Genomic DNA, 123,045 nt, shown 5'->3' with positions numbered 1-123,045 from the left:
ACAAATTTTCTAAGCTGAGGCATATCCACCTGTTCCGCCATCGGGGGAGGGGGATCAGTGGAAATACTGCCTTTGCTGTGTAACCACGGCAACTCCTCCCTCAAAATGAAACATCACCAACGCCCCCACTGCGTGATCAGCGGAGGGACGGATGCGCTGTCTGCCGCTTACCTGGCTTTAATAATAAACCGCCAGGTTCACGTGGTCAGCCCTGCCCAGCACAATATTCTGCCACTTTAGAGAGGTCGTTTCGACTGGGAGATTTTTTTCTCTCTTTGTCATCCCAGACGGCAGAGATGCTGCTGCTGCTCTGAGGGAGAGAGGTGAGCGCATTCTTCACCTCCCCAACACTCACCCCACCCCTCAATCTAAAGCTCCTCCTCTGTCGCTGGAGAGCTCAGACCGGTCACACTTTGCTCAATGAGAGCAAGAGGGCAACGGAGACGATTTCCTAATTTCAACCTGCTGCAACTGCTGCTGTGCCGTGCGGCTGTTTTCTCGCCTCTTTCAAAGGTAAGGACGCGGTCTGCAGCCTGTCCACGCGTCATGCTCCGCGGCAGGGAACTTAACGTTCGTGAGGGTGATGCTTAGAGCTGTTTCTGATGTGGTGATACCCCTGAAAGGGCGAATGCATTAATGAAGGGCAGACGGGGGGAAAGAGCTGTCAGTGGGGCTGGTATGTCAGACCATCCGTGCAGCATCAGTGAAAAGTCAAATAGGACACGGCGTGCGTGTTTTGATGTGCTTCCACTTGCGCAGCGTCGTCGGAGGCTACATGTTTACAATCTTGGACTGCAGCCCTGTGGTGTCCGTAAACCGTCGGCCTTTTGCGTTGATATTGTCCCAGGGAATAGATAAATACATTTAAAAACTCATTATGATTTTTGTTGAACAGCTGGATAAAATCAGAATTGAAAGGGTTCGATCAGGATCAGCTGCAATCAATCTGTCAGTGAGATAAGTTTTCTCTCTGCTCGCATATCTTGTGGTTTGAATTGGTTTACTTGGAAACGTGGAGTGCTGTTGATTCAGAAATACACTCGGTAGTAGGGGGGCTTATGGTGTTCCGCTGTGAGGCCAAAAATGACAAAGTCATGGTGGATTTGCGTGCAAATGTTCAGACTTCAGATCATGTGAATTCTGCATGTATTTTTCCTTAATATGCGTCTTTGTTTAACTGCTTGCCTCCATCCTCTCAGATGGAAACAGTTCAAAACAGTGTCCGTGTCATATGTATTAAAAATGCTTTAAGCAGAGTAAGCCGCACGTGCATGGCTCTAATTCTTGGATCTTGTTTGCTACATGTCTCCTTCTAGCCTGATGTTTTTTGGGGAGTGGGTTTATAGTGGAGTCTTCCACAGTGACACTGATTTACTGGTTGTTTAATGTTAGTGTGTTTAGTTTGACTATGATAGAATGATTACAAATTAATAATTTGTAATCATTCTATCTTAGATTTTTAGGACCACTAATAACCAACCAAATAAACCTTGTGTAAAATATCAAAATCACCTCTTCAATTTCCCTCACTCGGTATTCATTTGTTTTTCTTCCTTGTTCTGTCCATCAGAGGCGAATATGACGACATCATTTGGCAAACCAGACCCTGGGAAACACCTACTGTCAATTCAGTTAGTTTGAAACCAAACACGACATGATGCGTTGTCTCCGGTGAAACTTGCTCCGCCACTCTCCCCTCTTCTGCGCACCTATTGAGAGAGAGGACACCAAAAGCTGCATAGACATGGGGTCAGATCAACCCTGCATGGATTCTCCAGAGCCAAGACCCATATTGGGTCCTGCCTGTAAGCAGCTGGGCCGTCGGTGTCTGAGGAAAAAGTTCAGGCCCACACGAATCTTGGGGTTGGCCTTCAGTCTGGTGGCCTTAAGTGCTGTCTCCTACAGTGCCTTTGCCTGGAACTCAGGAGGTGTCAGCGAGCCAGTGCTCCCCCAGGAGAGTCTCCATCAGTCGGCCCCACACAGGACCCTACTTTTTACCCAACACCAGAGAGACCCCAACGTGTCAGCTGACATGCCAATAGCCATGAAATCTACAGCAGATAGCAACGACAGCCAGGGGGAGTACCCACCAGACATTTTTACCCTCTCCCAGAGGCGCCAAGGAGCAGTGGTCCTCCACATGTTTGGCATGATCTACATGTTCATCGCGTTAGCCATCGTGTGCGACGAGTTCTTTGTCCCGGCGCTGACAGTCATCACAGAAAAGCTGACCATTTCCGATGACGTTGCGGGCGCCACCTTCATGGCTGCGGGAGGATCAGCTCCAGAACTCTTCACCTCCGTCATTGGCGTTTTCATCTCGCACAGCAATGTGGGCATCGGGACCATCGTGGGCTCGGCCGTCTTCAACATCCTCTTTGTCATTGGGATGTGCGCAATCTTCTCCAAGGAGATCCTCAACTTGACTTGGTGGCCGCTCTTCCGTGACGTATCCTTCTATATCCTGGATCTGATCTTGCTCATCATCTTCTTCCTGGATAACGTCATCTCCATGTGGGAAAGTATCACGCTGCTCACGGGCTACGCCGCCTATGTGATCTTCATGAAGTTCAACAGCAATGTCGAAGGATTTGTCAAAGATTGCATGAACAAGAACCAAGTGGTAGAAGTAGAGGTACAACCCAAGGTGAGTTGAAATGATAGTTTCAAACAATAAAGAAGTTAAAGTAGGTGTGCAGACGTTAGTTTTAGTATTTTTGGCTGCTAGAAATGACCTCGGATGTCTCCTCTGGTATGGGCACATTCATCCCTTTCAGTCATTCCACGCAGCTTTAGATGCTACTCTAATAAAGTCAGACTTGCTCTGATAACCCAAACCTAAATTGTCTGTGGAGACATGCTTTAAAATGATATGTATCTAACGCCTTTCTCTCAAATAGAACCATTGTCTCCTCACTTATCTCTTAGATCTTCCAGCATGTGACTGGTGATGCCAAACATATGCTTTACTGTCTTCCATCGCACACGCTCATTATTTCAAAAATAATCAAAACTCTGTGGGCGTTGAGGATGGAGCACTTTCAACTGCTAAACTGATTGTACATCAGTATGATTCACTCGTCGCTGCTGTGCAGGGCTGGCATACTGTATTCCACTGTGGGATTAATAAAACAGAATCAAATGTGTAATTCTGGGTTAAGCTCTACAAATTGTTTCCCAGTCTGACAACCAAATGCTTTGGAAAATCTCAGGAGCGATTTTCTTTCTTTCTTTCTTTCTTTCTTTCTTTCTTTCTTTCTTTTTTTTCTCCTGCAGTTAAAGATTTCTCACATAAAAAACCAAACTGTCACGTGAAGCGCACAAACGCACGCAGCTTGATGAGGTAAACCACGCCAAGTAAATGGCTTCAGAATTGGCACGGCAACCCTGTGCGAGTGTCTTCACATTTACTCTTAAGTGGAATTCTTTTTTTTTCTTTTCCTTCCTCGCTTGAAGGCTTAAACATCAAATACTTCCCGGATAAAAACAGTCAAAATCGCTGTGTTGCTTCATTTCACTTTCACCCCCCCCACCAATGACACTTGAGGGCAAAAGACACCGCACTGCAATTTGATACTTGTGTAGAGATTATCCGGATGAATTTAGATTTCTTTGTGACATGAGATGGAAATGAAATTTGGAGAAGGATGCATTGTAAAGCTTTCACTAAATCGGGATTTATTCTAAGTACATAAGTGATATTTAAACAGCAGGTTACACAATGCTGAGGGAAAAACTCTCGAAGTCGGTAGCACCTGTCTGCTGTTCAAAAACTTAAACACTTAAACTGATCTGTTCTTTTCTTTTTTTGTTTAAATTCACCCACTTCATGTAAGCAGTTACCTTTTGCACCTGTGTGCTGTTTAAGCTGTATTGTTTTCATATAATGCACAAGAAAAAAAACTGCGCTTGCCAAGTGCCAGAAAAAGAGTCAGTTGACCTTGAATTGCAATGGATTCTGGGAACTTTGGCTCAGAGAAGCTTGCGCGTGTGTTGTGTCTGTCGTTAAAGCAACTTCTAACAGAGGGGAGAAAAAAATGGGAGCAAGACAGATGATTCGATTAAAACCCTTCATCATCTCAGCATTCCTTACAACAAACTGAGCTTTTTCCTCTCTCTTATATTGAGGACAGCGATACGACGCTGCAAGTCTCAGCATCCGCCCTTATGAAGGAAGCAAAATGTGTGAAAAATGCCAATATTATTATTATTAAATAATTACTTATATAGGCTGTCTGTTGACCTCTTTTTGTTTTGCAGTCTGGGTCGACAGGGTTAATAGAACTGCAAAGGCACAAATATTATTAGAACATAATCATCTAAACACCCTTGTTTAATCAAGCTTTGACACTTTCGGGACGTGTGTATTTCAAGGCACGAGTGTTATTTTGAGAATTAATTGATACGAGCAGGCGCGCGTGTGTATGTGTGTATGCTCAAGTTCATACGTGAGCGATGGATGGTACGATGAGTCATAAAAATGTTAGGCAAGATAAAACTGAGTCTTATTTTTGCTTTTTTTGTGATGAACTGAGTAGCCCTTAAATCTGTTCATTGTTGTGGATGTGTTCAAAGGTGTTCCTAATCCTCCATACAGCGGTGCGGTGCAGTCTTGCAATGGAAGGGACGCTGGGCTGTATAGTTATGTCCCATGTCCTTGAGTAAAACACATGGTTTAACAAAGGGGGGGCTTCCCTGAGATTATTTGGTTCTTTAAGAGATTGGGGTGTCACTTTTGTGTTACTGTTAAACAGGAGAGAAATGTTGTGCTGTGATATGTGAGGGTTGCTTGGTAAGATAATTGGCAGCTAGCCGTTTAATCCTGCATGTATGCCGTAAGTGCTATGAAATATTAGATCCTGAGTTTGACGTGAACCCCCAGCTTGGTGTTCTGCATTTAGAAGTCATCCGTGAGTTTTGTACCATCTGTGACTGCTACCTTTCATCACATTACATAACTGCTTGTACCACGTTCTTGCTCTTTTTTTTTTTTTTCTTTTTTTTTTGTTTCTGTCACAAAGGGTTTCTTTTGTGTGTCTTGTTTATTCTGCTCCCAGTAACATAAAAATAGATGACTTTGTTTCTCGTATTTTCACAGAAAGTAATGCTTTAGCTTCCAGGCAGAAAGTTAACCGGTGAGAGCTTTGTTGGCTTTTCGATCACTGGACAAATCAGAGGTGTCAAACTTTTTTTCTCCTTTCTTCTTTTTTATTTAATCCCGTGGGCCTAGATTTAACATTTTTAGTATGACAATAAGAGAACTGCCACAGCCACGCACAGGCTACTGAAAGTTATATGCGTACAGTTGTTTTATCATCAGTTTGTGCAATTTTCTATAATCTCTTAATCCAATTTGCACAACTATGAATGGTCAGCACTTACCCCGACCTGGACATGCAGTAAAATAGGAGAGCAGCACCTTTGAATTTTAACAAGTTCAAGGCTTCACGTTGTTTGGGGAGTGAAAACATATGAAGGGTTTCACACTCCTTCCAGCAGGCTAATCTTGGCTGCACTTGAAGTTTAGTTCAATCTTATTTACCAGGCAATGAATGAATTACTTGGAGGTGGAAAATAAACTCTGCTAGCACAAGTGAATGGATGCATTCACTCCCAAAATATGAATCTTAAAGAATGTTTTCAAGTTTATGTGACTACTAGCAGAACATTAGCATTTAGCATTAACGTTCTTTGGGTAACATCAGACTAGTTAGGTGCAACTGATATGATAAGTTATGGCAGTTTGACATAGCATGCTCATCCTTTAAGTTTATATTGCTAACATAGCTGTAATTTTAGCTCCTGCTTTCTCTCCATCATTGCACAAGAGACAGCACCAGCTAAATTTACAGCTAAGCTTACAGTACTGCATGTCGCTAACTTTGCTAAGTTTTCAAAGTAGCCTGGAAAGCTAATGGGTGCTAAGGAAGCTCAGTTTATTTTAGTGATCCCTTTCAAATATATCTGGTGTTATAAAAGGCAATGCTTAAACAATTTATTGGAATAAGTGATGTAAAAGCTTAGTAACACACATTGTAAGACCACATGGCCACAACTTTGAAACAAGCAGATATTGGAAGGAAGCATTTACCTTTTCATTTCCTGATGGTAGCTAGTACTTCTGTTTACCTAGTGAGTAATTAGCTGTTGCTTAATCTCACAATAAGTACACTTGCCCACAGAGTTGGGTTGCTACCTTAAGGCCATATTAACTTCTGTGGTATAATCCTTACCTGCTGTTAATGAGTTTTATTCTTCTTATTTCTGTTTAATATTACAGTGTGTCTTTGGGGTTTAGATGGTAGAGATGACACTAAAGTTGAACGTTATTTACTGCTATTATTGTTGTTATTGTTGAAATTTTGCAGTAAGGATTTCAAAATAGATAATAAGAAATATTTAATTTCTTCATATGGGATGAATCTTAACCAGTATCTCTCCAGGCTTTCTGAAGTGTCTTTCAAAGTCTTTATTCAGATTTTAGCTCATTTTCAGTCCAGTCCTTCTACCTGGCAGTTTTCAGAAGAATGTTTTTTAAGACAACATTAATACTTACACTGACCTATGAATCATGGCAGCATACGTGGCAGGACTAAAAAGATATGTACAGCAGATTAACAATAGCGGAAATTCATGTGCTTAGGAAAAATATCCGGCAAGGACCTGACAAATTTGTTGGGGCTGTTATCCCAGTTGAAAAGTAGCATCAGATTTTGACCCATTAGGCAATATCACCTGGAAAGCATTTGATTAGAAATATCGTAATTTTTCAGCATAGCATCGATCCTAAACACACTGCCACTGCAGTAGAAGCATACCTCAATTGGAAAAACACAAAGTGGAAAGTGTAAGTCATGGATTGGCCTCCCCATAGCCTGGACCTCAGCCTTATTGAAGCAGTGTTGGATCATCTTGACAGAGAAAAGATTAAAAGGCAGCCAACACCCAAAAAATTGCTTTAAAATGTCCTTTAAGAAAGAGAACTATTCCTTATTCCTTATTCTTAAAGAAATAATGTGTAAGCTTTCCTTAGAGTTCAGGTTGTGTTGGAAAAATAAAGGTTGTCTCTAGAGATAATGCTCATGAGAGTTGTATAAATTTTGTTTTTGCCTTACGGAAAAATGTGTATTCTCTAACCAGTTCCAAATGGAGTTTGACTCGTGGTATCCTTTAAATTTATAGAAATGATTATTTTGAAATACTGATTTCATAGTGTCAGTTCTCTGTCTCTAAAAGTATTGCAGAATATGTGTTTGCTTTCAGTATATGTTGTGTGCCACTGTTGTTTTGACATGTGCTGTATGCCTTAAGCTAAACTTCTCAGGATGGTGATGAAAGGTGACTTCAGCGTTGTGCATATCTGCGCCCTTAGCTATGATGGTTTGTGGGTCAAAGATGGGCCACTTTACTGTAACACTGCTGTTAACTTTCATCTGTTTTCTTATAGTGAATCTACTTAATGTGGTCCTGAATTAAGTGACTTTATGTGACAGAGTCAACTCAAGCCTGTGTACAGTTTGATTGCAAAATGCTGGGTCACTTAGTATGTGCACTGGGGCCAAAGGAGGCCACCCAGTGCTTGATTAATTTTCCACCCCATCTAAATGCTTGTCACCCACACATCCAGTAAATCCTTAATGGGCAGACTGTACAGACACAGTTCGAGGTCGCAGTAGAAATAGTAGGTCTGTCTTTAGCCTCACAAGCTTGGATCGTCATGCCACTGCAAGATAGATAAGTGCTGCTCTTAACTTTGGCTATTTTTTTACTGCAAAAACAGCAGATACGTGTGTAGTAGAGTTGGATTGGCATGCTGATGGTGTCCCACCACAGCAATCATTTGTCCAACAGCCCAGTAAGCCAAGCCAATCAATGCTGGCATCCTAACCACACTATAAAAAAGTAACTATTTAAAGAACCTAATCTGGCTGAACACGGACCAAAAAGGGTCTTTTGTCATCTGGAGGCCATCATCCTGACTGCCTCCTCTGGATCACCTTGCCTGGCTAACCCAGGCCTATTGCTATCACATTATCCTGTGACCTCTCACATTGTTTCAGCTGATGAACTGAAAGGCTGCTTTTGAAAATATTGGCTCAGGCAGATCCGATTACCCGACACTTTGCGCATGATGGTTTTATGAAAGACACGGCATTTCTGGATGAATGTGGTGAAGTCACGTTAAAGAAATTAAATGGTTAATGTCCTTGTACAGTGTACTGCATCATGCTATTCCACTAAACACAACAGCAGAGATCGTGAAATGAGAGATAAGTAACAGAAGGCTGTCAACAATCAAGCACAATAAAAAGTGTCACAGCAGAATTGAGATACTCGACCAGACCCTGCAGACTGGAGTCAAAGTCAGAATCTGCATTCGACCGTACTATTAGATTCCTGCTATCATCAGTGTCAGATGAGCCGGTGTGTATCGATGCAGTTGTTGCTACTGCTGAGATGGAAGGTGCGACCTCTGATGCATTACCAAGCTATAAATAGCGTCACGGAGGCAAGATCTTCCATCAGGACGTGCTTCAAAAGATCGGTTACAAAGCATGTTCTGTGCAGAGAGCAGACTGCTTTCCTCCCCGTGGATTTGGACATTCGGGCACCAGTGCTGCACATGCCGATGACGCTCTGCGCCTTCAGTATATTCACACATGAAAACCAGTTGTTGCATGGCTGCTTGCTGTGCTGCTTTTCTTCCCACACCGCACTGCGAGAACTCTTTGCCTCGTATTACGCATCCGTGGGATTATCTACCGTCATGACGGGCTGCACATTCCTTTTTAGCAAAGTCCAGATGGACACTGCTGAGCATAAATTATAAACTACATCTGTTTCATATTGCTATTTTAGGCTCGAAAGGATAATAAAAGTGAGTTGCCAGGCTAATTTCTGGGAAATCCTCTTGAAATGCGCATTTTAATTAGAGCGTGTTTTGTGCAAAAACGCAGGAAACATTAACCCCACTTTCCAGTGTACAGCGAGATTCTAGAGGATTGGGCGTCTCATCTCTGTCCTTCGGCTGCACGGTGGTGTACTTCTTTGAAAGTAGTGAGATTTATGGTTTTATCCTTTAAAAGCAAAGTTGTAGAAAGGACCTTGCTTTTGAGCAAAATGAAAAAGAGGTGCCGACGGAGTCAATAATCTTTCTGTGTGTTCATTTCAGGCCCAAGGTTAGAGATGCTCACATAATGGTTAGTAGAAAAACCCTACAACTAATACCTGAGCATTGTTTAGCATGATGACTCATCAATCTTTTCATATCCTTTTATTTATTTTTTTTAAAGAAAGGTTAGTTTTCTGTGTTTTTTCCATCCGTTCGTGCCATTTTACAGTAATATGGACACATCTTTGTGAGCACATACAGTATAGAAATAGATGCAGAGAGAGAGAGAGACAAGTGCGCAGCAAGCAACAACGGAGCCAGAGTCCAATAATTTAAAAATAGAAAGCCTGCAACTTTGATCTCACCATGACGATGAGGAGTCCAAGTTTTATCATCCGTTCCAGCTGTGGCTCATTGTCTGAGGAGGGAGGAAGGGCTGAGCGCTACTGTCGAGCCAGTAATTAGTTTTCCTGTTTTGGAGGTTTTACCTTGTTGTTGGCCTGTTAGACAAGTCAATAGAGGTGGGAAGAAAACAAAGGTTCAAAAGAGAGTAATGGAGTGATCAAAACATACAGTGTCAACTTTTACAGGCTTGAGTGGAGGGCTGTTTAGTTTCTTCAAGCTGTCTTGGCTGTGTCGTACTTCCCTGCTAGAGCTCTGCTTTTGTTCACATTCAATTCATTTGCATTCAGTGATTATAATTGTACTAGCTGAAGTTTTTATTAACACCACAGGTTTCTATGACTCCTTTTTTATGTCGCTCTGAATAATCAATTGTGGGTTCCCCCTTCTTTCTTATCAGAGTGGACAGTGGCTCTTTGCTGCCTCCCCAGTGCCGGTAATGATTTGAAGGTGACCTCGTCTCGCAGTATTTTGTCTGTGCAGTATTCAAATGCATAAACTGGTGTGCTTAGAGCAATTTAAAAAACCCCCAAAACAAAACATTGAAGCTTATCATTTTTACCATCCGTGGAGCTGTTACGATTTGGGCCGTTTCCAGGATCTTCACAAAGCAAAAAGAAATGCGCACATGGCCCTTGATACCAAACACTTCCAAGTTAATTTATGCACATAAATCTCCTTTAGGACTACCTTATCTCACCCTGTGATGCGTACATCAATTCAGCTTTAACCTAAAGAGACCACTTATGTAATTAAACTGCAATTTTCTCCCTACACTCCGACGCAGCCAGTTACATGAGACTCCGTTTGTTCCCATATAGCGCATAAAATTAGTTGATTAATCCATTAGCTGACTCACAGAAAACTAATCTGGCCATTTTGATAATGAGGAGCAGGTGGAGAGTTTGTCTGGGGCACTGAAAAGTCACATTTATTAGAACGTTGGTGAGTATGCGAGAAATCTGTAAACAATGCAGTGCTTGCTGCGGCCAGTTGCCACTGCACCTGTCACTTTCATTTGTCTCGTTCATCACTCTGACTTCACTCATGCGGTAAAGCCCGAGATCTCAGGTTTTGAATCTCCGCAAGTCAATTTAAAGACTCGTTATGTGTTATGTCTCTGTGCTTTGTGCAGCACCATGGACAGCACCGTCTCTTCTGCATACTTGAATATTAGTGACTGGAGTGATGGACTTTGTCTTTTATTATTTTAGACTCCAAAATCCCTTTAGCTTGGCGTTCTTGTTAAAGTCCACTGGTGTTAGCTTTACCATCAAGAGCAACCCAAGTGCGATCTGCTTAAAGGGTGAGGTTACCAGACTCACATGCTTTAAGGGTTTAAGTGAGTAAAAACATCTCCTTTTATTCATTTTTGAAAGAAATGCCATAACATTACAGTGGTTTCCCTCACTGATGGCTTTTTGAATAGGTTCCTTTAAAATTTCAATATTTTACCCCTTTTGAACAAGTTTATATGAAGCTCACATGGCCCCAAAAGGTGTCTTTCAAATTTCAAAGTGCCACCACAGACTTTTTATTCCACCAAGCTTTTATGCTCCTGGGGTTTTTTCTATTAGCTTTGATCCAGACTGGCTTTTTCAGTGTCTGTAGAGTTAAATCCTGCTGAGCAGATGAACCAGTATAGCTGCTGTTTGGATGTGAAAAAGTGCTTGAGCGAAGATAAATTGTTGCTTTTAGCCAACTCTCTGAGTAAATGTACATGAAATGACAGCACAGCTGTTGGCTTTAGCTCAGATTTATCGTGATTTTGTCAGGTGGCATTGCATTTAAAAACAAACCATAATTTTTAGAAGAGCATTGGCTATGGAAATTGCCTACAACTGCGATTTAAGTTTCATGAGGTGTTTTCACTATTTAATCCTTGGTTTGTTGTCGGATTGCAGTGGCATACAGGGGAGGAGGCTTTCCTTTAGTTGTTGGGATGTTGCCATCAAAAAAATGGGTTAAAAGGGACAACTGAATAGTGTTGTGTCTGCTCTTGCAGCTGACAACAGGACGTGTTGCATGCTTTGGTTGTAGCTGAGACCCTTTACAGATGGACTTTAAACGAGAAGCAGCTCTGGCAAACGCTTTTTGACGTAGCGGGCGGTGAGAGGTGGAAAATAATGTAAAGTTTCCCCTTTCGATGTGTAATTGGTGGGGCACTAGAGCAATAGAGGTTTTAGACAACCTTATATTTTCTCTTCCTTTTAAATCTCCAAGCTTAAAATAAAAATGCTAAAATGAATTTTCAGAACATGGGACCTTTGATTCAGCGGTGGAGAATTGGCAGAGACACAAAGTGTCTGATTGTTGAATGCTGCTTTATTTAATGGCCAACACAGAGGAGTGTAACATGAGGCTGTTTGTCTTTAAAGCTTAATGAGTTTGTATTCTGATGTGACCTAGACAGTCTGAACAGCTCTGGCTCCAGCCTTAAAGCTGTCTTTATTGGAGGCCACTTCTTTGCGCATTTGTTTGTAGACCTTGGGGTAATTTTAGCTCTGTGGGCTAGCAGGTATCGGATCATCACATATGATATGAACTGTTCTGAGTTCATACTGTAGGGTTTGTGCTCTAAAACTCACTATCACACAATGATGGGGTTCTTTCTGAATCTTGCTGTGGTGACTCAAGGTCATAAAAGTCGAGGGATTTCCACATTTAGTACTGCAGGATTCTGATAGAGGTAAAACAGTTCTTGAAAATGTCATACGAGAGCGTGCGTGTGTGTGCGTGTGTGTGTGCGTGTGTGTGTGTGTGTGTGTGTGTGTGTGTGTGTGTGTGTGTTTATTTTTTTTTTGTTTTTTTTTTCCCCAAGGGAGAACCTGAAGGTGAACCGTTGAAGCTTGCAAGAAATTCAAAGCCTTTATTGATCAAGGGCTATTTTTAAAGTGGGGTCGATTAAATAATGTAACTGCACTGTAAAAGCATCATGTGAAGGGCATCCAGATGCCTGCCTCAGGGGTGTATGAAATGACTGACACACACGCCCCCAGCGAGAAGGAAATGGCACATATGGTGGGAGGTGGCCGAAGACTGGCGAGACTTACGCACTCGGCTCCTTCCTTATGGAGATTTTTGACCCTCAGCATCAGGACCGCTAAGCTGCAGCAGCTGAACATTACATCAGCTCTGAGTTGTGGTTCATGTAATACCCGTAATTTGTGAAATCCAGACTGATGATGTCTGCGCCACACACAGCGCTCCCGTATAGATCTCACAGCTGCGCACAGACCTGACATCGCACGGATAACCGCAGAGACAGTTTAAAACTAAATCTAAGAGAGTAAACTCTTAAAATTGAAGTGATTGCAATCAGACAGTCTCTAATGAGCTAATTAGAAAATGCTCTGGGGCTCCGTGAATCCGCTGAAAGGTTCTCCTCCGCTGTTCTTATTTAAGAGGTTTGACACTTGGTATGTCCATCACTCACAGACAGATGGTGCATGTGGCTGCCCTTCAACCCAAGTCCATTTTAACTCAAGCCTTACCAAGGTGACCTGAAAGGGGCTCTTATCAGCATATTACCCTGTCTGCACTAAATGTCAGCTGGCCAAATGGACTGACCTGGAGGAAGCTTCCTCCGCATACTTCTGCCTCCACCTCCTCTACAAAGCCCCGCTGTGTGTGTTTGTGTGTGTGTGCATGCACTTTGCGTCAGATGGGAGGTAACTGTCTGCTGACAATTCAACAAAACAGATCAATAGTCAAGATTGTTTGGATGAGGTGCGATCAAATAAAAGTTGGAGCCTTAATGGAAAAAGATGATGTGAAATCCTGACAACGGTGACTGCAATGCGAATGCAAAATTAAGCACACCTCAGCTAATGAAGAAATCTGTTATTAATTTCCAAGTGTCCCATAAGACTAAAACTAACTAACGAAATTCCATGGATAGGGTACACCAGTCTTTTGCAGGGCTAACACAGAGAGATACAGAGAACCGCTCACACCTACAGCCCGTTTAGAATTTCCACTTAACCTCTGGACTGTGGGAGGAAGCCGGAGTACTCGGAGAGAGCCCACACAGGGAGAACATGCAAATTCTACACAGAAAGACTCCCTCCGGCCGGGCTTCTAACCCGGGACCTTCTTGCTGTGAGGTGCCTGCACCACATATTTGTACTGCTAAAAAGAAATGTGTGTCTTCCTCTGTGGGTTAAAGCAACCATTAAAAAGCATCAGTAATTCCCAGCAATGCATTACTTGGCATGCTCGGCATAAACAGCGTCGCTGTAGTTTATTTTAAGTCAACCCACAAACTCTGTCAGTTTAAGTCAGAGTGCCAAATGTGCAGTAATCCACTGCTTAAAATAGTCTGCAACAAATCCATCTTTATGTCTGTTCGAATAATATTTGCTAAAAAAAAAGACACTGCCCAACTGTTTGAGGAAATGAGACATTAAAAAAAAAGACTTTTTTTTTTTTTTTTTTGAAGAGTAGGAAGAGATGGACTTGGCATGAAGTGCCACAGATGGGCTGAGGAAATTGGAAAGAGCTCAGTTATGGACTCTTTGTTGGTTTTTGACCTTCTAAAGAGGAATTTAAAAAGGAATAATACAGATTCATCAGAAAACACAGATGATTATGTGCTGGATTAAATTAAAAACATGTAAGCTTCGAGGTGTCATTCACATCAGCACAGAAACCTGCTGTTCACACAGCCTGTCCCACTCATTGCCTCATTGCTTGAGCATTGATGCAACCTCTGGTCACAAGAAAAGACAATGTGAATTCCCTGACTGGTTGGGCGGTGGTTCCTTTAGGTTGTTTGTTGTTGAGTAAAACTACTCCACAAATAACCTCCTTATGATTATTTAGGTCACTAGCAGTCTCCAGTTTGCATGGAGGATGCCAACTTGTCTGCAAACACTTGCTAACTGCTAGTTAAGTAGTAGTGAAACTTGAAAAGGCAGTCAAAATATGCATGCAAACGACAAGCATCTGAGGTCTCTTCTCTTTTTAAAAAATGTTTCCCTTAAGAGCAATGGTTGCCAGATGGTTGTAGGCTAGACTCAAGGCCCGTGAGACTGTGGGGCTGTCACCATGATTATTACACATCCAAGATGGCAGACAAGTTGATGTCCGGTGGTTAGCGATCATCTTTCTGCAAAGCTAGCTACCATGCAGGTTAGATTTGTTAACTGTCAAAACTATCCCACAATACAGAGCAAGCATGTTTATTTACTCATTCAACTAAAATCTTTGTAATGTTTAAGGTTTTTTTTCTACTGCTACTTGATCCTTCCCAAAGTTGGAAGCTTGTTTTTTGTGTATGACAACAGCAGAGCAAGGCATGTTATCTGTATAGCTTAGGTTGCCTGCCCTGACTAGCATTGCAGGTTGCGCTCGATGTGTTTTCAGTGATGTGTCAACAAAATTTGGACAAGTATCCAAGTTTTTTCCTGGTTGTCCCTGTTGTGAACCACAGCTCCCTGTAAAATAAAGTCATTCGACACCACAGACTGACTGAAAAAGGATTCAACTTTATTCAATTGTGGCTGCGAGTCATCCAGGAAGTGCAACTTAAAATTTTTTTTTATAAAATTAAAAAAAGAAAATCTGGAGCAGAGTGCATCAGTCTTAAAAACAAAGAACCTGCATCAGTTTTCTTCTCCATCTGCAGATCAAAACCTGCTCTGATCTGATGGGAACGACAAACCGCAGACTTGATCAGTCTTGCAGGAGGTCCACCTCTCGCATTTATTCAGTTAAAACATTACATCGGACTCTCACAGTCAGTGTTTAATCTCGTGAATAAGTCATGTTTTGGATCATTATTATTCCAATATTGTTACACAAAAAAGTGGCTTTAGAACAAGCATATATAATATCAGGAGAATGACAAAAAGTACTTGTGTCTGATCAAACCTAGCTTTGGGTGATTACATTCGCTTGCTGTAATGACACAGCGTTTTTGTTTCTTTTGTTTTTTTTGTTACTCTGTTTGTCTCCCAAAAGTCTCAGTCTGATTGGTTCATGAGAAGGGGGGAGGGGGGATAAGAGGAGGCAATTTTGGCTTAGTCCTGGTGAGCATTGCCTTGTGGGAAATCAGTGTCGTGGCAGCTCCTGTAATTAGTTCTGCTTGTTAGAAAAATGAAGGGGTTACTAATTAGCAAGTGGATGGCTTCTTGACTTGTTGTGCATCTTTTCTCTCCATTCCTTGAAGATCATCATTATCGTCTCCCAGCAAAATGGGGGAGAGAGAGAGAAAAGGAGGGAGGGAGGGAGATGCTGCTCAGTCGTGCTGCTCAACAGTTTAGCTCTAACACGATGAGTCTAGATGGACAAATCTCAAAGGGTGTTCTGTCATGCTCTGACAGACAGGCTGCCTTCTAAGTACTTGCAGGCAATCGCCGGGAGCTGTGCAAGATTTCACTTTTTAAGTTCACTCAGCAAGCTGGGCGGTCTAGACAGACTTGCATATGCTTTATTTTTAGCATGTCCATCTCTGCTTTGACTGCTAAACTAAGATTTACTTTAGTATCACTTTTAGCTCGTGACAGCAATCAAAATGTAAAAGGCCTGTTTGGGCCGAGTCCTTAAACCGCACCATGTTTGTGGTGTTAATGCCTTTTGGAAGATTTTTATGTCAGTTATCGATCATACAACAAGACTTATTCAGTCAAGTGTGCTAACAGAGCATTTAAGTCTATTCTCAGGTCATGAGTAAAATTCTAGTATTGTTCCAATTTATTTAATACAATTTTATTTATATAGCTCCAAAAAACAACAAATGTCGCTTCAACACGCTTCCTAGTGTAGACCCTACAATAATATAGAGGAAACCCCAACAATCACATGACCTGCCATGAGCAAGCACTTGGCAATAGTAGAAAGGATAAACTCCTTTTTAACAGGAAGAAACCTCTAGTAGACCTATCAGGGTGGGGCAGCCAACTGCTACGACTGATTGGAGGTGAGGGGAGGGAGACGGGACAAAAGACAGGGAGCCGGGGATTAATAATAACCAACGATTCCATGCAGAGCAGTAAACACATAGTGAGTGAAAAAAGGTAGAGAAGAAACACTGCAGGCCTATTGGAGCGCAACTAAGGGAGGATTCGGGGTGACCTGATCCAGTCCTGACTACATGCTTTGTTAAAAAGGAAGGAAAGAATAAGAGGCCTGAGAGCTGAAAGCTCTGCCCTCCTATTCTACTTTTAAATATCCAAGAAACCACAAGTAAATGAGCAGTCTGAGAGTGAAGTGCTCTAGAGTGATATGGTTCTAGGAGGACTTTAAGATAAGATGGGGCCTGATTATTCAAGACTGTATGTGTGAGGAGAAGGATTTTAAATTCAGTTCTGGATTTAACAGGATTTATACATCACACTATTTAGCAGGTATCAGTGTATGTGTGATGCTCCCATACAGTCTATAGATAATCGAGCCATCTGTTTTCTTCAGTTTTTCCAGTTCAGGGTCACGGTGGGGGTGGAGCCTATCCCAGCTGCCATAGGGTGAGAGGCGGGAACACCTGTCACTAGGCTAACACAGACAGACAGACAGACGGCCATTCACACTCACATTCACACCTACAACCAATTTAGAATCAGCAGTTTACCTAACATGCATGCGTTTGGAGGGTGGATAATCTTCAGTACCAATTGTAATACTTTGGGTTTTTATGGCAGATTACCTCCTAAACCATTCAATAAAAATATTTAAGGAAACGTTAGACAGAGTCAGAGATTTTCCAATTTCTAACCGAACTATTTATAGATATGAGAGCTATTATTTTCCATAGATCTTGACTTTAACATTTGTATCTTAAACCATGGCTAAAGGAAGAAGTTTTTAAAACTCTCTCAGTTTCTCATGTGAAATTTTGCTAAGACTATAACTGTATTTTAGCCACTGGAATACAATAATATCTGAGGAAATTAAGTGGAGATGATACGGACAGTGGCTCTTAAGAATTGAAAAATTTTATGTCTCTACTGTTATCGCACTTTGTAATATATGTAGAGTGTAATAATGAGGATAGAGATATAAAGAATCATCTGCAGCTGTGATGGATTTAATCAAACTCGATCGCTGGAAAACTCGATACTGTATAAAAAGCTATTATTATTCTCCTGTGTAATTTGGCTTGGGTGTCAAAGCATAAAGGAAATGCAAATTAAATTCCTCCAGAAATAGACCACTTTTGTGCTCTCTGATTGCATATGAGAAAACCTATAATCCACCACTAATATTGGAAATTCAGGAGTTCCAGCTCTGCCTGCAACATCTGCTCAGGTTCCTCTGAAAGTCCGTTCTTCATGGTTAAAAGTGGAGGTATTTTTTGCAGGATGTCACACCCTTCATCGATAATTCTGCACAAAGCAGTGTTACATGCATACGGCGGCGGAGGGACATTTATCTCCCTTTGCTGATCCGCTTCCAAGAATGATCCTGATGTGACATTACGTAAGAGCTGGAAAGCAGAGCCGGGGGTATTAGGGAACACAAAAACTCCAGAGAACATACTAATCTCCCTATGTGATTATTAGTCATAATATTTAACGCTGGCTTAATGAGCGACCCATGGCATAATCTCTATCTGGCACCTTCACCTGCTCTCTCCTAACCCTCCTAACTTGAATTTGAGGGAGTTAAATAGAATAATTATGCTAGACGGTGCAGTGAATTACCCTGAAGATGGGGCGGAGGGAGTTACAGTCGAATAGCTTTGTGGAAAATCTCAGGATTAGTTCAACTTCTGCTTAATTTTTGGGGCGAAATGTTTAATTTCAGCTCTCTCGTTTCTGCAATTGTTCAGTTGCCGCACAGCAGCAAAACTAATATATGGTAAATTATGAGCTGTTAAACAGAAACAGCGGGATACAGTGGGACGTGGTGGGTAATGACGTTCACAGGGACTGCAGTGGGGATTTTTCTTATAAATAGAGCACGCTAACAAGTCCAGCATTTTTTTTTTGTTTTTTTTTTTTAATGTTCAGTTTAATTAGTTTAAAAGTTTCTGTATTATTATCAAAATGAAAGTGACTCAATTTATTGCTCTTTTTTCATAAAAACAAGAAATCTGTTAACATCCCACCCCTGCTTCGTGTACAGTTAGCAGATTTTTAAAAAAAAAAGTTTAATTGAATGCAGCGTCATTTAGAAAATTAATCAGCGTGTTGACAAGTTTGCAGGCCCTGTCTCGAAATTTGTGCGTTTACCCCGCTTTTTAAAAAAAAAAAAAAAAACTCACAAGATCAAACTGAACTGGCGTCTGATTTTCATTGTACATCTTGCACCTTATCAATGCACACCAGTGCCGCCTCTTTCTACACACTGCTGTTTGAAACCGTGTAGGCAGCGAAACAAAGCCTCGGTGTTCTAAGATCTGAACATGTTCTCTTGCAGTTAGAAACAGAGGCCTTAAGCGACTGTTATATCGCACACATTTTTGGAGATGAAGTGAGCACAGTTCTGTCAGGCAGTTGGTGAAAGGCTTTTGTTTCAAAAATAAACTGTGTTACAGTACTCTGCTGTACATGCCAAAAAGGCCTGCTGAGAACGATGGCAGGAAAATCGAGCGATTGTTAAAAAGGCTCGAGTCTCTTTGGCACGAAAGTTTTTCACATTAAAACTGGCAGAACACACTTATTTGATTACTTGGTGAGAGTTAGATGAGCTGATCAGTGCGACTCTCTTAAGAGTCTCAGAAGTTATAAATACGAAGCTTCGGCTGGAGGCTCGTTAGCCCAACTTCTCACATTAAAGCAGCTGCCACAGAGATTGTATAAAGAAAGATGCCACATGTTAATAAGATGCTAGTGAGCCCTTTTAAATTACAGGACAGCTTGCTATTTCTGTCTAATCCTCAGTAAAGGGCTCAAACAACTTTAAAGATAGCTTGCATAACAACTGGAAAACTTTGAAACTGGTACATTATTTGGAAACCATTATCAGCTCTGATTTCCAGTCTACAGGCAATAGATAATCACTTAACTTGATCCTTACCTTTACCTATACAAGTAAACCCATGTCTCAACATTTTAATAGTTTTTTATGGCTATAGTCTAAGTATGTGCATGCAATATATGTCTTCGTTTTAATTTTGATGTCTTATTTCTGAACAATCATGGCGACGAAATAACTGAGGCAAAGTTATTCGTTTTTTTTCTTTTGCCGTGAGTGAGTGAGTGAGTGAGTGTGTGTGTGTCTAGGTCCGTCAAACCGTATATAAGAGGTCTGTCTGCACCAAAAATACCTCTCGTCTGGACCACAGAATGTATATAAAAGATGGGCATAGCTTCTGGGTAAGAAGCCAATGCAGAAATGCCATAAATTGACATTTTTTCTAATGTTTGAGTACGAAAGAGGTCTGGTTGTGTATCTATACGTTCCTCATTTCATTTGACTGTGGCGACAGTAAAAACGGTCCTGGTGAGTTTACAGCCTAGATTGTTAAATTTGTAGTATCGTAAAAAAAAAAAAAAAAAAAAATTAGTCATAAAGGAGGGTGATGCATGTGTTCCACAAATCGCTAACCTACGAGTTGGCTCTTTGGTCAGATCTGCTCCTTGTTTGACAAAACGCAACGACCCGTACAGCAAAAACAGTCAGCCTGTGGCTTCACAACAGGCCTGCGGATGACATCATGGTTGCTATGTCCATTTTTTATCTACTTAAGTGCTGATTGGGCAGCACTGTGTACTCCACCACCTCCATCTTTGTTGTCGTTTTATTTTACATTTATTTGTTTAAGAAATTGCTTTTAAAGTTCAATACATGCGAGTAACCGCATTTAATAATCTCAGTATTAAACAACCATTTTGCCATAGCAAGCCACCTTAACTCTTCGCCTATACTTTCACATAGCAACAAGAAGCACCTTAAATTTTGATGCGAGTTGACAGCCTTGACTTAAATGACTCAAATCGAAATGACATATTTGAGTGTATTTCAAGGAAATTTAAGTCGACACGTTCTAATCCTGCTCAGCTTGTGACTGACACAGTAGGCAGGCACAGCAGTGGGGAGGAATCTGTCCCTCAAGTCTTGTCCACTTGCATCACAGTCAGTCGTCACCGTCACTGTTACTGTGCCGTAATGTCTTTCTCTACTGTCTCGTCGTCTTGTCTCTGTGGTTGTGTGAGGCTTGCTTCACATCTGTGTCTTGTTTTCTCTTCCTCTTCCCCCCCTTTTATACTTCCTCTTCTCTTTGTGTTGGATGAGAAGGCAAGTCCTGGGGCGCCAGAGGATGACGGCAAGTTGTCGGTAGGTCCTGTCTGATTGACACTCCCCCGTCTTCTTCTGTGTTTGTCCCTGTTTCTGTGTAGATGTATTAGAGCAACTTCTGTTTCTCCCGCCATACTGTGAAGAAGACATGTACACTGTTATCTCTAACCCTCAGCCTCCCTCTGTGCCGAGAGTAGCTCCGTCTGTTTCCCAAAGCACTTCCTTTGCAACAGTTGCATTTGTGTGCAGCATGTAAAAGGCAATCGAGGAGGAAGCCTGGATTCTGAAAAAACACTTTTAATGCTTACGCAGTTCCAGCAGGTACAAGAGCTTCCATCCCGAATGCAGAGCAAGCAGATAAAACAGCAGACGGACATTCTCTGGTGTCGTACCGAGAATCTACAACTTTCTAACCCTCACACGAGTCGTGCCGTTCCGCTTGTCTCCCTTGCCTCCCGCTCACACCCATGGGAGGCTGTGAATTAGCACCTGACACCTCCTTTGCCTACGCATCACCTCTGATGAGCCAAAGGTGGACACATTCGCAGCAAGCAGCTGTCACCTGCAACGGTGCCTAATTTCCCACAATTCTCAAGTTCCACCTCGGCTGCTGGAGCGACCTTGGCGAGGGTTGTTTTTTTTTGGGGGTTTTTTCTTCCGCAAAAGGAACTAAAAAAATGCCACACTAAGTGTAAATGCCTGTGACAAGCCCACGAAGCTTATATTTTTAAGAAGCTGTAGCACTTTATGATTTTTTTTTAAACTCAGTTGCAGGTTCTGCTTAGGGTTTTTTTTTTTTTATGTAAAATAGGATTAGGGAATCATATTCCAACTGGAAGCTTAATTGAAGGTGGTAGCACATCATATGCTCATGGACAAACATTGCAGTGACACGAATCCTTCTTTCTGTAATTAAAATGCTGTGGATTTCACAACAGTTAAAGCACCAAGTCCCTAGAATGATCTTCCCTCTAATGTAAAAATGAAAAAGCCTACAAAACAGCGTGGTTTTCCCACATTTAGCTCAATACTCTTGGATTAGAAATGGCTTTAGAGGAGTGCTCGCATTAAGGACATTTACTGGATACTGAAAGATTCCCATCCCCAGCAGTAGCAGAATATTTGACTGACGCTTGTCTCCCCTCACAGGCGCGGCCTCGCCTTCAAAGGGGAGGTAGTTCTGCCTCGCTGCACAACAGCTTGATGCGGAACAGCATTTTCCAGCTGATGATCCACACGTTGGACCCTTTAAGTGAAGGTAAACTGCACACAAAAAGAAGTTTTTAACACAAAAGACATACAGCACAGATATTCTTTTTTTAACTGTCCAACATTGTGTATTTCCAGATTGACCGAGCCTGGATCTTGTCTTCATTCTTGTCTTTAACTCTTAGAATTGTATTTTGAGATGTGTCAGAAGTGGATTAACTAAAAACATGTAATTCCTTCCACAGGAAGAGTGCTGTTGAGCTCACATTTTCTTAACCAATGAATAACATAAGTGTTATGATGAAAATGTTGGCTTTTATCTATTCACAAGCTCCCCGCGTACTTCTTTAAACACAGAAGCTCCACTGTTAACATTGAAAAGTACTTGTACAGTGTTGTTTGTATATTTAAAAAACAAACAAAAAAAAAACGGTCCATGTAAGACAAAGTGCACTTGGGGCTGAGGTGAAACACCGTTCTCCTTTAATCCAAGTCCATTAGCTTAGCTAAGAAAAACGTTTAAAAAAGGCGTCAGCGTCAGTGCTCGGCACAGGGGATGAATATGTTAATATGCCGGGTGAGGCGCGGTGTCATTCTCAACCCATCCTGAACGTGATGAAGGGAAAATGTTTATGAAAAGCAAACAGGGAGCAGGGGTTTGAGGAGGGTGACGAATCCTAATCCTTAAAAATGAATATTAATGTTAAATGCTGAATCCATCTTACTAGCCGATGTCATTTTTCCTCATCTTTTTCTTCCACCTTTTTGGTTTTCATGAAAGTTTACATTCAGTTTGGTTTGTTTGGCTGAAAAAAAGCATCACTGTCAATACACAGTAAAATATCTCATAGGTCCTACAGCAATGTGTGTTAGCACAAAAACAGAATAAATATTTTCCTTCTGGATTGATAGGACTGCATTAGCAATTGGCTGCTCTGTAGTCCAGAGGAATTTCAGCTTTCTCTGAAATGACTTTACTTTGCTTGAAAGCCAAGCTTGGAATGAGTCAGCTCAGGAAAGATTAATAAGCCTTAAAGTGCCCATTAACATGCATCAAATTGCTGTCGTACACTGAACCCAAGGCGTCCTGTCTCTGAGTGTATTCATCATCCCATCGTAGTGATTAATGGTAAATCACAGCCTGAGGGCAAGTCTGTAAGACCACTGTTGTGTATGCATGCATGTATATATGTACATGTTACACATAATCCACCCAGTTGGGTCCTCTTAGTGTCTTTTTCAAGGCATCTAATAGTAGTATTTACTAAGTTAAGCTAAGTTATGCGTGCAAGATATGAACTGAATTCTTTGTTTTCTCTTTGTTTTAACTGATTTATTTATTTGTGTCCAAAATAAGTTCCCATTTGCCAAAAAAAAAAGTTTTTAAAATGGTCAAACCTACTTTAGTATGAAAGCAGCCGAGATGGCAGGACATACCAAATTTGATTGATGAGGTCTTCTGGCAAATTAACGGCTGGAAATTAATTCTCTGAAACAACAGCTACAGTGTGACATGACACAATCAATGAATTCATTATTGTCAAGAACAAAAGCAACACGTTGGGCTTCCGATGATTTGCATGTATTATTTTGAAATTTCCATGTAGCACATCGGAAAGTTTTCCTCGTACTCCAATGGACATGTACCCGTGATAAGTACAGACTTAAGTACATCTGAAAAAGCACTTATCAGAGGCCTCATTTCCTTGGAACGCTTAACAACTTCATTGGCTGCAGGACTGCGAAGGCCCAATCAAGACAGACCCTATTGGGAGATGAGCAAATATGTTCTATAAACATTTACTGGCATCATTAATGCAAAGGAGCGTTTACTGGGTGAGCTTACGGCATAGAGAAGACGAACAGGTGCATCCATTTTAGTTGGAGGCTTGTGCTGTGTGTCCTTGTGTGCTCTTAGGCATTAAGTGTAGCTCAGCAGGGACGTGGGGAGCTGGCAGGGCTCCTTCCATACATTTTTCATTCGCATTTCTCAAAATAAGTTGTTCAGGCTTCAGTGCTGAAAGGTTCTTGTGCCAGTACTGAGAGCTGGTTAGCTTTTGGTTATTAGAGTTTTAGTGATTTAGAGTTTGTTAGATGTGTGTGTCCGTGTGTGTGTGTGGTCCTTGTATTGCAAACATTGTGGGGACTGAAGTGTTTTTACACATTATGGGGACAAAAAGCAAATAACAGCAACGATATGATATAAATCATATTTTCAAGGGAAGACAAGTTTAATTTGAGGATATTAGGTTAGAGCTTTCTTTCTTCTGCTCTGTTTTGTCTGTAGTGACCACAAAAAGTAGTTTGAATATAATCTATCTGTGTTGTTTCTTCAGCGTATGCCTTCATTGCAAAGTGCATTTTATATCTAAACATGTAAAACCTAAGATTTTAAATCTATGTGTGGCAATGTATATGTTTCTGTCATATCATGGGGATATGATTATTTACTTTGTTGCCCAGAGTTAGATGAGAATAACTGCACTCATATTTATTTGTTATTAACAGGACATAGCTACACATAGGATAACAGTAACAGTGTTTTTTTTTTAGCTATGCTACATGAGCTACATGCTACATGAGCTACATGCTACATGAGCTACATGCTACATGAGCTAAGCTAGCATCTCCTTCCTTCTGTCCCTTTTAATGCTAGTAGTACCTACTTTCTCATCTAACTCTCTGCAAAGACGTCCAAAACAAGTTTTGAGTTAATTTAATGCCATGAATGAAGAGCTAATGACATTTAATTTAACACAACCCTTTCTCATCTTGGAAATACCTATCAATGATTAAATGTTCGCTATTGGACTAAATATCACCTGGATTTATCTTGTCTCTGTTTCTGTCTTCTTATTTCTCTTTCGTTTACTGTCCCTTCAGAATTTGCTGACTCTGGTGAGTTACTCCTCTAATTTCTGTATCTCCCCCTGCTCCAAAACAATATGTTTGTTCTCATTCCAACAGCCTGGAGGCAACTCTTGTGCCCAGTGTGTCCCTTATGTATACATTTCCTAAGCGCCGATGTGCTGTATGTCAATTCTGTACCGTACCATCCCTGCAGACTCTCTTCTTCAGATATCTCATTCTCTCCTGTGGGTGCTTTTTCCCTGGAAACCCTCTGTTACCATTTCTACATTGTTTTCCCCATCGTCCCTAATCCTCTCTCTCCTCTTATGAACTCCTTTGTGATTTTTAGCTTTATAAGTGCTGTTTTTTGTGAGACACGTTGAGGCCCAAAATAAGTGCTTTGGGTGTTCCTGTCAACATTGTATGTCACTCTAGGTCTGTGAGGCTAAGCAGATATTTAAGCAGACAGAATTTGCTGTGGGAAAGAGACAGAGTAAATGTGTCAGCCTTTTGCTTAGGTCATGAAACGGCCTATCTGGAAGACGGCGAAATGCTGTCAGTTGATTTCTCAGCCCTTTTTATATCCCCGTGGTCAGAATTCTGGTTAAGCTATATGGAGCAATTAACCAGTGGACTGAAAGTGTTTCTTTGTGCAGCATTTTACAATAAGCTGTGGACAAAAAACTATCAGCATTTAAATTTAGCTTAAAAAAACAGCAGCTTTCTTGATGTTGTTGAGGTGAATCTCCTACAGTTTAATAATAGACCTTAGAACGTGCATGTTTTTCATTGCAGGGAACATTGTATTAGTCTGGTACACTTAGTTCTGGGCACAAGGACCAGCATCTTTTTTTTTTTTTTTCCCATCAGTGTGGAGCTACAAACAATATCACTTAGGAGTGGCATCAAATATTGAACTACTCAGAGAGAATGGGTGGGAGAAGGGAAGAGTGGCTCTAACTCTACTGTCTGAACCCTCAGCAGACTGCTGAAACAAGTTTCCCAAAACAGTACTCAGAATTCAGGCTGCGTGCTTCAGTAAAATGTATCACTCTCAGATCTGAACTGTGGTACTGAGTCTGTGCTTTTCCATAGCTGCAGTTGACCTCAGTAATCTTGTTAGGCTTTTTTCCTGAGGTAGACGGGAAGTTTTGCATAGGCTGAGCAAATAACAGACAAACTCACTAAATTTGGGTCAACTAAAAAAACAATCATTTCAGCACACAGCCTGTTTTTTCAGTAACCTAGCGAGACCAAAGGGGTTGTTTTCTTTAAAGTTTTAGACGTTGGTATAGAAGAAAATTACCAAAGGGCAACAATTTAGGTCCACGTGTGTGTTTGTACCGAATTACAGAAAACACCCCTTAAATTACACGAGGGTCTGAATTTTCAGTGCAGTTATTATTAAAACAGCCATTTAGCATGAGGGTTAATCCATTCTTCCAGCAAGCATTTCCAGTTTTCCCCACATAGCTGCCTTGCCTGCCAGCAGTACTGTCTGTGCCGTGACCCAGACCATCGATTACATGGTTCAATAATGCACTCACTGTCACTGACCTACCACCCCTTGGGCAACGGAAATATATTTTCCACGTATGCAGATATAGTCTATTGACATTTTGGGTTAGATCTTTTTTTGTATCAACTTAACAATGTTCATAAAACATAAAAGAAAGCTGAAATATAAGATGACATGTTAACATATTTACTGTAGAATATAATCAGAAGAGATATTGTTTCATATCCTGCAGGAATGTGAACTCATTTTACATTGTGGGCCACATGCAGCCCACTTAGACCTTACGCCGGCTAGACGAGTGAAACCTCCTTTCTGTCAGTGTAAAGAAGTTTAACTACACATTGAATCCCTGAGATAGCGTCATGTAAAAAACAGAAGTGCAATTTCAACAGCACATCTCACTTTTTCGACATAATAGAGAAATGCTGCTGGAGTAAATGGATGAAATAAATTTATAAAATTACAGAAAATAATTCTCTTAGCTAAGTTTTTGTTAATTTTTCTTTCTTTTTTTTTTACTGTGGACCCACTGTAAAAATAATATATTTCTATAGTTATAGTGAAAAAAGTTTCCTGTCATTTGAATTTTTAGCTATTAATCAGGTACTTTGGTATTGTATGAAAAGCTTTGGGAGGAAAATCTGCGCTCTTCTTCATATTTTCCAGTAGGCCAGTTTGGAGTCTTTGGCGGGCCGATTATGGCCGCCAAGCCTTATGTTTGACACCCCTGATAGATAGTTTGACTTGATTTCTTGCTGTTGCCGTAGGAGCCATAGACATAAAGTTAATGTAATTTAGTTTAGCATAAAAACTGTAACCAAGTAGTTACCGGCCTCTGTTCAAACGTAATCAAATACTACGCATATGTCACACCCCCTCCCATGCCCTCTGATCCACCCCGCACTGGGTGGGTGAAAGAATCAATGCTAAAAGCCTTTTTGCTTTTGCACAGGCTGTGAATTTCCCTGACACTCCAACCCCCAGCAGACGGAGCGGACTTGCACGCACACTCTCACGCATGGCTCACCAGAGGTTTAGAGGTCACACCACAAGGACAAGAGGTCCCTTGGTAAAAAACAACAACAACAACAAGCCTCGCTCTCTCTATGGAGTTACAGCGGGTGGACCGTGCAGGCAGTGATTGTGTCTGGGGATAATTGCCCTCAGGGCAGCTTTGTAGAGACTGGACGTAGAGTGGTAGTGTACTTCAAACCAAAAATAATATAACGATATGGGATTGAGACGCTTGTCAAGTAGCACCGCATATGAGCAAGGCATTTTGCAATGAAATGTGATTTCATCTCATTAGATTGTGTTTTCATGGCTGCCAAGTCTCACATTTGGCATGAGATTTTCACCATAATCCTCTCACACACTAGCAGAGTGGTCGCCCACTGTCGGATATTAGTGTGAACGATGTAGGCATGTGGGTGGGAACATATAAAGTGCTTATTGTACTGATGCCTACTACATGGCATACTTGCAAAGTTAGGGTTAACCAAAAGGTTTATATTAACTTATTTGGGAACTAGCCTCTGTTAACAGGCAGACCTGGTCAAAAATATCAACTTAGTACCGTCAGCTGAATCAGATAAAGAGGTCAGATAAAGGTCAGACAAAAACACAGCAGCACAATAAGTGAGGCATAAAAGGACAAAGTGATTTAAAACGTTTAAATTATTTGTAAATGACATGTGGTTTAATGGTAGTGTTTCAAAGGAAGTTTTTCGTCTTGTTCCAAGCCCATTGTTTGCACTGTATAAAAAATAGTGTTTGAAACAGCTTCTTGGTTCTTCGTCAACGAGATTAGCCACCGTGATGATTCAGTCTAACGGCTGTTTGAAACAGGAGAGTGGATTTTACATCAGCAAACAGAAAGATTTCCAAGAATAGCTTTAATGAAAAGGTACATGTTATTCTACTTTGTTGCCAGTGAGGTCCTTCCAATGATGACGTTTGGTTAAACTTGCTGTAGTTAGTAGAACATGCCATGTTCTCTTTAGTTGAAAATAGTTGCTCACGCTCTTTTCGAGGTAGTTTTTTGTGATGGTTCAGGATTCAAGCTGTTTCATGTGCTCCCAGTCTTTATGTAATCCCAGACTGGCTCCATGATGTGAACATCAGACCTTGTGGTGGCCATGTGCTGCAGGGCTCTTTATTTTTGTTGGTGCTGAGAATAGTTTTTTGCAACTGTATGTTTGGGGGTGATATCAGTATAGTATGTAGAATGAATTTGGAACCAGACCAATTTGTTTTGCATGGTGGATAAAAATGTAAAGATCTAGAATATTTCCTCTTATGAGCAATCAAAAGCAAATACTGTGAATGGCTTTATTTAACATTTTACCACCTGACATACAGGTTAAAACACCAGTTGAAATACATGGGTAGAGGAAACGAGGAAGGGGAATTTAAAAGTCTGGTTGTGAGATTTCGTGAAGATGTAAAAGTATATAGGAAGATCGGTGCATTGCTAAAAATAAGTAGAAGCACAGCAGCAGTAATCAAGGGATATAGAGGGAGCCTTAGTACCACTAATCAGAGTCTCAATGGCTTTCTTTCTAAAAAAAACTTGAACAGTCTAGCTCTGAAGATCAAGGCAATTGCTTCATATTTGTCAAAGGAATTCTGAGTTTGCTGGAAATCAGAGTTTCTGTCAAAGCTTACACGATCAGAAGGCAACTGCTGATTAACAATACTTACTTTTTGGCAGAAAACTATGAGATCGAACTTTGATAAATATCCTTAAAAGAAGAAGCCTGTTGAATATCGGGAAGACATGCTCCAGTAAGATGAAAGCAAGATAAATGAGTTCAGCTTAGATGGATTTCGGCACGCTTGGGGGGCTAGGACCACTAACGGTGAATGCGTGCTCCCAGTAGTGAAGCATGGAGGTGAGCCTGTGATGATACTTGGCTGTATGAGTGCAAAAGGTGATAAGGAATGACATTTATCAATGCCACCATGAATGTCTGTGGATATGCCAGATTACCTCATAGGATGACTCTCATATTCTTGAAGCCAGGCAGAAGAGGAAAGCATGCCTGGCTTCATTATCAAAAGTTTCTAAAGAAGAACGGAGACTAAGGACAAGTTGGTCTTGCTTGGTGTTAATTGGTTGGTGTTGCTTTTTCTGAATTTGCATGTGGCGCAGAAAGACAAACCCCCATGCAGAGAGAGCTTCTGGAAAATAGTGGCTCATGAATTAAAAAGATATGAATCTTAAAGTCAGTCGGGATAAGCTTCAGTGGCCCCGTGTCCCTGAATTGGACAAGCAGTTAAGAAAGTGGCTAAATGGATGGATGGATTCCATAAATCTCAGTAATGTGTGCTGACTTCTGGACCTGTATTGTTAATTCTGGTCAGAAGGGAATATAACTACTGTCTGGAGTTAAGTTAGTTTATCTAGTTAATGTAACATAAACTTACTATTCTATTTAAAGCGAATCATCGCTTTTTTTGGCCATTTATTGTTGAAACAGCGTGGGAGGCAGAAGTCTGCGGTCCGGTGTCCTCTGCTCAGCTGCTTCACGTTCAGCTGTTGCTGCAGGTTTGAATTCCCAGCTAATTCATCATGCCGATGTGCTGACTGTCTATTTACTGTAGCATGGAAGAACTGCAGCAGTAAGGGAATCAAATTAATTGTTCGGGTTTCATTGTGGGAATAAAATGCCGAATCATCAAGCCCCTGAATAAGCTTGTGCGCAGAGGAGAGGAGGACTCATCATTTTGTTGCATGTTGACCCAGTATATTCTCTTCCGACTGTCCTCTTCTGTTTGTTTTCAATATATCTTTTTATGAACCTCTGATCATTTTTTTTAATGGTGGTATACTGATTGCCCCTTCCCCCTCCCTTTACCGTTGGCAGGCTCTTTATCAGACTGAGTTGCTGAAAGACTCTTGATGTTTTGTATTTGCAGTTGAGTCCTTGCTTTGTCTTTGCACTTATGCAGTGATGACTTGGGGAGATTTTGTCTCTCTGTATGTGACTTCTTGTGCTTCTTGTGTGACTCTGTACAGAATGTGATGTGAGTAGAACCAGCAGATCTGTCTTGTTCTGTCATGTTCACTCTTTTCCTTTTCTCTGTGTGTTTGTTGCCTTACCCTTGTCTTTTGCTGTGATGTTGTAGAGCTTGGGACTTATGGGAAACTAAAATATTATCACTCAATGACTGAGGAAGGTAAGCCTGAAAGTTTTCATTACTTGATTCTTTGAGACAGCTTCTATCATCCCTCTTGTTTTTATACTCCCCCATCTTCATCACGAAGCAACACATCCAGCCCCATTATTATTTATTTATTTTTTTGCCTGTGATACACAGTTTGCATAATTTTGCTTTAAGTTGATAATCTCGCTGAGATTTCACTGGCATAAGTGCAAATCATAGTAGCCATGCCATTTTTTTTTTTTTTTTTATTGTACTTTTTGTTCCCATTTTTGGTTTTTGGCACATTTTTATATTTTTTTCCCCTACGAATATGTACATACATATTGTGTGTTACTGTGTGTAGTGTTATTATGACATTTTATTTATTAGGTATTTTCTGAAAATTTCTAAATTTGCTTCTTTTGTTTGACGTTGTGTAAATTAAGACATGCATAATGCAGGCTGGTTTAACTACAAACGCACACTTACACGGCCAATATTGCATTCAGAAAACACACAAGGTCTTTTTAATGTTTTCTCGTCTTTGCTTGTTTTTCCCTGTTACCCATCTGCGTCTCTGAGCAATACAGCACATCATCCATTCCCCAGCACTTACTTCGAGGTTACACTTGCACCAGAAGCAACGTTTCTGAATTTGGCAAACTGGAGTGACTAATCCACCCAGTGGTTGTGTAACAGGCAGAAATGACAACGTTTTTTAACCCACACTTCACAAACTGGTCTTTTTGTTGTTAAATATTTTTTAAGTTAAAGAATTTAACTAAACATTAACTGTGTTTTTTTTTTTTTAATTTTTTTTTAAAATTCCTTTAAGATGGCAATACATACATTTCCCATACATAGCAATCACATATTTATAATTTGGGTGGAGTGTTATTTTTGATATTTGTGCTTTTATGCTAAAACAAAATGACAGAAAAACACATTTTTAAAATTTGCGTTAAAAAAAATCAAAAAATGTAACCATATTAAGTAAAAGCTCTGTTTCCAAATAACAATAAATAAGGTGGAAATGGCAAAAAAAATTGTTATAAACTGCATTTGGTAGCTTTACTTTTAAAAGCAATTTATTAGTTTTGAATATCACTGTCATTAAAGGGTAATGTGTTGCGTTACAATGTTAGCTGCTGAGAAAATTCATGTTTTATTTTATCTTACCAGATTTAACTTTATAGTAATCTCTAGTAAGCTGGTTATGTTGTCCAGTTTAACCTCTGAGTATACTAACTTTACCTCATGGTGAGTTCATGGTGACAACAAGCTTGTTAATTTTCCTCATCACAGCTAACTAAAATCTTTCCGCTTCAGAGCTGTAGCACTTGCATATTCCTCCTCCTCAACATCGCCTCGCCACCTTTGTAACTAGTTGAGCTTAGACCTCAATCACTCAGGCCTAGAGACCTTTCAACAACCTTGTGGCATCCACTAGTTGCAAGGGGAAATTATGTATTTCCTGTGAAATTGATTCACAAAACCACATTGGAGCAGGTCTAGAGATCTTAATTGAAACTCTGTAAACCACCAGTCACTAGAAAAAAGTGTGTATTCCACAACCAGCGGGTGTGAAACTGATTGCAAAGAGATTTGCTATGCTACACCAAAAACGTCTTTGTGATTGCTTTGGTTGCTAGTAGGTTTCCAGGGTGAGAAGAAGTTTCCATGGAAGACGCCAAACTGCCTGCAGATACTTGCAAACTACTTGCTAAGCTGTAGTGAAACTGAAAAATGTGATGCAAAGTCGCCTTTTGAAATTGTTTGTGGTTGACGTTTTAAGGCAAAGCTTTTACTTTGAAGGTGAATGTTTTTCATTTTCGGTTTATTTTCAGCTTTGAGAGTAAATGTCAAGTTTTTGCAGACAAGTCGACGTCTTCCACACAAACTGTGAGCGACTGCGCCAGTCTGATTCTGACCAAGCCAATCATGAGAAGGTTTTTTTGTTTTCAGCTCCCTGTTTTTGAGTGGCGACAGCCACCAACCTCCAACAACCGCTTTCCTGCAACTTGGGGAATACACATTTTCTGAAGTGACCAGAGGTTGCCGTGGGGTCACTGACTGGTCTCTACGCCTGTGTGACTGAGGCCTGGAGGTGCTTTTTCAATATCTAAAAATTATAACCATGACACTAATTAAAACACATCTTCCCACAAGATAAATCCTGCCACCTTTGCCATATCACTAACTGAGCTTAACATGCACACTTACACAGCCTGAGGATTGAAAGCCTTCTACTAGTACATGCAACATACTTCAAGGAGTGGAAAGGCAAAAGAAATGGTGTGATGTCATCAGACAACAAAAGACACAACGGTATATGGTAACTGATTGCTCATTCGAATAATTAACCAATTATCTGATCCACTTAATTGCTTTAATTTGCACATTCGTTAAAACAAACAAACAATTAAATAAATAAAGAATCAGAACACCTAAACAAGTTTCTTTATACTTTGTTACAATACCAGTGATAACTGAGAGAAATAAATAGCTAGATTCCTGCTAAAGCTAACTTGCTGAGGTGATCTCAGATTCTGTGGATTATGTATCTAAAATGATAAACTTCCTTCTTCTTGCAGCTTCTGTAGTAACGGCTCTTTGCTTTCACAGGTCTTTATCAAAGTATGTTCAAAGTTAGATCTGAAACATGACGCCAGTGTTTTGTTTTTTTAGCATTTCTTTTGCATACCTACAGCAGAAAGCACAACCCTGTCAGTTTTATGCCCAAGTAACAAGATGATGATCTCAGACTCCCCCATCCATAAATAAACACCCACTTATCCATGAATAAACGCGCACAAACACACACTCGCTAAGACAACTAACTGACAATGACCGCCTAAGGTGAGTGTCGTCAAGACAGAGGAATGTGTGATTCTGTCTTGTGAAAGTCGGGAGTGTATGTGTGTGTATTTGTGCGCATGTGTGTGGAGGAAGGGCAGGGAGGGGCTGAGCGTTGCCAAACAACAAAAAGACAAAGTGAGAGAAAGATGGTGTTTGCCAAAGACGAATGATTGAGAAAATCCGAGGTGATAGAGAAATGTAGAGTGAGACAGAGGAGGCACGAAGGCGGCCGACGGTGACTTAGGGTGGTTAATGATTTTGCCAGAAGGTCACAGACAGCGTTCACATGGCTGGGCGGAGTATTCGTATTGACGCATCACTGTGTCAAGCACTGACGAATCAGCCATGCATTTGTAAAATGAAACAAAAAAAATCTTTTGCATTGATTGCAGCCGGGTGATTTGGATGAGGCAGGAGAAAAGGGAAGGATTGACACGCACAGTTAAATTAAGCACGGATGCACGACAGCACAACGATTAATGATGCGCACAGAAAGTACGTGCTGCATAGGATAAAGTCTCTTATATTACAGGCTGGTGTAAAAAAAAAAAAAAATAAAATAAATAAATACTGAGAGCAACCACTACTGCTGAACTCTGACCTGGAAGCTGCACAACTTGGTGCTGGAATCGTATTTCTCCTTGTTTCTAGGCTATATTTGTGGTCTTTTGGGGGGATTTCAGGCTGTAGGGATTTTATCAAAACTCTATTGCTCCTCAGTTATTGCTAGTGATTAAAATTGCCTTGGATGAGCCATTATTTACAATATCAAGAATGCACACAAATTATATGAGCCACAAGGTCAAGGCTTCAATCCAGTCCACTGCATCACACCATTACAAAATGGTTTCACAGAATCAATTAATGTTATCTACAAACTAATACGTACCAGCAGTTTTAGAAACATCTGTTCAAATTCTCTACATTTATAGTTATGATAATTTTTTTGTCTTGGAGTAAGAGATTAGCTGTGATAATGATCAAATTAGTTGCTTCCTGGATTAAAAATTTGAACACAGCCTCTTGAATCTTTAAATTTGTGATTTGTGACATGCCGTCCCGAACTTTTGTTTGCTTTTAAGTTCCCTGCTAGCCTCTGGCATCTCTTGTGACTTTTTGATCTGAAATGAGAACCGAACAAGACCAGGACTTAATCTGAGCTCCAGAAGGCAGATCTTTTCACAAGAGATTCTCTCTGCTTCGCCTCCGCCAAGGACCAGGACATTGCAGGATCATCAGTATATGATATGCTATGTCATATTGACTATGTGTTCTTGCAACTGCAGTTTTGTGTAAAGCCGCCACCCTGTTTGTTCTGTGCTTTTGAAACGCGACCCATCTGGGGTCGAAGGTGACAACGAAGGAGCGCTGACTGGGACGAGGCCGAAAGGCTTTGTGGATGGTACGGTACGCGGCGCTTTGGTCCGAATTTGACCAGTGTTGTGTTTTCTCTTTTCGTTTCCTCTTTGCAGGTAAATTTCGAGAGAAGGCGTCTATTCTGCACAAGATTGCTAAAAAGAAATGCCAAGTGGAGGATAGTGAAAAGGCCAATGGAGTAGCGAGTCGTTCAGGTAAATAAAACTTTAATATCCTTTAGATCTTATTGCAGTAGTATGAAATCATAGGAAATACCTTTGTTTATTTTCTGGCTCAAAATTGTCCGTACAATAAAAAAATGTCAGTCTTTATGTCGGTCTGATATTTCCCAAAGTGTCTCTTTTCTTTGGAAGACCTTTCCTTTCCAAGGAAGACCTTGGAAGACCATTTCCAAAGGATCCCATGAATCAGGATCTTAACTCAAGCGATGAACTAGTATTGTGTCTACACATAAGACAAAGAAACAATTTTACATCTTTAGATACTTTGTTACTAACAACCTGTCACAAAAACACATGATTTATTCCCTTTTTCTCTAACAGAATCTACTAAAATGCCAAAGATAACAGTGTTACAGCAATAAAATTGTATTTTTGCACCATCAAGGTGAATTGCAAAGAGCTGTTAGCTTAAACTTGATATATCTGAACATGGTGGAAAGCGTGTCCTTTAAAAGAATTTGAGGAACCTGGGCAGATGGAGGACAAACGAAGTGAAAGGCCTACAAATACCATCAGCCGCAGATCAACAGTATTTGAAAGTTATGTCTTAAAGAAATGGGAAAAATCAGTTGACCTGTCTACTGTTCACTGAAGCCTTATCAGAAATGGCGTAAGTGGAAGGGTGGCTGTCAAAAAGCCATACTTAAGGAAGGGAAATGATGAGAAAAGGCTGAGATAAGCAAAACTACTCAAGAACTGGACTCAACATCTGTGGCAACTGGTCAGGATTTCAAGAGAAAGCTACGACAGGGAGTGTAACGGCTGTCTGTAAAACACGGTGGAGGCTCTGTCATGGTTTGGAGTTCCATTTCAGTCAGTGGTGTTGGGGATCTTGTCAAAATTTATAGAATTTTGAACAAAAAAGAATATTAATCCACCATGAAATTCCATGTGGAACAATTATTCAGAATGACTTTGATCCCAAACATGCTGTCAGTGCAGTAAAGGCATGCCTTGATGGAAAAACATAGCGATGAATAGGTCTGCACTGTCCACTGATCGCTGATCAGCTTTGGCCTCTCGCGACCTTCAAGGAGAAGCGGGTATCGCTAGAATAACCGAGCTCATGTGCGTTAGTTATTAGATTCCCTACTGAAACGATCATCTGTTGTTAAACAAACACGACATGATCAAGAGCAGCCAAATTGATTGCAAGCGTTGTCTTCAAGCAGTATTTAATCAATCACAGTCACTGCCAAAAGTAATTTGTGTTTTTCACTTCAAAGAGCGCTGGACCAAAGAACAAACAGGAGGCCAGAGGAAACACTTTCATGGCCACAATGGAGGCAAAGCAGGAGAATCAAAGCGAGACATAGCTGATGATCAACAAGGCAAAATTATGCTAACCGCACCACATTAACATATTACCCTCTTGATCAAAGTGCTCGACTGGTGGTCACCACAGCTAACTTCACTTTTTAGGTTGTTGCAAAAGAATATTTACTGTGACTCAGTCCAGGTATCACATTTTTAGTTGTAATATTGTCACATCTGAGCGAGCAAGGTAGGGAGGGAGGTCATGTGGTGGACCAAAGTGGTATCGAGGCACATTATCTGTCTGAGAATCTGCTAATTGTATCACAGCCATACTTGGATTAAAGCAATTTCCACAGCAATTATAGTTTAATCATCTGATTACATGGCTTTCGGCTCTTTGTATTTTAATAAGGGTAAGTTAAGTAAGTCGGGCCTCAATTGAAATGGATTTAAAGCAGCCACTAGCATTTGATAAGGTGAGATAGTGTTAGCCTCAGACATGCACATGTATGTTCACACACATGGGGGTGCCTTGATGTACTTTTTGCCATTATTTCTGTTGTTACAACATTTTTTTTTAATAAATATATGACATTTAGGTCTAACTTTCCAGCAGTTCCATAAATGTGTTTTTCTTCTGACTACAAAACAGAAATCTGAAAGAAGCAAATAAGGGTTGAAACAGATGTTGGTACTGAAATGCTAAGTCGGTTACTTGATTGAAATAAAGGTTAGTTATTTGGCAAAAAGACGACCTGGAATAAAAAGGTGTTATTAAAAGTTCAACAACTTTTTGGGCATAAAAAGCAGAAACGACTGCTGCCCCCTTCATGGACAGCTTCTTGTGCAGCTCTGCACTAGTACATGGAAACTTCCCTGGAGGATGCATTCACACCACTTGCACATGAGCATTTGCAACTTCACTGCTTGCATGAAGAGCAAATATCAACTGTAGTGTTACAGCGTTCTAAATTTCAATATGAGAAACTGTGGCTATGAAGACAGAGTCTGTAGCTAAGACTGAGAGACCCGATAACTCTTCCATTGAAAATGTTGCAATGTTCATGTCAAGTGGTGGCAGATCAGGTCATGAAGTTCAGGTGATACAGAAGCATACGTGCATGTTGGGAATGGTGCTTCTAGAGAGCAATCTAAACAGAGCAGGAACATTAGGTGTGTCTTTGAGGGAGTTTCAGTCAAATCTGGAAAAACAGGTTTTTGTTATTTTTACAGGTGCAGTCGTAGAACATTTTGATCACACCTCATAATTTACTTAACTAAACAACAGTTTTCTGTTTAATCAGGCCTTCTGCTGACATTTTCTGTTGTTCTTTATGCGTTTCATTTATTTTTGTTCTATTTTAACAGGGTTCTCTATGATATTATAAATGTGTTGTAGTTGTTTTACAGCACTTTGTGACTTTTATGTCTAAGAAAAAGGGCTATATAAACAACTTTACTTACTTTATTTACCACAATGTGAGGATTCCCTAATAATTAAAAAAGGAGCTGAATCATTTTACCTGGATAGAATTGCTATGCAGAAATGATTTGTCCACTTTTCTTCAGACCATAAAAACGAACACTTTGTCTTTCAGAGTTGTCAAAAACAAATTCATTATTATTATTATATTAATTCATTATTTTTCCTGCAGATAAGAACCTTCCTAACAGCTCCAGTGTGGAAGTGGAGGTGACCCCACCTATGAATGGAACAGCAGGGCAAGAGGGGGAGACGGTAAGAAATGAAAGGGCACTCACAAATCGCAGTATGTGGAAAATCTATTTATACCAGTTCGTCGCCTGTCCACCTAACTGGGTGAGAAGGCAACGAAACTGTGAGACAAACATCAAAGTAAGAGAGGCATTTATGAATATTTTATGCCTCTCATCTGTGTCTGTGTTCCACCTTGAGTGTGATTGATGCAAAGGTTGCACCATGCAACTATGGCACAGGTCACTACTGCTGATAATTTCCCAGCATGCACTCGGGCGAGTTCCTCCATCTTCAGCCAGACCTGCCAAAGACCCGCCTCCTCCCTCTGAGTTCTGTAATCACACTCCTCACTCACCTGCTGCTCCCCGCCACTGGATGCTCGAAACAAACACACTCGCACACGTACGTCAACACAAACACACACTCGGTCTTTGACGTGTGGCCAGGCTCAGCGAGTCTCATAACGGCACCTGAACCAGAATCGCTGGCATTAACGACGACGGCGGGATGCAGCAACCCGCCAAGCCAGCAGACGGCAACCGGGCAGCCAATCAAAATATGTACACTGAGAGGAGAACAGACAGAGGAGGCGAGGGTGTCGGTCATCCTGCTGGATTTTCAACTTTTAAATTGCTATCAACAAGAGTAATCCCAAAAGCCTGCTAATGTTCCAACTAATGTTCAGCCAGTTTCAGCTGGGTGAACAATAGTGGAAAAAAGGAAAAGGAAAACATAACAGGAACTGTGTGCTAATATATTTAACTCTAAGCTTGATGGAAATCACACAGCTTGTAAGTCTCTTTGGGCAGACGACTTACTACAAGGAGACATTCAACTGATGTTGCTTGTGGTCTTTAATTACTGTAATGTTTCCTCCAACTGGAGGACATGCATTAGCCAAAGTGCTTTGGTTGTAATAATCAGTGGTTTGGCTAATCATTCTTCATAAATATATATGCAATTGGGGGGGGGAAAAAGGGGAAAAAATGGGAACGATTTTGTTGATATTCTCACAAACGTCACATGAACAAATTAGCTCCAGTTATCCTTTATTATCCTTTACAATTAATGCATGATATGGAGAGAGTTTTTATTCTGTTAACAATTATGCAGGCTCAGACTGCTTTCTTTCAGAAGCATTTTTTCTTGCCTCAAGCTTCCAGTCCTTTATCCAGTTTATCTCATATCATAGAGATTTGTAAAAGTCTTTCATATTGAAGAAAATTGCATGTATAAGCATGACGAAATTACAGTTTTACTAACATCGTGCTGTGTGTAAAATTTAAAGACAAGGTAGATAAATATGAAACAAAAAACACTGGCACGTGAAAAGTTTAAAATCTAAGAAGTAACATGTTTTTTTTTTTTTTTCCTTTTTAAATTCTGGACTTACATTATTAAAAATACAACAGAAGTGTTGGTGCATCAGCGGTAGTTTTGTATTTGAGAGAGTGTATAGTTTAATTTAGGTTATTTAGTTATTTAGTATGAAATGTACATAAAGTTCATTATATAAATATATGTATATATCTGATATATTGTATAAAGTGTAATATGTGAAGCAGCTTTGCATACAGTGGTGTCCACAATACTATGAAGTCCTACTTGATTAAAAGCACAAATAATACTGTACAAAGCTAATACTGGAAAATGTAAATAAAACATAACGTAATAATTTACCAATCTCAGAGATCAACATTTTATTCACAATAGGACATATAAAACATATCAAATGTTTAACACATTTTACAGTTTAATGAAAAATATTATCTCATTTTGAATTTGATGGAGCAAAAAACTGGAAAAGTGAGCATTACCACAGCGGAAGAAACATTTTTAAATTTATTAGTTTAAATACTAATACTAAATTAAAACAAAACTAATACATGAAACTATTTAGTTTAAATGGCAACGGCTCGGTAGCACGATTGGGTATAAAAAGAGCATCTTACAGAGCATCTCATGGGTTTGGATCCTCAGGAAACACTTCATTAAAAACAGGCATGATTCTGTTATAGAAATCAGTGCATGGTCTCAAGATCCTGACATTTTCCTCTCCTAAACACAGACATCATAACATCATAACCTGATATGATGCTAAAAAAATGATATTCTTGTGATTAATGTTTGGCAGGAAGCAGAACAGCAGGTAGATGGAGTTTAAAAACACCTTTTTTTCAGGTGATGATTCACAAACTTTGAAAGACCTGGATGCTTATTGGCATTCTTGATTCCTACATGCTGTTATTTTTAGATCCTGCACAGTGCACCTGCCTGTGTCAGCCAGGAAGTAGCTGGAAACAGCTCACACCTTCATATTGCCGCCAGAGGCCCCATCACGTTAATTGTTCAGTTCCTCCTGGATGTCTTGGCAACCAAGACTGGGGAATAAGGAGATAGTTAAGGTCAAATTAAAATTTGCAGCAGAGTTTTGCACGACTTACTGTCTAAACCCTTGAGAAGCAAGCCAAGAAAAGTAGTCATGTGCTGTAATTTTTCTCTGAGCAGCAGATTTTTCATTTTAAAATCTGCATCTGGTTCTAATTTTGATGGTGACATTAAAGCTATGTCTCACTCAATTGTCTATCTGCAACAACATGTTCTAGATTTTTCTGCTTTCAGTAGCATACATTTTGAATATTTATAAAGCTCCTGTAATCAATTATTTAAATAACATTCGGGAAAACTAAAGAAAATCATAACCACGGGATCTCATGACTCATCCTACGTCTTCTATCACAACTAAAGCGATGTGAAAAAAAAAAACAGTGTTCAGGAGTTCCTGGGTGGAAGTACCATTCAGTTTGAAGATTTGCTTGCTTTTTCTTTTCCTAAATAGGATGAGAATTTTATATCCAGATGGAGCCTGTGTGTGTGCGTGTGGGGGACAAAAAAAATATTCATGCCATTGCAGCTGTTAGGGCATCTATGAAGATGAATGTTTCATGTGAAGAATGAGACACTGCTGTCAGACAGGCAAATAGTGAATGGAAATGTGTGAAGTTTCAAATCACAGTGTGTGTTTGAGGCTTTCTTTGTGAATTACACATAGCATCTTAGTTTTAAACAGATGGCTGCATTTTGTCAATTCCTGGATACTCAAAGTTGAATCAAGAAAATAATGCAACACTCACAATGGAACACTCTGAACCCAAAAACCTAAACCAAAACAACAAATTTAGACGTTTCACCTCAGATCAGCTGATTTCAACATCGACCCACACCCACGGCGAAGCTGATATCCACGTAAACACCCCAATAACCTATATGGCGTGCAGTTTAGGCTGCTTTAGCCTGCCTGCAGTTGCAGTTGCAAGCTGCTTTGCAACCCGTCTTCACCCCAGCTACTCTTTTTTTAATACTGTGTGTGATTTGACGGATGTCGTATCTGTTGGCAACAATCCCTGCTCTGGCTTTCTGTGCATGCACATAAAAAGCCTAGAGAGGTGTGATCCCAGAATTCACTGCTGATGAAAATAACAATAATCTGTCGACTCTGTGGCTGAGATATTATTTTACTTGAAGACCAAATTCCTCTGTGTTTTTTTCCATTATTGTACTTGCATTATTTATTAACTGGAGATGCCCATGGAGGCGAACCTGTCAGATCAGCAGTGTTTTCCTTCTTCTGGTTAAACTAATGCAAACGCACCATTTGCATTTCCAGCCTTGCTGCAGCTGTTCTGCACTTTTTTTGACCATTTCAACTATTGTAGCTTTGTTGCCTCACACCGGGTACCAGAGCAAATGCTTCCCTCCAGGAAGAAAGGAAAAAAAAAAAGCAAATGTCACGCCTCCCCTCGCAGCTCTGTGGTGTCTGATAAAAGTCAGTGCCTTTAAGCACAGAGTTGGCAGTGTTACCAACTGAGCCACCACAGGGCAGGAAAGGCCCCCAAGGGGCTGGCATTTAGGAACCAAGTTAGACCTGGGAGCACCAGCTCAATGGGGTACTTTAGCATAGAAAGCAACTAAAGCAAATCATAAATAGTCAAATGCTGGATTCATGGTGAGCAGTGTCATCCAGAAACAGTAGTCTGCATGCAGTCAACATGCCCATGAAAGAGCTGCAGAGCAAAACCGTGTGGAGTGGACTGTCAATATTGTGATTGAACATAAGAAGAAGCTTTTGCTGCGTTTTTGGATTCTGCAGTGAGCCAAAATAACAATCTTTGCATCTTTTAAAAGCAGTGGATTTGGTCCAGAATTGATCTTTGCAAAGCTTCGGGTGTTTTTGTTTTGCTTTTTAGAGCTTTTAAAAGACAACAATGCAGCCATCTGGATATGGAGAGGAGGAGAAATCAGAATGCTGAACATAAGTGATGCAAGCCCTTTTGTTTGGCAGCTCTGATTACCAAGGTTACCAGGCAATACTCAACAGCAGTCGCTGTCACAGCAGGATAAGCGCCATATGATTCATGATTCGTGCAGCAACCATCTTTAAAGATTTCTGCTTCACTGTGGCCTTGTTTAGCTGATCTGATTAAATTTGTTAAGGCCTGAAATGATTTCCTTGAGAAAATTACTACCCAGCGTATCACATCTGTTATCAGCATCTGTTTTACTTTGTTTTTCTGCCCAGTGTATCTTCTGCACCCCTTCACTTCATGTTTTTATACCTATTTATTCTCAAAAGGGCAGGGGATGAATTTTAGATCACTCACATGTTCTAGTCTGGCCTGCGTGCATGGACTTGTTCTCTGCAAGTCCCCTTGGCTCCTTATCATCTTCTATAATTAGTTGCTAAGGGACCTTGGGATCTTTCTGAATAGAAAAAGCTTAGTTGTTGTACTATTTAACTATTACCTGGATGTTTAAGTGACAGCCTGTAAGAAGGTAGATAAAATGATGATTTAGTCATCTTTCCTGGAATCTGATTTCATGCGAATCGCAGGGTGCCGTCAACTTTTGTCTCACTTGGCATTCCAGCAGCACGTCCAGTCACACCCTAAGGATCTGCTGATGCAGCCAACATCACCAGTCAGCAGTGATGAGCCCCCGATGACTGCTGACACTCAGCCCTTCAGGTTCAGTGGAGTCTCAGAAATCACAGCCACCTCTCTCTTAAAGTAGACCTGTTATGTGTTTGTTTTTTTTAAATTTATGTCATACTCTTGCAATGGCCAAAGTTTCAAATAATGAGGCCAAGTGCCCACTCTTCAGACTGTTTTCTACTTTATATTTTGAATCAAATCTCTGAGTGTTGCTCTGTATCAAACGAAGCCGGTTTATGAGGGGCAGCCAATCAGAAGAAAAAGAAAGTGGGCTTTCCGGGAGATCACACTGCTCGTTTCAGACAGAGGATGATCCGATGTGGTTGCAACATGGTCCAGTATAAGACATATTATTTTCAGCTACGAGTCATGCAAAACTACCCTGGTAAATTCCCAAAATGAAAAGAGAGACATGGAAATGAGCAGAATGGCTCCCCTTTAAAGTCATGGTAGCACACATCCAGTTCCTGCGATTAATCTCTGCTGACTTCTGAATTCCTTCATAACAGCGGTGTTGTCAAACTGATCCCTGCCTCTGTGGGTAGTGAGTATATGAAGCTAAAAGGGACACTTCCAATGTTTTTATTTTTCAGTTATTCCCTCTTGTTCACCTGATATTGTTTTCAAAATGATACATTTTGACCAGTATCTCCTTCCCTTTTTTCTGCTCTCAGGCTGAGGATGAAGAAGAAGAGGACCAGCCTCTGAGCCTGTCCTGGCCTGAATCTTGCCGCAAGCGCTTCACCTACCTCCTGATCATGCCTATTGTCCTTCCCCTGTGGCTAACGCTGCCTGACGTCAGGAAAACGGTATGCGACTAAATTCTCCTGAACAAGAATGCCGTGTGCGTGTGTCTGTGTGTACGTGTGCTGCTCAATCCTTCTTTTTTTATTTTCCAGTCATCAAAGAAGTTCTTCCCCATTACATTCCTGGGTGCCATCTGCTGGATTGCAGGATTCTCCTACCTAATGGTGTGGTGGGCCCATCAGGTACACAAGACTCTGTAAAAAGAACTGATGTTATGTGATCATAACAGCAGCCCAAAAGCCTAATGATATAAGAATAATCCTTACAAAATATATTTTCCTTCATTTCTCGTTCTTGACATTTATAATAACCCTCCATTCCCATCCACTCACGCATAATTACAGCTGTCTTGTTTAAAACAAAGATTGTCAGAGATACTTTTATCACCTCCTTCAGCTTCTAAGCACAAGGAAATTAAAAATAGCCAGAACAAAGATTAGTTTTTATTTACCCTAAAGCTTAGCTTTCTTTTTTTTTTTTTTCTTTTTTGCAGGTTGGAGAGACCATTGGGATTACAGAGGAGATTATGGGACTGACTATATTAGCAGCTGGAACCTCTATCCCTGACCTCATCACCAGTGTTATTGTGGCACGCAAGGGGCTGGGTGATATGGCTGTATCCAGCTCTGTAGGCTCCAACATCTTTGACATTACTGTTGGGTATGTTATCCAAGCATGATCTGGGTAGGGATCCGTATGTGATGTTTAGGAGAAGCACAGAGAAAGCAGTACTTTTTGCTCTGACGATGACTCCTCTCAAAGCCTTGAATTACTGTAGCATCATAAGTAAACTATTACTGGCTCTATGGGCCGGAGTAAGATGGCTTTCAGGCTGTAATGACATTTTTGCAGCGCAATTTTGATTTCCAAAGTCTTTACACAAGATTAGGTTCGGTTTCGTGGCTAAACCTGTATCATTTCTTCTAATAGCAACAAGATAGTAAAGCAAATGTACCGCGTTAGATGTGGCAACCACGTGCATATTTGTTAAGCAGCTTTGACGGAAAAAAGACTAAATTATAAACAGGCATATATCATTTAAAGGGTCAGTTTATCCAGGACATAGACGCGTATCTTCATGCTGTTATCGGCTCTCAGCAGCTCACGTGGTCAGCCTGTAACATATCGTGTGCTTGTGTACTTGCAGACTGCCGCTCCCCTGGCTCCTCTGGTCCCTATTCAAAGGCTTGAGACCGGTGCAAGTCAGCTCCAACGGCCTCTTCTGTGCAATCGTGCTCCTCTTCCTCATGCTCCTCTTCGTCATCATCTCCATCGCCGCCTGCAAGTGGCGCATGAGCAAGCTGCTCGGCTTCATCATGTTCATGTTGTACTTCGTCTTCCTGGTGGTCAGTGTCATGCTAGAGAACAAGGTCATTAGCTGCCCGGTGACTATTTAAGGACCTTTCAGGGACCTACATCCCCTCCGTCACCCTCACCACCATAACCATCCTATTTGTCTGCTGTCCGTCTCACCCGACCCTTTGCGATCCTTTACACCGAGAACAAAAGACAAATAAGAAGAACTGTACAAGAGATGAATGAAAACTGTGGGATCTCCCTTTATTTTCAGTGAGCAGGTGGTGGTGGGGAGCGCTTAAACCATTAAGGGACAAGACTACGGCTTGGCTGGTTTAACATAGGCTTAACAAGAGTGGATTTTAAATATGTTGTTATTTTCACTGGCAGGTGAGTAGGGTAGAGGGTTTGGGTGGGTGGGTGGGTTATGGGTTTATGCCAAATATAGAAGTATTATGCATGCCATTAGTTTAACTAGACGAGAAATGAAGGTAGGTTGAGAAGAATGACCTCCTGTGAAGTTCGGGGGGAGAAACAAACAAACGTGAGATGCACTGTTTAAAACTCTTAACAACAAATACGGCTGAGCTCAAATTTGTGATCACATTTGAAAGCACATACTGGTTGAACTGACTGAGACGTCGTGAGTGAATCGTGATGTGGACGAACTAATGAATGAGAGAAACGGCGCAGCGTGCGGATGAATGTGTTCTTCGAAACATGTTGTTTAATGGTCGATGGGGACGACTCTCTTTTGAGCTTCGCGCCTGAGCAGCAAGGAGCGCGGCGAAGGACAGATGAACTTCTATTTTCTTATTTCTTTCTTGCAAACTTGTCTGTGCTCAGAGTTGAAGCTTCTCCTCGCCCCCTGTCAGGGTGTCATTTTTCACCACTGAATGAGTCCTTTTTTCTTTTAAATTATTATTTTTTAATTCATTAGTAGCATTAGATAAACTGTAGCATGACAATCTGCTCCTTTTTTTCTTCACCCATTGAGCAAACATTAGGATTGTAAAGAGATTTCCATTTCACGTGCACCGATGGACAAAGGCAAGAACAAACAAAAGAAAAGCCTAAATGAAAGTTAGCTACATATGCTAGCCTTCAATATCTTGTACTGGTTAAGGGGGCAAAAACAAAAGCATGAATACTTAGGCTCATTAAAGATCCATAAACAAAGTCAATGTCAAGATAATACATTTGAAAATAACTTTACTGTGTTAAAGCGTCATGATTGATTTAGATTAGTCAGTGTGTAGTGCTTTGTTCACAGTAGAACTGGGCTCAAATCACCGGCTAGTTAAGCTCCTGGGGTAGAAGTTTCAAGGAGTCAACTGCATGTAGGGAAAAAAAGGAAACAAAAAAAAAAAGCCACCTGGAGGTGAATTATACCAATCAACATTTAAGAAGTTGTATACCGAAATGTATACTTTCCAGACATGCTTCATAACTTCTTAATGCAAACGAGTGCTCAGTCTCTATGTAGAAAATGTCAACATTGTACGGTCGACGATATCTATCAAACTTGTGCAATTTCTTTTCTAATCAAAGGTGCTTTTGTGTGCATGTGTGCAATCTGCATTTAAAGTCACGACACGATGACGATTCATAGAGGTCATACTACCCGTGTTTTGCAACTAACTGCAAAAAAATATATATATAAATATATACCCCGATCTGTGTTTTATACTGGGAAAATAAATCATAATCACGAACTCTCTTTAAGCATAGAATGTGGAAATCATCGACTCAACAGCAATATAGTGTGTGTCGTGTTGAAAGACACCCCTCCATCATGCGTCAGTGCCCTGCCCTCCCTCGCTGTCCTGTCCAGACATAAAAAACATACAAAAAAAAGAAAGAAAAAGCCCCACTTCATAAAGTGGGCGACCATTTCTCCTAAAACGAACCCCTTCCTGTTAGAGCTGGCCAGGAACACCTGCTTTACCTCAACACAGCCTCTGTACAGCAGCTTAGTAGGAGTTAACTGTAAAATAGTAGTAAATAGATTCTCTGAATGTGTGCGGGGAAATGCATGCGAGGCGTTCGGGCTGGTTACCCACTGACTGTACAGCGGAGCTTAGAATAGACGTTCACTTTTATGCACCCATTCAGAGACAAACACTAGGAACTCATTGGTTTTACTTTGTAAATAACAAACGTGTTTGATTTTTTTAATAGGTATTTATTTCTTTGCAATAGTGGATGGAAAAAGCTGGCGGCCCTTTATTATCATAATATTACAGAAACAACATAAGAATTCATTTTAAGGCTAAACATCAGATTAAAAATGTGTCTCTTCAGTTCAGAAAACGAGGGCTTTAAATACCACATTGCCTCCTCTGATTAAACAAATGTAGACGTGAGCGATGTTGCCATTTAAAGTTACAGATGCACAGGGCAAACAAAACTCTAGTGCCTGTCCAGACCGTGCTCACGATAAACCGCTGTGCTTGGCGCGTTCTCACATGTTATATTTCTTTGAGCATTTCTAGCAGCCGCATTCAAACAGTCGGTTTATGGCCTCTGCGATGACTCATGTACTTTCTGAAATTATCCTGCGCACACTCACCATTAAAACCCATTCCTCAGAGCTCCCACGCACTCGGGTTAATGTGATCACACCTCAAGTTTCTTCAACCACCTTTTCTTTAAAAGAATAGTTTGACATTGTGGGAGATTTAGCTTCTTGCGGAGAGTTAGATGAGAAGACGGCCGGAGCAGGTAAAAAAAATTTAAAAATCCAACACTTTGCTAATAAGTGTGATTGCTGAAAGATTTATCTATAGGCCTCACCCATTTGTGTTATTGAAATGTGACTCTATTCTACAAATTCCACTGCGTATTCGAGTGTTTGGACAACCTTGGATAGAGATATCATGTCATCATATCATTTTTTTCTGCTAATTAGGTATCAAAGGTTTGTGGGTGTGAGCAAGTTATCTCAAACTGCTACAACTTTTTGTCTAGCTTGACCTAATTCAGCTCAGGCTGAATAAGAAAAACAGAAGGCAAGACAAGAAAATTACTTCATCCTAATTACTTTTATTGCTTAAGAATAGAAACAGAGTTTAGACTTCTTAAAAAGGTCAAACTAGCCTGAACCATTAAATAAATTCCAGAAAATTCTGTCTTTTTGAAGCTGGAGTGCTTATTGAACCTTCTGAAAATGAAGAAAAATAATAAATTAAAATATCAGTTTGCATATATGAGTTTTAATTTGCATGTTTGTTTTGCTACATCTGGCATAGTTGTGCAATTTGTAAGTTTTTCAGAGGAATAAAATTCACACTGATGATGTAGAGGTCTCAAAAACTCATAAAAGCTCACGTATAAATATGATACACCTGGCATCACAGGGCTAGTTTATAAGCAATCAGCTTCTGCGTTTCAAGAGCTGCAGCAGCTTTCAGCGAATCACGCTGCAGGTTCTCCAAGTGTTTCGTAACATGTTTTCTCATCTGTTTAATCTCAACAAAAATATGTAAAAAAAAGCCTAAAATTAAGGAAACTTAGTTACATGTGGCTGTTTCTTCTTGTCTAACTATAAGCAACAAAGCAAACAAGCAAATTTCCTAAAATGTCTCAACTACCCTCAACGTGTTTACAGGTAATCTGAGTTTGGTTGGTCGTGTGGTACATGTGCATACTCTGGTCATTTCATTTGTTCCATTCCTCCAAAGCCCCTCCCATCAAGTCAGCAAATTTCCAAATTTTATGTCTTTTCCTTTTTTGACTGAGAGCATGAATGGGGAGAAGAACAAGAAAAAATAAACCAAAAAAGAAAGAAGAAAAAAAACATAGAAGCGACTTAGCACATGAGCTTGGAAGTGATTGTGGTTTACCAGGGTAAGCGACCATGAAAGTTGACCACTAATGAACATTCTTGCACTGTAAATGTTTTATTTTCTTGGTGTTAATGTAAGATTTATTTAAGGTGTACATATATACAGATACAAATTAACCATATAAACTATATGTGTAAAAGAAATATGTCTCTTTATGTAAAAACACAAAGTATATAATAAAAACGAATAAAGATGCTTCAAATATGCAATAGTGTGTTTGATGTCTTTTGTTGTTGTTGTAAAAATAATACTCTATTTCTCGCCATTACATCAACTTATCTGATGAAGTAAACTATATGGAGTCATGGCAACTTTAAGTTCCACATTAGAGAATTAAAGTCATGTAATGTTTCAAACTCTGGACTTCTACGGTGCTAATTTTAAAATTGTGAAACTCTTTCTTGATAACCAGTTCTGCTGCCTCTGGAAAAGCAGTCCTGGCATGCAGGGCTGCTTATGCAAATGCTCCGCTTTGCATAAAAAGTGGTAAGTCGAGATGCATGCCACTACAAAAAAGACTTTCTTGGCAGTGATGCCAGACTGTCTCTATCCATATTTTAAAGACGTAATAGGACTGCTATTAAGCACTAAGACAATGACACTGTAATGTAAGTACATTGGCATGCAGTCTGAGCTGATTAAAGATGATTAAAGTTTCTAAATTTTTCCATTGCTACCCATGCCTGGTAATTTGTGGAGTTACAATGTTGTGTTGATTAAAGCACCATATACTTAAATAGCAAAGATAGTGGCAGACCCAAGATGTCGGATGATAAATGATAAATGGACAGGGCCTTATATAGCGCTTTTTTTTTTTTATTCTACTCAAGCACTCAAAGCACTTTATACAACGTGCCTCGCTGACTCATTGACACACATTCAGAAAAGTACTTTTTTCTGGGCTTTTCTGCTTTTCTATCTGACAATCATACACACTGACACTCCAGTGAACGCTTTAGAGAGCGTCTCGGGGTTTAATATCTTCCCCAAAGATACTTTGGCAGGTGGAGCGGGTAACCTCAGGGACATTTAAATAAAAGAGGTTCTCTCTTATCTGAAACACTGATTCTGCTTTTACGGATTTGAGAGTGTGATAAAGAGGTGTAGCCTACTTTTCAAGCATTTTTAAGCAGAAATGTAGTGTTCGGTACATTCGCGTACCAGCATAAAAAAGTGTCATTAAGTCACGTATAACTGTGCGTCAGAGTGCACTCCAGGTCTTTAACAAAGTGTTCTGATCCCAGAGACAGACAAGGTGGGGAAAAAACTCAACCAGGAGTCCTCTTTGGGAGTTTTGTGATTTCATCTCCTGATTTCACTTTTATCTATCTCTATTTACAACTGTGCATGTAGAAAAATCATAATGCTACCCTGTGGCTAGGTTGCCAAGCTCCCTGAACAACAGGGATGTGTCTATTTATTATTTTTTTAAATGGTGCACTTCAGCAGAGATGTGCAAAATCAAGATTTGCATTTGATCATGAAAAAATATTGGCATTTTTAAACGTTTTACCTGTGTAAAAGTCATAACCCTACTTTATTAATAGCATTGTGCTCAGCTACACTTACAATTCACATATATATGTATATATATAAAATGTTAGTGTAGCTGGAGATTATTTTAATTAGGTACATGCTGATGGTTAGCGTTATCTGAAATAATACAACAAAATATATTGTCAATAAACTAACACATAACTAACTTTGACCTCAGTAAAGACAATGAGTGCATGATGCTATCCGTGCTCTCATGCAGTGGTGCTAACAGCAGTCTACTCTGGGGGCCGCCCCACCCCACAACCCTTTCTTTGGACACAACCCTGCAGAAGGAGTATGCTACAAACTGGGAGTGACATCCTCTCACTTTTGCTACAAAGACTGAGTCACATCACCTACGTCAAAGTGCACCCGTCTTTAATGCCCTGGGAGTGGCAATGGCCTGTCTATGCAGTTTTCTGTACTGCCTTAATGCTTTTTGATGTTCTACTGAACACTTTCTCTAGCTGGTAAAAGGATACACCCCACTGTCTGTCATCCTCCAGATTTATTTGATTTCTCCATTGCATGCTGCAACTTCCACTTCCTCGGGAGGAGCTGAGTAATTAGTTTTAATTTGGAATTAATAGCTAGGTTTCATTTGACGTAGACGTGACGTCGACGTAAAGCGCGAAATTTGACTGGCGGTCGGAAGTGAAAAAGATAAGCGCAAAATCACAGACAGACAGTACGCAAAATGCTTATGTCCTGTTGTGTTTACGGATGCTCCAGTAGGTCGACCAGAGAAACTGATAAACGGTATGTTAGGGTACCAAAAATAGCCCAACGAAGAGGAGAAAAATGGAAAATTCTAACCGAAAAACGTAGGAAAAAATGGATTTTAAATTTACGTTTACAGTCGGGAGGAGCAGAGTCTGCCAATGCCCGTGTCTGCAGCGACCACTTCGTCAGAGGTAATGTTATGTTTGCAAACGAACTTATTAGCATTAGGTTGTCGTTAAATTCTCGTTTACTTAGTGCTTTTAAGTTAGTAGTCTAATATTGACTTGATTGGGACTATAGGCTGCCCAAGTGCTTTGGATGACGAAGAGTCGGAGGACTGGGCTCCGACGGTCAATCTCGGCTACGAACGAAAACCCAGATCGGAATCAGTTCTCAAACGAGAGAAAAGAATGAAGCTTAAGGCAGAACAGCATCGATGTGCAGAGGCGATTTTGGATATGCAACAGACGGCTGAGAGCCCGGATTTGAGCCTAGTGACAGTGGAGAACCCCGAACTGCAGCTTCCAGCTGAGAATCCACAACCAGAAGACTTCAGTGTGAATGAGACATTCACTTATCCAGGTAAGATATTGTGCTGAGATGTAAAACAAACAAGAATCATGTCAAAGAGAAAAAGATGCCATTATCTGTAATGATTATGGTCCAAGTTACATATTACATGTTTGTGATTTTTTAATCACAGAGTAAATCCATACCATTTTATTCAGAAGAAAAGAAAAAGTGGCACTTATTACCGTCAGGCACACACCACAGGTTTTTGTACACTGCTATGGTTCTTATATTGCCAGATTCCAGACAGTCTCCTTTCACAGATAAGTAAAGATATCCGTAATGTAAGGTTTCTGTGGTGAGAAACATATAAATATATTTTTTGTTTAGACGCAACATGTTTTTTTGTTGATTAAAAAAAATAATTACATTAAATTAACATAGTGAATTAAACACATTACACCAGATTCTAATAGCCCACTAAAAAACTCCTACAGTGAAAATGAGTAAAAATTGAGGTTGCCTCTATTATGCTGATTATGCTCCCCCACTGTTATATTGCAGGCTGTGCGGATGCTGGATGCCAGACAGAGCTGACGATGGATGACATCGAGAAGATGGAGGATGTTTTGAGACAGAACACAGCAGAGCTGGTTGATCTTCGGAGCAAGGCTCTGGACACACAGTTCAGCCAGGAGGCTTTTGAAAAAAATGAAGACAAGACAAAGTTCTACACTTCTTAGTTTTAATTCAGATTTTTGAACTGTGCGAGCCCTATATCACCTCGGGACCTATGTCTTTGTTGTCCAAATTTGAACAATTCATACTAGTTTTGCTGAGGCTGAGACTAAATCTGCCCCTGAAAGATTTAGCTTTCAGGTTCAATATTTCTCTGTCCACTGCTTCTAGAGTTTGGCATAAAGTAATTGACATACTTCATAAAAGGTTAGAGTTCCTAATTGAGTGGCCAGAGCGACATGTTCTTCAAGCTACGATGCCACTGAGTTTCAGACAGGCATTTGGATGTAAAGTGGCTGTGATTGTTGATTGCTTTGAAGTCTTTATTGAGAGACCATCTAATCTTCTTGCACAAGCTCAAACTTGGTCCAACTACAAGCACCATCACACTGTAAAATTTTTGATTGGTGTTGCCCCCCAAGGCTACGTCACTTACATATCTTCTGCCTGGGGAGGGAGAGTTAGCGATAAGCAGATCACAATAGAGAGTGGCCTCCTAAAGAACTTGTTACCTGGAGATATTGTCCTTGCAGATCGTGGGTTCAATATTGGCGATAATGTGGGGTTTTACTGTGCTTCACTACAGACACCGGCATTCACTAAAGGGAGAAAACAGCTGTCAGCCTATGAAGTGGCAGAGACAAGGAAAATAGCCAATTTGCGTATCCATGTTGAGCGAGTCATAGGTTTAGTCAGGAGGAAATATCAAATTCTGCAGAGCAGGGCTATGCCAATAGAGAACATGTCCACAAAGCCAGGTGAGACACATGCATTGATCGACAAGATTGGGGTAATTTGTTGTGCCTTATCAAATCTCTCCGAGTCTGTTGTCCCACTGGAGTAAGGGGGGTGGGTGGTAATCAATCAGTTAAAAAAAATTAAATGTCTTGTCACTGTCACGGCTCACAGAAGGGGGTGGAGAGGAAGAGTAGTGTCCAGTATCTGCTGCTTGGCTCTGGTGATAAGTAGAACAGGGTAGAGTAATAGTAGTACCTAAGTCCTGACTCCTGATTAGTCTGTAAATGTTTTCAAATGAAATATTTTTCTCCAATTGTCATATTGTGCTGGCAGTTTGTACAGTATTATACTGTGAGATGGATTGCAATCTATTTTGTTTATTTGTTTAAAAGTCTAATCTTGTAAATAAACCACCAATGTATTATTATGCTGCCTCAATAGCATTTAATCATTGTGTAGTGTTACACAACACTTAAATGACACAATTAAATGTACAATAAAATTAAATGACAATTTGTGCTCTAATGCTACGTCAGAGCAAATACAATAGCCAGAACTCATAATGACTACCATCAGGTCATAACAATATTCAAAATGTCATTATGTTGTCGTCCTTTTATCACATTACACATGTATGTTTGTAACTTGCTGTCCCAGTATTTCTGGGAGTATACTGTTTCTAAAAAAACACTCAACTTTAGGAATCGCATCATCCCAAAACTCAAGGTCAGGCAAAATCCTTTCAACAAATATGTCATTGCGGTTCCACACAACAAAGTCACAGTACTCTGCATTTGCAATGTGAAGCTGTGCCTGAATTTGGTAATAGTAGTCATGAGTTGGGTCCAGTGTGACATTATCCCCGTCACTGATGAGGCAGAAGCCCTTCTCCCCAGCACGCATGCGCAGGTTGACCGCATCTTTCTGAGAGTGTGGGCACTAAAATCACAGTGATGAGAACAACAATCAAGATTTATCTGATGAAACAGTGAAGAAGCAAAGATGATGGGTGTGGTCTGTGTTATCATAATCTCTCATTGCCCAAAACAAATGTCTATTTGACACAGACAATAAAGCCTCATCTTATCTTAATTGAACAATAGATTAGAAATTAGAAAAGGTATTTCCTGCATTTTTACTCAGTTCACTGATTCTTATGGAAAGATGTCACACCTATGGCCTTGACTACAACAGAGTCAATACCTTAATCTCGCAGATGCCAGTTCCATGACAGTCACAAGTGACTATCCCATCAGGGGAGGACCCCATGTATGGCCACTTGGGGTTCAGCCAGAGACCGCTGTCCATACATGAGAAGCCTGCATGCTCCTGGCTCATAAGCTTCTCATATGCTCCTCTGGCTTGTGCTTCATGTTTGCATCCATAACTATAAACAGTACACATGCCAAACATGAAAAGGAAATTATTACTTAGTATTGGATGTGTAAAACAGTAAAGTGATGTATTATACAATATGCCATTACCCTAAACTATACTTAGTTCTTACCCTGTATAACCCTAGCCGTATAAGCCTATAACTAACCTCCATCTTCATAACACTTTTTTTAGTTACAGTTATGGACAGTTTCATACCCCAAATCTTAACTCTGCCTTACCCTACATCAAACCCTAAATACCTTGTAGCAGCTGTGGTGAACCTATATGCCTCTGGATAGCATATGGCCTTGATCAAGCTCTTTGATGGTTGCTGGGGGTTGGTCTTAAGAACTTGTTTCAGCTTAGAGGCAGTTACGCGTCCAGCTCTTTGCCTAAACCAAATACTGCTTGCACTCTGACTTCGAGTCGCCCTCTCTACAGCCTGGACTTGGGACAGGGTGAGCTCTTCAAGCTGGAAGTCCAGGCATAGCTCTTCAAGGTCTTTGGGGGGGAGCTGCAGTGTCTCTGGTGTTCTGTACTCAGGCACAGTTTTAGGAAGCATGCTAGACTGGGGGACAAATTCTTTGTGGTAAGGTTCCCTAGACATCAGTGCTGCACTCCTTGGACAGTTTTTGCTTAAACTCTCAAAAAACCTACAGTATGTCTCTGAATCTCTCTGCACTCTTGGGCATGGAAGTGATTTCCCAACCTTTTGTGTACTTGTGCAGCCATCAATGGAACACTCAAGCTTTCGTTTTTTTGACTTTGCTGAAGAGAAGTCAATCAGAGTTACTGGGCAAGCAGGAATCTGGAAAAATTAAGCCAAAGAAGATCATTAAAATTTAAAAAGCTCTTTTCCAAAACGCTATATATTCGTTTCCAAAAATATTCGAAATTGAACAGTGATGGCAGTGGAGTGAGTATGTGTGTTTTAGGCTGGGTATAGTGGTTGGTTGGCAGTGAAGTGTGTGTGTGTATGTTGGGTGGGGATGGAGGTGCCATGTGCTGGGTATAAAAGGAGTGGAAAGTAAGCAGTTCCATGTTGATGAAAATGTGGTGTGAGGAGTTGTGAGTATTGAGGAATGCATGAGAAATGTGAATATATAAAGTGCTGCAGTCAGGTGTGTGTGTGCGCAGAAAACAAGTGCTAGGGTGTTGAGGCATGCATGAGAAGGGTGTGATATACAGTATACGGTTCTGCAGTCATGGTTATGTTAGTCATGAAAAAGGAAATGGCTTTTAAATGCTGTTATAGCGTTTTGGAATAGAACTCTTCATTTATTAAAGTACTGCCTTTTGTCTGACCCCTCACCTGCAACCTGCCCGGCTTGATTAGATCTACCAGGAGCTTGAAGCCCCCGCCGGTATAGCCTACAGGGTCATTGAGGCACTCAAGCTTCCCCACCACGACAAGGTAGCAGTATAGGGGAAGATATTTTATCCTACTGTCACATGAAGTCCCAATATAACATTCTTTATCCTACATTTTGCTTTTTGGCTTACCTTTTTAACATGAGATGGCATCAGCCACTTGCACTGCTCTGATGTGCATGTCGCTCTCATTTTCACCCCAGCTTCAACTGCAAAAAGAACAGCTCCAACGTGCGAGCATGATTCTGATAGTCTGGAAATAGAGCACATAATCTTTTTAACATGAAATGCAATATTTACAGTACATTTTGATGATGCATAGCTTACTAATACTAATGTGCAATGGCACTTTATTTGAAGTAACATGTTTATTCATTAACTCTTTCTCAACAGCCTATAGAGAAATCATTATCTAGGTGATGACATGACTGAATAGTTCTACCCTCTATCTGAAAAATGCATCTGAGTGTCATGAGGGATCTAAGGCAATCACACAAATTCTTAGCTGATGAATTCTTAGCTAAAAGAAAACACTCTCTCCCCACTACTACTGAAGTACACCTGCAAAATGCTAGCAGTGCCCTATGCGTATATGTGTGTGTGTGTGTGTGTGTGTGTGTTCTCATTGCAATAACATCCTACTTAATTAGGCTACTAACCCTGCCATACAATTGCAATGAGCTGCAATCACTTCTCCATCCTCCTTTGCAATTACCCAAGTCTTCAGAGGTGTCTCGTTAGACCGCTGAGAATGGTTTACCTTGAAACAAACAACTGTCACTCTAACGAAGTCCTAAGGATGTGGCATGTTTGTTGACGTTAAAGCCGCTACCGCTAACTGTTAGCGTGTTTAAGATAAAGCAATATAAGAACAAACACTCACCCTTGCAAACACCAAACTGTATCCATCACGGAGACGTTTTGTTCCAAGGTTGTGGACCCACCCGCTGACAAAAAAATTGTACGCCTCCAGACTCTTGAAAGCTTTCATTTGCTGCCTAGTGTAGTAAGAAGTCTGGAGGACCAAGTAGTTGGTGATATCCACAGCCTCGATAGTAGGCAAATCCTTTACTTCTGTGGTGTATTCGGACATTTTCAAAGAATACGGATCACGTCCGATATATTTTTTAACTATCTGTTTATATCTCTCCCGAGAAACGGGGTCTAAAGTTGCACAATAGCTGCTCTCCTGACTCTCCACAGTGTCCTCCATGTTTACTTCCGCCCTCCACTCAAAAATCGCGCTGCCTCCGCACGTCATCAGAACCACGTGACCGCAACCCAACTATTTGGCTCTGTATGAATACAATAGACTCTATACTGCTATTATGCTTAGATAAGCTGCCCCCCTTTCATCCTCAATGAAACGTTTTATATTGTTGTTTGAGATCATCAATGATGATAGAAGTTTTTATTAGTGGCCTTAAGCATAGTCTAATATAAGTAAGGGCACTGATTCTCTTTGCTTCACATTGTGCCTTCTGTGTTTGTCTGGGTAAACTGTGGATACAGGGCGCCCTCTTCTGTTCAAACACTGACACGTCACTGTGACTAAGAGCGAAAGTTACGCAATCATCACTTCGACGTGTTCCACCCACTTAAAATTGTCCTCCAGCTATTAAGATTTCTACCGAATTGCAAAGTGCTTGGCTTTCTATAGAAACCTGCCTCACAGTTTTCCACGAACTTCTATATTTACTTGGTGTGATTTTCCCCAGTTCATTATAACTGGAGAGAGATACAATAAAACTCAAACCTTTTTTACCCCCCATTCTCTCTGGTGGATTAAACGAGTGTTGTTGTTATTACAATCCGTCTTGTAGGAAACATAAAGAATTTCTCTGGTAAAACGGACACAAACGCCCCCTGCACGAAATCTACAAATTTCCCCTTTTAAACATACGCTCAAGTAGTTATTGTGAAAAAAATATGTTACTCCTAACATCCATCCATTTATGAACGTGAACATGAAGGCTGGTCTATGTAACTGATTACTTCTGCTACTGAAAAAGAAAAGAAATAAATAAGTTTATTCATAAAGAAATCGACTTTAATGTCAATGTTTCATTGTTATTTTTAAGGGCAGTTTGGTCCTGAATTACAGTGTGAACCCAAATTGAAAAGGAAGCACAAACCCTGCATAGCCTGGAGACTCACCTGGTTGCATGTTGTAAGGCATAAAATCTAGTTCAAGGCACACACACTGGCGAGACATTGGTTGTGGGGGGGTGAGGGGAGAAGGGTAAGAATGTGGGTGAGATGACAGATAGTAAGAGATTTGGATTACTGAACTTGATAGGACATGCATTGGATTCTATAAGGTGAAGCCAAACTTTGATGGGGGCAAGGCACGATGAACTGGCTATTGTCTGATGTGCTTCCAGGGAGGCAAAGAATTTCCCGGGTGTTTCCTGCTAAATCCACTGGGATAGTCAAACACAGCCCGATTCTCGATAACTTTTCCTGCACTTGCACATCAAAGAGTTTTCATCAGAAATCAATTAGATGTGCAGATAAAAGGTCGCTGCTAGTCTACAACACCAAAAACAACCACAGTCTGTGTGAACTTTTTAAACCTACACCTAACAACATCTCTTATCTTTCCTCAGAAGCATGTTTCACTCCCCCAAGTGTTCCCAGTTTTTTCATGTTTATCACTTTGAGTGGTGTCACCAGCACGTTTCACTGGAAACCGTGAGTAAGGCCGAATCATCGCTGAAGTAATTTACTCAGAAAATTTGGGATTTTTGAACATGTTAAAAAATGAACCTCCTGGTATTCCCCTGGATAAGAGTCGTTTGACTTTTTGTAGTGCTAGCTCTCTTTATCTCCTGTCATGACCATGTTAGTAGTGCTAAGTTTCAAAGCTCTCCAGGTATTCTCCTCTACTTTTTCTGGACATACCCAAAACTCTAGCTTGAAATACACGATGTCACGGTAAGGCTGATGGAATTCATTTTTAAGTGTTGCTTATTCAGGGGTGGCTGTTTGATACGTGTGTTGAGTGAACAGTGCATGCTGTTCATGGAAACACTGAGTGGGAAAGCAGATCATCTGGTAGTCGTCACAGTTAAGGCAGCAGAGTTGTGAAACACTAAATTAACGCTGAAGTGGTTTACTACATGGTCAAATATCAAGTTTGACAGATCTAACAAAAACTAAGCACTGAGATTTAATGCCTTGTTGAGTGTATTTTATATGAAATTTCTAAGGAATTTGAAGAGGGTAGGGAAACCAAGTAAGCGCAAAAACTATATTAAAAAAGGGAGCCAAAGTTTCTTAACTTAAGAGTAAAATTTAAGCACCCAAACCTGTCTTTTGGCAGGCATTAATAATTCAGTTCACAGCTTACTGTAAACTGAGATAAGATTTACTAAATGTCAAAAATGCTTTTTTTTTTGTGACGCTGTAATCTCAATTTCACTACCATAAATCACCTTCACTTCAAATGTCATCACTTTCTTAAAAATCACCTGCGGCTTAACCCTCACGTCATCCTTTAAGAGAAAAACCCCACAGGTTTTTGTCACTGGAGCCATGATAAATTATAGAGGAACACATCCTTCACCTAAGCTAGAGGGATATTTAGTTCATGTTGTCCATAAATCACAACGGAGTACTGTGAGCCTCATATGTCACAAGCTGTAAAGATCTCCTACAGTCTCTTTTACACTTGCATTTTTGCTTTTTTTTTAACAAAAAAGATCCACTTTTGTAAATTAAAATTTTTTCTCTTAATTCTTCATGGGAATTAATGATTATTTTTTCAGTTGGACTTACTGTAAATAACCAGTTAGTTGTATTTACTTAGTACAACCGTGTCTGGATTACTGTTTTATATGTTATGAAGTTAATACAGCACGTAAGGCAAACATTAGCAGCACCCCAAACACTTTAATGTGAAACCATTGGTAACAATAAAGTCATAATACCATTAATATAACACAAAGCTCTGCTCCCTCTCTCTTTATATACGGATATGTATAATATGAAAATAGACAAAACAATATAAAAACCAGTGCAGAAGAATCAAATCTAGTTTCCTCTTAAAAGTGTTAGTCAGTGACAGTGTTGTAGTCAGTGGGGAGTTCCCATCTTACCCTTCACATTTTTGTGAAGCTAATGTAGCTAATTTGTCAGCTTTTAATGAACTCCTCGTGGAGTACAGAGGGTGGCTGGTTCAGCAAGACAACTTTTTATCGATCAGACTTTTGCCCAGTGACTTCATCTGCTCACTGCTACAGGGCGTGCTTACGATTGACTCAGCAAAATACACCTAAGCCAAATCCTCTACACTCATTTGATCCTGTTACAAGTGTGGCAGCAGACTCTTGTCTGAGGCAGACAGAGTGAGAGCATAATTTTACAAATATGTCACACTCATGCGTGTCACCACTTAAAGATGCCCCAATTAGCTGTTTTTGGGAACTTGTGTGGGGAGTCGAGATCACCAATTTCAAAAGGGGGTCTCGGTGGACCTGAGATCATATGATGACTCACAGCAGGGCCTCTGTTGATCTGATTTGTAACTGCTGCACATGTGGCCGTGTGATTCAGCATGAGCCCGGTTTGAAAGAGGGTTTTGGTTAGCTGCACAGAGAAAATGATGTATAATAATAACCATGCAAGCTGACATGCACTGATATGTCAGCATGAGATTTCAAGCTGACTCAGAAAGAGCGGAAAAACAGCAAATATAGACAAAACACAGCAGCTGGTTTAAACTAAACTGATTTTAAGGGTTACAACTTCAACATGTTGCGGCTATAGGAGCAGGAAAAAAAATGTCATGTGACAAAATCTAATGAGCTTGGAAAGAAAAGCGTCTGGACTTCTTTAGGTTTCCTTGGAGATGTTTTTTTTTTAAGTCTGGCTTAAAATTTGGGACTCCACCAATTGTTCTTAGAACTGAAGAAGCTTCTCGGATGAGGTGAAACATCTTCAAGGAAACGTAAAGAAATCCAGATGCTTCTCTTTCCAAGCTCCTTAGACTATGATGACCTGGATGACTGAGAACCTTCACAGACATGTGACAAAATCATTTTGTTGTCCTTGAGGAACTTTATGTTTCAGAAATGAGCAGAATAGTCATTACAGTAATTCTTTTTATATTGACAGGAGCTGGAGCATAATTATGAAAGTTTAACAAACGGTGGGAAATAAAACCCTCTTACTACAAATTTACTTATAGCTGCTAATGGCTGGTTTGCATGCTACTATCAGAATACTTTTTAGTATATGTCATTAGTGTGTAACTGTTGCAGCACATCACATATTTGATGCATTTCATGCAACCGACCAGTTACATGAAGCGTCTAGAAAGAAAAAAAAGTGATAGCAGTTATTAATTTTAAAATCAAAAACCTATAATTAAAAAAATAAGTAAATTCTTCTTGGGACAGATTGTTTTTAAAGCATTAGTAATTTAGTAATTTCATCATATCATTCTGAACAGTGCTTGTTATATTCCATACTTCATATTGTTTCCTTTTGTTGACGTCCACTCAGCAAAACCATGCAAACTAGTTTATAAGCTCTCTGTAAATGAGGCTGTTGCTTGTCCTTGTCCCCGCAGCAATCAACAGTTAGAATATCCATAGAGGCAAATTCTTCCATTCACTAAAAGTTCCTACGTACTGATTCATGTATAACCACAATCAAGCACACCTTACATTTTCCCTGGGAAAAAATGTGAAGCACTATTCCTCACAACTGTGTGTTTACACCTCGTTTCGCAGGTGTTATAACAGTGACTTGTATCTTGATCCTCACACCGGTGATTTCCATTTGATTCCCATGTTTTCTCTTCAGATTCAGATGTGATTCTGTGTTTTTATGACAGGAATGAGCCCCTTTGTGTTGCTGTTATTTTGAACTTGATTAGAGCTTCTCTCCTGGAGTATTCCTGACAAGTTTCAGATGTATACCTAGTATATTGGATGTGTGGTGACATGCTTTCTGTGCTGTTTAATGTTCACTTGCGATATTACAAGTATCTGTTGTGTCACTCCTGTAGTTCTTGCTCTCTCAGAATGAATTTACTGCTTCAGTGTGATTTAAACACTGGAAAATATGCAACCTTCCCCTTAACAGACCTACCTTTTAAAATAAATTTACATTCCCTGCAGCACACATTTGTACTGATAAGTATTGTTTACAGTGTGGTTGCCATGGTAAACAACTGCTTACTGTACGAAATGGAAACACTGAGCCTGACAGATCGTTTTTGTCTTTTTATCCTTTGAAGTATTTGTTCTCTGGGAGTTGACAGGTGTGTCCAGAGTTGACACCTACCTTGGGAAGTGAATCATCAGCCCCGACCAAACTGAAATGAACTGAAAGATTGTCGTTTTTCTTTTAAAAAGACAGAATCTTGACCTTCTCACTAGCTTAGGCTTGATCACGGGTCAGCTAAATATGTTGTTTTAACTTCATTTAAAAAAATGAAGCTAAATGCTGGGAGGATGGTCTATTTAGCACCTGTGAGGGGCAGCGGCAAAATAGGTTTAGAGTAAATACAGCAAAGGAATTTAAAAACTCTGTGCTGTTAAATTATTACATACTGACTGTAAATAACACTTTAATGTTTTTTGTGCTGCCCTAAAAAATCTAAATGGAAAATGTATTTTATTTTGTTGTATATATACATACTTGGGTCAGCTGACATCAGTGGTTGAGGTACTATATACATAAAGCATAAACGCTCCAACTGGCTTTTAGTAGTGATTAGGTTTAATAAAAGGTTCCAAGATGTTCTTTTTAATGAATTGTATGAATGTAGTGAAGTAGTATCAACTTTAAATAGAAATACTCACAAACCATAGAACCCTCCACTTTTACGCTTGTGTGGAGGAACACAAATGTCCCTTTTTTTGCTAGTTGGTGGTGACTGTTCCCACATCATGATTCACTCATTTACAACGGCTGTAAATGAGTGACTATCTAAAAGAAAGAAGGTTTTTTTTAAAAACGTTATATAAATAAAGCAGTGTGGAAGTTATAAGTCTATCCGCTGAGCAACATCTAAATGAAACAGATGATGATGAATGGTCAGAAAGTGCGCTTTCATACACTGACAGCGTTTCCTGTCGTGGATGGCGACCACTTTCTGGTCTAGACGATGTTTGAATCATTCTGTGTGATTCATTAACAAACCGTGTCCTGTAGACATCAGCAAAATTTCCTGCTAAAGTGGGACTGTTTAAATTGCATGCCCTTACAGCAACATCCAGAAGTCGAGTAAGGTTTGCAGGCTTTTCTTTGTCATTTTTTTTTGTTCTGTTTTTTTTTAAACATAACATTATTTTACTGTGGAAGTACTTGGGGATTTTTGGGAGATTCTTCAGACCGGACAGGTTTGGACGGATTTCTCCTCGGAAGATTGTCCTGCTTAATCATTGGACCAATCGGATTCCTTGCCAGAGTTCTTTGGGGCAAAGAACACACCTCCTGCAACAGTCAGCCGCCGACAGTGCTGCTACAAAAGTGGGTGGCGGAAGGCAAACCTGTCTTTTCAACCCTGAGCCTACTTTTACTTTGACTCGCGGATGTCCGACACTGGCGGTGGATCTTGGACGACGGACACCGGAGAGAGAGAGAGCTCTACTAGTTGCAGTTTCCCACAGAGCAACAGGTAGATGTGATGATACACCTACAGGGCAGTGCCATGTGCAGGGAAGAGGAATGAAGGCCCAGTTAAGTTGTCTCATACACTACAGGAGACTCTTTCTTCTCGACTTTTCTGTTTCCTTTTTCAAGGACCACGAAAATCCTATTTTGGAAATGCCAAACTGGGTGTTTTTGGAGTTCATTTGAGATGGAGTAATCCTACCTCTTAGATCGGCGTGGCACTTGCGCTCGTTGTTTTCAGACATCCACCTTTTTAATTTTTATTTTATTTCCTCCCAATCTTTAAAACATCTCCAGTAACATTTTTCATCTTCCACGCGGGAGTGGGGAACAGCATGGTGCGGACCTTGAAGCGCGGACCGTGCGGAACGTGTTACTAGACCACGGGTTCAGGAAGGAAGGCAAGATGTTGGCATAGCTGTTGAGTTGAAAACCCTGCTATGCCGACAAATTGCCATCTTTCTCTCCCCTATGCTGCCAAACAAACAGTGAATTTGTTGTTGTTGTTGTTGTTGTTTTTAGATTTATTTATTTATTTATTTAGCTATACCTGCGCTCAAAACCCTCCAGGAATATATATGCATATTTTTTAAATGTCGCTTTCATTTTTGTTTTGAACATGTGCGAACTCTTTCTATGCTGATATAATGTGATGTATGCTGTCAAATGTGGGCTAACTGTGTATAATCTACCTGTTACTGGGGCAACCTACAGGTTCACACAGCACAGGCACTGATTATGTATACATCATTTACAGTAAGCAGACAAAACAAAATGCATGGTTTACTCTCTCTCTCTCTCTCTCTCTCTCACCCTGTGTGTGTGTGTGTGTGTGTGTGTGTGTCATAAAATTCATTACATATAATTTCACAAAAGTGTTTTTTCTTTCTGATGATTGCAAAGAAACTTTTTGGTGCAACGTTCTAATTTTTTGTCAGTGTAACATTAATCTCTTTATGACACATTCTGTTAAATATTGTTACAATTTTTTTAAAAGTTTTTACTCATATCCTTCCATCATCCTTTTTTCTCTCTCATGACCCAACTGCTTTTGTCATAATAGCGCATTTTATTCCCCCTCTGATGATTCAATAATCATCGATTATTAAATTAAAGCTTTACCTCATCCTTACAGGCAAAAATGTAACAAAGCAAGCAAAACAAGCAGCTATGTTATTTGAGTGTTTCCGTTCTATGCTTAACCTACTTCTAGCTGACAGCTGTTTTTCCTTGTTATTTTGGTAGATGAAAAGCATGGTGTATTTGCAAGGTAAGATAGCCTGTTAGATATTTAAGTGCTCAGGATTAGAGAAATAATGAAAATGTGTTGCATCTTAACTGACTTCAACCGTGAAGCGATTATCGTGGTAAGAAGAATTCGCAACATTCATATCACAACACTGAGAGAAAAAATCTGGGAAAAAAGGAGTTAGCTACTATGATATATGACAAATTCACCTGTAACTTTGCTTATTCAAAGTTTTCTTTTGGCAAATGAATCAAACTCAAAATAAAAGTGCATGGACAAGACGACAGAGTCTGTAAGCACCTGTATAATAGTATATAAGAAGAATGATTAGACAATAATATGTGATATTATCATAAGTCCATTACTGACCTGATTTTTTGATCTTGATATTTAATTTTTAAATATTCATTATTGTGTCAGCAAAACTTTAGTGAGTTGGTAAACCTATTTTAATCACATGTTATACTGAGTGTGTCAACATTAAATAGAAATAGATGTTCTTTCTTAACAGTTAAGTTACTGCCTCTCAGATCATGTTTGCTTTCCTGCACTGAAAAAAGACTTCACATTCTGGAAGTGGCGGTGAATTTGCTTTGATGTTACTTATAATAGCACAGTAAGAAACATAAGGAAGTATGAGTGTATACATCATAGATTTTAACTTCAGTGCTCCCTACAGCTTTGTTTGGATTGAAACCTACACAAGTGTGATGTGTGTGTGTGTGATGTGTGTGTGTGTTTTAGTGTGTGCATAAAAAGGTAACGCTCCATATTGTTACCTTTTCTTTACAATATCTGCTTATTTGATTTTTAATGAAATTTTTACAGATGACAATTTTACCTTTATTTGTTTGTTTTCTTGGAGGCATACTTTTTTCATTAGTATATTGGCCTATATTTCCACTACAGGACATCTTTGCTCCTGCCACACTTTGAAAGTGCCTCATTATTGGTCCTGATCTTATAATTATTTGTGGCAGCTTATTTTGATGCAACGCTGTCACAGTTTACTCATTCAGCTAATATTAGAAATAATTCTAATATCTTGACATTGTTTGAGAGCTGAAATTAAAGGACCGGCATATGATATTATTTCAAAATGCATCAGTAGTGTGAAGGAATGCAAAGGTTAAATGTAACATAACACAAGTCCTAACAGCAATCAGACTGTCAGACAGTAAAAGTTCCCACTGCCCTTTATGTGCATAAAAAATACATAAGAAATATATGTGATAGAGTGTATTTTAATGAATATGTATACAGTAACATTTGCATGTAGAACAAATTTATTGTATTTTGTTGACATTCTACATTTTTAGCAGTCAGGCTTTTTAAAAAAAATTTTTTATTGTTTATTTTTCTGATATGTCTGTTATTCTGTGTCTGTTGTTATATGTCTGTTTAAAAACCACAGTTATATTTTAAAGAATGACGGTGTGTAACTGTGACTTTATTTAAGCTACTGGTTTCTGCTAAAAGTTTACTTTGACCAAAATCTTAACTTTCAAATAAAGTTAAGTGTTTTTATTTATTTACTGTAGCAATAGATAATAATAAAAAAAAAAAAAAATTAATTATATATATATATATATATATATATATATATATATATATATATATCTCAAAAACAGCATTTGCCATAAAAGTTAAAGCTGACCGGCTTGCACATTCTATTTCTGCAGGCGGCCACCGACCGGCTTCTCTTCTCTCTTCACGCTGGAGCATGACTTTGCACGGCGTTAATGGCTAAATTTCATATTCACAAGTCCAAATATTTAGGAAGACATCCCTCTTTCTATGTATTCTCCTTTGAACTTGTACAGTATCTTAACTCTATTAAGAACTCCACTAACCCAAAAGCTATAAAAACTATTGGTGTTTGTGAAAAAATCAAGATCTTTCAATCACTTTATTCTTTGGCTTGATTAGTTACTTTCCCCCTAGCATGTTTCTATTGTTGTTTTTGAATGCTGTTCTTGTATTTGTTTATCTATGCATACAATTCTTCTGTAAGTACATCACCATTATTGTAATACTGCTTAATTCCATTTTGTATTGTACTGATGTTTAAATAAAGATTTTGAAAAAAAAGAAAAAAAAAGAAAAAAAGACTTTGCACGGCGTTGACCACGTGAGCAACGCTTGGTGGTCACGTGAAGGCGTCCTGCAGTCTGTCTGTGTGCTACTTTCTCATTCAGATGTGTGCGTACACGTGAAGACATTTTTTGGAAAACCGCGAGGTAAGAGCACGCACCGTGAGTTACCAGAGCGGCTCTGACGAAGATGCGCGGTGTTTTATTTTCCGGCCCGGAACACATTAGCTTAGCCTAGCTTAGCTTGGCGGAGCTAGCCTGTACTCTGTTCCTAAGCAAACTCTGGATTGAAACCAGACTTCTAGCACTGAGTAAGTTAGCACAGGGACAGTTTTAGGCTCAAACGTTTAGGTAGGGCTCAGCTTCTAATGGGGAAAACATTCATTTAGTGTTACATATTGCAATTTTTACATGAATCAAATAAGAATAGTTAATGCATATATGATATATATAGTTAATACAGCGCTGTAACTATCACGAGTCGTATACCACGAGATATTTTATAAAGAAAATAAATAATGACATAAACTGCAATCGTCAATTCGTTAGAAGGATGACGATTGCAGGTGATTTAAACAGGTCATTTCACTTGCACCTGCTTTAGGGTGGGTCCGTAAACCTGAGGGAAAGGCTCAGTCATGGTGACCAGAGTTTTCCTGAGTAAGGCGGAAACCGATTTGCTGCAAAGGACATGTGACGATAAACATGCACAACATTGTTTCAGCCTCTTAACAGAAAGACTGCCACTCCATGTACCTGTACAAGAAGCAATCTGATAATAAAGTTGCTTTTACATACAGGTTTTTGAATACAAAGCCTCATTTTGTTGTAACGACTCAACAGAGGGCATTAGGCACTCCATTTCAAGTGTGCTACTGAAAAGCACACTTTTTTTTTGGCTTATTTCTTTTTGGAAATACAGTTAAGGTTTCCATTTAATTTTACTACCTGTAAATAAGGTAAATGAACATAGTATTTGTGACATAAGTTACTGAAAGGTTAGGAAGAATCCACATTTAGCACACTGCTTAGTTATGTGAAACATTAATCAGTGAATGCAGGCAAAACAGAAGGTACCTTGGCTTGATAACAGCGTGGTAGACTTTGGTCACTCATCCGCTCTTATTGGTTTCTCTTCACTGACATCATCCTGCTTTTGCCCTCACTCCCTGTCTCTATTTTCCTCTTAGTCTTTGTGTTGTCATTAAAAAGTACATGTAACACTGAAACAGTATTTAAAACCCAGTGAAAGGCATAAACTGATCCATATTAATTATCCATCTATGTCAATTGCAATGTTCAGATTCAGTATTGCACTGATACTGATATATGAGGTAAAGCAGCGGCCCCCAACCTTTCTTGTGCCACGAACCGGTTTAATGTCAGACAGTATTTTCACGGACCTTTTTTAATGTGTCACAGATAAATACAACAAAATAAAATGATACGACCAAGACAGCAACTGTGGTATTTTGTAAATATAATAATAAACGCAAATTCACTGTGTAATTGTGTAACTTTATTAGCAGCATCCTCCTGAAATGCACCAACAACATTGAGAGTAACATCCCCCTCTCTGCCCCTTAATGCTCTCTGGTCACTGTGGTAATGCGTAAATATTTATTTCAAAATAAGACACACAATTACAACACGGGAAAAGACCCAGAAAACGATAAAGTTCACACCCGAGCCTCAACTCTCACGGCCCGGTAACACACGACTCCGGTCCGTGGCCCGGGGGTTTGGGGACCGCTGAGGTAAAGCCGTCTTTACTTTCTCTCATTAGAATCCAGTTATATGTTAGTTTGTTTTAATCATTTATTTTAGAAAACACATTTGTCAATTCATGAAAAAATTACATTTATAATAAACTGTAGTTTCTTTAAATTAGTTCTTTAAATAAACAAGCTTAGCTCCACCAGAATAGAAAACTTTGACAAAGTGAAAAAAACTGGCTCATCATCTCTATTCTGTTTTAAATCCGTGCCGGCTTGTGTCATGAAATTACTTCTTCATCTCCTTTCTGTCACGAATTTCATCATAATATTGGGAATGCTGGACTTTTAAACCTGTTCTCCTTCTAATCTGATGTCTCTGATAGACGTTTTTCGGAATATAACCTTAGAAAAAGATGTCTAATAATATTAAAATATGTTATTAATACGGTTATTTTTAGGGGCGCTAAGATAAAATTTAGGGATGCGTTGGTAAAAAGGTCTGGTGTAACTTTGGCATTTTTAACAAACCTGTCCCTTTATAAAACATTGAATGAGCAGTTCGTCATGAGCTTCGTGCGATAATAATTAGTAAACTTACCTAATGATCGCGAAAGTTAAGAGTTACAGTAAAAACACATCCTTGGTGCCAGTGTGAAGGAACGGAAACTGAGGAGTGCTTTGCTCCTACAACAGGAAGAAGCCACATTACCGCAGTTTGGCCTTTATGAACATAAACAGACGATTTTGTCAAAGCTTGAAGCAAAAGTGAAAGATTTCAAACCTTTTCACTTTTCATAAATGTTATTATTTATCCGGAGATGGACCCCAGAAAAGGAGGATGCTCTGAGAGACTGCTATGACACCACAGACTGGGATGTGCTCCTGAGCCCACATGGTGAGGACATAGAGGGGGCGACACACTGTCTTACAGACTACCTCAACTTTTGTGTGGACACAGTCGCCCCTGCTAAGACGGTACGGTGTTATCCTAATAACAAACCGTGGGTAACACAGGAAGTCAAAGCTGTCCTCAACATGAAGAAGAAGGCTTTCAGGAGCAAAGTGAAGGAGGAGATGAAAGCAGCACAGCGGGAGGTGAAACGCTGCCTGAGGGAAGCAAAGGACACCTACAGGAGGAAGGTGGAGCAGAAGTTGGAGAGGAACAATATGAGGGAGGTCTGGAATGGTGTGAAAACCATCACAGGCCACAACACCAAGAAAAGCACAGTGGGGGGGACTGTGGAGAAGGCAAACGAACTCAACAACTTCTTCAACAGGTTTGACCAGCCCACAACCCCCCCACCCTCACCCTCACCTTCACTACAGAGTCCTCTCCCCACTCTCCTGCCTCCCTCGCTTCCCCCCCTTCCTGACACCATGACACCCCCCTCCTCCAATCCCTCTCTCAGCAGCAAGACATCTCCCCCCCTCCCCTCCTCCCAAACACCTCCCAGTGTCACAGTGGATCAGGTCAGGAGGCAACTGAGGAAGCTTCGCCCCAGAAAGGCAGCAGGCCCAGACAAGGTGTGTCCTAGGATGCTAAAGGCGTGTGCTGCTGAACTTGGGGAGCCGCTACAACGAGTCTTCAACCTCAGTCTGCGACTGGGGAGAGTGCCCGCCCTATGGAAGACATCCTGCATCGTCCTGGTCCCCAAAAAGAACCGGCCCAATGAGCTGAATGACTTCCGACCGGTGGCACTGACGTCACATCTTATGAAGACTCTAGAGCAGCTCTTCCTCAACCTCCTCCGACCACAGGTACAACATGCCCAGGACCCACTACAGTTTGCATACAAGGCGGGTGTCGGAGTGGAGGATGCCATCCTGTACCTCCTACACAGAGCCCACTCACACCTGGATGGGGGAAAAGGCACGGTCAGGATCCTGTTTCTTGACTTTTCCAGTGCCTTTAATACCATCCGGCCCTGTATGCTTCAGGAAAAACTGAACAGGATGGAGGTGGACCCCTGCCTGGTGGCTTGGATCTCCGACTACCTCACCGACAGACCACAGTACGTCAGGCTGAAGGACATCACGTCTGACACAGTGGTCAGCAGCACAGGAGCACCACAGGGAACTGTGCTGTCCCCTCTTCTCTTCACCCTGTACACCTCTGACTTCTGCTACAACTCTGAATTATGCCATATTCAGAAGTTTGCAGATGACACGGCCATCATGGGGTGTATCTGGGATGATCGGGAAGAGGAGTACAGAAGTCTGGTGAGGAACTTTGTCGCATGGAGTCACACAAACCACCTGCAACTCAACACCTCAAAGACTAAGGAACTGGTTGTGGACTTCGGGAGGTCCAGAGAAGGTCCACTGCCGGTTCAGATAGAGGGGGAGGAGGTGGAGGTGGTCAACAAGTACAAGTACCTCGGGCTGTGGGTGGACAATAAACTGGACTGGTCATGCAACACAGAGCACCTGTATAAAAAAGCCCAAAGCCGACTGTACTTCCTCAGGAGGCTGAGGTCTTTTAACATCTGCAGGAAGCTCCTGAGGATGTTTTACCAGTCGGTGGTTGCTGGAGTACTTTTCTATGCTGTGGTGTGCTGGGGGAGCAGCACAGCAAAGAGGGACTCATCCAGGCTGGAGAAACTGATCAGGAAGGCTGGCTCTGTGGTCGGCATGAAGCTGGACACTCTGGTGACAGTGGCAGAGAAAAGGACATTAAAGAAACTGCTGGACATTATGAACAATGCTGGGCATCCTCTGCACACGGCCATTAACAACCAGAAGAGTCTGTTCAGTGACAGGTTGCTTCTCCCAAAGACAAGAACTTTGTCCCACACGCCATCAGACTGTTTAACTCCTCTCTGGAGGGGAGAGGGAGGGGAAACAGGAGGACAAAGGAGGACAAAGGAGGGGGGAACAACTAAGCTGTAGTGCCTCTTCACCTCACTGTACAATACCTTGTGCAATACTTTTGTAAATAGTCAACAGTGCAATAGACTCAATACTTGAAATGTGCAATTCACTTGTATTTTTATTTTTTATTCCTATTTATTCTATTTATCCCCTTTGTATATTTTATTTATATTTGTCTCTGTATTTATATGTGTGTGTGTGTGTGTGTGTGTGTGTGTGTGTGTGTGTGTGTGTGTGTGTGTGTGTGTGTGTATATATATATATATATATATATATATATATATAACAATTCTGTAACTGTAACTTCGGTCGTTGCTGTGCTTTTTTTGGAAGTCGAATTTCCCAGAGGAACCCACCCGAGGGATTAATAAAGTTCTATCTTATCTTATCTTATCTTATTTTCCCCTATTGGTTAATTTTGTGAAATAAGCATTTGTAGAACGGTTTGGACACCCACTGCACTGACTTACCACAAAGTTGTGTGTTTAACACAGATGAACAGCGACAACTTTAACCTGAGCGAGAAGATTGTGTCACCTTCCTACATCCGTCAGGGATCGCAGGCTCGCCGTGGCCATGAGCAACTCATCAGACAGTTACTGGAACAAGTACGCTCAAAGCTTTATTTTGTTTCCTCATACCACTGCAGTGAAGACACTTCCTCTTTCATGTTGTGTGTGTTGCAGGGAAAGTGTCCCGAGGAGGGATGGAGCGAGAGCACTGTTGAGCTCTTCCTCAGCGAGCTAGCTGTGATGGACAGCAACAACTTCTTGGGTAACTGTGGAGTAGGAGAGAGAGAAGGCCGGGTGGTATCCAGCCTTGTGGCAAGACGACATTACAGGTTCAAGTTTGCCCGCCAGGCCTTATGCGTTATTAGCGATTCACTTTTAAACCCCGAGTGATGGATTGTGAGGCAGATAAAAAGCAAGCGGATCTTTTGTTGTTGTTGTTTTGTCTCTACGACAAATATTTCGTAGTGCAGGATTGTGCTTAAAGCGATTCTGATTTAGAATAGTTGGAAGAAAAACTTAGTGAATACTCTGCGCCCATCTCTGTCACACTTGGAGACACACTTTTTTATGTTGGCTACATACATCACCACAGTGGATTTTAAATAAGACAATCAAGATGTGATTGAAGTTAAAACTTTCATTTTTAATTTAAAAAAAGTATTTTAAATACTTTGCTTTAACTGTTTAGGAAATAGTTGGATTAAAATCTTTTGCCGTCAGTGACTGGATGAAGTGTAAAAGCCATGGACATGGTCTTCTGTTCTCAGTCAGGCCTTTACCTCAGCCACCTTCAGTTTGTGCTTAAGTAACTGAAAAGCTGCTCTGTTGGGCTACGATCAGATGACCACCTTGGCGATTTAGGAATATCCAGTTTCTTTGCCATGAGAAACTCTTGGTTGCTCTTGCAGTGTGCATTGATTCAACATCTATTTGCAATGTTACGTACTCGATTCCTTTGGCAGCTATGCAGTACAGTACTGCTACTCTGCCGTACATGCTGGTTTCATCTGTCCCAGGATTTTCTCCATGTCCGTGCAGGCTCTGTTAGATGCTTTCTTGTAAAGTCTGTTCTTCCCGTTCTTGAGTGTAACCAGCAGCACATCACTGTAAACCCTCCATATTTCTGTTCATAAATGCATCTCTTGATTTTGGACTTTGTCAACGATATGCCTACCTCCTTGAGTGTTTTTCATTTGACTTGAAGTTGTGAAGTTTTTTTCTTAGCTATGAAAAGAATTTGAAATATTTCCTAATTAAAGTCTGTGCTCTTTAAGGCCTTTTGGTGTTGCTGGGGTGATCAGTGCATGGCTTCTTTCTAAGAGTGTGACAGATTGTTGAATGACAGCTAAAAATAAAGAAAAAGATTTTCCACATCTTTGACATTAAGAGTTCCAGTGAACAGATACCACATTTTTTGTTAAACCCCTTGAATTAAAGTTAAACGTCTAAAGTTAACTGACACTCTGATTGTCACTGTGGTGGTATATAGAGGCAAAACTACAAAATCTGTGTCATCATCCACATGATTATGGGTCTGACCGTCAGCCATAAATTGGTTTGAGGTCAGGATGCTGACTCGGCCGTTCCAAAACCATGATTTTCTTTGTTTCAGCCTCTGTGTGTTTTGTTTAATTGTTTTATTGCGTGCACCAAGCTTTTCTTGTTCTAAAGTTATCTTTTAAAATTTATTTTATGAGGCTTACACGTTGCTCTGCAGTTTTGTTGTGATTCTTTGTCACCTCCAAACTTGGTGTGATCCTAGGGAGAATTGGGGGAGCTGTGCTATACACACTTCAGACCTCATTTCCTTAACAGGGACACTTGATTGATTCCAGGTTGCTTTTGGGGAACGGCTAACTGAAATTTACTGTGTTTGATAAAGACATGAAAACTTTTTGTGTGTTATTAGTTTAAAAAGACTTATGTTTGCTTTTTGAACACATTTCATGAATAATAAGTGCAAAACCTTTTGTAATTCTAATAGATTTTGTTGCAGTTTGTCTGTAACGAGGTAAAAGCACCTATACTGATATACAGATAAGGTCAAGAAGGAAAAAAATAAATTTCTTGCTCTGTTTACCTGGGCTTTCAAAATACTTAATAAAACAAGGATGTTTCATAGGGGAGCTAATAATTCTGTCCTCACCTGTATCTGTGGGTTTTTTTTTTAAATTGGCCTTGCACGCAGATTTATTACACTGGGCTGTGAAATGTCAGCTTTGTGCTCATCACGGAGTTTAGGAGGTCGTTTAACTGCTCGTGTTGTGACATCCAGCTGTTTTGTCTAGGCTGATCCACGGCATCGGCCGGTCAGGTGACATCGCTGCTATTCAGCCTAAAGCTGCAGGATCCAGTCTGCTTAACAAACTGACCAACTCAGTTGTCCTGGATGTTTTAAAGCTTGCAGGTGTGTAGCTCTTATCAGTTACACTAGTATTTGTGATAAGCTAGATGTTAAATTTTGCCTTTTCCTCCCAAATGTCCACTTGGTAAAGTGTATGGAAGTCTTTATGTAGAATTAACGAAAGGTTTCGAAGTCTTATTTTCAGTTGTCTGCTGCTTGTGCGTTACAGGCGTCCGGAGTGTGGCCAGCTGCTTCGTGGTACCCATGGCTACAGGGATGAGTTTGACTCTCTGCTTTCTGACCCTTCGTCACAGGAGACCCAAAGCTCGCTACATCATTTGGCCTCGCATCGACCAGAAGTCCTGTTTCAAGTCTATGATCACAGCAGGTGACCATATGACTCGTATCCAGTGTCCTGTCAACCTTACATCCTGATCAGCGAGCACGTCTGTGTTTGAAATGTCATGGATCTTGAAGGGTTCAGATTAATTGTGAAAGTGTTTCACTTTATTGCCATCTTTAAATCGTTTGCTTACATTAAGACTTACTGTTTTCTCAGGCTTTGAACCTGTGGTCGTGGAGAATGTGCTCGAGGGTGATGAGCTGCGGACAGATTTGGAAGCAGTTGAACGCAAGATTGAAGAGCTCGGAGCTGAAAATATCCTGTGTGTTCATTCAACGACTTCTTGCTTCGCCCCACGGGTCCCTGACAGGTCTTGTAAGCTTTCATTCATGCCCTCAGGTTTTATTATGTCATGTTATGTATGTGTTGATGTAGGCTGCCTGCAGGATTTCTTACTTTCAAAGGAAACATAATGTATGTTGCTTGTTTTGGCTCATGGTGTGGGAATAAGGTATGCACCATTTCTAATACTGTTTGTTTTGGGGTCTTGCAGGCTTGAGGAGCTGTCATCTCTCTGCAGCAAGCATGACATCCCCCACATAGTTAACAATGCATATGGCGTACAGTCGTCCAAATGCATGCACCTCATTCAACAGGTATCAACACTCTTCACTGCACAGTGCATGTAGCAAGTTGATCTGGAGCTCACCTTTGAATGCTACGATGTGATTTTCTCGGATTGTCTGTCATCAGGGCGCTCGTGTGGGAAGAATCGATGCCTTTGTACAGAGCCTGGACAAGAACTTTATGGTTCCAGTAGGTGGTGCTATAATTGCAGGCTTTGATGAGTCGTTCATACAGGAGATAAGCAAGATGTACCCAGGTGAGTGTTAACGCTCACTGGTATGAAACAATAACCAGGTGGGCATGTGTACCCATGCAGATTTGTGTATTTACATAAAAGCAAATGTTTTGAAAGTTTCAAAGTGTAGAGCACAGTTTTTAGTTTTTATGCACTGCCATATTTTAGTAAATTGGTAATAAAGCATGAAAATGTTTGAATGAATCGTTTTCATGCTTAAACATAAGATGACTGTTCACAAACATAAAAATCCTGCAGCCCACTTTGTGTTTATTGTGCCCTACTCTGATTAACACGCAGGGCTGCAATCAAGCATTTTATTCTTGATCTTTTGTTGATTTCCTTGTTCAGGGTGCTACAATCATAAAGCAGTAAAGTCCCCGTCGTTTCTCTATTAGCTTTGAGGACTTGTTAACATGTAAATGTTTAATAATAAATATATTACAGGAATTGGAAATGAAAAGAAAAAAGTCCACAGTCCATCGAGAGGCACTGGGCTATAAAATGGGATAACTGATGTAGTATGAAGAAACAGGGTCTTGTTGTTGTTTTTGTTCTTTTTTGTTGTTGTTTGTTTAACTTCAAACCTTTTCAGCACAAATTTCCCTCTTTCCTACTTTTTCTTCTTGACCCGAGACTGCAAAGGCAACCGCATTGTTCCCGTTCTAAATGTTAGATCCATGATTTCTAACAAAATCTCACCACTAGTGCATTTTAACCATCATCGCTGAAACTGGGGTGCATTTCATTGGGACTGTTGATGTCCCCATGGTAACTGAATTCGCTACAATCCTACCTGCACTGTTCTCACACTGTCACAAATCCATCCAATCAGAGATGGTATGAACTTTGCACGAGGGAACTGGGAGGTTAAAGGCCAATGTTTAAACCAGCTGCACTGGACAACTGTGTTGTCACTGCCATCAGATTATATCTAGAGAAGTTCATTGATGTGCTTTTTAAACATTTTGGGTAACTCTCAGAAAGCAGCAGTAAGACTGTGCACTGCTCTGTGCGACTAATCGGAATCTGCCTAAGCCAGCTTTTCACTTTGGTTTATTTGTTTAATTTTCTAATGCTACAGTCGAGCTTCTGTCAGTGCTTGGAAAGTGTCCAGCTCTGATACCTTCCACTAACTAACTGTCATCTGTGGGTATACTGTTACACATTTTCTTTTCTGTCAGGCCAAATCTGAACTGAAGTTATACCAGCTCATAGAAAAATGACACCAGGCCCGCTGTAGAAATGCACAGGACTTTGCATTCAAAACACTTTAGGTTCATCCCGCCAGCAATCAGACCAATGAACCCTCAGTAACCCCGGCAAGCGTCTTATTTTATTTTCGGTTTTTAGTTTCTTTACTTGTCAAAAAGACACTAAATTATTTCACCAAAACCTCAAACTATCAGGGTCAAACTTATTACCCGATACTCCAGTGGGATTCAACTCAGGGCTTTATGCAGGCCAGTCAGGAGTGACGTATGTTTTGATTTGTTGTTGTGCTGGAAGTCAAAGCGATGCTGACTGCTTGAGGTTTTTTTCCTGCCACCCTGATGAGATCACAGTTCCAGACACATTGCAGCGTCCCCGCAGCAAAATACTCCCACCACCGTGTTTCACTTTGGGGACTGTTCTTTGGGTCGTATGCCTCTCCCTCCAAACACGAGCAGCGTCTCTGCAGCCAAACAGCCGTAGTTTAATCTCATCTAACCAAAGCCGTGCTTCCAGTATGCATAGTCCTCCTCCAGGCTATTGTTGGGATAGTCCAGTCTGGCTTGAATGTGACTCTTCTGACAACGTGGAGATTTTCTGTGTCTGAAATCTCGAAGTCAACAAAGACTCTGTGTTTAGTTGTCGTGCAGCTTCCCTGCCTGGACGTCTGTGTCCTGAGCTCCATCACCCTTCTACAGTCCTCGACACACTGCTCTGAGGCTCTTGATGCTTAACAGCGTATTTGAAGCATATGAATGTCAAAAACCGTGTTTAAAAGCCTGCACTCATCTTCTTTTACTCTCCTGCCCTTTCTAATTGATCCCAGAGGTGGATGCGTGAAGCACAAGCCGGCTAACTCATTCACCAATGTGTCAGCAGCTGTTCTGGGGCATTTTAGATACATCTCACTCTAATTTTCTTTCAAGAGTCTTTGAAATGTTTTCCTTCCTACCTCTGCCGGGCTTGTTGTGTACTGTGTGAAGAAACTAGTGTGTTTAGAAATGTTATGTTATGTTTAAATCCTGTCAGGGGGCTAATAATTTTATCCTCATCTGTGTAAGTCAAATTGGATTGTTGTTAAACATTAATAACAAGCTTCTAGTTCAGTTTGACAGCAGCTTCTGGCTTCTCTTCCAGGGAGAGCATCAGCCTCACCTTCCCTCGACGTCCTCATTACCCTTCTCACGCTGGGAGTCTGTGGCTATAAGAAATACTTGTCAGAAAGAAAGGTGAGAGTGGTGCACACGTCACCTTTTTATACGGCTAAAAATAGTTCCTCACTTAGTTAAACGTGGCTGTTATGTCTGCTGGATGTTTCCAACATGTATGATGAGAACATTATGGGACTGCAGGAGTATCAGGTGTATATTGTAGTCGGTCTGAATATGTCTCTGTGCCGTGTCAGCGTCTTTCCTACTAAAAATGGCAATAACTTATATAAGTTGTATTGAGTTGCAGTTGGCTATATGTTACAGTTTTCTGTGTGTGTGTCCTTTTTTGCTTCACCTGCGTTCTCACTGATGATAGAGACTGTGGACTTGTGTGTAGTGAGCTCTGTGAAGGAAGGAGTCCACTATAGAAAGATAAAATTGATTCTTTGAGAGTTTGAGAAAACCTCCCCTGGTGGCTTCCTGCTTTAAAGCAGAGTTACTCACAATGCAGCATCCTCCTCTTTAGATGATCGGCACTGCAGCATTCTCTCTCCTCTAAACTGCTGCTGCGCCGTAAATGTGCTGCAACTGAGAGAATCTGTTTGTCCTCACACTCAGAGCACAGAAACTCGAAAAGGAATAACACTTTAAAGTAGAAGTTTTTTTAGAAATTACCCCAGATTCATATACAGAAATTACACGTATTTAAAAATGATGCCATACAATACTCAAAGTGGGATATCGGTGTACAACCTAATCCGTAGCTGAAATGTATACCTAGGAGATTCCTGTGGCCTCTTGCCTGACCCGACACACCATCAGAGCTTATTGATTCCTCTCGGTCCACTTTATGCATAATTAATGTACAGAACCATTTTTTTCCCCATAGAGTCTGCAGAACGTCTCTCCCAGAATCACGAGCTTTTAATAATTCAAGCGTTTCATCTGTTTAGGTTCATTTACTGCCTCGTGTGTACCACCGGTTTAGATAATGTCTGCATAATGAAAAGAAGAAACGGGTGATGCGCGTGCTTTTGTTTTAGTCGGGGCGGCCTTTGACTCGTCACAAACACAAACTTATTGTCCTGCACTCTCACCACCACTTACGCTGTTCTCCTCCTGCAGCATAATAAAGTCATCCTTTGTTATTAGAGGACAATGGACACTTAGAGACACTTGACATCATTGAAATGCTGTTTGTGTTTGACTCTTGACAGGGAAAATATTTTCCCTCTTGATGCTTTCAAACAAGGACAGTATGAGTCAGCAGAGTGTGCCCTCGCTCACACACACAGACGCAGTGAAAAGAGCTTCTTTGGGGAATCTGGAGCTGGTAGCTAGCAACAAACGCACTGTGTTTAGTTGTCGTGTAGCTTCCCTGTTTGAACGTTTGTGTCCTGAACATCATCGTTCTATTTCAGTCTTCCACACGCTGCTCTGAGACTCTTGGTCCTTAATCAGCGTATTTGAAGCATGTGAATATCAAAAACTGTGTTTAAGAGCCTGCAGTCCTCTTCTTTTACTCTCCTGGCCTCTCTAATTGATCCCAGAGGTGGATGTGTTAAGAACAAGCTGGACAGGAAATGAACATAGTGCTTGTACTGAAGCTTAGACTGAAACAGACACACATACAGGGTCAGGCAAATAGGGAAGAGTTTGGTCATGCATCCACCTGCTTTGTTGGAAGATTTGCTTGATTAGCAATAAAACCAAGGCTGCTGCTGCTGTTAAAGTAAGCCTGTGTCTGTATGCAAAAAGGAGTATTGTAGTGCTATTTATAGATCTTGTGTGTTGTTCTGTGTCTTCATCCTTCTTGTGTGTATCGGCATGGTGTGCAGGAGATTTATTCGTTCCTGGCTGAGCAGCTGAAGAGTCTGGCTTCTGCACACGGGGAGAGGTTGCTTCACACCCCGCACAACCCCATTTCTCTGGGTAAGCTGCTGGTTGGGTATCAATTGATCCTCACTCTGCTTTTCTGAAATGGCGTAAGTCTTTCTGGCTTTGCGTTTGGTCTCAGATGTTTACTGACTTCACTATGCGCCTCTCTCTTCCAGCCATGTCTCTAGATGGTCTCCAGGCCAACAGCGACAAGGCGGTGACTCAGCTAGGATCCATGTTGTTCACCCGACAAGTGTCAGGAGCCAGGTAAGGCCATGTTGATGATGTGGCCTGGAAATGGACATGGAGGGGGGAGAGAGAGAATAACAGGATAGGGGAGTGTGTGTGTGTGTGTTTGAGTGGGTTTAGAAAGATGTTGCATTTTGCTCGGCAAAATCAGCAATCAGGCAGATGGATCTGCTGAATACTGAGCAGCGGAAACTACTTTAGAAAATTAAGACAGCCCTTCCTATCACAGCCGCATCCTAAATAAAACAGGATGTTTCCATTAGATGTTGAAGGATGTGGTCTCCTCTGGGGCAGCGGGCACCAGCTCTGAAAGCAGCAGCATTAGTGAGGAGGATTTGTCAGTTTTTAACTGTTTCGTTCTCACTCTGTCACATGAATCGATGGATCTGCATAAATACACAATTTCAAATTAGGAGCATGGCCCCCACCACCCCCGCACATTTCATTTTGTGTTTTTTCTCTTTATAGTTTTCAATCGTGCATGAGAGCTAATCTAAATATTTTATATATCCAGAATAAAAGATTTATTTGGGTCATTCTGTCACGATTGTTTATAGTGTTGTTTGGAATTTAATGCTCCCAGTTGGATTTTTCCAAGGTCCTAGTGTGAAGTGTAGTCAAATGTTTTAGCCTTGTACGTCCTGAGCATGTTGTGTTTTCATAAAAGAAAAGAAATGTTTAAGATTTGAGTTTCGTGAACAGTTTGCAGCTGTGGACGTGGCATTAAATGAAATGCTCTCAGAGCCAAACATGAATGGGAGGCACCCGGCTTTGGATTTTCACATCAGTAGTGAGCTTTTCTCTTCTCCAGCTGAAGAGATTAATAGAGATCTTCATCTGATTCTAGTGCATTCTGCTGCCATTGTGCTGCGTGCACAGTCCTTATAGCTGGGCAGTAATTGATTTCACATTAAAGTGAGTCTAAACTCTGCTGACAGTGGTGAAACCTTGCCAGAATTTATGGCCACGATTATTATTTACAGTATTGCAGTTGAAACCAGGTGAAGTCCCCGCACATCCTGGTCCAGCACATTTCAAAGGTGCTCTGTTGGATTGAGATCTGGGGACTCTGAGCTCAGCTCATTTTCATGTTCAAGAACTCCGTTTGAGATTATTTGAGCTTCATGACGTGTTGTAAGCAGCCCTCAGAAGATGGGTCCTGCACACTGTGATCCTAAAGGGATTCACGTGGTCAGCAACAATACTTATTGTAAGCTAAAGTTTTTAAACAATGCTTATTTGGTACTAAGCGGCCCAAAGTATGCCAAGAAACCAGCTGCCTGAACAAAGCAGGATGGATCATGTTGTTTATGACAAATTCTGACCCTACCATCTGAATGTTGGGCGTATGGTTGTGTGGGAAGATTCCAGCAGATCAGCAGTTTCTGAAATACTCAGACCAGCCCATCTGGCACCGGCAAACACGTCACATTCAAAGCATCTTAAATCACCATTCTTCCCAGTTCTGATGCAGAGTTTGAACTTCACCAGGCCTTCTTCCTAAATTCTCTGAGTTTCTGCCATGTGACTGGCTGATTAGATATTTGCTTTAAGAAGCACTTGAACAGGTGTACCTAATTAAGTGGCCCATGAGTGTACATTGCAGTGTTGGTTTTATTTGTGAGACATGTTGATCTGCGGTAAATATTGCATAAAATAAAGAGGTTATTTTTGTTGTTTTTTACATTATTGTTAAAATCCCGTTGCTCTGTGTTACTATGTTCACTCGTGTTTCCAGGGTGATACCACTGGGCAAGGAGCAGACCGTAAGCGGACACACGTTTCGCGGGTTTATGTCCCACTCGGAGTCGTACCCCTGTCCTTACCTCAACGCTGCCTCCGCTGTGGGTATCACTCGAGAAGATGTGACGGTCTGCATCAAAAGGCTCGACAAATGCCTGAAAACTCTGAAGAAAGAGGGCGGTGCGGTGTCTTCGTCGGACCAAGAGGTCTCTATAGGAGAGTGACTGAACTGAGGCTGAACATTTCAACAGGAAGACTTTGACCTTGCGCTGCCTTCATGCAGTTCTTTCTGATTTGGACTGTGTTTGTGTTATGAGTCATTACTTCTGGCAGTGAAACACTGTCCAGGTGGTCATAAACCAAAATAATGCAAGCACGTGTCAGTGATTAATTCCCTCATCAAGTGATAATAGGACAAAACGTGCATACACATGCTGCTTAGGAGCATCTGGTCATAGACCAAATGTATGCAAAGACTGTTGTTGACTGTGTATGTTTAACTTTAATTTAAAGCTAATTACACATCCAGCCTTTACAAAAGGACCTCTCATGTGTCTCTTCTTTCTTTCACTTTGAAAACAATCTCTTTTTCTCGTACACTTTCCCCTCATCGTTACATAAAATAGTGCATCTTTGTAATGTCATATGTTTTACCATGCCTTCTCCAGTGTACGGTAACGTGATGCCAGCGGTACTGAGCCATTAACTGTCTGAACCCTGTTTATTCAATAAGCTCATTTATTTTTAGGCTCTGCAACAGATCACACAGAGCAGATAATCAATGATGTACATCAAGCACAGATCACTCACGTGTCCAGCAAAACAAATACTCACTGTTAGTCTCGGTAAGAGCCCGTAATGTTCGCAGCATTAAAAGGACAGTTCATTGTGAAATCGAATTAACACGTTTGTCCCTCTGGCCTGCTGTGTTTTATCTGTGTGGAGTTTTCCTCCTACTAAACTGTAGCCATCAAACAAACCTCTCTGCAGAAGAAAGCAGAGATATGAGGCTTTAACTCACCCAAAATCAGGCAGCTCACACCAAAAGAAATTAAGCTGGAAGAATGACGAATGATGAATTGTCCATTTAACAATTTAAGAGATCTGTAATTAGATTTTAATTGCGTGTTTTGCTGTTATGGAGCAATGGGCAAATTGTAATTACACTGAGAGCTTCACCAGGGACTTGATCTTTAATCACATCAGGCTTCACTGTATTTGCGGAGTTCAGCAGTTTTCTTGAGTCTTGTGTGTTAATCCCTTTGCTTTGTAATCACAATCATTGGGAAGCACAGCAGGTAGTGGCCTCAGGCACAAACATTCACTCCTGCTAACTCCCGTCTAATCCATATTTCAACACTGCATTGTCCAAGTCCCTCCATTCTCCATACATTATCAAGAAATACTGCGCTGTGAAGAGTCCGGGGCAAGCCTCCGCAGCAGCAGCAGTGCTGGGCCCAGGTGTGCTTGTGTCCACAAATGTACACAGTCAGCAGCTGTATGAGTATTTTTGTTTTTCCAGCTGCTACACGTTTCCTGACCTGCATTGCTAAATGCTAAAAGCAGCAGCAGAGCGAATCCAGCCAGCAGCCTTTGAAAGCGGGCTGAGCTCTGATAGATACGACTGCTGTATCAGCACACTTTCACTGTTCCAAGCTGTACTGAGTCGTTAACAAAACAGTGGAAAAACACCGCATGCTGGTACAATGCAGCACTCTGAAGAGCAGACGTGGCTTTCACAGATGATTTTTTTTAATGAACGCAGAAAAAATATCTCTTCATCAGCTTTAGTCTGAATTAATAAGTGATCAGGTGTGGGTGGATTTTGAAGTGCATTTGCTGTGCACTGATATAATATTGTCGTTTTTGTTTTATATTTTTGGACTCTGGATCTCGGGTGACTTATAGGGGAATTAATAGTTTCTTTAGTGTGTAAATCAGGTAAGGATTTCAGTGAAAGAGAACCTTGCATAAATCATTGCTCCCCCCCTCCGTGCTACCAAAGAAGTAATCGAAGTGAAAGTGGTTTCAAATTTCCAAAGCCACTTACTGCTTTTAAACCCAAAATACTATATACCGTCATCGCTCCTCACCAAAAAAGACAACCTTTAAATATACTACTCCTGAGTCTGCGCTGCGCACACTCAATCATAAGTCTTAAGTACCCCAGGGATGTTGCTGCATGACAAATGGCTCTTCTCTTTCGGTTGTCTGCTGCTGCCAGGAAGAGTGCAGTGATGATGGAGCGCCAGAGTGGCACAAAAAAAGGGCCGCAGATATGCAGACTGGTCCCAGAAGGGCAGCGATAGTAGATAAACAGGCGGAATATAGTTCAGGGAAAAGTTTGCTTAATTGGCTGAATCTGGCTGTTTACTGAAAGTTTTGATTACTCGAGGTGCATGATGTTTGAGTGTTTTCTTACATATTTAATCTTACTGCATTTCAGTGCAAACCTGGTCTTTCAGTGGGCTTTTTTGAACCCTCCACTTCCATTTGAATCATTCCATACTGGGTTTCCTAATGTGGGAATTAAGGGTCCACTTCTGGTTCAGGTCTAACCTTCAGAAAGATGATAGGCACTCTTTGATATGATGCAGAACTGAATCTGAGTCACGCAGCCTTAAAGCTGCTTCACAGTTGGTATGAGGTGCTTTTCCTCAGCATCTTTCTTTGGTCGGCACCAAATGCCAGTTAAAAGACTTGTAAACGAAAGAAACAAGGAATCTACTTTAACTAACTATGGTGAGTGACATCAGTACTGCATGGGTGAAGAAATGGTGCACAGAGTGTTGTAAATGCAAAAAAACCCAAACCATTGAGGGACCAAAACCCAAAAAAGTGTGTCAGGGAGGAGAGCCACCCAGCGACTGAGCACTGAGCTCTGGCTAGTGTCACTGATTGGAAACGAGCAACAGCACCTCCTCAGTGCCCACAGGTCAGACACAACAGGCCGAAAAGGAAAGAGGGTGGAGTGAGTGGCCACAAAAAGCCCTCACCTGTGTCTGCATGTTCAGTGGAACACAGTGGATTTGCTCTAGTGTTTACGCTGGACTGCTGCTCTTCTTGCTTCACACTAGTGTTTGTGGGGTTCACAGGGACTTCTGTTGTACTGAATCAGTCACTAAGACAGGTTCTTACGTGAAAACTGGCAACAAATTTCTAGCTGATCTGTATTATTTAACATGTATGAGTCATAAACGCACATTTTAGAACATTTGTATATATATTTCTGAAATATTTGGACAGGCCAAGATTTGATTTTGTGAAGCAGTGAGTGCAGATAAGTATGGTGCATGTACTCCTTCAAACATGCAGATCAGCAGCCATCCTTATCTGCATTTACTGCTTAACAAGATGGCCTGTCCAGATATTTTAAAAAGCCGATGTTTACTCGGGATTTGCTCAGTGTTTCCTTTACAGCCTGTGCAGGATGGCTGCAGGGCGCTGGAGGAGGCGCTGTCCTTGGTGCTGCAATTATGCGCCTCTGACCTTCTATATGAAGGAAGCATCTACAGCTTACGGTATGCCGACATTATATAACATCCTACGTGTGAGTCAAATGGTTTGACTTCGTGTTATTCAGACTGAGCAGCCAGCTGTGTTTAAATACTGCCAGAAATAACACAAAGAACATTCAAATTACGTGTAAACTGGCAACAAAATGCACTTGGGGATAAACATGACGCTCGAAATTAATTTCTGAAATCTATAATTAGCGTGCTTGTTTGGAGATAATAATACACCACAGCTCCATAAACTACACCTATCTTCAAAAAAATAAAAAGGCAAGCGACGCTGACCACATATGAAACGTTGGGGCAAAAACAGATCAGCTCAGAAGAGACGTGGTGGTCACAAGCTGACTAATAACGTCTAATCAATTCCCGCGTGTGGCTGTTTAACCAACAGTTACCAGACTGGAGCGCTGACTTAATAAATATTTAAAGTGGACGGAGGGGAGCCGCAGCTGATTTGCTGATGTCAGGGAGCCAGTGCAGCATTTCATGGTGCAGGGTGGAAACGCGCGCTGCCATCTGCCTCGATCCGTGCTCTCTGCAACCCTCACACATGAAAGCCCGACAGGAAAGATGCCGCCAGCTCTCAACATTTGGGCATTGTTCCTCGTGTCGCTGTGCTGCCTGTGTCAGCCGGGTCATTTAAAAAAGCCTTTCCGATGCCCTTCAACATGCAGCTGCTCCAAGGAGTCCATCATCTGCGTCGGGTCCTCCTATATCCCAAGAATGACCCCCAACGAAATCACTTCTTTGTGAGTAGATGGCCTGCACTGTAAAGATATATGTTTTAAATGGAACAGTACGTTTTCCGCAGTGCATACATGCAATATATGCTCGAGCCACAGCCTCAAGTATGATTCTATAGCTGTGCGCATTTTATAACACCCTATAAAATAAGAGCTGATCGCAAAAAGCAATGCAGTGTTTTTCTCCCTGTTTCCTCGCCGATCACTTTTCAGCATTTTACTTTCTCCTGCTTGCTCCTTGTTTTTAGGAGTATCGTGAATGGGACTTTCAGCGAGGTCAAAGAGGCGATGTTTTCCCACATACCATCTCTCCAGCTATTGTAAGGATACTTTGCCAGCCTTTGATACTTCTAAAATGATTTGATTGGTTGACATTTTTAAGTAAAGGTTCTTATCGGGCAGATTTCAAATTAGTTACTTTTAGTACATAAAGCATCAGTTTCAAATGTTGGGCATTAAAATGGCAGATGCATCATTATGTGAGGCCAATAATGGAGTCACGACGGTCATTATACATAAAGCATTGGTTATAGCAGCACGAATCAAATGAGGCATTTATGCTTCTGTAGCACATGGGGTATTACTTTAGTGGAGATAAAGTAACGATTTATAAAGTCTGTTTGGTGCATGGTTAAGCTTTTTAGTAGCCGGGGCTTTTCAAATGGTGCACACCTGGAAATAAATAATGGAAACCCAAATCTGAGCTTTTAGTGCTGCCCAGTACCTACAGTGTGCTCAACCATCAGTCTGCTTTGTTACAACACAAGTGACAGCTGTGATGTCAGCCTAAACAAAGGCGTGGCACTAGCCAAAGTCATCATACACAATAATTCTCAGCTGAATACTTTATTTGGTAAGATGTAGGGTGGTTTTTTTTTCAGTAAAACATTGAATTCAAATGACAAGAGGCCATAAAATATGATAATATAATAACTAATTTAACTCAATTTTGTTTGGACATTGCTTTAATAATTGTGCTTACAGCATTTGGCTCTGCTTTTGGAAGCTGAAACATTTTAATCTGTTCTATGTTTTAGAGAAAAGCCTGAAGCGTTGCATTTCTGCAGTTGGCTGCACTGTAATTGATTGTATGCTTATTTTTTTTGCAGGCTTCTGAATTCCAATTCCCTGATAACTGTAAGAGATGATGCATTCTCAGGGCTACCACATCTGGAGTACCTGTGAGTTTCTTTCTTTGTTTGTTTTTTAATGAAAGTAGTTTAAAGAAAATAACTGAATATTCAGTTCTCTACATCAGTTTGGTGAAAATAGACTTGCGAGGTTGTTTTAATGGGAATGAAGCTTTTCTGTTGGATGCTGGCATTTTTCCAGCGGGGTAGGCAGCTGTTGGTTACACGCCCTCTAGTGGTTCCAGTACAACTAGAAAACAATCTTTGTTTCTCTTTTCATTCATCACACCAAAGTACACCAGCTTCTCTACTGGGTACACCCCCCTCCCCCCCCTCCCAAAAGATGCTCTATTGGACTGAGACCTCGTGATTGTGGAGGCCATTTGAGAACTGTGAACTTATTGTCACGTTCAAGAAACCAGTTTGAGATCATTTGAGTTTTGTGACATGGCGAATTAGCCTACTGGAAGCAGCCTTCAGAAGATGGTACACTGTAGTCAAAAAGGGATGCGCATGGTCAGCAACAATACTCAGGTAGGCTGTGATGTTTAGATGATGTGGCCCAAAGTGTGCCAAGTAAATATCCTGAACCATTAACATAAGGCAGGATGGAACCATGTTTTCATCTGCTTGCACATTCTGATCCTAGTATCCAAATGTTAAAGCAGAAGGTGAGACTTATCAGACCAGGCATAGTTTTTCCAGTCTTCTGCTGTCCATTTTTGGTGAGCCCCTGTCATTGTAGCCTCAGTTTCCCGTTCCTCTCAGCTGACAGAGCGGCACTAGGTGTGGTCTTCTGCAGTTGTCCGCTTCAAGGTTCAGCAACTTGTGTGTTCAGAGATGGTCTTCCGCACACATCGGTTTAACCTGTTGTTATTAGAGTTTCTATTGCCTTCCTATCAACATTAAGTAGTCTAGCCATTCTCCTCTGACCTTTGGCAGCAAAAAGGCATTTCTACCCAGAGAACCCCTGCTCATCCCAGCAGATCAGCAGTTTCTGAAATACTCCACAACCATGCCACATTCAAATCCCCTTTCTTCCCCATTTTGATGCTCAGTTTGATTTTCGGAAAGTCGCCTTGACCATGTCTATGTGCATAAATGTATTGAGTAGCTGCCATATGATAGTGGAACAAGTGTACCTAAAACGTTACTGGTGAGTCTATATGCACATATTCCAAAGTCTTGCAAATAACAAAATAAACAAAGCCTTTCACTGAACCATTGCCCCAGAACAAATACATGTGACTGTAGCATCAAGTCATTGCTATTTAACAGAAACATCAAATACAAGGGTAGCTATGATCACAATCAGCTCTTACACAACTTTTACAAACATTATGGTATAAATTGACTCTGGAAAGCTCACCAGATTCAGTACAATGTCAGAAATATTCTTTCTGAAACTGAGATAGCAAGAATATAGAAAGTGCGCTCAACATCCCCCCAACAGGCCTCGTTATATATTGTCTTGTATGTTTTCAAATTGTTTGATTATTGTAAAAAAAGAAAATATGTACATTATATAAAGTGTGTGTAGCTGCTTTTTTGAACCTTCTTTTAATTGGTAGCTGTAGCTAGGGAGGCAGAGCAGCTCCAGTCTGCATGCCAAATATTCTTGGGCAAGATACTCAAGTTCCTCTCGGTTGTATCCATCAGTGTCAGTGTTTGATAGAAAACACATCAATAGAATATGCACAGAAAAAAGTTCTGGTCTGAATTAGACAGGTTTCAAGGATTTCGAGTGCTCAGGTAGAATAGAAAAGTGCTGTACAAGAACCAGTCCACTTACCATTTGGTTTACTAGCTGTAGCTGCCATCACCAGTGTGTGAATGTGTGTGTGAATGGGTGGATGACTGGATATGTAAAGCGCTTTGGGGTCCTTAGGGACTAGTAAAGCGCTATATAAATACAGGCCATTTACCATTTAGCTGGCAAAATGTTGAAATTGATCAAAAATATACTTTTCTTTTTCTTCTTGTTGATCCACAGATTCATTGAGAGTAACAAACTAGAGACTACATCAAAATATGCCTTCAGAGGACTCAGGGACCTGACTCACTTGTATGTTCCAGTGACTGAAAATACAACTGATGCATGATTTAATGATGTCTCTTTTCATAATCAACTGCATTTGTTTCCAGGTCTTTGGCAAACAATAACATTAAAGCCTTGCCCAGGGACCTCTTCATTGACCTTGACTCCCTTATAGAGCTGTGAGTTTGTACATAGTAATAGGTAAATAGCGTACTGTGTAATTCTTGCAGTCTGTCTTTCTCCCTGTTCAGCTGTGAAATACAATATTCTCTTTCTGCAGGGACCTGCGAGGCAATGCCTTTGAATGTGACTGCAGAGCCAAGTGGCTTATGACGTGGTTAAAGAACACCAATGCCACAGTGTCAGATGTTGTGTGTGCTGGACCAGAGGACATGAAGGGCAAGCGCCTCAATGATATGACCAGCCTGCAGAATGAGTGTGTCTCCACAGGTGAGAAACACCTGAGCCAGCTGCCCTTCTCTCATGTCCAGCTGAGATCAGGATGAGAGAACTCAGCAGAGTCATTCTAAGAAGTGTAGAGGGCATTCATTTAACGTGGCTTTGTTGGTTTGTGTAAAATACATTTCCCAATGTTCCTTTCCACAGATTTCATCCTTCATCAGTCTGTTGCCTCAGAATCGTTGTCTGTTGACACATTCAGCTATAAGAATGATGTCTACGTGGCCATTTCTGCTCCCAGCACAGAGAGCTGTATGATTTTCCAGTGGGACCACATAGAAATGAACTTCAGGACTTATGATAACATCACAGGTAAAGTTTGATTTCGCCTTCTGCAGGAAATGTGTCCTAACTTACGACATAACTGGAAACCCCTCTTGATCCTGCAGCGCAACCTTCTAACCGTTTAAGTCCTTGCAGGCTGTGTCGACCCAACGTGTAGTTACATCTCTCAAGAGGTGCATGTCAGGTTACGTGGAAGGTTAGGTGAAGGGTTAAAGGGCGTTTCCAGTGACACTGTAAGTTAGGAAGTCTAAATCACACATTAGGCTAACAAACACTCCCAGAATGCTTCCAGTTTCATTCTCACGCGATTCATGTGTTTCTCTGCCCTTTAGGTCAGTCCATTGTGGGGTGCAAATCTGTCATCATCGAAAATGAGGTGTTTGTCATTGTGGCTCAGCTGTTTGGTGGTTCCCACATTTACAAGTTTGATGACGACCAAAGCAGGTTCAATAAGTTCCAGGATATCGAGGTGTCCAAGATCTCTAAGCCCAATGATATTGAGGCCTTCCAGATTGGCTCTGATTGGTTCTTTGTGATTGCTGACAGCTCAAAAGCTGGCCTCTCCACCCTCTACAAGTGGAATGATAATGGCTTTTATTCGTACCAGTCACTGCACGAGTGGTACCGCGACACGGATGTAGAGTTTCTCGACTTGGATGGGAAAGCTCACCTTATTCTAGCGAGCCGCTCACAGGTTCCAGTGATCTACCAGTGGAGCCGGAGCAACCAGAAGTTCATCCTGCAGGGTGAGATCCCCAACATGGAGGATGTAGTGGTTGTGAAACACTTCCGGATCAAGGAGGAGCTCTACCTGGCTATGACGCGGTATATCGGTGATTCCAAAGTTCTGCGTTGGGGCACCAAACAGTTTGCTGAGATCCAAGCTTTGCCCTCTCGAGGCTCCATGATTCTCCAGCCATTCTCTTTCAAGGAACGTTACTATCTGGCTCTGGGAAGCGACTACACCTTCTCACAGATCTACCTGTGGGACGAGGACAACAAAATCTTTGACCGCTTTAAGGAGGTGTACATCCAAGCTCCACGCTCTTTCACCGTGGTATCTACCGACCGCAGGGACTTTATTTTTTCCTCGAGTTTCAAGGGAAACACGCAGATCTTTGAGCACATCATCATCGACCTGAGCTTGTGAGGGGCTGTGCCTTATTGTCCCTTCTGAAATCAAATGTCTTCCACTTGAAAGACAAATTCAAGAAGGAAACAAAAGAGAAAGGACCTTATAAACTGTTAAATATCCACACCTTCATAGTTTTCACTCACAAAGTAGAGCGGGGTCAAGATGTAACGTGACTATTTCTGAATGGCCTTGCACTCATGGATCCTCAGACTTTCTGAAGTACTACCCTTTCATAACTACTACTATTCTCTTAAAAATACCACTGAAGTTTATGACGGGTTAAAAAAGAGACATTTAATTGAATCTATTTGGATTTCTCTTTTTTTTTGTTTAATATCTTTCTCTCAGTAGTTTTATGCAGCTAAAAATACATCAGGACCTGAATGAACGTAACAAATTTAATCTGATTTGTGGTGACTGATGATGGATTGATTGATTTTTGCCACCTACCTGTATCCTCATACCCTGTGGTAACGTACAGTACCTTGCCTTATCAACACTGGGGTCTTTTGTTTGATGGTTACACAGCGCCTCCTTCTGGCCGTGATGAAGTACCACACCCCTCTGCTCTTTCCATTACAGGGAATGTCTAGAAAGCACAAACCTTTAATTAACTTAGCTGAGATCATAGAGTGTAGCTGTTTGTTGGAAGGTGTCTTTGTAGATGCTGTAGATTATAATGCATACAGTAGGAAGCAGTGGTTTGTTGTTACAGTTAGTAAAATATCCAGGACTTGACCTTATACAAATTCATTAACGGAGAATCAGAATCAGAATCGTGTTTATTGGCCAAGTATATGTGCAGACACATACAGGGAAACACAACAGAGAATCGCCATTTAGATACAGCTTCTAGATCTGCTGTAATATAAGTACAGAGAAACTTTATCAGTATTGCAAAGGAGCTGTGTTTAGATGATGTCAGGGAAAATAAATCTCCTGATATGTTTAAAAAAAACAGTTTTGCCCAATTAACAATTTTTTTTTTTACTAACATCTGAAGTCAGAAGAATCAGAGGCCAAATTTGTATGACCACAAGGAAGGAAAATAAATGTACATGTAAATATATCTTCAAGCTTTCAAATTTTTATTCTGCTTTTGGAAATGCTGAATGTTGACAAGCTCCAAAATGTACATAAACCAAGGATTGTAATGTCACCACCTGTTTGAATGGACCTTTGCACTTACAAAACTCAAATGTTACTGCAGCCTGCAAGTGCATGACATTCAAAAAAGGGTGTTTGCCAAATTCTTTTTAGATAAACCTAACAAAGACTAAAAGTGCTTCTAGGTTAACAATATGCAAGCGTTAAAAATTCTTTTGTATGATTTTGTTTAAGCCTAATGAATGTTCCTCTTAAAAATATGATGTAATGTCAAAATAAATCTGTGAAAACATGACTTCTGAATGTGTTTTGTGTTGACTGATAATCAGGATTATGGTTATAATTAGAGTTTTTTTTGTGTCACTGTAGTGATTAATCCCTGACACTGATCATTAAAAATAAAACTTCCCTTCTTTCCCTAAAAAAACCCCCCAAAACAGATTATGATTGTAAAGTTGCACAAAGAAATTAGAAACAGTACTGTCTGGTGTTTGAATGGTCACAGATCCAAAAGTGTAAAACCTGATAATGTGCAGTCCGTATGCAATCTGACCAGCACTAAAATCTCACCATTATATTCTGCCGTTCACATGTCAGTATTTCAGACACTCAAACACTTAAACACCTCAAACCCACTGTCAAATATGCTGGTTCAAGTGTGGCGATTTGAGCTTCTTCTGCAGACACAAGCAATAAAGCACCTTGCAGTCAACGAACTCCTCTGTATGCCAAAGTTTTTTAGAGTCAAATGTGAGGCTGTCTGTCTGACAGATAAAGCTTCTTCTAAATTAGGCCATGCAGCAGGATAATGACCCCAAGCTCAGCAGCAAATCTACAGCATGGAAGTCCAGACCTCAACCTGACTGAAATGCTGTGTATAAAGGAATGCTTGCAAATATCATTGATTTGAATTTATTGCTGCTAACTGCTGGTTCTGTAAACTACTCAATCATAGAATGATTACGATATCAAACTAAAACAAATGCCTGAATCCTAAATTGTGGATATCCTGTTGTGATGATCTAAAATGTAACACTAAATGTGATTAAAACACGAATGATCTGGACTCCTGGGCTGAACGACCGTGAGGATCACCAGCCCGAGGAAAACACAAAATACACATGACTCTGTGACAAAGACAATTCATTCTTGAATGAAGACGTTGATCAGACACATTTAAAATGCAGCCAATTGTGTTTATTATTAAGCTTTTGGGGAAATAGAAGGGGGGGGGGGGGGGGGGGGTTAAAGTAGAGGGTAAAAGAAAGGGATAGAAAGGAGGAAAGAGCTAGAGGAGAGAAAACCCCAACAATCCCCTCTGAGCAAGCACTAGGTGCGACAGTGGATAGGAAAAACTCCCTTTAAAGGAAGAAACCTATGACAGAACCAGGCTCTAGAGGGGGCAGTCAACTGTCGGGACTGGTTGGGGGGTGAGGGTGAAAAGAGAGGGAGAGGGGGGAGGGAGATGGGACAGGTGTTCGGAGTTCAAGGGAGCTAGGGGAGGGAGAGGTGTCAAGGTGTCAGGAGAGAGGGAGAGGGCAGGAGAGGGGAGGTCAAAATTACGATGGAACAGAGGTGGAGGAAGACGAGGTGACATCAGCAGTGGAAAAAGTAGAAAGAGAAGAAAAAGCAGGAGTGTCCTTCCTCCAGAAAAAGCGGAACCGTTTCTTCTTCTTTTACAGGAGCTTTTCCACGAGAACCTTTTTCTCTAGGATGAGGGTTCTCAGCTGATCGATTGTTTCGGTATTCTCCTTCTCAAGTCTCCTGCATGTTTTCTCCACTTCTTCTAATTCGGCTTGTTTGTCTTTGAGCCTTCCTTTCAACTCATTAGATGTTGCCTCCTGCATTACCTTTGCCTCCTGCATCTCTGTATAACGCTCTTGTAATTTGTTGTGAGTGTCTTCTAACTGCTGACTTTTCCTCTCGGTTTCTTGAAGTTTGCACTGCAGGTCTTCATTTGTTTTCTCGAGCTGCTGCTTTAGCAGCTGCACCTCAGTGTTTTTGCACTTCAAGGTGTTGGAAAGTTTCTCGAGTTCGGTGTTTTTTGTCAGCATGTCATTGAGCTGACTCTGCATTGCTGAGCACTGTTTTTGCAGTTTCTCCTTCTCTCCTTCCATCTCAGTTGCTTTGTAGTTCATTTTCTTGTAAAGTTCTTGCAGCTTTTGGTTTTCTCTCTCAAAGTCCAGGAGTAAATGTTTGTCTTCTTTCTGCTTTATGTCCTGTTGTTCTTTCTCTTGAAGCAGCTCTTGATATTTCTGCTTGTGCACTGCAGTTTTATCAAGTTTTACTTCAAGGACTCTGCATTTTTCCTCCATGCTTTGGAGTTGGCACCGCATTTCTCTCTGGTTTATTTCCAGTTGTTCTTTTTCTTGAAGAATCAGGTCATTTCTTTGCAGTGCTTTATCAAGCTTTGTTTTCAGCTCGCTTTCTTTCTGTTGTTGCTTTTTCTCTTGAAGCAGTGCTTTGTATTTTATCCCCAAGTTTTGGAGTTCTATGTCCTGCCGTTTCTTCTCTTGGAGGATTTCTGTATTTTTTAGCAGAGCTTCATCAAGCTTTAATTGCAGCTCCTGATCCTTTTTGTCCTTGTCTTTCTCATTTTTCTTCTGCTGGAGGATTTCTTTGAGTTTTTCTATTGCTTTATCAAGCTTTGCTTTGAGCTCAAAGTTCCTTCCACGCACGTCTAGGAGTTCCATTTCTTTCTCCTTCTGAATATCTTCCTTTTCAAGAAGCTGGCTGAACAATTTATCTACTTCAGCAGTCTCTCATTTTCTTCTCTGAGGAAGATAATCTCCTTTCGTTGCTTACAGTTTTTCTCAAATGCTAAAACACATGTCACAAACGTTACCACCAGGTCCCCCAATGTCCAAACACAACACCCTTCTCTAAAGCTACATAAACACAACCACACCTTCCCACTGCAAAACTCAAACTCCCACACCAAGAGAGCAGCTCGAAGCTGTCAAAACTGTAAACACTATACACAGCATTACACACTACAGCAAAACAATTGAAAACACAATGCTCAATTTGTGAGAAGGTTCTTTGGTTCATAACTGCCAATGCATATTTTTATAAACTGTACAGTAACGGATCGTCATAGAACCCTGCAGAGGATTAGGCATTTAGATTTGTGAGTTTCACATGAAGACTATAAATCTATAAAAACATCCTGCATGTACGTACACTACTGTAACACAACTCAATGCAAAAACAGAATCTATCGCACACAACAGTACTCTCGGAAACATGATCAGGGTGTGAAGTCTTTTTTATTGTCTACACGGTCATTTTACAGTATTACACACAGTCACTGTGCGGCATCATGTCGCCGACCTGCATTGGGCCACATCACCTCATCCACATCACAGGCTATATTGTCCCTTGCTAGGCACCGCGGGAAAAACGCCCTGGAATGGCGAATCCATCCCTGGAAGGCCTCCACTGGGATGTCAGCACAGGCCAGCTCCATTGCCCGTACGAGGTTCTCTCTTGTGTATGGCTGTCTGTCATACACCTTCCATCTCCATGATGAGAAGAACTCCTCTATAGGGTTCAGGAAAGGGGAGTAGGGTGGCAGACAGACGTTTAAAAAGTGGTCACTGTTGGTGGTGAACCACTCTCTGATTTGGTGTGTCTTGTGGAAGCGGACGTTGTCCCAAATGATCACATACATGTGATGTGCTAGCCTAGGATGGTGTTGTTGACGGTCCAGGAGGATGTCTTTTAGCTCCTCTAGGAAGGTGAGGAGACGTTGGGTGTTGTAAGACCCAAGGACAGCATACCGGTGGACAAGCCCCTCCGTACCCATAGCTGCACAAAGAGTAATATTACCCCCCCGTTGGCCAGGAACCTCAGTGATGGCTCTCTGGCCAATGATGTTACGGCCTCTTCGCCTTCGTTTCTGGAGGTTGAAGCCAGCCTCATCCAGGAAGAGGTACTCATGGGGTCTGGCCATCGCGTCCAACTGCATTATCCTCTGTGAACATGGGAAAGCGTACAGGTGTTCAGAACGGTCAATCAGGTAGCACAGTATTGTTCAGAAGTAATGTAGGCTACTAAGCAACACAGTATGTCCACTAACTGTACTGTGGACATGGATGTATACGTACTTGCACATACTCGTAACGTTGTCCTATGTGTCGCGCAGAGTTGCGCTCAAAGGGAACCCTGTAGACCTGTTTCATCCTCATCTGTTGGCGCCGGAGAACTCGGTCTATTGTGGACACGCTGACAGCATCAATGTTCTCAAAGTTTACATTATCTGCAATGACTGTCTCTGATCTCTCGGAGTCTAATGCAGTTGTTCTCACGGACCATATCTGCAATGAGGGTTTCTTGTGCCGCTGTGAATATGGCAACCCTCCCACCTCTATGTGGCATTCTTTCAGCTCTAAAGAAAGAAACATGTGTTGTCAATTGACTGATTTATATGTAAAACTACATGTAAGGTAACAGACCACTTTCACAGGCCTGTAAAACTGTAGTGTGACAAAGAAAGCAATAGCGTACTATACCTGTTGTGTTGTCTAAATGCCTTGATAATGGTGGCCACGGTGGACCTACTCAGGTTTGGATGTACTCTTCGTCCCGCTTCAGCCATTGTCATGCCATGGACAATGGCATGATCAATTACTGTTGCTCGCATATCATCTGTTATGATGGTGCGAGGTTGTCTTCTTCTCCCACCTGGACCTTCTCCTCTCTCTTGTTGGCCTCCTTGTCTTCCTCCTCTACTCCGAACTCCTCTTCTTCTTAGGCCTTCACCTCTTCCTCCTCTGATCTCATCCCCTCTTCCTCTTTGGCCTGCAGCTCTTCTCCTTCCGCACGCTCGAATGCCTTCATCCATTGTGATTGTTTGGCATCTTCACCAAACTATGCTTTCATAGGTGGGGTCACATCATTAGCAACAGGTGTCTTCAATTTTGAGTCGTTGTGTGTAGTGACTGACGCCAGGTGTGTTCCCTGTGTTCACAGATTGGTGACTGTGGCAAGCATTTTGCATCACATGGGCTTTCATTTGAGAATATGAGCAGAGTTGTTTTGCAACATGTGTTTTGGCAAGGAAAAATGTGTTTAGATTTATGAGTACAGAGGGTTGTGTTTTGTGAATTGTGTCTTCATGTGACATGTGTTTATGGTACTGGTATATGGTGGCTACATTTAGTAAATGTGTTTAGACTACTGGTCATTTGGGTTACAGGATTGGCTTTTGTGTTTTAACATTTGAGGAAAACTGTAAAAAAACTCTCTGCCTGGGCCGGGTGTTGTTTGTTGTGCTGTCTCAGAGTGACGCTGAAAAACTAGTTCATGCATTTATTACTTCCAGGCTGGACTACTGTAATTCATTATTATCAGGATGTCCAAAAAACTCCCTGAAAAGCCTTCAGCTAATCCAAAATGCTGCAGCAAGAGTCCTGACAGGGACTAGAAAGAGAGAGCATATTTCTCCTGTTTTGGCTTCCCTTCATTGGCTTCCTGTTAAATCCAGAATTGAATTCAAAATCCTGCTCCTCACATACAAGGTCTTAAATAATCAGGCCCCATCTTATCTTAATGACCTTGTAGTACCATATCACCCTATTAGAGCGCTCCGCTCTTGCTCTGCAGGCCTACTTGTTGTTCCTAGAGTATTTAAAAGTAGGATGGGAGGGAGAGCCTTCAGTTTTCAGGCCCCTCTTCTGTGGAACCAGCTTCCAGTTTGGATTCAGGAGACAGACACTATCTCTACTTTTAAGATTAGGCTTAAAACTTTCCTTTTTGCTAAAGCATATAGTTAGGGCTGGAGCAGGTGACCCTGAATCCTCCCTTAGTTATGCTGCAATAGATGTAGTCTGCTGGGGGATTCCCATGATGCATTGAGTTTTTCCTTTCCAGTCACCTTTCTCACTCACTATGTATTAACAGACCTCTCTGCATTGAATCATATCTGTTATTAACCTCTGTCTCTCTTCCACAGCATGTCTTTTTTCTTATCTTCCTTCTCTCACCCCAACCGGTCGCAGCAGATGGCCGCCCCTCCCTGAGCCTGGTTCTGCCGGAGGTTTCTTCCTGTTAAAAGGGAGTTTTTCCTTCCCACTGTCGCCAAAGTGCTTGCTCATAGGGGGTCATATGATTGTTGGGTTTTTCTCTGTATCTATGAAGCGCCTTGAGGCGACTTTTGTTGTGATTTGGCGCTATATAAATAAAATTGAATTGAATTGTTGTGCTTGTTCATGAGATTTTCCTCATGCATTTCTTCCAAGCACATCTTCTGAACTTGAATATTGTCTTCTTGAGCCAGAATAGAAGAGCTGGGCTTTACTTTTTCTTTTCTTGTGTGTTTTTTCAGAGACATGTTGGAAAGTGTAAAAAGTGTCACGATTCTGGAAGCCAAACTGGTTGTCACATGACATCACCCCCCCCCCATGACTTATGATGTGTTGCTAACATTTTGGTTGTTGTGATGATTCAAATTTGTTCAGTAAACTTCATCAAATGAACATGTGTTGACATAAGCATATATTTGGATCTCATATCTTCTCATTAAATGTAGCTAATGTCCAATAAACTGAACTCTGGGACTTACCTAACACTAATATTTCACATATTACTTCAACCTACTAATTTAATTAAAGGGTTTTGTATTAAATTATAACGGAATAAAAACCCCACAATGCACATGTGCAAATAACAGTAGCCAGCTGCTGCCACAAGAGGGTGATGAATTAAAGGTTCACAGAGAGATCTCTTTACTTTGGGACATTTAAACAATGTGTATTATTACATTTGATTAAACAAGCACTGCTTTTCCTCCAGGCTTCTAAAACTCTTTCAAAGTTTCTTCTTTTCAGTCGTTTTCAGTCCAGTCCTTGTACCAAAAAGTTATCTCATGAAACTGGATGAATGGAGGACAAAAGAAGATGTTTCAGACCTAAACCCCCACTATCTACACCAGCTGAATAGCATCTGAAAATCACATCTTTAACAGACAGACAAAGTCCAGCAAAGTCTCCACACAGGACCTGAGAGATGCATCTGAACCTTCAGTTCACTCCAAGATCACACATGTGCAGGAGAACTGAGTGCTGCTGTCAGATTTAAAAGTGCTTTAAACATGATGATACCGTCTTTGTTAAACAGCAGAATAGGTTTATAAAGTATCATTAACTAAAAGTGGTGAAATAAATATCTCTAAATCTACTAAATGTAGACTTTTAAATTTCGGACAGTTTAGTATTACAGCTGCTGATTAAACAATAGAGACAGATGTGTAGTAAAACTTTTATTTAGTGTTTCAAGTCAAAAACAAACAGAGCAGAGATACAGAGAAAGTCTTTTGATGAAAAAAGAAGATACTGAACGTTGAGTTTCCCCTAATCATGGGTGTGCAGCTGGGTGAATGAGGCTGTGTCGAGTGTTCAGACTGAGTAGAAATGCACTGTGCTTCTCCATTTACATCCTTTAGATCCAATCTTGACTCTTTTGCCCACTAAAATAATAAATCAGTACTTTTTTCTGTATGTAATATAATCTAAAGCATCCACAGTAACATTTTCCACCATACGACTGCACTCTAAGGTCAGCACGGTGGTGCAGTGGTTGGTACTGTTGCCTCACAGCAAGAAGGTCGTGCATGTGAATCTGCTGGCTGCTGTTTGCATGTTGTGTTCTCTGAGGGTGCTCCGGCTCCCTCTCACAGTCCAACAACTCGCTTTTTTAGGTTAATTGTTGATTCTTTTGGGAAATACAATCATCTATTGGGAATGTGATCATGAGTGGTGAACTGTATAGTGTGTACCCTGAGTTTTACCTTGTAAAAGCTGGGATAGTCTTCAAGCCATCTCAAGCAACCCTTAAGTGCTTAAGAGGAAGGAAGAAGGAAAGGAAGGAAGGATAACTACAGTTTATGATCTCAGCTGTGATTATTAAAGGTTTGTGCTTTCTAGACATTCCCTGTATTAGAAAGCGCAGAGGGGTGTGATACTTCATCACGGCCAGAGGGAGGCACTGTGGAACCATCAAACAAAAGACCCCAGTGCTGATAAGGCAACATGCTGTCCATTACCACCAGGTATGAGGACACAAGGTAGGTGGCAAACTCATCTGATCCATCCTCAGACGCCCCAAATGAGAGTAAATGTGTTACTTTCCTTCAAGTCCTGCCATATTATTTTGTATCCACAAAACTATTAGAACAAAAATATTAGAAATAAATTAAAAAGATAAATCCAAATAGATGAATAGATCTTTTTCTTTTTTTTTTTTTTACCTTCATGAATATTTTCAGGAGAACAGAAGTGGTACTTATATAATGGTAGTGCCCATTGCCTGAGATCCTATGATTGTAAGGTTACTGAGAAATATTTTTATTTACACGGTTGTGGCACTGATTCAGTCTTTAGCACTACGGTCACCCCGGTGTGTCGGCCACAACACCATTTAAGGCCAAACTGTCTCAGAGTATAGAAGAAGAAACTCGAGGTTTGTTCTGAGGCCGTTTATTCTTTCACAGTTTAAATCCTGTGGCTGTAATCACATGTGTGTGTGTTTTTCTTTATCCTTCACGCACACATCACATCCCACAGGAATCACTGCACCCCCACTGGACCAACACGCTCATCCGACACTAAAACTGCCCACCTTACTAGTTGGATGACATCGTTGTGCTGGCTCAAACTAACAGAAGGTTAAATGCTAAATGAACAGCATATAAACTGGTATATAAACTTATAAACATCTGTATAAGAACAGAATAGACTTGTCCTATGATGTTTGGGGGCTTTTATACACTCATTATCCTTTCTATTTAGCCCTCAGTTTGTCTCTGCTCCTGGTCACGTTACTCCTCGTGTGTGCGACTGTTTAATTTAGCCATTTGTGTTCAGGTCTCTTAGCTCCTATAATACAACTGTTCATATTCCAAGCCAGCCTGCAAGTCCTTGCATTTGGTCAGTCCCAGCACCCGTACCTGCTCCCAGGGAGAGAATGGCCAGCCGTCAACATGAGCACTAGTACCAGCATCCAGAGCAGACTGCTAGTCCTGCTCTGGATGAGCCAGAAGTCTGCCTGAGCCAGAAGTCTGCACTAAGCAGGCACCTGCCAAGCCGCCCAAGGTGTCCCATCACCTCCGCCGTTCCCCAGTGGAGCATTGCTGGCCATGTGGTCGGCCTCCTGAACTGCTGGATTTTTTTTTTTTTTTAATAAAAGGGCCAGGTTATTTTTTCTGGTTTTACCTCAATGCCAGGTGATGAGGATAATGAGCTATATAGTTAAGCTCCCTTCAGTGCTGCTGGACTAAAAGCAGAGGCTTATTCTTGTCTGAATCTGTGATTTGTATGTAAACTTAAACCACATGTCTGTGTAGTTTGTTAAGTAGCATTAGTAAAAGACATTCAAATTATTATAATTGCCTAGTTTTACAAATTTTGAAACTCACAAAGAAAGACGACAGCTGTGGCTCATTACTGAATTGGCCATGTGCAAACCTGAATGATGATAAGTATTAATAAACAAATGAGACACTGTTGGAACACAATGTTCTACTCAGAGTAAATTGTAAACTTTTACAAACAGTTAGGTTTGTTGGAAGGTGTCTTTGTAGATGCTGTAGATTATAATGCATATCTGTGCAGACCAATGACTGGTGCTGATGCTTGCAAAGAGCTGAAGTTGTGTTACCACCATACTGCCGTGTTTCTGCCCTGGATACAGTTTCCACACAAAAAAGTAATATCCACGCTCTAGACTGCACCGCTGTTTTCCTTCTTTGGCATGAACTGAAATTAGCAGATTGTAGTACAAGTACAAGTAGAACCGATGAGAATCAATAGGCAAGCAGACTAACAATTCCAAGGAATTGAACTACTGGGAACCGGATCTCTACAAGAAGCGGTGGAAGAAATGCAGAGTGATCTCTACAGCACACAAACAGTTTGTGTGTTTGCTTATGTTTGTTGAGCAGTTTGAAACGCATGTCGTGTCTCATTTCTGGGAGAAGATAAGCAAACCCGAAATGTAAGTTTCAAACATTATTAAACAGCTGAAGGTTCAAATCACACAGCACTATGGATCTCCCTCTGTCAGACCAAAGAATTTTGTTTCTGCGAAACTCCAGGTAAACTGTCATGTGCCTTTTACTGAAGAGTGGCTTCCATCTGGCCACTCAACCATACACGCCTGATTGGTGGAGAGCTGCAGAAGTCATTGTCCTTCTTAAAGGTTCTCCATTCTCCACACAGCAATGCTGGAGCTTTGTCAGAGTGGCATCGGGTTATTGGTCACGTCCATGACTATGGCTCTTCTACCCCTGATCACTCAGATTGGCTGGGCAGTCAACTCTAGGAAGAGTCCTGGTGGTTCCAAACGTCTTCCATCTATAGATGATGGAGGCCACTTAGGGCTGGGTATCGTCACTGATTTCTAGAATCGATTAAATTCCGATTTACAAGGTCCCGAATCGATTCGATCCACGATTCGAATCGATTCAATTTGATTCAATTAGATTTGAATCTGGGAAATTTTGACAGTCAGAAATATAATTCAGATCAGTACATTTACATATTTTTGTATCTATAAAAAGGAAGCTGACAAATGCAAGACTTTATCAAATGTGTTAGCGTCACAGCAGGTGCCTTTGTGTCAAAGCACCTCAAGATAAAACACAGAAAAACATGAAGGTGGTTTTCCTGGCCTGGGATTTTATAAAAATATTCTGCAGTACATCAAAAATGAAAGAAAACTATTAATCAACTTATAAACATTACCTCTGAAGTTACAGCGGTTTTATTAGAGACACAGCTAAGCGTTTTGCATTTTGCATAATTTGTTGAGTATTGAACGGCAGAAATTAGGTTTTCTTTTCAGAAGTATGTAAAAGGAAAATAAAACAGCGGCCGACAGCGCTGTAAACAACGGTAGACTTGTGCGTAACAAGCAAGCGAATAATGCAGAAAATAGACTTTTAGACAGGAAACTGTTCTTGAAGTAGAGAGAGAGAGAGAGAGAGAGAGAGAGAGATTTTATCATGCACTCAGAAAAATAAAGTTGCCAACTGGAACCAAAAGCGGTTCTTTAGACTGATGCCATAGAAGAACATTTTGTGGTGCCACAAAGAACCTTTCAAACAATGGTTCTTTGAAGAACCATTTCTTTCAGTGGTTCATTGAAGAACCTTTAATGGTGCCCCAAAGAACAATCAAGAAATGGTTCTTTGGGGCACCATTAAAGGTTCTTCAAAGAACCTTTTTTAAAATGGTTCTTTGAAGAACTAGTTTTAAAAAGGTCTTTCAAATGGTTCTTTAAAGACCCATCTTAAAGAACCCTTTTCTGAGTGGTTCTTTAAAGAACCATTTTAAATCTTTGATGGTTGGAGCAAGAATAATCTCTCCTATTTCTCGAACCAAAAGATAAAGCTGACAAAACTTGTTACCCTTTTCAATCCTGGAGCCTATGAGGAAAGGCAGAGTCCTAAATAATGTCCATTTCTCAACAGCAGTTCCAGAGATATTTCCATCCAGTGCTACCTTCTCAGGTATTAGAGCAGGTTTGGAGGTGCAGTCATTCTGTCCAAAACTAAAATTCCTTATGCTGTCATTAACCTCTTGGATAGTAACGGTTTTGTCATTGAGCAAAGCTTTTAAAACAGACTTCAAAACAAGAGGAATGACCCCCTCAAGAAAATCATGCATTACATCAGGTGGGAATGCATTTGTGGTATCAAAATATGACAGCTTGTTGAAGGCACATGGGCCAGTTACACCATACACTGACCTACAGTGGGGGTCATCCTCAACACATTGCAGATGGTATGCATGAACAGTCTTTGTCCTAAGAATACAATCTCCCTCACTAATGATCTTAGACAGGTCCTCGTAATGACACATACAAAACCTGCATATTCTACCATTACTGAATGAGCAGCTAAAACCGGCAAGTGTGTGAGAGGTTAGGTTGTCTGCAGATATTGCGGCCAGACCACCTTTGATGCAGTACTGTCTGTCTTCAAATTTTAATCGTAATCCACGTTCTTGCAAAACCTGTAGGTCACAAATTAATGGTTCTAATATTTTCTCAAATCCATATGTTTTCACCAATCTATGTTTGACAAGTATCAACAGATGAATATGTCTTAAAACAGATCTGTCTTTTGGTGGAATATTTCCCAAAGTAAAATAAAATGCAGACACTTTATGTAGAAGTGTCTTTGATCCTATTGGATTAGCAACTTCAAATTCATCAGTGTACAACTGAATTCTCAAATGTGGGTTGTCTGTGTTAAAAAAATTCACTTTCTTTGTAAATTTTCCCATCACTAAAATCTGTAAAGGTTTCAGGAGCACGGGGATCTGGCCTAAAATTTTGTCTTAAAATGTTAGGATCATTACATATTAATTCTAAGACTTTTAGAAGTGGAATATACTAGGGCTGCTCAATTAATCGAATTTTAATCACGATTACGATCTGGGCTTTCAACGATCATTAAAAATGACTGAGCCGATTATTAGCCCCTCCCTCATGCTTTACTCTCGCGCTGCTCCGTGTGGCAAATCCAGCGCACCTCTCTGCATTTCGAGCACGTGTCACAACAATTAAGACAGGGCCCGAGGGAAGCTCGGAAAGCTAAGCAGAAGTTATTTGGAGAGGAGAGTGACTGCCGTTGGTTGAAAAGAGAGGTAAAAAAAAACTTCAGTGGTGTTGCAAACTATTTTATATTATTTTTTAAAATCATTATTCAATACATTGTTATTGTTAACCCTTTAAATCCCTGTAGAACCGGAACCGCGTAAGCTAGCGCAATAATTTGTTTTGCATATGAAACCGGAGGAGTTGTACTTACATCTTATGCCATCAGCTTGTCCTCGGTCACGGTTTCCTTCCACATATAGCTTTGCAAAAATTGCATAAAAAGCGCTTGCAGGAACAAGAACATAATATTCCAGAAACACGTTTTGCCGATCCGATCAGCTGTTCGTAACACTTCCCACAGTGAAACAGACGTCAGCGTGAACTATCGTATGTCCGCCATTTCCTGCCCGAAACCGGAAGTGACATCATTTTCACGGAAAATGTAGTTTTTTACTTGTAGGCCTTAAAAGCCTATACTGGTTGTGTGGTTTTTCCCATATTACCAACATGCCAATTTGTTTGTTGTGATTTATTATCAGCCAGACTCATATTTGCTTTAAATGACAAATTTATTTAAGACGGAGTGATTTATGTAAGTCTGGGATGGTACGTATTAACGGCCGCTCATAGATCCTACCTGCCGGATCTTCTGTTCATTGATATTGCTGTTATGACTGATGAAGCCGAGCTGGTGAGTTTCTGTGTTAACTAAGTAACGTGTTAAAGCTATAAATATGACTATTACTAAACTGTACTGTCATTAATAGTGTTGCTTTGTTAATGTTGTATGGTTGTTTTATTTTGTGTCTTTCAGTTGATTACCTGGCTTCTGTAAAGGCACGGTTACTGTACTGGTGTTAGTTTATGCTTGTGCAATAAAATTTATAAAAGGCAGCAATCAGATGTCCGAGCCTGAGTACGACACAGTTTCATCAGTTAAAACACACCCTTACGGTGGGAGTTTGCTAAATTAAAGGTAGTTAACTTAGTAAAAAACCGTACACTGGTATTTTTATAAGTCATGTTTGACTTTTCTGAATAGTTTCTGGGATGCTTAGAACTCGAATTGCACTGCTGGAAATAGTTTATTTTGATGCACCTGCTGTTTTCTTTGCAAATTTGCATCATAGGATTGTTTTTTCGTTTTTCCTGCAGTATATAAAAATTGCTGTATCTCCAAAATAAAACTATGAAGACACTCAAAATAAATTTCCTGTTGTTGTAAACTATTTTTTGCAACTTTTTTGTATTTAAAGTTTTGAGGGATAAACCTCTTAAATTTCTCGAAGTAGAAATATATGTAAAAAACAAAACTAAAACGATTTTCAATTTTTTTGTAGTTTATTGCACTTTTTTGCAATTAATGTAGTTACTATGGACTTAATGCATACATGTTATTAAAATATGGGATATAACAGTTGTATAGCAACTTGAAATGCTCCCACAAATGGCACTACAACATGTAAAAAAATAATATAAGCTCTGGCGGACTTGGTTCTATAGTAGGTCTTAAAGGGTTAAATAAATATCGTCAAATAATCGAGATCTCAATTTCAGTGAAAATAATCGTGATTATCATTTTTGCCATAATCGAGCAGCCCTAGAATATACTGAAAAGTGTCCTGTTTCCCAGTAAAAGGATCTATCCCCAGGATACATTCAACAGCTTCAATCAGGTTTAATTTCTCAACACAGTATCTGTCTAGTTGATATGTGTTGCTGACTGCACTGAAGCAATGTTCTACCAAACTACTGTCATCAATATAATGAAAACTTGATATATCAAAATTAAGAGTCTGCAAACATTTAGTAAATATCTCCCTATAGTTTTCAATAAAAGACTTGGAAAGTGACTCTACTTCACTAAGAACAAATGTTTGAACTTTTCTATTTACAATACTTTTCTCTTGAAGATTCAAGGAAAACAATGCCAGTTGTTTTCTCACAGTCTCTGCAAAGTTCTCTATAAGTTCACACAGAGCTCGTTCAGATGATTCAACAGTTTCCTGGATGACAGGGTCACAGTCTGGGGCAGACTCTAATCCATGTTTCTGATATTTATGTTTCTTCCTTATGTGATTTTTCAAAGATTTCACAGACAAAAACTTTCTGGGACAGTCTTCTAGTCCGCAGACAATGAAGAATCCACATTCACTTAAATGGTATATCTGTTGACGTTTCAGCAGTTTTTCATATGTTGGTTTTCTTGTGGAGCATCGTGGACACTGATATGGCATATCCATAGAAATGCTCACCTACAAAGACCTGTTGATAATCTGCCAATTCATTTTCTCCAAGCCAAAGAGATACTTCTCCCACAGTCCACTGCTGAGCCACGATCTGCTAAAACAAAACAAAATGCACATTACATTGTTTTACTCTGTGACATCAAAAACGTATTTATTTATTTTTTGTTCATTCATTTTCCAAGCCGCTTTATCGTCATAAGGATCGGAGGGGTGCTGGAGCCTATGCCAGCTGTTTTTTTTAGGTGGGGTAGACCCTGGACAGGTTGCCAGTCCATGGCAGGGCTGTCATTCAGATATGTATGTCTTTGGATTGTGGGTGGAAACCCACACAGAAACAGGGAGAACATGCAAACTCCACACAAAAAGGCACCTGGTTGACCCCGGGAATTGAACAGAGTCTTTCTAGCTGTGAGGAAACAGCGCTAACCACTATACCACCGTTTATTCTAACTTTTAAGCCTTCTTCGGATAAATGTTGATTATTTTATGCTTTGGATTATCTGGTCTTGTTAGTATAATGACCTCTTCTTTGCCTAATGTATGATGTTTGATAAATGAAATGTACAATTTCTTTTTAACTATATTACAAAAGGACATCTATCTTGGTAACATCAAATGACCGGAGCATAATTTGTCAACTACTCTGAAAATAAGTTATACATATATATATGTGTATAATATCCTCAAAAGTAATGCCTTAAAGCAGAAAATAGTAATACTTTATTAAAATTTAGAGCTAAAGTACAGTATCTGAATCAGTCTAATATCCCCCAAATGGATTGTTAATTTATAAATTCACCATATTCATAAACGTCTTAATAATAAATTCTATATTCTGTTACCACATTATTTGTGATCAGTGGGTTTGCAGGGTGGATGGTGGGGGTCCTTAGGCTTTGGCCCCCAGCCCTGCCACCAGAATATTTTTAAGCAAGTGTTTCTAACTTTTATTTGAATATTCAGTATCCCACCATCTGCTCTTAAGGGTAATCACCAGGTAACCCCCCCCCCCCCCCCCCAAACACACACGCACACAAACAAAACACCCAGTATAATTCACACCCTCATTAAAGTGAATAAATATTTATGCAATTTTACACCATCAAACTCAGATAGCTAAGGATGAAGAACCATTTGTAATAGCTAAAGAACCATCTACAAAGTAAAAAGGTTCTTTGACATATGATGGTTCTTTAAAGAACCATGAAGACATCTGAAGAACCATAATTTTTCTGAGAGTGGTGGAAGCAAAACAGTAAAAGTCAGAGGAAATTCATGACAATGTTTATTTGAAGCGCAGTTTGGATCTTCTTTTGCTGCTGGTTTGGTCAATATTGTTTGGAGAGAGACAAAACTAACATCTTTAGAATCAGAGCAAAAAGGGCGTGAACACAAAACGTGGACCCGCCGACAGATCAGAATCAGCCAGCTGTCAGCTTTCACCCCCGACCATGTCCGTGCCGTCAGGTGAGAAAGGCGACATCTCACTGATTCTGATCCGTCGGTGGGTGCGCGCTGTGTGTTTACGTCTTTGTGCAGAAACCGTGTACCTGCTCTCATTTACTGTCTTAGCTGTTTGGTGGTTGTTGAAATTTTGTGAGGTTTCACCTGAGATTCTGGCATTTCGGGCAAAATAAATTTATATTAAAAAATCGATTCAGGATTTTAATGAATCGATTTGACGTTATCCAAGCCAGAATCGAACCCACCCCTGAGGCCACTGTGCTCCCTGGGACCTTTCCAACTTCATAGGCAAAATGCGTAATTGACATACTGATCTACTGTGTCCATTTCACTCTTTGTCTCTCCATAGCGTGGAAAGGACACTCATGCAGAAGTTGCAGTAGTCTACACTAACAGCAGAGGGATATATTTTTTTAAGCCAAAGTGAAAATAATAATAGTTAATGGATAATAATAATAAGTGTTTAAACAGACATTTCTAATACATTTGCATATATATAAATATTGGCTGTCTAGCTTAATCGTTTCTGATGATTAAGGACCTTGAAATGTAGGTTTTTTGTTTACTACTGACTTCTTGGCTTTAAAAAGAGAGGCACATTATATACATCGTACAGCAATAAATTCTCCAGCTTTTGGGCAAATAAAGCGACCCTGAAAAAGATTAGAGAATGAATGGATGGTATGTTATTATTTCAGTGACAACATTCAGGTTTTGTTATGATGATTATTGGCCTTTGACACCATGTGAGATTTTATTTTATAATATTATTTATTTATTTTCATAAAGTTTTTTTAATCCTTCTTCTTTTATGTGGTTTTCGTTTGTATCTGTTTTTATGTATTTAATCTTCTTTTCAGCACTTTGGTTCATTGTGGTTGTTTTGTGATTCTGAGGCTGATCAAACTAACTCAGTAAATGGAAACCTCTTGTTCATTTTGTGCCATGTACTGTCACATATGCTAAGCCTAATTACACAATGTACAGTCCCAGGCACTGTGGACCATGTGGTCATTCCTCCCCAGAATCCCACACAGTGCAGAATGTCCAAAAGGTGAAAAAGCAACTCTATAACTCTTCTTCCCACACCGTGACTCCACTCCCGTGAGAAAACGCACTCCGCTCCTGGCAATACACAAACACATACACACATTGGCGGGCAATCCACTATATCGAGGGTTAAAATCCCGCATAAGTCAACAGCTGTACTGTCAAGTTTCACACCGTATAATCCCACACAGACTGGAGCTCAGCGACACTCTTAATGTGTATGTATAATATAATACAGATACATAAAAAATACACTCCAAAAATACACAGTCCTTGAAATGTACAAAATATTATTAAAAAATTTGAAAATGGAGACACCTTGGCCTATGGTACAATGTATGAAAAGATCTTTACTGCAGATACTACTATGGCTCTGCAGATTTTTTCTTTTCTTTTAACCTATGTCGCCTCAGCTTGAGGTTGGTAAATCTGTCTATCACATTTTGGTGGTCAAGTCTCTCAAGCATCTCTTTCTCAACTGACATCACAGCCAGGTGCTGGAGACTGCTTTGACCCATGGTCCTTCTCAGCCAGGTATGGAGCTGACTCAAGACACTAAAATGGCCTGTACTTCATGCTCCTTTCAAGCTCCCCTATGTACATTTAATATAAAGCTTTTTTTTGGTTTTCAGTATATGTAAAAGTACGGCTTTGTTATTCTATGTAATAATTTCTGAAAAACCTTTAGGTATTTATTTTATAAAGTGCATTTGTTATGATTTCAAGTAACACGCTAACAGCTTCACTGCTCACCTTTCGCTCTTATAATCTAGTCAACCTTTATGTGCTTGAGTAAGAAAAACAATATCTCACTGTACAGTAACTGATCAGCCAGTATGGTTTTAGGAAATTTTGAATGAGGCAGAATGACATTTTCATTATTGTTATTATTTTTATTTATGTATTTATTTTTGCTTTACCAGCCTTTTGAAATCTCTGCTGAAAACCATATTCTCCATGGTAATCTGTTGTTACCGGGACGGTGGAGGCTTGGGATGTAATGCCATCTTTGTGCAAACTGTCATTTGGTAGCTCTCCCTTAATTGCTGGTCATTGATGAGCAACATATCGATGCGGCTATCTGTCCTCCATATATACAATTACATAAACATACAGACACACAGACACCTTTTAAGCCCTTGTCCTCTGATCAGGTGTCCATGTAGCATTTACCTGGATCACTGTCGCCAAACCATCTGTTTCATAATACATGTAAGCGAATGGTCCCAACGTGCTTAAGATACATTTTTAAATTATCTGTGTAATTTCTGTTCATATTTAAATTAAGAGGGGGTGGCAGTAAAAACTCTGTAACAGAAATATCATCAGGTACACTGTCAAACGATTGCGCTGTACGGACTCGCATACTTGACTACTGATAAACGGCTTTCACGTCAGACTTCTCTGTGCATTTTATTTACTGCTAAGCTGCTTAGCAGCTCTTATTTATCCAAAGTGCGACACCTGAGCGCAGACCCGGGCTGTTAAATATGAGTCAATGCAGATGTCAGACAGACTGTCCAAATTCTCCCAAAGAATCTGCAGGCACCTGTTTAAAACTGGCTTAGAATAGAAAGTTCTAAGTCTATTTGAGATATTCTTATTTTCTGTTAATAGTTAATCTTTCAAATGACAAGAGATAATGCCTAGATATCTCACCTCATCTTTCATCTGTGTATTACATATTAACTGCAGGAAACACTCATGTAGAGCTAGTATCTCACATTTATTATTATTCATCTGTAAACCTGACGTGTTTCATAATCGCCTTGGCTATGTTAATCATCATGCTCTTCAGGAGTCGTCAAGACGCGGGGAACACAGATGAGAAATTAAAATGGAGCCACAGGGGAAGCAAAACAAGAAACCTGAACATGGAAACAAGACTTTCACAATAAAACACGAAACTGTGAACGTATATAATACAATATGAAGCAGAGTAAAATTTGGAAACATGACACTTTTTATTTCAATATGTAAATTAAAACAAAACAAAACACCCTCAAATCACATTTAAATTACAGGCAAGACAATGTAAAAACAGCTGCTTTTTTAAGAATAAAATCACTGCATAAAAAAGCCCATGCAAAGAGAAGAGGAAAAGAACAGATAAAATCAAAGTCAGCTGTCCAGCCACTCCAAGTCTTCCCCTTCACCACCATAAGATTTCCGAGTTACTCCGTAGTCCCATAACAGCTCCTCACCAACTGTGATGTCCTTCAGGGCAATGAAAAGTATTGTCTCCTGAGGTCCTGCAGGGAAGTTCATTGTAAACTTCTGGGGCTTGATGTTGGGATTTTTCCGGGAATGGTTCATAGGTGTCAATTTCGGGATGACAGGCACAGGGGAATGCGGTGGCATCGATGCACATACCTCGGTCACACTCGCCCCAGTCGGGTATCTGTCCCTGAAGAAGAACAGATACCCGACTGGGGCCTCCGTTTCCCTTCTGCTTCACTGATGTATGTCCCGTGGTAATCGCACACGATATCCCTTTGCGGAAAGGCATAAGTGCGATCACACCTGTAAGTTGAAAGAGACCGTCGGTCATGACAGGGCTCTTAGAAACGTTCACTTGCAATTTAAAGACCGTTTAGTCTAAATGATGTGTGCATTTTACCTTTGCCCTTCCGTTCCCCGAAGTCTTGCAAAGCCAGGCTCTTCCACTTCTGCTCTGCAATCGAAGACATGAGGGACTCGTTGTCTTGTATACTGGGCTGCGGAGCAACCCAGGCCTGCAAGATGGCATTGACAGTGGGCTTGTTGGTGTGCCATTTCTCCTTGTCCAAAGCCATCTGCACACGTGCAGGCTGAGGTGGGTTACCTCCTCTGCCAACTGACTGACCTAAACAAAGTGGTCACAAAGCAAGGTACAAGAAATAGTGCAAGTGATTATTGTGGCTTAAAAAAGAAAAATCAACCATATGCATTTTACGTATGCAAATACGTTTCACATATTTGTACCTTAAAATATTCCTTATATTTATAATTGAGCTATCTGTGTATATTTTGGTGTATAACATTGAGTGGGTTGTACTTAAATGTATTGTATTATTTAATTAGTTCAGTCTGTTACTGCTATTGTCTCTACACAAGTGTAACCCACATAATTTTCTTAGAGATTATTAAAGTATTTTCATTCTGAAATGCATACAAAACAAACAAAGCAATGCAACAGAAGAGGCTCCATTAACATGACATGCCCAGGCCTTACCGAGAATGTACCCAACTCTTTTCTTCAGCTGAATATCCCTCCATTTCTTGTAGTGGTGTCTGTGCTGTGGGAAGCCAGCCTGTACACACTGCCGTTTGGATGGTGGCTCTCCATTCAGGGTGACCGGGAAGGCCTGGAGGAAGGCATCCCATTCTTGGTGTGGCAGGTGCATAGATGATGTGCTACATGAAAGGTGTAGAGGAGGGGATGCATCAAATCCATCAAAAGTTTTTAAATGTGAAAACTTGTAACACAGGTTGACTTGTGGTAGTGTGTGATATTTATATAAAAAAAAAAAAAAAGTGCACCTGGTCTGTCCTGGTGTCTGTAGTCCTCCTACTGAGCTTTATGCTGACTCAGCCATAGCATCCTCAGGTTCAGTGCTCAGGTATCTGTGGTTTTTAATGCATGCAAATGAATTAGAGAGCCAAGAGAGATGAAAAAGCTAAAATACAAGGGGCAAACATCTCTGACATACAGCAACATATGTGGCTGACTGTTATGAGTACAGGGTTAGGGTTTCTCTGTCAGATCAAAGAAACAAATCTTTCTTAATATGCTGTTGATCCAGTTATGTCAAGCACTCACCTCGCTCTCAGGCATTTTACATCTAATGATGGGTTGGACAGTGGGACCCCACATTCTCCTAGGAAGAAATTGCCCCAGTCATCGCTGCCAGCTATTTGATTTTGCAAGGACACTGCACGGATGAAATAGCAGTCCAACAACTCCAGAGAAAAAAAGGAATCAATGTTAAATATCTCATAAAATCAATTCACAAGGTACCTATAGAGTAAGAAGAGAGTCGCTGCTGAGAATGAATGACTTACTTGTTCTTCCTGGCTGGTTATCCTCAAGTTACCACTGAATGCTGTGGAACTCAGCTCAACACCATCAGCTACTGCTTTCCGCGCCATCCAGTCCTCTACCTGTGTATGTGTGTGTGGGGGGGAAAAAAAAAAGAAAAAAGTTGGAGCTTAAAGAAATACAGACTTACATCAGCTGTCATTTCACTTATCGTGCACTTTTATTGTTGGCGGCGCACTTACACAAAGTTCTTGAACAGCATTTGCTGTCATTCCATGTTGTAAAATCAGGATGGCCTCGCAGTACTGTCTGAAGGTAGTCATTGCAAATGTGGGGATGCAATCGCCACCTGAAAGTCTTGCGTGAAAATATTCAATGTCCTTCTTGGCCACGGCAAGAATTTCCTTCTTATCAGACCTATTGCAAATGTGACAGAGGTAAGACATCATTGAAAGTGTGTATGTGTCATCCAATATGTGGAAGTGGCAATAAGGTCATCATACCTCGCTGTTGGCACGACTGTCGGGCACGACTGTCGGGCACGCTTGGGGACTGTCAGTGATGATAAATCCACGTGTTTGAAGGCGAGTGCAGAGTTTAATGCAAGATTCTTCATCCTTGCAGTACTCCTGGAGCTCTGAGAAGTTCCAGACTCTACCTTCATTAGAAAACAGCTTCTGTGAAGCAATGGCTCTGGAAGCTTCTTCCTCACATTCCTGTGGTGTGCAGTTTCTCGCACACACTCTGCTCAGGTGTGTGTGAATGGACTGTTGGGGCTTTTTACAAAGCAGTCAATAGACAACATTTCTCTCCATCTTGTTTGCACTGTAAATATAAAGAGTGAGAGGCAGAGAGTGAGAGAGAAAAACTCTGCATATCAATCTAGTTTATTTTGACAGTATGAAAAAACAAACAAAGAACAACAACAATACATCCACACACAAACTTTGCTTCCACCCCCCCCAAAAAAAAAAACTTAAAGAAAAAAAAGTTTTAAAGTTTAAAAACGAGGAGAATGGCACATGCAAGTTTTACACGTTCAACCACTTAAAAGCCCAACAAACAGTACTTACATTAAAATTGAACCGTTATCTTCTGTTGTCGTCTCTCTCTCTCTCAGTCAGTGTCCTGCGGAAACAGAGTGGCAATTAACCATAGCATATCACAAGTTGGCTACTTTTATGTCCTTGTAGCTGTATGCTACTCCACCCCCTTTTGCCTACTGAATGACAAAATGAAAGGCCCACTTTTACCACCTACTGAACGACCCATTGACCCACCCACTGAACTGAATTTGTTGGTGAAAAATGTTTCTCATGTTAATTTAAGAGCTGTTAAAACTAACTGGTCCGTTCTCCCGAAGTTTATTTTGTTCTTCCAGACCAGGGGTAGGCAACCGTTCTTGCTTTCTTTCTTTCTTTCTTACAGTTATATTGGCGGTTGGCAAACAATTGAAAGGTGCATTACCGCCACCAACTGGTATGGAGTATGGTCTGGAACGACGCTCAAAAAAAAAATTTTTCTCAAATCCTGCCAAACAGATTCCCCTCTTTTAAAAACTGAAATAAGGCCTGATAACTTTTACTTCCCGATTCCTTTCGCTACAAATCAACCAGATCCAGTTTGATTTTTAGGTTACTAAGATTTTGAATCAAATGTCTCCTCTCAACCTGATACCTCTGACACTGCAACATGACATGTTCTACAGTTTCCTCTACCCCACAGTAATCACATTTGCCAGTACTATGTTTCCCTATCATGAATAACGTATTATTCAAGGTAGGCAACCTTTCTGATGGCGAGTGCCATTTAAGTAGGGCGCTACTAACGAGGCCCATCAGCTGGAGGAGCTAACGGCTGACAAGCGGTTGTGACTTCCCAGGTAGGGATCCCTTGTCTTTTCAGAAGCCCGGGGTCTTTTGGAGTGTAATTTTTTCATAGTTAGATGCCTGGCAACTGTATAAAACAAAAACTAAACACAATATTCAAAGCACATAGTGCACACTGTGGGAATTTACGACTGTGCATAAATCCCCCCTAATATTGGTATGATCCAAGCTGAGCGAGGGGGCGGGGGGAGCTGCTGCCTGCCAGTGCACTGTTGGAGAAACGCAGCCAGGCAGACAGAGGAGAGCTTAAGTTTGACCAGGTACCAAAGCAAATCATCAACAGAGCTGTCTATTTTTTATTACTTTCATCAAATTTAGGAGTACATATACACTAAGTTTATTGTTAATTAATAAGAAAACTCCAGACGATTCCATTTTGAGCTGAAGAAGCTTCTGATAGGTTAGTAGAGTCCATGTGGATAAATTGGTGGCACACGTGTGGATGCATATAAGGCAAAACACAGAGCCTGTTTCTTTGAAATGGGAAAACCAAGAGATGTCAACCAAAACACCAGGAAAAGAATTGTGGAGCTCCGTAAATGTGGCTTAATTTTGAATACAATTTGGTGCCATTTACAATTAAGAAATACAGATAGTTTCTCTCTTTACTCTTAAAGTTAACAAATATGTTTTTTATATTTATCAATCTAAAAAAAATAAACATTTAGTCTGATTTGATGTTACAATTAAAAAATTGTTTGTGTTTTCTGAAGAGTATGTAAATATCTGGTTTCAACTGTATATTTGATGATTGTCAGCACAAAGAGGGAGATGGAGAGCAGAATGAGGACAGAACTGAGATGGAACAAGAGCAGGTGAGACACATGTTAGTCAAATGGTTGTTTACCAAAAGTATCACCGTATCATAGGTACACATGTATCTCATACCTAGTGTTTCTTTTTAGGTTTGCTATTTTTCAAATTCTATATTTATTAAGTTATGCAGGCTTGTTTGCACAACAAGGCTAAATAATTTTATAAACTTTTCTCAATCTAAATAGTGGACTTTGGTAGAATTAAAAAATAAGTGTAGTGCAGGTCTATGATGATTTTAGTGCTACTATCATCTAGTTCTGATTCTGTTTTGGTTAAGTCCTAAGTAGTCCTGATTTTGAACTGTTGTAGTCCTGTTTTAATTCTGGATCAGTTCTGGGTCTGGTTGAATTGGGATTTAGTCCTCGTGTCTTGATACAGCCCCGACTTTGTTCTGCCTTGCTGCTTAATTAAAAAACTAATTTAAGGTGTCCTACAGATGTGATATTTATTTTTCCCTATATGAAGTCATTCTTTTTTTTAACATAACTCAAAACAGCCTATTAATCTTTCAGTCATTTCTAACCCCCCCCCCAATCCTACATGCATACTACCCTTTAGGGCTAAGCCCCGGGTGTATCAAATGTCTGCCTCCGCCTCTGATTCGGAAGCTGTTCAAACTAACTCAGTAAATAGAAACCTCTTGTTCATTTTGTGCCATGCATTGTCACATATGCTAAGCAATGTTCCCTCTAAGCTGCGCGCTTGCGCACTGCCTACACGGTCTCTACGCACCGAAAATCTGCGTTGTGCACAAAAAAAGTCTAACCTGAATTGAAATTAAAATTAAAACTTTAACAATTCTGCTTTGCAGTGTTAGTCGGTAAGTGACTGTCTGGTCCCGTATGTGATTTAGCGATGGGATTTCCGGCTCTTTTTAGAGAACCGGCTCTTTCGGCTCAGCTCACTAAAAAGAGCCGGCTCTTTCGGCTCCGAACCGGCTCTTCTGGTTGTTTTGTTGCTTGAATTAATTTATTATTAATAATAATATAAAATTATGCACAAAAGGAATTACTGATGTAAAAAAAAAAAAAGTGGTTTTATTTATATATTTTTATATATAAATATATGCGGTGGCCCCTAGAGACAAAGCACGTACAAACTCCAAAAAGCACGTCCAAATTCCAAAGCACATACAAACTCCAAAACACATTACTAGCGTTAACTGAACTTCCAAAACAGAGCTACCTAGATCACTTAAATTACACAATTGAAAGCATATGTGTATGGTTTGTGTATTTAAACACAAGCACTCATATATATTCAAATATATATATATTCATTTACCTGTTACTACCACACACCAAATCCAGTCGTTGGTACTTGCTGGCTTGTGTAGCCACTAGGTAACAAAAGCTCAATACTGCGCCTAGCATTCTGGAGCACTTCTGTTGTGTTTTGTATGTGTTTTGGAGTTTTTACGTGCTTCTGAGCTTTTACGTGTTTTAGAGTTTGTATGTGTTTTGGAGTTTGTATGTGCTTCGGGGTTTGTATGTGCATCTGAGTTTGTATGTGCTATGGAGTTTTTACGTGTTTAGGAGTTTGTACGTGCTTCGGAGTTTGCACGTGCTTCGGAGTTTGCACGTGTGTTACACCGCTGAAATGATGGGCCAACTCATCTCCTGTGCAACATATTTATTTTTTTACAGTAAATTGTAAAAACAGAAAAATATGACAATCAGTTCTCATGCCGTACGCTGCCTCTTCACCACTGACGCTACTTCTTCTAGTGTAGCTGGCATTACTTTATACAAGTAACTTATACAGTTTCATATTCACATGCACCACTCTTATAAACTGCTTAAATCACAAAAATACATTTTACTGTATGCACAAGCACCATAGTGAATGCTCCTTACAGTTTTATCTTGTTTTTACTTCTGTTTTAATCTATTTATGAACCTGTCTTCTTAACTGCATTTATCAAACTAATCTCTTTCAAATAAACATTTTCTTAACACATTTTTACAGCATTCACTCTTCATGAACTAAACATAAAGCAATTCACATTTTCTCTTATTGTGCAAAACATATATATTGTGACTTTAACCCAAAAATACCTGCACTGAGCTCACAGAGTTTCGGTACAGTCTAACACTTGGATCGGCACAGGCTAACAACTGGACCAACTTGTAAATTAGCTCTTTAGCTTAACATTCGCCACACACAAGACATTTATCATTAATCGCCACTGCTGTCTGTCACGTTTAGAACCTCTGTTTTACATTATCAACCACCCAGTTTACCTGTAAAAACAGAAAAATATGACAATCAGTTCTCTTTGGCGCGCAGGCTGTACGCTGCCTCTTCACCACTGACACTACTTCTTCTAGTTTCGCTTCAGCTACCGATGCGTACAGGACCGAGCTCCTCTGCTGGCGGAACTTATATAACATTAAAACTGACATTGCAGTGGCCTTACTAAAAGAAAGTGTCTCTGAGCATAAAATAAAATGGGGGGCTACTATTTTCATGTCTGTGTCTTTAACATAGTGCCACACTTGCTTCAGAGTTTATACGTGTTATGGAGTTTTTACGTGTTTTGAAGTTTGTACATGCTTTGTCTCTATATTTTTATTTATTCTCTCCACAGAAAATGTAATAAATAAATCATATAATAAAAAAACCACAACAGTTCAACTTTTAACTATTTAAATGTTCAGCTTTTTCCTTTTAAACATATTTAAAGTGTAACAACACAAAACACTGCAAACCATAACACAATTAAATATAAATTAAAATATGAAAACAAAAAGAAGATGCATGTTCTCTGTCATATAGGCCTGCATGAATAAACTTTCTGAATCCTTTATCATCCGCAACTGAAAATAGTTGATTACTATACCTTTCTAATGTGACATTGTTGTCCCTGGCTCCCTTTCTCTTGACTGCTATATGTGCAATTCTTGTGCAATTCTTCTTCTGACGAAGTTGTATTTTTGTATTTTCCTACTCAGTTGTATATAGTATTGTATTTCTATTTTATTCTATTGTGTATATTATTCTATTCTATTTTATTCTATTGTATATAGTATTTTATTTTATTCCATTGTATTTTATTGCATTCCAGTGTTTTCTAATTTCTGCTACATAGCTTTGCACTCTTGCTGTAACAAAACAAATTTACCACCTGTGGGACTAACAGAGGTCATCTTATCTTATCTCTCTCTCCTTCCCGCTCTGTTCCTGTGCTACTGCATGTGTAACTACCGCCCCTCCCCCCTCTGCCCAGCATAAAGCACAAGGCTCGCATGCGGAGTGAAGCGGGAAAAACAGTGCGAGAGACAGAGTGAGAGAAAGAAAAGAAAAAAAAACCCCACACTCGCGTCGTTCACATCGAAGATCCGGCTCTAAGAGCCATTTCGTTCGCAACCGACACATCACTAATGTGATTAGAACAATGTCACCTCATCGATAGTCCAGCCAATGATGCGATTCACATTTGTATATACGCAGCTAATCAACGACAGGCTATGACAGCGTCCTTATGTGCCGACACCGGTGTTTTAGCTAGCAAAGCGGCGTGGCTGATGTGGAGTGAAGCCACGTTAATGACAACGTGTACAACCATTGGAGATGTGAGCAGGACAGACGGAACAATTGGCGGAAAAAGTGTGGACTTTATACCAGTTTTTAAATTGTCTTGATAGGCCACGTAAAACCAGAGTTATGATAAAAATATTTGCAATGTTTGGTTTTCTTTCTGAATACTATCGTTGTTTATATTTACTGCGGGAAGAAACGGTAAAAACTGCCCTTTTATAAGGAAAACGCTCCAAAGCACTCTCCAGAGAATATGCATCTTCTTTTTGTTTTCATATTTTAATTTATATTTAATTGTGTTGTGGTTTGAAGCGTTTTGTGTTGTTTCGTTTTAAATTTGTTGAAAAGGAAGAAGCTGAAAATTTAAATAGTTAAAAGTTGAACTGTGAATAGTTGGTTTTTGTATTATATGATTTATTTATTACATGATTTATTTATTACATTTTATGTGGAGTGAATAAATAAAAGTATATTTACGGTGGCCCCTAGAGACAAAGCGCGTACAAACTTCAAAACACGTAAAAACTAGTGATGGGATTTCCTGCTCTTTTTAGAGAACCGGCTCTTTCGGCTCCGAACCGGCTCTTCAGGTCGTTTTGTTGCTTGAATTAATTTATTATTAATAATAATATAAAATTATGCACAAAAGGAATTACTAATGTTAAAAAAAGTGGTTTTATTTATATATTTTTATATATAAATAACTGTGGTGGCCCCTAGAGACAAAACACATACAAACTCCAAAAAGCACGTACAAACTCCAAAACAAATTTCTAACATTAACTGAACTTCAAAACAGAGCTACCTTGATCACTTAAATTACACAATTGAAAGCATATGTGTATGGTTTGTGTATTTATACACAAGCACTCATATATATTCAAATAATAATAATAAAATAAAAAAAAAGTTCATTTACCTGTTACTACCACACACCAAATCCAGTCATGGTACTTGCTGGCTTGTGTTGCCACTAGGTAACAAAAGCTCAACACTGCGCCTAGCATCCTGGAGCACTTCTGTTGTCTTTTATACGTGTTTTGGAGTTTGTACGTGTTTTGGAGTTTGTACGTGCTTTGTCTCTAGGGGCCACCGTAAATATACTTTTATTTATTCACTCCACATGAAATGCAATAAATAAATCATATAATACAAAAGCCAACTATTCACAGTTCAACTTTTAACTATTTAAATTTTCAGCTTCTTCCTTTTCAACTAATTTAAAGTGAAATAACACAAAACACTGCAAACCACAACACAATTAAATATAAATTAAAATATGAAAACAAAAAGAACATTCATATTCTCTGGCTATGTCCACACGTACACGGGTATTTTTGAAAACGGAGATTTTCTGTTTTCGTTCTAAAAAATAATCCCATCCACATGTAAACGCAGAAATGAAGGAAAACACTAGGAACATGCCAAAGCAACAGGTGGCGATATAGTACTAACCGTGTAGAAATGTTGGCCAATCAGAAGTCTAGAAGCCTTGGTGGGAAATAGTAAACAAAGATGAGGCATAGAAGCAGAACCAAGTTGTACGTGTGGAGGGACGGTAACTGTGTGTGTATATGTAATCATTTAAACACTGCAGAGAGTACAATTAACAGTAACAGTATTGTAGAAATTCATTTTACCGAAACAATAACGTGGCGCACAGTGTGACGTCAAAAAGGCGCACACCTTTGACGCTGCGTTTTCTCAGTTTTCCTCATCCACACAGAAATGCAAAAACAGAGTTTTTGAAAATATCCACCCTGGCAGGCGTCTTTAGAAATCTCTATTTTCAGTGACCGAAAACGCAGTTTACGTGTGGACGAAAAGTGCAAACACATAGAAAAATCTCCGTTTTTAAAAAAAACCAGGTACGTGTGGACGTAGCCTCTGTCATATGGGCATGCATGAATAAACTTTCTGTATTCTTTATCATCCGCAACTGAAAATAGTTGTGGATGATTACTATACCTTTCTAATGTGACGTTGTTGTCACTGGCTCTCTCTCTCTCTTTTCCTCCTGCTCTGTTCCTGTGCTACTGCGACTGTAACTACCGCCCCTCCCTCAGACCTGGGACCAACGACAATTCCTTCTTGAATGAAGACATTGATCTGACAGGTGTAAAATGGAGCCAATTGTGTTTATTATTAAATTATTGGGGAGAGAGGGGAGGGAGAGGAGAAGGGAAAACTAAGCTGGAACAGAGGTGGAGGATGATGAGGCAGGAGTGGCCCTCCGGAGGAAGAGGCGGAAGCATTTTTTCTTCTTTTTGAGTTGATTTTCCACAAGAACTTTTTTCTCTAGTATGAGGGATCTCAACTCGTCCACTGTTTCTGTATTTTGCTTCTCAAGTTTGTTGCATGTTCTTTCCACTTCTTCTAATTCGGCTTGAAGAAATTAGCTACGTCCACACGTACCCGGGTACGTGTGGACGTAGCTAATTCTTTCTGTTTCATCTCCTGTTGCTTTTTGTCTAGAAGGAACTCGTCATATTTGTGCATTGTTTCTTCAAGCCTTGCCTGCAGCATCCTGTCTTTTCCCTCCATGTGTTGGAGTTGCCTCTCCATGTCTCGCTGCTTTATGTCCTGTTGGTTTTTCTCTTCGAGGATTGCTTCATTTATTTGCAGAGCTTCATCAAGCTTTACTTGCAACTCGTCATTTTGTTTCTTAATGTTCTTAAGCTTGCGGCCCATTCGCTTTTGTTTGATCTGCTGTTGCCTTTTCTCTTGAAGAACCTCTTCATTTGTTTCCTGATTTTTATCATCCCTTGCTTTCACCACTATGTCACCACTCTGTATTTTATTTTGTCTCCATCTTTTCGAGTTGATCGTGCATCTGTCTCTGTCTCATGTTCTGTTGTTTCTTCTCTTGGAGGATTTCTTTAATTTTTTCTAGAGCTTGATCCAGCTTTCCTTGGAGCTCTTGGTTCTTTTTCTCCATGTCTTTGATATCCCATTGTTTTTCATCAATAATACTCTCCTTTTCTTGAAGCTGGTAGGACATTTTTTTTAATTGAGCACTCTGTCTCTCATTTTCCTCCATCAATGACGCAATCTTCTCTCTGTTAAGAAGATTTTCATTCTCCATTTCTGCCAAGCGCTTCTCTAATTCTACTTGTTCATCCCAAGGAAGAGAGGAGAGGTAAGGGTCTTCTGGTTCATCCCAGGGAAGAGCACCGGGGTCAACTTCTTGACTTTTTGGTTCTTCACCTTGAGACATGTTGGAGTCTTGAGTCAGGATCCAAATGTTTCCAAATGCTTCTCTGGCGAACAGTTGAGGGCTGCAAACAGAAATGCTGCCAGTAATGGACTAAAAGTCATTGTTTTTCACCGGTAATACTCTAAATCTGTGCCACGAA

General features: G+C 40.4%; 5 protein-coding genes and 1 pseudogene across 6 annotated transcripts; 4 read left to right on the top strand and 2 right to left on the bottom strand.

Annotated features, from left to right (window-relative positions):
* The first annotated feature begins 1,714 nt into the window (after positions 1 to 1,714).
* On the top strand, positions 1,715 to 45,048 carry LOC146636667 (sodium/potassium/calcium exchanger 2-like). Of its 2 annotated transcripts, none has more exons than XM_085350981.1 (11): positions 1,715 to 2,646; positions 20,686 to 20,734; positions 21,845 to 21,953; positions 24,788 to 24,802; positions 30,405 to 30,455; positions 34,754 to 34,852; positions 37,792 to 37,874; positions 43,519 to 43,653; positions 43,744 to 43,833; positions 44,145 to 44,311; positions 44,799 to 45,048. In XM_085350981.1, the coding sequence occupies exons 1-11, from the start codon at positions 1,745 to 1,747 to the stop codon at positions 45,046 to 45,048; spliced, it is 1,950 nt and encodes a 649-aa protein (XP_085207107.1). In that variant the 5' UTR covers positions 1,715 to 1,744. The 2 variants fall into 2 exon arrangements, with proteins under 2 accessions (XP_085207107.1, XP_085207106.1); XM_085350980.1 differs by having other exon boundaries at positions 1,745 to 2,646; positions 37,783 to 37,874.
* A 5,980-nt stretch (positions 45,049 to 51,028) lies between these two features.
* On the top strand, positions 51,029 to 53,308 carry LOC146636666 (uncharacterized; annotated as a pseudogene).
* Positions 53,309 to 53,651: 343 nt separating this feature from the next.
* Positions 53,652 to 57,049, bottom strand: LOC146636665 (uncharacterized). The gene is made up of 6 exons (XM_085350979.1): positions 56,672 to 57,049; positions 56,448 to 56,548; positions 55,921 to 56,041; positions 54,678 to 55,225; positions 54,244 to 54,427; positions 53,652 to 53,979 (listed from the first exon to the last, which is right to left on the bottom strand). The coding sequence occupies exons 1-6, from the start codon at positions 57,047 to 57,049 to the stop codon at positions 53,665 to 53,667; spliced, it is 1,647 nt and encodes a 548-aa protein (XP_085207105.1). The 3' UTR covers positions 53,652 to 53,664.
* Positions 57,050 to 66,870: 9,821 nt separating this feature from the next.
* On the top strand, positions 66,871 to 82,071 carry sepsecs (Sep (O-phosphoserine) tRNA:Sec (selenocysteine) tRNA synthase). The gene is made up of 12 exons (XM_085350978.1): positions 66,871 to 66,906; positions 71,843 to 71,956; positions 72,035 to 72,189; positions 74,149 to 74,267; positions 74,434 to 74,592; positions 74,764 to 74,917; positions 75,101 to 75,203; positions 75,301 to 75,430; positions 77,759 to 77,850; positions 79,611 to 79,704; positions 79,827 to 79,917; positions 81,638 to 82,071. Exons 2-12 carry the CDS (start codon positions 71,843 to 71,845, stop codon positions 81,864 to 81,866), a joined length of 1,440 nt encoding a protein of 479 aa, XP_085207104.1. The 5' UTR covers positions 66,871 to 66,906; the 3' UTR covers positions 81,867 to 82,071.
* A 3,575-nt stretch (positions 82,072 to 85,646) lies between these two features.
* On the top strand, positions 85,647 to 90,965 carry LOC146636663 (leucine-rich repeat LGI family member 2-like). Its single transcript, XM_085350977.1, has 8 exons — positions 85,647 to 85,909; positions 86,152 to 86,223; positions 87,013 to 87,084; positions 89,027 to 89,098; positions 89,179 to 89,250; positions 89,352 to 89,521; positions 89,678 to 89,842; positions 90,148 to 90,965. Exons 1-8 carry the CDS (start codon positions 85,647 to 85,649, stop codon positions 90,963 to 90,965), a joined length of 1,704 nt encoding a protein of 567 aa, XP_085207103.1.
* Positions 90,966 to 95,364: 4,399 nt separating this feature from the next.
* LOC146636662 (uncharacterized) lies at positions 95,365 to 96,657 on the bottom strand. Its single transcript, XM_085350360.1, has 4 exons — positions 96,572 to 96,657; positions 96,323 to 96,447; positions 96,167 to 96,270; positions 95,365 to 96,033 (listed from the first exon to the last, which is right to left on the bottom strand). The coding sequence occupies exons 1-4, from the start codon at positions 96,655 to 96,657 to the stop codon at positions 95,365 to 95,367; spliced, it is 984 nt and encodes a 327-aa protein (XP_085206486.1).
* Positions 96,658 to 123,045: the final 26,388 nt, after the last annotated feature.

Source organism: Diplotaxodon limnothrissa, linkage group LG3, assembly GCF_057381915.1.
Source record: "Diplotaxodon limnothrissa isolate DT_005_m linkage group LG3, D_limnothrissa_male_GT1.1, whole genome shotgun sequence".
Lineage (NCBI taxonomy): Eukaryota > Metazoa > Chordata > Actinopteri > Cichliformes > Cichlidae > Diplotaxodon > Diplotaxodon limnothrissa.
Note: the sequence above shows the minus strand (reverse complement) of the source record. Positions and strands in the feature narration are given on the sequence as shown.

Excerpts from the sequence above, each read along its gene's own strand:
- LOC146636667 (XM_085350980.1), top strand. The coding sequence starts at position 1,745 with ATGGGGTCAGATCAACCCTGCATGGATTCTCCAGAGCCAAGACCCATA. Across the intron at positions 37,875-43,518 it reads CAGGGCAAGAGGGGGAGACG|GCTGAGGATGAAGAAGAAGA; the intron begins GTAAGAAATGAA and ends TTCTGCTCTCAG. Across the intron at positions 43,654-43,743 it reads TGCCTGACGTCAGGAAAACG|TCATCAAAGAAGTTCTTCCC; the intron begins GTATGCGACTAA and ends TTTATTTTCCAG.
- LOC146636665 (XM_085350979.1), bottom strand. The coding sequence starts at position 57,049 with ATGACGTGCGGAGGCAGCGCGATTTTTGAGTGGAGGGCGGAAGTAAAC. Across the intron at positions 56,042-56,447 it reads CATTGCAATTGTATGGCAGG|ACTATCAGAATCATGCTCGC; the intron begins GTTAGTAGCCTA and ends CTCTATTTCCAG. Across the intron at positions 53,980-54,243 it reads CTGGCATCTGCGAGATTAAG|TGCCCACACTCTCAGAAAGA; the intron begins GTATTGACTCTG and ends CTGTGATTTTAG.
- sepsecs (XM_085350978.1), top strand. The coding sequence starts at position 71,843 with ATGAACAGCGACAACTTTAACCTGAGCGAGAAGATTGTGTCACCTTCC. Across the intron at positions 74,268-74,433 it reads GGATGTTTTAAAGCTTGCAG|GCGTCCGGAGTGTGGCCAGC; the intron begins GTGTGTAGCTCT and ends TGTGCGTTACAG. Across the intron at positions 79,705-79,826 it reads GCACAACCCCATTTCTCTGG|CCATGTCTCTAGATGGTCTC; the intron begins GTAAGCTGCTGG and ends TCTCTCTTCCAG.
- LOC146636663 (XM_085350977.1), top strand. The coding sequence starts at position 85,647 with ATGGTGCAGGGTGGAAACGCGCGCTGCCATCTGCCTCGATCCGTGCTC. Across the intron at positions 85,910-86,151 it reads CCCAACGAAATCACTTCTTT|GAGTATCGTGAATGGGACTT; the intron begins GTGAGTAGATGG and ends CCTTGTTTTTAG. Across the intron at positions 86,224-87,012 it reads ATACCATCTCTCCAGCTATT|GCTTCTGAATTCCAATTCCC; the intron begins GTAAGGATACTT and ends TTTTTTTTGCAG.
- LOC146636662 (XM_085350360.1), bottom strand. The coding sequence starts at position 96,657 with ATGGCTGAAGCGGGACGAAGAGTACATCCAAACCTGAGTAGGTCCACC. Across the intron at positions 96,271-96,322 it reads AGAGATCAGAGACAGTCATT|ACCGAGTTCTCCGGCGCCAA; the intron begins GCAGATAATGTA and ends TGTCCACAATAG. Across the intron at positions 96,034-96,166 it reads AACGTTACGAGTATGTGCAA|AGGATAATGCAGTTGGACGC; the intron begins GTACGTATACAT and ends CCATGTTCACAG.